The sequence below is a fragment of the Pristiophorus japonicus genome, chromosome 10 (genome assembly GCF_044704955.1).
Source record: "Pristiophorus japonicus isolate sPriJap1 chromosome 10, sPriJap1.hap1, whole genome shotgun sequence".
NCBI lineage: Eukaryota > Metazoa > Chordata > Chondrichthyes > Pristiophoridae > Pristiophorus > Pristiophorus japonicus.
Window position 1 is genome coordinate 85749182 of NC_091986.1, and position 144179 is coordinate 85893360.

Below are 144179 nucleotides of genomic sequence, written 5' to 3' on the forward strand. Positions count from 1 at the left end.
AGTTGTGCGATGCAGGATTTCAACTGCATTCAGCCAATGCAGTGGGCAGACATCCATCGGCTGCACACAGGTCCAGCGAGCTACCCAATGCTGTAGCCTGCGTCTCGGGGACCAGAGTCATGCACCATGAAGTGTGGCCACAAACAGCCAACACACACGAGCTGCAGAGCAAGTGACCTTAGCAGGGCAACGGCACAGGTATCGATACCATATCCCTGGTCAGCTCCATCTCTCAGGCAACCGATGGCACTAACTGCCACGAGCCTCAGGCGCAGTCCCCAGACTCCATCGCCACCAAGGCCATACCTCTAGATGTAGGGTCACCTGCCACTGTTCCCCAAAGGAATCAGGCACCAGCCAGGATTCCAAACCAAATGACGCTCAGGCCAGTGAGTCAGCAGTTCCCTGTGCACTGCTTGACGACAGCTCCTCAGGGAGCAGCAGCCACTCAGAGTGCAAAGAAAGGACAGGAAGGTCACAGGCATTTGTGAACTGTCCCGACGCTTGGGCCCACGGCAACAGCCCCGAGAGCAGGCCACGCAAACTAACCTGGTTACCCCTGTAAGCACCGGTCACTGAGCCACCACCAGACTGCAGGGACACAACCCAGCAGCTCTGGAACTAGCTTGTCCTCATGCACTGTCATTGCATCAATAAGGCATCTAACGCACTTGTTGCACCACAGAATCACACACAAAAGAAAATGCAAAACCCACTTACCTGAACTTGAATGTACATGAATACCAGGAGCTCCCGCCATAAACAATGTGGGGGGGGGGGAGGGGGGGAGAATGGAGTTGTCAGGGACACACACACACTAACAGCAACCACCAGCATGCTACTGCACCAACTACTCACCCAAGTTTGAAGAGACCCGCCAAGGGTCAACAAGACAGAGCCCACATAGAGCTAAGCCCAGATTGTTATATATGTAAACTTGTATTTACCTTGTACAGCCACCAGAGGGCTCATCCCCTGGAGACCCAAGGGATCCCACAATCCCTTGGGAGCACAGGTACTTAAGGAGGCCTCACAGGCTGGAGAGGCACTCTGGAGACCTGCAATAAAAGACTGTCACACTTTACTTTGAGCTCACAGTATCCAGTTAGATTTTTCTTCATACATAACAACTGGCGATGAGATACAGATAACGAACCCAACGATGCAGAGAACAGTGGGCATCCTGGAAAAATTCTCGGAGGGAGATGATTGGGAAACCTTCGTGGAGCGACTCGACCAATACTTCATGGCCAACGAGCTGGAGGGAGAAGCAAACACTGCCAAATGAAGGGCGACTCTCCTCACCGTCTGCGGGGCACCAACGTATGACCTTATGAAAAATCTGCTTGCTCCAGCGAAACCCACAGAGAGATCGTATGAGGATTTGTGCACACTGGTCTGGGAGCATCTGAATCTGAAGGAAAGCGTTCTGATGGTGAGGTACCGGTTCTACAGCTACAAAAGGTCTGAAGGCCAGGAAGTGCCGAGTTATGTCGCCGAGCTAAGACGCCTTGAAGGACATTGTGAATTGAAGGACATTTGGAGAACATGCTCAGAGACTTTTTCATACTTGGCATTGATCATGAAATGATACTTCACAAACCTTTGACTGTCGAGACCCCAACCTTGAGTAAGGCCATAACAATAGCCCAGGCATTCATTGCCACCAGTGACAATACCAAGCAAATCTCTCAGCACACGAGTGCTGCTACAAATACTGTGAACAAAGTGATGTTGTTTTCAAATCGCAATACCTGCAGCTGCACATCCGCAGATGTCTCAGAGTCCACCATCAAGGGTGATGAATGCAAGGCCATTAACACCTTGTTGGCACTGCAGAGGTGATCATCATTTCCATTCATGCCATTTCAAAGGGTATGTTTGCAAGGGCTGTGGAACAATGGGACACCTCCAATGTATGTGCAGGCAAGCTGCCAATCCTGTTAATCCTGCAAACCAAAGAGGAGGACAGATCCATGGCGGATCATGACAAAACAGAGTCTCAGACCGAGGAGGCAGAGATATATGGGGTGCATACATTTTCCATTAAGTGTCCCCCGATAATGCTGAAGGTTTACCTAAAAGGACTCCCGGTGTTAATGGAGTTGGACACGGGTGTGAGCCAGTCCATTATGAGTAATAAGACTTTCGAAAAATTGTGGTGCAGCAGAGCCTCAAGACCGGTCTTGACTCCAATTCGCAGAAAGCTGAGAACTTACATAAAGGAACTGATTCCCATAATCGGCAGTGCTACTGTAAAAGTCTCCTACGATGGAGCGGTGCACAAGCTACCACCCTGGGTGGTACCGGATGATGGGCCCACGCTGATCGGCAGGAGCTGGCTGGAAAAGATACGCTGGAACTGGGACGGCATCCGAGCACTCTCGTCCGCTGACGACACTTTGTGAGCCCAGGTCTTAAAAAAGTTCCCTTCACTGTTTGAACCAGGCATCGGGAAGTTCCAAGGAGCGAAAGTGCAGATCCACCGAATTCCGGGGACGCAACCCATCCATCACAAGGCGAGAGCAGTACTGTACATAATAAGAGAGAGAGGGTAGAGATTGATCTAGACCGGCTGCAATGAGAGAGCATCATTTCGGCGATCGAATTCAACGAATGGGCCAGTCCGATTGTTCCTGTCCTCAACGGACACGGCACCATCAGAATCTGTGGTAATTACAAAGTAACTATTAATCGTTTCTCCCTGCAGGACTAATACCCACTACCAAAGGCTGACGATCTTTTTGCTACGCTGGTGGGAGGAAAGACGTTCATGAAGCTGGACGTGACCTCGGCCTACATGACACAGGAGCTGGAGGAACCATCGAAGACCCTGACCTGCATCAACACGCAGAAAGGTCTCTTCATTTATAACAGATGCCCATTTGGGATTCGATCAGCGGCAGTGATATTCCAAAGAAACATGGAATGTTTATTGAAGTCGGTCCCGCGCACGGGTGGTCTTCTAGGACAACATCTTGGTTACAGGTCGGGACACAAGCGAGCATCTGCAGAATTTGGAGGAGGTTCTTAGTCGACTCAACCACATGGGGCTCAGGTTAAAACGCTCGAAGTGCGTTTTCCTGGTGCTTGAAGTGGAGTTCCTATGGAGAAGAATCACGGCAGATGGCATCAGGCCCATCGATTCGAAGACGGTGGCAATCGAGAATGCACCGAGGCCACAGAACGTGATGGAGCTGCGGTCGTTTCTAGGACTCCTGAACTATTTTGGTAACTTCTTACCGGGTCTCAGCACACTGTTAGAGCCACTGCACACCGTACTGCGTAAAGGAGATGAATGGGTATGGGGCAAAAATCAAGAAAATGCCTTTGTAAAAGCTGGAAAATTGTTATGCTCAAACAAATTGCTTGTGTTGTATGATCCATGTAAGCATTTGGTATTAGCATGTGATGCGTCGTCGTATGGCGTCGGATGTGTATTGCAACAAGCTAATGATTTCGGGAAAATGCTAACAGTTGCTCATGCATCCAGGAGTCTGTCTGAGGCTGAGAGAGCCTACAGCATGATTGAAAAAGAAGCGTTAGCGTGTGTCTATGGGGTAAAGAAAATGCATCAATACCTGTTTGGGCTAAAATTTGAATTGGAAATTAACCATAAGTTACTGATATCCCTGTTTTCCGAGAGTAAGGGGATAAATACGAATGCATCAGCCCGCATTCAGAAATGGGCGCTCACGTTGTCCGCATACAACTACGCCATCCGCCACAGGCCAGGCACAGAAAACTGTGCCGATGCTCTCAGCAGGCTGCCATTGCCCAACACGGGGGTGGATATGGCGCAGCCCACCAATTTAGTCATGGTTATGGAAGCATTTGAGAGTGAGAAATCACCCGTCACTGCCCAATAGATTCGAATCTGGACAAGCCAGGACCCCTTGCTATCCTTAGTTAAAAACGTTGTGCTTCACGGGAGCTGGTCCAGTGTCCCAGTGGAAATGAAGGAAGAGATAAAGCCATTCCAGCGGCACAAAGATGAAATGTTTATGCAGGCAGACTGCCTTCTGTGGGGAAATCGGGTAGTGGTTCCCAAGACGGGCAGAGACACCTTCATCAGTGACCTCCACAGCACCCACCCAGGCACCGTAATGATGAAAGCGATAGCCAGATCCCATGTGTGGTGGCCCGGTATCGATACAGACTTTGAGTCCTGTGTGCACAGGTGTAACACATGCTCACAGTTAAGTAATGCACCCAGGGAGGCGCCACTAAGTTTATGGTCTTGGCCCTCCAAACCGTAGTCTAGGGTCCATGTCGACTATGCAGGCCAGTTCTTGGATAAAATGTTCCTTGTGGTTGTAGATGCATACTCCAAAGGGATTGAATGTGAGATAATGTCAGCAAACACATTCGCTGCCACCACCACTGCGGGCCATGTTTGCCATGCACGGGCTACCCGATGTCCTTGTGAGCGACAACTGGCCACGTTTTACCAATGCCGAGTTCAAAGAATTCATGACCCGCAACGGGATCAAACATGTCACATCTTCCCCATTCAAACCAGCATCCAATGGTCAGGCAGAGAGAGCAGTGCAAACCATTAAGCAGGGCTTGAAGACGGTAACTGAGGGCTCACTGCAGACTCACCTATCCCGAGTCCTGCTTAGCTACCGCACAAGACCCCACTCGCTCACTGAGATTCCACCTGCTGAACTGATCATGAAAAGGGCACTTAAGACAAGGCTCCTGTTAGTTCACCCTGATCTACATGAACAGGTAGAGAGCAGGCGGCTTCAACAAAGTATATCATGATAGTGTAAACGTGTCACGCGAAATTGAAGTCATTGATCCTGTATCAGTATTGAATTATGAACAAGGTTCCAAGTGGCTTCCTGGCATTGTTGTGGCCAAAGGGGAGCAGGATGTTTCAGGTCAAATTTTCAAATGGACTAATTCACCGGAAACACTTGGACCAAATCAAACTCAGATTCACGGACTATCCTGAGCAACCCAATCTGGACACTATCTTCTTTGACCCCTCCAACATACACACCAGTGGCAACCGACACCGCCGTTAGCCACGAAGCAGAACCCACCATCCGCAGCAGCCCAGCAGGACTCACCATACCAGGCAGGCCAGCAAGGCTAGCTGCACAGCAGCCAGCGAGGGTCCAACAGACAGTTCACCGACACCAGCATCTGCACCGAGACGATCAACCAGGGAAAGAAGGGCCCCAAATTGTCTCACCTTGTAATTAGAAACACTGTTGACTTTGGCAGGGGAGGGTGGGGGGAGTGTTTACCTTGTACAGCCACCAGAAGGCTCATCCCCTGGAGTCCCACGGGATCCCATAATCCCTTGGGAGCACAGGACTTAAGGTGGCCTCACAGGCTGGAGAGGCACTCTGGAGACCTGCAATAAAAAACTAAGGTCACACTTTACTTTGAGCTCACAGTATCCAGTCAGATTCTTTCTTCATACATAACCAGAGCACAGTCAGTGCAGAGGCGATTTGCACCGTGGGCTCAGGGGGGGAGTGATTTCATGTATCCTCATAGCTACTGTTGATACTATCACAAGATGTGCCACCAGAGGGCACAGCAGTGGGAGACTTGTAGGTTACCTGACCTAGTATAAAAGGCAGGCCACCAGTGTGATCCTCACTCTGTAGTTAAATAATAAAGGACTAAGGTCACTACAGTTCAAGTACAACATACTGTCTCGTGGAATGATTACTAGAGCATCTAAGGACACTACAGGGATTATCTTTGCATTCCAGAATGATCCTGGAATAGTGAACAGTTTTGGCAGACAGGAATAGACCCAATAATACTTTATGTGGTCTAACCAGATCTGGTGGTGAAAGGTTCAACCAGTTATCTGCCACATCCATTCAAGTCAGCATCCCTTAAACTTGAGGGAGTGAAGATGAGGACCGTACCAGGGCAAACGGCCAGGGTGAGAGAGAGTAATGGTTTTAATAGGGCCAAGGGCATCAAAGGTGGTGGTGAGGGTGTGATTGAGCAGATTGTTACTGTCAGCAGGGGTTGGGTTGGATTGTTACTGTCAGCAGTGGTTGGGTTGGATTGTTACTGTCAGCAGTGGTTGATTTGGATTGTTACTGTCAGCAGTGGTTGGGTTGGATTGTTACAGTCAGCGGTGGTTGAGTTGGATTGTTACTGTCAGCAGTGGTTGGGTTGGAATGTTACTGTCAGCAGGGGTTGGGTTGGATTGTTACTGTCAGCAGTGGTTGGGTTGGATTGTTACTGTCAGCAGGGGTTGGGTTGGATTGTTACTGTCAGCAGGGGTTGGGTTGGATTGTTACTGTCAGCAGGGGTTGGGTTGGATTGTTACTGTCAGCAGTGGTTGGGTTGGATTGTTACTGTCAGCAGTGGTTGGGTTGGATTGTTACTGTCAGCAGTGGTTGGGTTGGATTGTTCCTGTCAGCAGTGGTTGAGTTGGATTGTTACTGTCAGTGGTGGTTGAGTTGGATTGTTACTGTCAGCGGTGGTTGAGTTGGATTGTTACTGTCAGCGGTGGTTGAGTTGGATTGTTACTGTCAGCTGTGGTTGGGTTGGATTGTTACTGTCAGCGGTGGTTGTGTTGGATTGTTACTGTCAGCAGTGGTTGGGTTGGAATGTTACTGTCAGCAGGGGTTGGGGTGGATTGTTACTGTCAGCAGTGGTTGGGTTGGAATGTTACTGTCAGCAGGGGTTGGGTTGGATTGTTACTGTCAGCAGTGATTGGGTTGGATTGTTACTGTCAGCTGTGGTTGAGTTGGATTGTTACTGTCAGCAGTGGTTGGGTTGGAATGTTACTGTCAGCAGGGGTTGGGTTGGATTGTTACTGTCAGCAGTGGTTGGGTTGGAATGATACTGTCAGCAGTGGTTGGGTTGGATTGTTACTATTAGCAGTGGTTGGGTTGGATTGTTACTGTCAGCGGTGATTGAGTTGGATTGTTACTGTCAGTAGTGGTTGGGTTGGAATGTTACTGTCAGCAGGGGTTGGGTTGGATTGTTACTGTGAGCAGCGGTTTGGTTGGAATGTTACTGTAGCAGGGGTTGGGTTGGACTGTTACTGTCAGCAGTGGTTGGGTTGGATTGTTACTGTCAGCAGTGGTTGGATTGGATTGCTACTGTCAGCAGTGGTTGGGTTGGATTGTTACTGTCAGCAGGGGTTGGGTTGGATTGTTACTGTCAGCAGTGGTTGGGTTGGATTGTTACTGTCAGCAGTGGTTGGGTTGGATTGTCACTGTCAGCAGGGGTTGGTTTGGATTGTTACTATTAGCAGTGGATGGGTTGTATTGTTACTGTCAGCAGGGGTTGGGTTGGATTGTTACTATTACCAATGGTTGGGTTGGATTGTTACTGTCAGTAGTGGTTGGGTTGGATTGTTACTGTCAGCAGTGGTTGGGTTGGATTGTTACTGTCAGCAGTGGTTGGGTTGGATTGTTATTATTAGCAGTGGTTGGGTTGGATTGTTACTGTCAGCAGTGGTTGCGTTGGATTGTTACTTTCAGCAGTCATTGGGTTGGATTGTTACTGTCAGCAGCGGTTCTGTTGGATTGTTACTATGAGCAGTGGTTGGGTTGGATTGTTGCTGTCAGCAATGGTTGGGTTCGATTGTTACTATGAGCAGTGGTTGGGTTGGATTGTTACTGTCAACAGTCATTGGGTGGATTGTTACTGTCAGCAGGGGTTCTGTTGGATTGTTACTATGAGCAGTGGTTGGGTTGGATTGTTACTGTCAGCAGTGGTTGGTTTGGATTGTTACTGTCAGCGGTGGTTGTGATGGATTGTTACTGTCAGCAGTGGTTGGGTTAGAATGTTACTGTCAGCAGGGGTTGGGTTGGATTGTTACTGTCAGCAGTGGTTGGGTTAGAATGTTACTGTCAGCAGGGGTTGGGTTGGATTGTTACTGTCAGCAGGGGTTGGGTTGGATTGTTACTGTCAGCAGTGATTGTGTTGGATTGTTACTGTCAGCTGTGGTTGAGTTGGATTGTTACTGTCAGCAGTGGTTGGGTTGGAATGTTACTTTCAGCAGTGGTTGGGTAGGATTGTTACTATTAGCAGTGGTTGGGTTGGATTGTTACTGTCAGCGGTGGTTGAGTTGGATTGTTACTGTCAGCAGTGGTTGGGTTGGAATGTTACTGTCAGCAGGGGTTGGGTTGGATTGTTACTTTGAGCAGTGGTTTGGTTGGAATGTTACTGTCAGCAGGGGTTAGGTTGGATTGTTACTGTCAGCAGTGGTTGGGTTGGATTGTTACTGTCAGCAGTGGTTGGATTGGATTGTTACTGTCAGCAGTGGTTGTGTTGGATTGTTACTGTCAGCAGTGGTTGGGTTGGATTGTTACTGTCAGCAGTGGTTGGATTGGATTGTTACTGTCAGCAGGGGTTGGGTATTGGATTGTTACTGTCAGCAGTGGTTGGGTTGGATTGTTACTATTAGCAGTGGATGGGTTGTATTGTTACTGTCAGCAGGGGTTGGGTTGGATTGTTACTATTAGCATGGATTGGGTTGGATTGTTACTGTCAGTCGTGCTTGGGCTGGAATGTTACTGTCAGCAGTGGTTGGGTTGGATTGTTATTATTAGCAGTGGTTGGGTTGGATTGTTACTGTCAGCGGTGGTTGGGTTGGATTGTTACTTTTAGCAGTGGTTGGGTTGGAATGTTACTGTCAGCCGAGTTGTGTTGGATTGTTACTGTCAGCAGTGGATGGGTTGGATTGTTACTGTCAGCAGTGTTTCGGTTGGATTGTTAATGTCAGCAGTGGTTGGGTTGGATTGTTACTGTCAGCAGTGGTTGGGTTGGATTGTTACTGTCAGCAGTGGTTGGGTTGGATTGTTACTGTCAGCAGTGGTTGGGTTGGATTGTTACTGTCAGCAGTGGTTGGGTTTGTTTGTTATTGTCAGCAGGGGTTGGGTTGTATTGTTACAGTCAGCAGTGGTTGGGTTGGATTGTTACTGTCAGCTGTGGTTGGGTTGGATTGTTACTATGAGCAGTGGTTGGGTTGCATTGTTACTGTCAGCAGTCATTGGGTTGGATTGTTACTGTCAGCAGGGGTTCTGTTGGATCGTTACTATGAGCAGTGGTTGGGTTGGATTGTTGCTGTCAGCAATGGTTGGGTTCAATTGTTACTATGAGCAGTGGTTGGGTTGGATTGTTACTGTCAGCAGTCATTCGGTGGATTGTTACTGTCAGCAAGGGGTTCTGTTGGATTGTTACTATGAGCAGTGGTTGGGTTGGATTGTTACTGTCAGCAGTGGTTGGGTTGGATTGTTACTGTCAGCAGTGGTTGGGTTGGATTGTTACTGTCAGCAGTGGTTGGGTTGGAATGTTACTGTCAGCAGGGGTTGGGTTGGATTGTTACTGTCAGCAGTGGTTGGGTTGGAATGTTACTGTCAGCAGGGCATGGGTTGGATTGTTACTGTCAGCAGTGGTTGGGTTGGATTGTTACTGTCAGCAGGGGTTGGGTTGGATTGTTACTGCCAGCAGGGGTTGGGTTGGATTGTTACTGTCAGCAGTGGTTGGGTTGGAATGTTACTGTCAGCAGTGGTTGGGTTGGATTGTTACTATTAGCAGTGGTTGGGTTAGATTGTTACTGTCAGCGGTGGTTGAGTTGGATTGTTACTGTCAGCAATGGTTGGGTTGGACTGTTACTGTCAGCGGTGGTTTAGTTGGATTGTTACTGTCAGCAGTGGTTGGGTTGGAATGTTACTGTCAGGAGGGGTTGGGTTGGATTGTTACTGTCAGCAGTGGTTTGGTTGGAATGTTACTGTCAGCAGGGGTTGGGTTGGATTGTTACTGTCAGCAGTGGTTGGGTTGGATTGTTACTATGAGCAGTGGTTGGGTTGGATTGTTACTGTCAGCAGTCATTGGGTTGGATTGTTACTGTCAGCAGGGGCTCTGTTGGATTGTTACTATGAGCAGTGGTTGGGTTGGATCGTTGCTGTGAGCAATGGTTGGGTTCGATTGTTACTATGAGCAGTGGTTGGGTTGGATTGTTACTGTCAGCAGTCATTGGGTGGATTGTTACTGTCAGCAGAGGTTCTGATGGATTGTTACTATGAGCAGTGGTTGGGTTGGATTGTTGCTGTCAGCAATGGTTGGGTTCGATTGTTACTATGATCAGTGGTTGGGTTGGATTGTTACTGTCAGCATTCATTGGGTGGATTGTTACTGTCAGCAGGGGTTCTGTTGGATTGTTACTATGAGCAGTGGTTGGGTTGGATTGTTACTGTCAGCAGTGGTTGGGTTGGATTGTTACTGTCAGCAGTGGTTGGGTTGGATTGTTACTGTCAGTAGGGGTTGGGTTGGATTGTTACTGTCAGCAGTGGTTGGGTTGGAATGTTACTGTCAGCATGGGTTGGGTTGGATTGTTACTGTCAGCAGTGGTTGGGTTGGATTGTTACTGTCAGCGGTGGTTGAGTTGGATTGTTACTGTCAGCAGTGGTTGGGTTGGAATGTTACTGTCAGCAGGGGTTGGGTTGGATTGTTCCTGTCAGCAGTGGTTTGTTTGGAATGTTACTGTCAGCAGTGGTTGGGTTGGATTGTTACTATTAGCAGTGGTTGTGTTGGATTGTTACTGTCAGCGGTGGTTGAGTTGGATTGTTACTGTCAGCTGTGGTTGGGTTGGATTGTTACTGTCAGCGGTGGTTGTGTTGGATTGTTACTGTCAGCAGTGGTTGGGTTGGAATGTTACTGTCAGCAGGGGTTGGGTTGGATTGTTACTGTCAGCAGTGGTTGGGTTGGAATGTTACTGTCAGCAGTGGTTGATTTGGATTGTTACTGTCAGCAGTGGTTGGGTTGGATTGTTACAGTCAGCGGTGGTTGAGTTGGATTGTTACTGTCAGCGGTGGTTGGGTTGGAATGTTACTGTCAGCAGGGGTTGGGTTGGATTGTTACTGTCAGCAGTGGTTGGGTTGGATTGTTACTGTCAGCAGGGGTTGGGTTGGATTGTTACTGTCAGCAGGGGTTGGGTTGGATTGTTACTGTCAGCAGGGGTTGGGTTGGATTGTTACTGTCAGCAGTGGTTGGGTTGGATTGTTACTGTCAGCGGTGCTTGGGTTTGATTGTTACTCTCAGCAGGGGTTGGGTTGTATTGTTACAATTAGCAGTGGTTGGGTTGGATTGTTACTGTCAGTGGTGGTTGAGTTGGATTGTTACTGTCAGCGGTGGTTGAGTTGGATTGTTACTGTCAGCGGTGGTTGAGTTGGATTGTTACTGTCAGCTGTGGTTGGGTTGGATTGTTACTGTCAGCGGTGGTTGTGTTGGATTGTTACTGTCAGCAGTGGTTGGGTTGGAATGTTACTGTCAGCAGGGGTTGGGGTGGATTGTTACTGTCAGCAGTGGTTGGGTTGGAATGTTACTGTCAGCAGGGGTTGGGTTGGATTGTTACTGTCAGCAGTGATTGGGTTGGATTGTTACTGTCAGCTGTGGTTGAGTTGGATTGTTACTGTCAGCAGTGGTTGGGTTGGAATGTTACTGTCAGCAGGGGTTGGGTTGGATTGTTACTGTCAGCAGTGGTTGGGTTGGAATGTTACTGTCAGCAGTGGTTGGGTTGGATTGTTACTATTGGCAGTGGTTGGGTTGGATTGTTACTGTCAGCTGTGATTGAGTTGGATTGTTACTGTCAGTAGTGGTTGGGTTGGAATGTTACTGTCAGCAGGGGTTGGGTTGGATTGTTACTGTGAGCAGCGGTTTGGTTGGAATGTTACTGTAGCAGGGGTTGGGTTGGACTGTTACTGTCAGCAGTGGTTGAGTTGGATTGTTACTGTCAGCAGTGGTTGGATTGGATTGCTACTGTCAGCAGTGGTTGGGTTGGATTGTTACTGTCAGCAGGGGTTGGGTTGGAGTGTTACTGTCAGCAGTGGTTGGGTTGGATTGTTACTGTCAGCAGTGGTTGGGTTGGATTGTCACTGTCAGCAGGGGTTGGTTTGGATTGTTACTATTAGCAGTGGATGGGTTGTATTGTTACTGTCAGCAGGGGTTGGGTTGGATTGTTACTATTACCAATGGTTGGGTTGGATTGTTACTGTCAGTAGTGGTTGGGTTGGATTGTTACTGTCAGCAGTGGTTGGGTTGGATTGTTACTGTCAGCAGTGGTTGGGTTGGATTGTTATTATTAGCAGTGGTTGGGTTGGATTGTTACTGTCAGCAGTGGTTGGGTTGGATTGTTACTTTCAGCAGTCATTGGGTTGGATTGTTACTGTCAGCAGCGGTTCTGTTGGATTGTTACTATGAGCAGTGGTTGGGTTGGATTGTTGCTGTCAGCAATGGTTGGGTTCGATTGTTACTATGAGCAGTGGTTGGGTTGGATTGTTACTGTCAACAGTCATTGGGTGGATTGTTACTGTCAGCAGGGGTTCTGTTGGATTGTTACTATGAGCAGTGGTTGGGTTGGATTGTTACTGTCAGCAGTGGTTGGGTTGGATTGTTACTGTCAGCGGTGGTTGTGATGGATTGTTACTGTCAGCAGTGGTTGGGTTAGAATGTTACTGTCAGCAGGGGTTGGGTTGGATTGTTACTGTCAGCAGTGGTTGGGTTAGAATGTTACTGTCAGCAGGGGTTGGGTTGGATTGTTACTGTCAGCAGGGGTTGGGTTGGATTGTTACTGTCAGCAGTGATTGTGTTGGATTGTTACTGTCAGCTGTGGTTGAGTTGGATTGTTACTGTCAGCAGTGGTTGGGTTGGAATGTTACTTTCAGCAGTGGTTGGGTAGGATTGTTACTATTAGCAGTGGTTGGGTTGGATTGTTACTGTCAGCGGTGGTTGAGTTGGATTGTTACTGTCAGCAGTGGTTGGGTTGGAATGTTACTGTCAGCAGGGGTTGGGTTGGATTGTTACTTTGAGCAGTGGTTTGGTTGGAATGTTACTGTCAGCAGGGGTTAGGTTGGATTGTTACTGTCAGCAGTGGTTGGGTTGGATTGTTACTGTCAGCAGTGGTTGGATTGGATTGTTACTGTCAGCAGTGGTTGTGTTGGATTGTTACTGTCAGCAGTGGTTGGGTTGGATTGTTACTGTCAGCAGTGGTTGGATTGGATTGTTACTGTCAGCAGGGGTTGGGTTGGATTGTTACTGTCAGCAGTAGTTGGGTTGGATTGTTACTATTAGCAGTGGATGGGTTGTATTGTTACTGTCAGCAGGGGTTGGGTTGGATTGTTACTATTAGCATGGATTGGGTTGGATTGTTACTGTCAGTCGTGCTTGGGCTGGAATGTTACTGTCAGCAGTGGTTGGGTTGGATTGTTATTATTAGCAGTGGTTGGGTTGGATTGTTACTGTCAGCGGTGGTTGGGTTGGATTGTTACTTTTAGCAGTGGTTGGGTTGGAATGTTACTGTCAGCCGAGTTGAGTTGGATTGTTACTGTCAGCAGTGGATGGGTTGGATTGTTACTGTCAGCAGTGTTTCGGTTGGATTGTTAATGTCAGCAGTGGTTGGGTTGGATTGTTACTGTCAGCAGTGGTTGGGTTGGATTGTTACTGTCAGCAGTGGTTGGGTTGGATTGTTACTGTCAGCAGTGGTTGGGTTGGATTGTTACTGTCAGCAGTGGTTGGGTTTGTTTGTTATTGTCAGCAGGGGTTGGGTTGTATTGTTACAGTCAGCAGTGGTTGGGTTGGATTGTTACTGTCAGCTGTGGTTGGGTTGGATTGTTACTATGAGCAGTGGTTGGGTTGCATTGTTACTGTCAGCAGTCATTGGGTTGGATTGTTACTGTCAGCAGGGGTTCTGTTGGATCGTTACTATGAGCAGTGGTTGGGTTGGATTGTTGCTGTCAGCAATGGTTGGGTTCAATTGTTACTATGAGCAGTGGTTGGGTTGGATTGTTACTGTCAGCAGTCATTCGGTGGATTGTTACTGTCAGCAAGGGGTTCTGTTGGATTGTTACTATGAGCAGTGGTTGGGTTGGATTGTTACTGTCAGCAGTGGTTGGGTTGGATTGTTACTGTCAGCAGTGGTTGGGTTGGATTGTTACTGTCAGCAGTGGTTGGGTTGGAATGTTACTGTCAGCAGGGGTTGGGTTGGATTGTTACTGTCAGCAGTGGTTGGGTTGGAATGTTACTGTCAGCAGGGCATGGGTTGGATTGTTACTGTCAGCAGTGGTTGGGTTGGATTGTTACTGTCAGCAGGGGTTGGGTTGGATTGTTACTGTCAGCAGGGGTTGGGTTGGATTGTTACTGTCAGCAGTGGTTGGGTTGGAATGTTACTGTCAGCAGTGGTTGGGTTGGATTGTTACTATTAGCAGTGGTTGGGTTAGATTGTTACTGTCAGCGGTGGTTGAGTTGGATTGTTACTGTCAGCAGTGGTTGGGTTGGACTGTTACTGTCAGCGGTGGTTTAGTTGGATTGTTACTGTCAGCAGTGGTTGGGTTGGAATGTTACTGTCAGCAGGGGTTGGGTTGGATTGTTACTGTCAGCAGTGGTTTGGTTGGAATGTTACTGTCAGCAGGGGTTGGGTTGGATTGTTACTGTCAGCAGTGGTTGGGTTGGATTGTTACTATGAGCAGTGGTTGGGTTGGATTGTTACTGTCAGCAGTCATTGGGTTGGATTGTTACTGTCAGCAGGGGCTCTGTTGGATTGTTACTATGAGCAGTGGTTGGGTTGGATCGTTGCTGTGAGCAATGGTTGGGTTCGATTGTTACTATGAGCAGTGGTTGGGTTGGATTGTTACTGTCAGCAGTCATTGGGTGGATTGTTACTGTCAGCAGAGGTTCTGATGGATTGTTACTATGAGCAGTGGTTGGGTTGGATTGTTGCTGTCAGCAATGGTTGGGTTCGATTGTTACTATGATCAGTGGTTGGGTTGGATTGTTACTGTCAGCATTCATTGGGTGGATTGTTACTGTCAGCAGGGGTTCTGTTGGATTGTTACTATGAGCAGTGGTTGGGTTGGATTGTTACTGTCAGCAGTGGTTGGGTTGGATTGTTACTGTCAGCAGTGGTTGGGTTGGATTGTTACTGTCAGTAGGGGTTGGGTTGGATTGTTACTGTCAGCAGTGGTTGGGTTGGAATGTTACTGTCAGCATGGGTTGGGTTGGATTGTTACTGTCAGCAGTGGTTGGGTTGGATTGTTACTGTCAGCGGTGGTTGAGTTGGATTGTTACTGTCAGCAGTGGTTGGGTTGGAATGTTACTGTCAGCAGGGGTTGGGTTGGATTGTTCCTGTCAGCAGTGGTTTGTTTGGAATGTTACTGTCAGCAGTGGTTGGGTTGGATTGTTACTATTAGCAGTGGTTGTGTTGGATTGTTACTGTCAGCGGTGGTTGAGTTGGATTGTTACTGTCAGCTGTGGTTGGGTTGGATTGTTACTGTCAGCGGTGGTTGTGTTGGATTGTTACTGTCAGCAGTGGTTGGGTTGGAATGTTACTGTCAGCAGGGGTTGGGTTGGATTGTTACTGTCAGCAGTGGTTGGGTTGGAATGTTACTGTCAGCAGTGGTTGATTTGGATTGTTACTGTCAGCAGTGGTTGGGTTGGATTGTTACAGTCAGCGGTGGTTGAGTTGGATTGTTACTGTCAGCGGTGGTTGGGTTGGAATGTTACTGTCAGCAGGGGTTGGGTTGGATTGTTACTGTCAGCAGTGGTTGGGTTGGATTGTTACTGTCAGCAGGGGTTGGGTTGGATTGTTACTGTCAGCAGGGGTTGGGTTGGATTGTTACTGTCAGCAGGGGTTGGGTTGGATTGTTACTGTCAGCAGTGGTTGGGTTGGATTGTTACTGTCAGCAGTGGTTGGGTTGGATTGTTACTGTCAGCAGTGGTTGGGTTGGATTGTTCCTGTCAGCAGTGGTTGAGTTGGATTGTTACTGTCAGTGGTGGTTGAGTTGGATTGTTACTGTCAGCGGTGGTTGAGTTGGATTGTTACTGTCAGCGGTGGTTGAGTTGGATTGTTACTGTCAGCTGTGGTTGGGTTGGATTGTTACTGTCAGCGGTGGTTGTGTTGGATTGTTACTGTCAGCAGTGGTTGGGTTGGATTGTTACTGTCAGCAGGGGTTCTGTTGGATTGTTACTATTAGCAGTGGTTGGGTTAGATTGTTACTGTCAGCGGTGGTTGAGTTGGATTGTTACTGTCAGCAGTGGTTGGGTTGGACTGTTACTGTCAGCGGTGGTTTAGTTGGATTGTTACTGTCAGCAGTGGTTGAGTTGGAAAGTTACTGTCAGCAGGTGTTGGTTTGGATTGTTACTGTCAGCAGTGGTTTGGTTGGAATGTTACTGTCAGCAGAGGTTGGGTTGGAGTGTTACTGTCAGCAGTGGTTGGGTTGGATTGTTACTATTAGCAGTGGATGGGTTGTATTGTTACTGTCAGCAGGGGTTGGGTTGGAATGTTACTGTCAGCAGGGGTTGGGTTGGATTGTTACTGTCAGCAGTGGTTGGGTTGGATTGTTCCTGTCAGCAGTGGTTGAGTTGGATTGTTACTGTCAGTGGTGGTTGAGTTGGATTGTTACTGTCAGCGGTGGTTGAGTTGGATTGTTACTGTCAGCGGTGGTTGAGTTGGATTGTTACTGTCAGCTGTGGTTGGGTTGGATTGTTACTGTCAGCGGTGGTTGTGTTGGATTGTTACTGTCAGCAGTGGTTTGGTTGGAATGTTACTGTCAGCAGGGGTTGGGGTGGATTGTTACTGTCAGCAGTGGTTGGGTTGGAATGTTACTGTCAGCAGGGGTTGGGTTGGATTGTTACTGTCAGCAGTGATTGGGTTGGATTGTTACTGTCAGCTGTGGTTGAGTTGGATTGTTACTGTCAGCAGTGGTTGGGTTGGAATGTTACTGTCAGCAGGGGTTGGGTTGGATTGTTACTGTCAGCAGTGGTTGGGTTGGAATGTTACTGTCAGCAGTGGTTGGGTTGGATTGTTACTATTAGCAGTGGTTGGGTTGGATTGTTACTGTCAGCTGTGATTGAGTTGGATTGTTACTGTCAGTAGTGGTTGGGTTGGAATGTTACTGTCAGCAGGGGTTGGGTTGGATTGTTACTGTGAGCAGCGGTTTGGTTGGAATGTTACTGTAGCAGGGGTTGGGTTGGACTGTTACTGTCAGCAGTGGTTGAGTTGGATTGTTACTGTCAGCAGTGGTTGGATTGGATTGCTACTGTCAGCAGTGGTTGGGTTGGATTGTTACTGTCAGCAGGGGTTGGGTTGGAGTGTTACTGTCAGCAGTGGTTGGGTTGGATTGTTACTGTCAGCAGTGGTTGGGTTGGATTGTCACTGTCAGCAGGGGTTGGTTTGGATTGTTACTATTAGCAGTGGATGGGTTGTATTGTTACTGTCAGCAGGGGTTGGGTTGGATTGTTACTATTGCCAATGGTTGGGTTGGATTGTTACTGTCAGTAGTGGTTGGGTTGGATTGTTACTGTCAGCAGTGGTTGGGTTGGATTGTTACTGTCAGCAGTGGTTGGGTTGGATTGTTATTATTAGCAGTTGTTGGGTTGGATTGTTACTGTCAGCAGTGGTTGGGTTGGATTGTTACTTTCAGCAGTCATTGGGTTGGATTGTTACTGTCAGCAGCGGTTCTGTTGGATTGTTACTATGAGCAGTGGTTGGGTTGGATTGTTGCTGTCAGCAATGGTTGGGTTCGATTGTTACTATGAGCAGTGGTTGGGTTGGATTGTTACTGTCAACAGTCATTGGGTGGATTGTTACTGTCAGCAGGGGTTCTGTTGGATTGTTACTATGAGCAGTGGTTGGGTTGGATTGTTACTGTCAGCAGTGGTTGGGTTGGATTGTTACTGTCAGCGGTGGTTGTGATGGATTGTTACTGTCAGCAGTGGTTGGGTTAGAATGTTACTGTCAGCAGGGGTTGGGTTGGATTGTTACTGTCAGCAGTGGTTGGGTTAGAATGTTACTGTCAGCAGGGGTTGGGTTGGAATGTTACTGTCAGCAGGGGTTGGGTTGGATTGTTACTGTCAGCAGTGATTGGGTTGGATTGTTACTGTCAGCTGTGGTTGAGTTGGATTGTTACTGTCAGCAGTGGTTGGGTTGGAATGTTACTTTCAGCAGTGGTTGGGTAGGATTGTTACTATTAGCAGTGGTTGGGTTGGATTGTTACTGTCAGCGGTGGTTGAGTTGTATTGTTACTGTCAGCAGTGGTTGGGTTGGAATGTTACTGTCAGCAGGGGTTGGGTTGGATTGTTACTTTGAGCAGTGGTTTGGTTGGAATGTTACTGTCAGCAGGGGTTAGGTTGGATTGTTACTGTCAGCAGTGGTTGGGTTGGATTGTTACTGTCAGCAGTGGTTGGATTGGATTGTTACTGTCAGCAGTGGTTGTGTTGGATTGTTACTGTCAGCAGTGGTTGGGTTGGATTGTTACTGTCAGCAGTGGTTGGATTGGATTGTTACTGTCAGCAGGGGTTGGGTTGGATTGTTACTGTCAGCAGTGGTTGGGTTGGATTGTTACTATTAGCAGTGGATGGGTTGTATTGTTACTGTCAGCAGGGGTTGGGTTGGATTGTTACTATTAGCATGGATTGGGTTGGATTGTTACTGTCAGTCGTGCTTGGGCTGGAATGTTACTGTCAGCAGTGGTTGGGTTGGATTGTTATTATTAGCAGTGGTTGGGTTGGATTGTTACTGTCAGCGGTGGTTGGGTTGGATTGTTACTTTTAGCAGTGGTTGGGTTGGAATGTTACTGTCAGCCGAGTTGAGTTGGATTGTTACTGTCAGCAGTGGTTGGGTTGGATTGTTACTGTCAGCAGTGGTTGGGTTGGATTGTTACTGTCAGCAGAGGTTGGGTTGGATTGTTACTGTCAGCAGTGGTTGGGTTGGATTGTTACTGTCAGCAGGAGTTGGGTTGGATTGTTACTGTCAGCAGTGGTTGGGTTGGACTGTTACTGTCGGCAGGTGTTGGGTTGGATAGTTACTGTCAGCAGGGGTTGGGTTGGATTGTTACTATTAGCAGTGGATGGTTTGTATTGTTACTGTCAGCAGTGGTTGGGTTGGATTGTTACTATGAGCAGTGGTTGGGTTCGATTGTTACTGTCAGCAGTCATTTGGTTGGATTGTTACTGTCAGCAGGGGTTCTGTTGGATTGTTACTATGAGAAGTGGTTGGGTTGTATTGTTACTGTCAGCAGTGGTTGGGTTGGATTGTTACTGTCAGCAGTGGTTGGGTTGGATTGTTACTGTCAGCAGTGGTTGGGTTGGATTTTTACTGTCAGCATTGGTTGGGTTGGATTGTTACTGTCAGCAGTGGTTGGGTTGGATTGTTACTGTCAGCAGGGGTTGGGTTGGATTGTTACTGTCAGCAATAGTTGGGTTGGATTTTTACTGTCAGCAGTGGTTGGGTTGGATTGTTACTGTCAGCAGCGGTTGGGTTGGATTGTTACTGTCAGCAGAGGTTGGGTTGGATTGTTACTGTCAGCAGTGGTTAGGTTGGATTGTTACTGTCAGCAGGGGTTGTGTTGGATTGTTACTGTCAGCAATGGTTGGGTTGGATTGTTACTGTCAGCAGTGGTTGGGTTGTATTGTTATTATTAGCAGTGGTTGGGTTGGATTGTTACTGTCAGCAGTGGTTGGGTTGGATTGTTACTTTCAGCGTTCATTGGGTTGGATTGTTACTGTCAGCAGCGGTTCTGTTGGATTGTTACTATGAGCAGTGGTTGGGTTGGATTGTTGCTGTCAGCAATGGTTGGGTTGGATTGTTACTGTCAGTCGTGCTTGGGCTGGAATGTTACTGTCAGCAGTGGTTGGGTTGGATAGTTATTATTAGCAGTGGTTGGGTTGGATTGTTACTGTCAGCGGTGGTTGGGTTGGATTGTTACTTTTAGCAGTGGTTGGGTTGGAATGTTACTGTCAGCCGAGTTGAGTTGGATTGTTACTGTCAGCAGTGGATGGGTTGGATTGTTACTGTCAGCAGTGTTTCGGTTGGATTGTTAATGTCAGCAGTGGTTGGGTTGGATTGTTACTGTCAGCAGTGGTTGGGTTGGATTGTTACTGTCAGCAGTGGTTGGGTTGGATTGTTACTGTCAGCAGTGGTTGGGTTGGATTGTTACTGTCAGCAGTGGTTGGGTTTGTTTGTTACTGTCAGCAGGGGTTGGGTTGTATTGTTACAGTCAGCAGTGGTTGGGTTGGATTGTTACTGTCAGCTGTGGTTGGGTTGGATTGTTACTATGAGCAGTGGTTGGGTTGGATTGTTACTGTCAGCAGTCATTGGGTTGGATTGTTACTGTCAGCAGGGGTTCTGTTGGATCGTTACTATGAGCAGTGGTTGGGTTGGATTGTTGCTGTCAGCAATGGTTGGGTTCAATTGTTACTATGAGCAGTGGTTGGGTTGGATTGTTACTGTCAGCAGTCATTCGGTGGATTGTTACTGTAAGCAAGGGGTTCTGTTGGATTGTTACTATGAGCAGTGGTTGGGTTGGATTGTTACTGTCAGCAGTGGTTGGGTTGGATTGTTACTGTCAGCAGTGCTTGGGTTGGATTGTTACTGTCAGCAGTGGTTGGGTTGGAATGTTACTGTCAGCAGTGGTTGGGTTGGATTGTTACTGTCAGCAGGGGTTGGGTTGGATTGTTACTGTCAGCAATAGTTGGGTTGGATTTTTACTGTCAGCAGTGGTTGGGTTGGATTGTTACTGTCAGCAGCGGTTGGGTTGGATTGTTACTGTCAGCAGAGGTTGGGTTGGATTGTTACTGTCAGCAGTGGTTAGGTTGGATTGTTACTGTCAGCAGGGGTTGTGTTGGATTGTTACTGTCAGCAATGGTTGGGTTGGATTGTTACTGTCAGCAGTGGTTGGGTTGTATTGTTATTATTAGCAGTGGTTGGGTTGGATTGTTACTGTCAGCAGTGGTTGGGTTGGATTGTTACTTTCAGCGTTCATTGGGTTGGATTGTTACTGTCAGCAGCGGTTCTGTTGGATTGTTACTATGAGCAGTGGTTGGGTTGGATTGTTGCTGTCAGCAATGGTTGGGTTGGATTGTTACTGTCAGTCGTGCTTGGGCTGGAATGTTACTGTCAGCAGTGGTTGGGTTGGATAGTTATTATTAGCAGTGGTTGGGTTGGATTGTTACTGTCAGCGGTGGTTGGGTTGGATTGTTACTTTTAGCAGTGGTTGGGTTGGAATGTTACTGTCAGCCGAGTTGAGTTGGATTGTTACTGTCAGCAGTGGATGGGTTGGATTGTTACTGTCAGCAGTGTTTCGGTTGGATTGTTAATGTCAGCAGTGGTTGGGTTGGATTGTTACTGTCAGCAGTGGTTGGGTTGGATTGTTACTGTCAGCAGTGGTTGGGTTGGATTGTTACTGTCAGCAGTGGTTGGGTTGGATTGTTACTGTCAGCAGTGGTTGGGTTTGTTTGTTACTGTCAGCAGGGGTTGGGTTGTATTGTTACAGTCAGCAGTGGTTGGGTTGGATTGTTACTGTCAGCTGTGGTTGGGTTGGATTGTTACTATGAGCAGTGGTTGGGTTGGATTGTTACTGTCAGCAGTCATTGGGTTGGATTGTTACTGTCAGCAGGGGTTCTGTTGGATCGTTACTATGAGCAGTGGTTGGGTTGGATTGTTGCTGTCAGCAATGGTTGGGTTCAATTGTTACTATGAGCAGTGGTTGGGTTGGATTGTTACTGTCAGCAGTCATTCGGTGGATTGTTACTGTAAGCAAGGGGTTCTGTTGGATTGTTACTATGAGCAGTGGTTGGGTTGGATTGTTACTGTCAGCAGTGGTTGGGTTGGATTGTTACTGTCAGCAGTGCTTGGGTTGGATTGTTACTGTCAGCAGTGGTTGGGTTGGAATGTTACTGTCAGCAGGGGTTGGGTTGGATTGTTACTGTCAGCAGTGGTTGGGTTGGAATGTTACTGTCAGCAGGGCATGGGTTGGATTGTTACTGTCAGCAGTGGTTGAGTTGGATTGTTACTGTCAGCGGTGGTTCAGTTGGATTGTTTCTGTCAGCAGTGGTTGTGTTGGAATGTTACTGTCAGCAGGGGTTGGGTTGGATTGTTACTGTCAGCACTGGTTTGGTTGGAATGTTACTGTCAGCAGTGGTTGGGTTGGATTGTTACTATTAGCAGTGGTTGGGTTAGATTGTTACTTTCAGCGGTGGTTGAGTTGGATTGTTACTGTCAGCAGTGGTTGGGTTGGACTGTTACTGTCAGCGGTGGTTTAGTTGGATTGTTACTGTCAGCAATGGTTGGGTTGGAATGTTACTGTCAGCAGGGGTTGGGTTGGATTGTTACTGTCAGCAGTGGTTTGGTTGGAATGTTACTGTCAGCAGGGGTTGGGTTGGATTGTTACTGTCAGCAGTGGTTGGGTTGGATTGTTACTATGAGCAGTGGTTGGGTTGGATTGTTACTGTCAGCAGTCATTGGGTTGGATTGTTACTGTCAGCAGGGGCTCTGTTGGATTGTTACTATGAGCAGTGGTTGGGTTGGATCGTTGCTGTGAGCAATGGTTAGGTTCGATTGTTACTATGAGCAGTGGTTGGGTTGGATTGTTACTGTCAGCAGTCATTGGGTGGATTGTTACTGTCAGCAGAGGTTCTGTTGGATTGTTACTATGAGCAGTGGTTGGGTTGGATTGTTGCTGTCAGCAATGGTTGGGTTCGATTGTTACTATGATCAGTGGTTGGGTTGGATTGTTACTGTCAGCAGTCATTGGGTGGATTGTTACTGTCAGCAGGGGTTCTGTTGGATTGTTACTATGAGCAGTGGTTGGGTTGGATTGTTACTGTCAGCAGTGGTTGGGTTGGATTGTTACTGTCAGCAGTGGTTGGGTTGGATTGTTACTGTCAGTAGGGGTTGGGTTGGATTGTTACTGTCAGCAGTGGTTGGGTTGGAATGTTACTGTCAGCATGGGTTGGGTTGGATTGTTACTGTCAGCAGTGGTTGGGTTGGATTGTTACTGTCAGCGGTGGTTGAGTTGGATTGTTACTGTCAGCAGTGGTTGGGTTGGAATGTTACTGTCAGCAGGGGTTGGGTTGGATTGTTCCTGTCAGCAGTGGTTTGGTTGGAATGTTACTGTCAGCATGGGTTGGGTTGGATTGTTACTGTCAGCAGTGGTTGGGTTGGATTGTTACTGTCAGCGGTGGTTGAGTTGGATTGTTACTGTCAGCAGTGGTTGGGTTGGAATGTTACTGTCAGCAGGGGTTGGGTTGGATTGTTCCTGTCAGCAGTGGTTTGGTTGGAATGTTACTGTCAGCAGTGGTTGGGTTGGATTGTTACTATTAGCAGTGGTTGTGTTGGATTGTTACTGTCAGCAGGAGTTGAGTTGGATTGTTACTGTCAGCAGTGGTTGGGTTGGACTGTTACTGTCAGCGGTGGTTTAGTTGGATTGTTACTGTCAGCAGTGGTTGGGTTGGAATGTTACTGTCATCAGGGGTTGGGTTGGATTGTTAATGTCAGCAGTGGTTTGGTTGGAATGTTACTGTCAGCAGGGGTTGGGTTGGATTGTTACTGTCAGCAGTGGTTGGGTTGGATTGTTACTGTCAGCAGGAGTTGGGTTGGATTGTTACTGTCAGCAGTGGTTGGGTTGGACTGTTACTGTCGGCAGGTGTTGGGTTGGATTGTTACTGTCAGCAGGGGTTGGGTTGGATTGTTACTATTAGCAGTGGATGGGTTATATTGTTACTGTCAGCAGGGGTTGGGTTGGATTGTTACTATTAGCAGGGTTGAGTTGGATTGTTACTGTCAGCAGTGGATGGGTTGGATTGTTACTGTCAGCGGTGCTTGGGTTTGATTGTTACTCTCAGCAGGGGTTGGGTTGTATTGTTACAATTAGCAGTGGTTGGGTTGGATTGTTACTGTCAGCTGTGGTTGGGTTGGATTGTTACTATGAGCAGTGGTTGGGTTGGATTGTTACTGTCTGCTGTCATTGGGTTGGATTGTTACTGTCAGCAGGGGTTCTGTTGTATTGTTACTATGAGCAGTGTTTGGGTTCGATTGTTACTGTCAGCAGTCATTTGGTTGGATTGTTACTGTCAGCAGGGGTTCTGTTGGATTGTTACTATTAGCAGTGGTTGGGTTAGATTGTTACTGTCAGCGGTGGTTGAGTTGGATTGTTACTGTCAGCAGTGGTTGGGTTGGACTGTTACTGTCAGCGGTGGTTTAGTTGGATTGTTACTGTCAGCAGTGGTTGGGTTGGAAAGTTACTGTCAGCAGGTGTTGGTTTGGATTGTTACTGTCAGCAGTGGTTTGGTTGGAATGTTACTGTCAGCAGAGGTTGGGTTGGATTGTTACTGTCAGCAGTGGTTGGGTTGGATTGTTACTGTCAGCAGGAGTTGGGTTGGATTGTTACTGTCAGCAGTGGTTGGGTTGGACTGTTACTGTCGGCAGGTGTTGGGTTGGATAGTTACTGTCAGCAGGGGTTGGGTTGGATTGTTACTATTAGCAGTGGATGGTTTGTATTGTTACTGTCAGCAGTGGTTGGGTTGGATTGTTACTATGAGCAGTGGTTGGGTTCGATTGTTACTGTCAGCAGTCATTTGGTTGGATTGTTACTGTCAGCAGGGGTTCTGTTGGATTGTTACTATGAGAAGTGGTTGGGTTGTATTGTTACTGTCAGCAGTGGTTGGGTTGGATTGTTACTGTCAGCAGTGGTTGGGTTGGATTGTTACTGTCAGCAGTGGTTGGGTTGGATTTTTACTGTCAGCATTGGTTGGGTTGGATTGTTACTGTCAGCAGTGGTTGGGTTGGATTGTTACTGTCAGCAGGGGTTGGGTTGGATTGTTACTGTCAGCAATAGTTGGGTTGGATTTTTACTGTCAGCAGTGGTTGGGTTGGATTGTTACTGTCAGCAGCGGTTGGGTTGGATTGTTACTGTCAGCAGAGGTTGGGTTGGATTGTTACTGTCAGCAGTGGTTAGGTTGGATTGTTACTGTCAGCAGGGGTTGTGTTGGATTGTTACTGTCAGCAATGGTTGGGTTGGATTGTTACTGTCAGCAGTGGTTGGGTTGTATTGTTATTATTAGCAGTGGTTGGGTTGGATTGTTACTGTCAGCAGTGGTTGGGTTGGATTGTTACTTTCAGCGTTCATTGGGTTGGATTGTTACTGTCAGCAGCGGTTCTGTTGGATTGTTACTATGAGCAGTGGTTGGGTTGGATTGTTGCTGTCAGCAATGGTTGGGTTGGATTGTTACTGTCAGTCGTGCTTGGGCTGGAATGTTACTGTCAGCAGTGGTTGGGTTGGATAGTTATTATTAGCAGTGGTTGGGTTGGATTGTTACTGTCAGCGGTGGTTGGGTTGGATTGTTACTTTTAGCAGTGGTTGGGTTGGAATGTTACTGTCAGCCGAGTTGAGTTGGATTGTTACTGTCAGCAGTGGATGGGTTGGATTGTTACTGTCAGCAGTGTTTCGGTTGGATTGTTAATGTCAGCAGTGGTTGGGTTGGATTGTTACTGTCAGCAGTGGTTGGGTTGGATTGTTACTGTCAGCAGTGGTTGGGTTGGATTGTTACTGTCAGCAGTGGTTGGGTTGGATTGTTACTGTCAGCAGTGGTTGGGTTTGTTTGTTACTGTCAGCAGGGGTTGGGTTGTATTGTTACAGTCAGCAGTGGTTGGGTTGGATTGTTACTGTCAGCTGTGGTTGGGTTGGATTGTTACTATGAGCAGTGGTTGGGTTGGATTGTTACTGTCAGCAGTCATTGGGTTGGATTGTTACTGTCAGCAGGGGTTCTGTTGGATCGTTACTATGAGCAGTGGTTGGGTTGGATTGTTGCTGTCAGCAATGGTTGGGTTCAATTGTTACTATGAGCAGTGGTTGGGTTGGATTGTTACTGTCAGCAGTCATTCGGTGGATTGTTACTGTAAGCAAGGGGTTCTGTTGGATTGTTACTATGAGCAGTGGTTGGGTTGGATTGTTACTGTCAGCAGTGGTTGGGTTGGATTGTTACTGTCAGCAGTGCTTGGGTTGGATTGTTACTGTCAGCAGTGGTTGGGTTGGAATGTTACTGTCAGCAGGGGTTGGGTTGGATTGTTACTGTCAGCAGTGGTTGGGTTGGAATGTTACTGTCAGCAGGGCATGGGTTGGATTGTTACTGTCAGCAGTGGTTGAGTTGGATTGTTACTGTCAGCGGTGGTTCAGTTGGATTGTTTCTGTCAGCAGTGGTTGTGTTGGAATGTTACTGTCAGCAGGGGTTGGGTTGGATTGTTACTGTCAGCACTGGTTTGGTTGGAATGTTACTGTCAGCAGTGGTTGGGTTGGATTGTTACTATTAGCAGTGGTTGGGTTAGATTGTTACTTTCAGCGGTGGTTGAGTTGGATTGTTACTGTCAGCAGTGGTTGGGTTGGACTGTTACTGTCAGCGGTGGTTTAGTTGGATTGTTACTGTCAGCAATGGTTGGGTTGGAATGTTACTGTCAGCAGGGGTTGGGTTGGATTGTTACTGTCAGCAGTGGTTTGGTTGGAATGTTACTGTCAGCAGGGGTTGGGTTGGATTGTTACTGTCAGCAGTGGTTGGGTTGGATTGTTACTATGAGCAGTGGTTGGGTTGGATTGTTACTGTCAGCAGTCATTGGGTTGGATTGTTACTGTCAGCAGGGGCTCTGTTGGATTGTTACTATGAGCAGTGGTTGGGTTGGATCGTTGCTGTGAGCAATGGTTAGGTTCGATTGTTACTATGAGCAGTGGTTGGGTTGGATTGTTACTGTCAGCAGTCATTGGGTGGATTGTTACTGTCAGCAGAGGTTCTGTTGGATTGTTACTATGAGCAGTGGTTGGGTTGGATTGTTGCTGTCAGCAATGGTTGGGTTCGATTGTTACTATGATCAGTGGTTGGGTTGGATTGTTACTGTCAGCAGTCATTGGGTGGATTGTTACTGTCAGCAGGGGTTCTGTTGGATTGTTACTATGAGCAGTGGTTGGGTTGGATTGTTACTGTCAGCAGTGGTTGGGTTGGATTGTTACTGTCAGCAGTGGTTGGGTTGGATTGTTACTGTCAGTAGGGGTTGGGTTGGATTGTTACTGTCAGCAGTGGTTGGGTTGGAATGTTACTGTCAGCATGGGTTGGGTTGGATTGTTACTGTCAGCAGTGGTTGGGTTGGATTGTTACTGTCAGCGGTGGTTGAGTTGGATTGTTACTGTCAGCAGTGGTTGGGTTGGAATGTTACTGTCAGCAGGGGTTGGGTTGGATTGTTCCTGTCAGCAGTGGTTTGGTTGGAATGTTACTGTCAGCAGTGGTTGGGTTGGATTGTTACTATTAGCAGTGGTTGTGTTGGATTGTTACTGTCAGCAGGAGTTGAGTTGGATTGTTACTGTCAGCAGTGGTTGGGTTGGACTGTTACTGTCAGCGGTGGTTTAGTTGGATTGTTACTGTCAGCAGTGGTTGGGTTGGATTGTTACTGTCAGCAGTGGTTGGGTTGGATTGTTACTGTCAGCAGGAGTTGGGTTGGATTGTTACTGTCAGCAGTGGTTGGGTTGGACTGTTACTGTCGGCAGGTGTTGGGTTGGATTTTTACTGTCAGCAGGGGTTGGGTTGGATTGTTACTATTAGCAGTGGATGGGTTATATTGTTACTGTCAGCAGGGGTTGGATTGGATTGTTACTATTAGCAGGGTTGAGTTGGATTGTTACTGTCAGCAGTGGATGGGTTGGATTGTTACTGTCAGCGGTGCTTGGGTTTGATTGTTACTCTCAGCAGGGGTTGGGTTGTATTGTTACAATTAGCAGTGGTTGGGTTGGATTGTTACTGTCAGCTGTGGTTGGGTTGGATTGTTACTATGAGCAGTGGTTGGGTTGGATTGTTACTGTCTGCTGTCATTGGGTTGGATTGTTACTGTCAGCAGGGGTTCTGTTGGATTGTTACTATGAGCAGTGTTTGGGTTCGATTGTTACTGTCAGCAGTCATTTGGTTGGATTGTTACTGTCAGCAGGGTTTCTGTTGGATTGTTACTATTAGCAGTGGTTGGGTTAGATTGTTACTGTCAGCGGTGGTTGAGTTGGATTGTTACTGTCAGCAGTGGTTGGGTTGGACTGTTACTGTCAGCGGTGGTTTAGTTGGATTGTTACTGTCAGCAGTGGTTGGGTTGGAATGTTACTGTCAGCAGGGGTTGGTTTGGATTGTTACTGTCAGCAGTGGTTTGGTTGGAATGTTACTGTCAGCAGGGGTTGGGTTGGATTGTTACTGTCAGCAGTGGTTGGGTTGGATTGTTACTGTCAGCAGGAGTTGGGTTGGATTGTTACTGTCAGCAGTGGTTGGGTTGGACTGTTACTGTCGGCAGGTGTTGGGTTGGATTGTTACTGTCAGCAGGGGTTGGGTTGGATTGTTACTATTAGCAGTGGATGGTTTGTTTTGTTACTGTCAGCAGTGGTTGGGTTGGATTGTTACTTTGAGCAGTGGTTGGGTTCGATTGTTACTGTCAGCAATCATTTGGTTGGATTGTTACTGTCAGCAGGGGTTCTGTTGGATTGTTACTATGAGAAGTGGTTGGGTTGTATTGTTACTGTCAGCAGTGGTTGGGTTGGATTGTTACTGTCAGCAGTGGTTGGGTTGGATTGTTACTGTCAGCAGTGGTTGGGTTGGATTTTTACTGTCAGCATTGGTTGGGTTGGATTGTTACTGTCAGCAGTGGTTGGGTTGGATTGTTACTGTCAGCAGGGGTTGGGTTGGATTGTTACTGTCAGCAATAGTTGGGTTGGATTTTTACTGTCAGCAGTGGTTGGGTTGGATTGTTACTGTCAGCAGCGGTTGGGTTGGATTGTTACTGTCAGCAGAGGTTGGGTTGGATTGTTACTGTCAGCAGTGGTTAGGTTGGATTGTTACTGTCAGCAGGGGTTGTGTTGGATTGTTACTGTCAGCAATGGTTGGGTTGGATTGTTACTATGAGCAGTGGTTGGGTTGGATTGTTACTGTCAGCAGTCGTTTGGTTGGATTGTTACTGTCAGCTGTCGTTGGGTTGGATTGTTACTGTCAGCAGTGGTTGGGTTGGATTGTTACTGTCAGCAGTGGTTGGGTTAGATTGTTACTGTTAATAGTCGTTAGGTTGGACAGTTACTATCAGGATCTCGCACGCAGCGTTCCAGCTTTGTGTAGGGGTCAACACTACAAGACTGGTGCTCTACCCACAGGGACCAGGATGTCTCCAAGAAAGAACAATATGACGCCACATCACCAAGACTGTCACTGCCAGCAGTATTGCCCCCACCATCTAGCTGCAGTGCCCAACGTTGCTTCATGACCTCAGACAAATGGTCAAGGTCAGTGAATGCATCTTCAAGAGCTGTCTCCTACCAAATGCATCACACACTGCTCAATGCATGACTCCCCCTGCATCCCCGCCCCCACAACAATCACTCACCTCCCAACAATCTGTACCAATCATGAGGCACATATCCCATTCCTACATTCCTAACATCACCTCAGTGCCTTGGAGGAGACAGTGCAGGCCATTCTTGGCAGCGGTATGGCTGAGCCCTTGGCCAGTAGCAGGGCTGAAAGGATACAAGATGCTTTTATCGTAATGTGTTATGCTCCTTCTGGGACGAGGAGGAGGAGGAGGAGGAGGAAGAGGAGGAGGGGGGGGAGGTGGAGGAAGAGGAGGAGGAGGAGGTGAAGAAGAAGAAGAAGAAAACTCTCACTGAGGGACTGACTAAGGGTGATGAGTTGATTTCTTAATGTCATATTCGATGGATAGATGTAGAAAGTTGCATTTTAAATGTTTGCTTTGTGGTAGCTTTTATTTCAGCATTAAGGTGACGAGGATGCCGTTATGGTCAGTAACAGAGGGAAGGTAAGGTGTGGGACAAATGTTGAAAGAGTAATTGGGGTTGTGGTCACTAGTAATGCAGGCAGAAGATTCCATCCCGGATATCATGGCCACAAAGGGGCTGCCTGGATTGTATCCTGCCTTCTGCTTTTTTGGCTTCCTCCTCCTCAGCATTTTCTTCTTCTGTGTCTTCCTCTTCGCTTTGTGAGCGAATGCTTTAAATCTGAAATTACAGCATAACCTGCTGGAAATACTCAGCTGGTCAGGCAGCATTCTGACCTGAGATGTGAATTCTGTTTCTCTCCCCAAGCATCCAGCAGCACTCCCGACACACTTAAAAAACTTTTAAGATGTATTGCTGCAAGACACTACAATAAAAGCAAAAAACACAGTCCGAAAGTTTACATGCAAAGTGGAAGATGTGTGTATCCCTTTAAGCACGCTAGGTTTACCTGCGTGCTTCAGACCCAACACTGAACTCAATGCTAGGGTTGAAGTTCCCAGTGGTGATATTAAGTCAGCGTGACATCACCAGTCTGCCATTTTTTTTTCAGAACGTTACTTAAAAACAGCAATGCTGCTTTCTTGATTTAACGCCATGCTAATGAGTGGATCTAAGGTAGGGAATTTCTCTCCCCTTGAGTTTTCTGAGGTGAACCACAAGATTGTGAGTTTTCATAAAAAATGATGTGTCTCATAATTTAGTTGGCATTTCTGAGAAGGATCATAGCTCAACTGGAGATTGATAGGTACTGGCTTCAAATTGCTAGAAGCATAAATAGGCAGATTAATTGCAACTCTGGACCTCTGTAAAAACCACTGTTCGCATGTGCACTGGTAGCTTACAAGAGTCAACTTGGTCTTTGGTGGTAATGCAAAAGTGGCGCTAACAAACTATTCAACACCCTTCGTGATTTTCCTTTCCATTGATTTCAATGAATGCTCCACAACGCAAATTGAGATCAATTGGTGTCCCAAGTTTGGGTCTCAAGACTTGGCTTACATGGACTCTTCTAAACCCAATCTTTACATCCTGCTGTTCACAATACTTTTTGTTGTTTTTAACGTTCTGAAATAATGACCTCATCACATTTCCTGTAACTGATTACTGAAGTACTGCATCGAAGTGGTTGTGCATTAAAAACAATTGTTAACTTGCCATTATTCAAAATTGTTTGGAGGTCTTCGACAAAAGTGCAAAATGGGTGCTGGAGAATTGGAAGCTATTATACCTCTCGCCAGGCCTTCCTTTGCACTGAAGTCAATGGGAATAATTTTAACCATATTTAGGTTTGGATCTCATTTGAATGCAACCTGTGACCTGCGGGCGTATAACAGGTGCTCTGCTGCAGCTCACTTGTTATCAAAAAGCAGGAAATTAAGCGTTTTGCATGCTAAGCTGGCCAACGGGTTGAGCCGTGGGATGCAGGTAGGGGGAGGGGGGAAGCCGATCCTGGATGGGGGGGCTGAGGATGGGTCAGCAGTGGGCCACAGCATTTTTATGGAGCTGGAAAGAGGCACGCCTTGCCCTGCAAAGGTTCTCACTAAAAAAATATTTTTGAACCTTTTCAGGAGTTACCACCAACTTTAATGACCAGTGGTGAGGCTGTTCACTACCTGCTCCAAATGGTCGAAGCATGTATGGTGCATAGGACCTGAAAATTGCTAACAGGGTCCTACAATCAGCATAGGAGCTCGATTTGCATATGTAAACAGCCCACCCGAAGCACGCTGCTTGCCCATTTGCGTGACCATCTGAATATTGCATCAGGAGTCTTGGACATCCATGGGACAGTTGAGGTGCCTCACTCCACCCTTCCCCTTCACCCACCCATGATTTTCAACTGCCGTACGCCCATTTTTGAGGCAAGAAACAGACAGCCAGAAGTTGAGTTTAGTTGTAGAATCCCCTCTGGTGGGTGTTATTCTCCTGGTCTGTTCTCAAATTAATAATTCCAGCAAGTAATCATTTAGTACAATAACTGTTTTTACTTCACCTCAGCTTCAACCCCGTTTGCATCATTCAGGCGTTTCTATTCACCTGTGGTGTTCCAGTGGTTGTGCTATTGAACTAATAATCCAGATGTCTGGAAATGTACACCAGAGAATGTGAGTTCAAATCTTAAATTGAGAATTTGACTTCAGTTTTTAAAAAACTCATGAAATAAAAAGCTAGCAATAGTAAGAAAAGACAATTAACCTGTTGGTTTGTCGTAAAAACCTAATTGGTTCACTAACGTCCTTTAAGGAAGGAACCTTGCCATCCAGTATGGACTGTATGCGGGAAATTGTGTTCAGGAAATTGATGGAATTGAAGGCCGATAAATCCCCGGGGCCTGATAGTCTGCATCCCAGAGTACTTAAGGAAGTGGCCCTAGAAATAGTGGATGCATTGGTGATCATTTTCCAAAAGTTTATCGGCTCTGGATCAGTTCCTATGGACTAGAGGGTGGCTAATGTAACACTGCTTTTTAAAAAAGGAGGGAGAGAGAAAACGGATAATTACAGATCAGTTAGCCTGACATGGGGAAAATGTTGCAATATATCATTAGTGGGGAAAATGTTGGAATATATCATTAAGAATGAAATAGCAGAGCATTTGGAAAGCAGTGACAAGATCAGTCCAAGTCAGCATGGATTTATGAAAGGGAAACCATGCTTGATGAACCTTCTGGAATTTTTTGAGGATGTAACTAGCAGAGTGGACAAGGGAGAACCAGTGGATGTGGTGTATTTGGACTTTCAAAAGGCTTTTGACAAGGTTCCACACAGAGATTGGTGTGCAAAATCAAAGCGCATGGTATTGGGGGTAATGTACTGACGTGGATAGGGAACTGGTTGGCAGACAGGAAGCAGAGAGTCGGGATAAACGGGTCCTTTTCAGAATGGCAGGCAGTGACTAGTGGAGTGCCGCAGGGCTCAGTGCTGGGACCCCAGCTCTTTACAATATACATTAACGATTTAGATGAAGGAATTGAGTGTAATATCTCCAAGTTTGCAGATGACACTAAACTAGGTGGCGGTGTGAGCTGTGAGGAAGACACTAAGAGGCTGCAGGGTGGCTTGGACAGGTTAGGTGAGTGGGTAAATGCATGGCAGATACACTGTAATGTGGATAAATGTGAGGTTATCCATTTTGGGGGCAAAAACACGAAGGCAGAATATTATCTGAATGGTGGCAGATTAGGAAAAGGGGAGGTGCAACCTGGGTGTCATGGTTCATCATTCATTGAAAGTTGGAATGCAGGTACAGCAGGGGGTGAAGAAGGCAAATGGTATGTTGGCCTTCATAGCTCGGGGATTTGAGTATAGGAGCAGGGAGGCCTTAGTAAGGCCTTACCTGGAATATTGTATTCAGTTTTGGTGTCCTTATCTGAGGAAGGATGTTCTTGCTATTGAGGGAGTGCAGCCAAGGTTCACCAGGCTGATTCCAGGGATGGCTGGACTGTCATATAAGGAGAAACTGGATCAACTGGGCCTTTATTCACTGGAGTTTAGAAGGATGAGAGGGGATCTCATAGAAACCTATAAGATTCTGACAGGACTGGACAGGTTAGATGCAGGAAGAATGTTCCCAATGTTGGGGAAGTCCAGAACCAGGGGACATAGTCTTAGAATAATGGGTATGCCATTTAGGACTGAGATGAGGAGAAACTTCTTCACTCAGAGAGTTGTTAACCTGTGGAATTCTCTGCCGCAGAGAGTTGTTGATGGCAGTTCATTGGATCTATTCAAGAGGGAGTTAGATATGGCCCTTACGGTTAAAGAGATCAAGGGGTATGGAGAGAAAGCAGGAAAGAGGTACTGAGGGAATGATCAGCCATGATCTTATTGAATGGCGGTGCAGGCTCGAAGGGCCAAATGGCCTACTCCTGCACCTATTTTCTATGTTTCTATGTTTCTATATAATATCCCATCAACATGGTTGGCTCTTTATCTGCTCTGTGAGGTGGCCCAGCCATCCATTCAGTTGTATCAAACCTTTCCAGGGCAACTAGAGATGGGCAATAAATATTGGCCTTGCTCACGGCTCCCACAATCCAAGAATGAATTTTAAAACCATCTTGCTTTTACAATACCGGAAGAATTTCGTACTGCCACATTTGATCCTACAGCTCTGTTCATTTCTGATTTGCTCTTTGCTCTGCTGACCATCTTCTTTACACTTTCTTGGAGCTTCCTGTGTTGTCAATGCTTTCACTCATCTCTCTCCCTACTGTTTCTGTCGAGTTTATTTTTTCTTACTTAATTCACTTATTAATCCCTTTCAGAGTCAAGGGTAATTAGTCGGCGAGAGACAGGAGTTCCAGCGGCAGCGTTGGTGAGGTTGACAAAAGGCGTGCTTCTGCAGCTGCAGCAGGGTGAGAAGGCAAAAAAGAAGTAGAAAGAAATTGAAAGGTGACGTCACAGCCAAAGGGGTAAGTGATTGGCTGGTGATTGGTAAGTAGCTTTTTTTTAAATTTTCTTTATCAGTAAGTAACATTTAGCATTGTTGTTGTCAAATTAAGTTTATCTAAGGGTTAAGTCATGGCAGGACAGCTCGGACACGTGTTATGCTCCTCCTGTACTATGTGGGAAGTCAGGGACGCCTCTGGTGTCCCTGACGACTAAGTGTGCGGGAAGTGTATCCACTTGCAGTTCCTGACGGACCGCATTGCGGCACTGGATCTGGGGGTGGATTCACTCTGGAGCATGCATGATGCTGAGAATGACGTGAATAACACGTTTAGTGAGTTGGTCTTACCGCAGGAAAAGGGTACACAGCCAGATAGGGAATGGAAGACCAACAGGAAGAGCAGTGCAAGGAAGGTAGTGCAGGGGTCCCCTGTGGTCATCCCCCAGCAAAACAGATACACCGCATTGGGTACTGTTGAGGGGGATGACTCATCAGGGGAGAGCAGCAGCAGCCAAGTTCATGGCACCGTGGTTGGCTCTGCTGCACAGGAGGGCAGGAAAAAGAGTGGGAGTGCGATAATGATAGAGGATTCTATTGTAAGGGGAATAGATAGACATTTCTGTGGCTGCAACCGAGACTCCAGGATGGTATGTTGTCTTTCTGGTGCAAGGGTCAAGGATGTCTCGGAGCGGATGCAGGACATTCTAAAAAGGGAGGGTGAACAGCCAGTTGTCATGGTACACATAGGTACCAATGATATAGGTAAAAAACGGGATGAGGTCCTACGAGACGAATTTAGGGAGCTAGGAGTTAAATTAAAAAGTAGGGCCTCAAAAGTAGTAATCTCAGGATTGCTACCAGTGCCACGTATTTAGTTAGAGTAGGAATCGCAGGATAGCTCAGATGAATACGTGGCTTGAGCAGTGGTGCAGCAGGGAGGGATTCAAATTCCTGGGGCATTGGAACCGGTTCTGGGGGAGGTGGGGCCAGTACAAACCAGACATTCTGCACCTGGGCAGGACCGGAACCAATGTCCTCGGGTGAGTGTTTGCTCGTGCTGTTTGGGAGGGGTTAAACTAATATGGCAGGGGGATGGGAACCAATGCAGGGAGACAGAGGGAAACAAAATGGAGACAGAAGCAAAAGATGAAAAGGAGAAGAGTAAAAGTGGAGGGCAGAGAAACCCAAGACAAAAAAGAAAAAGGGCCACTTTACAGCAAAATTCTAAAGGGTCAAAGTATGTTAAAAAGGCAAGCCTGAAGGCTCTGTGCCTCAATGCGAGGAGTATTCGAAATAAAGTGGACGAATTAATTGTGCAGATAGCAGTTAACGGATACGATGTGATTGGCATCATGGAGACATGGCTTCGGGTGACCAAGGTTGGGAACTCAACATCCAAGGGTATTCAACATTTAGGAAGGATAGACAGAAAGGAAAAGGAGGCGGGGTGGTGTTGCTGTTAAAGAGGAAATTAATGCAATTGTAAGGAAAGACATTAGCTTGGATGATGTGGAATCGGTATGGATGGAGCTACGGAGTAACAAAGGGCAGAAAACGCTAGTGGGAGTTGTGTACAGGCTACCAAATAGTAATGGTGAGGTTGGGGACAGCATCAAGCAAGGAATAAGGGATGTGTGCAATAGAGGTACAGCAGTAATCATGGGTGACTTTAATCTACATATTGATTGGGCTAACAAAACTGGTAGCAATGCGGTGGAGGAGGATTTCCTGGAGTGTATTAGGGATGGTTTTCGAGACCAATATGTTGATGAACCAACCAGAGAGCTGGCCATCCTAGACTGGGTGATGTGTAATGAGAAGGGATTAATTAGCAATCTTGTTGTGCGAGGCCCCTTGGGGAAGAGTGACCATAATATGGTAGAATTCTTTATTAAGATGGAGAGTGACAAAGTTAATTCAGAAACTAGGGTCCTGAACTTAAGGAAAGGTAACTTTGATGGTATGAGGCACGAATTGGCTAAATTAGACTGGCAAATGATACTTAAAGGGTTGACAGTGGATAGGCAATGGCAAATTTTTAAAGATCATATGGACGAACTTCAACAATTGTACATCCCTATCTGGAGTAAAAAATAAAAGGGGAAAGGTGGCTCAACCGTGGCTAACAAAGGAAATTAAGGATAGTGTCAAATCCAAGGAAGAGGCATACAAATTAGCCAGAAAAAGCAGCAAACTGTAGGACTGGGAGAAATTTAGGATTCAGCAGAGGAGGACAAAGGGTTTCATTAAGAGGGGGGAAGTAGAGTACGAAAGGAAGCTTGCCGGAAACATAAAAACTGATTGCAAAAGCTTCTATAGATATGTGAAGAGAAAAAGATTAGTGAAGACAAACGTAGGTCCCTTGCAGTCGGATTCGGGTGAATTTATAATGGGGAACAAAGAAATGGCAGACCAATTGAACAAATACTTTGGTTCTGTCTTCACAAAGGAAGACACAAATAACCTTCCGGATGTATTAGGGGACCGAGGATGTAGTGAGAAGGATTGAAGGCCGATAAATCCCCAGGGCCTGATAGTCTACATCCCAGGGTACTTAAGGAAGTGGCCCTAGAAATAGTGGATGCATTGGTGATAATTTTCCAGCAGTCTATCGACTCTGGATCAGTTCCCATGGATTGGAGGGTAGCTAATGTAACACCTCTTTTTAAAAAAGGAGGGAGAGAGAAAACGGGTTATTATAGACCGGTTAGCCTGACATCCATATTGGGGAAAATGTTGGAATCAATCATTAAGGATGAAATAGCAGCGCATTTGGAAAGCAGTGATAGGATTGGTCCAAGTCAGCATGGATTTATGAAAGGGAAATCATGCTTGACAACAAATCTTCTGGAATTTTTTGAGGATGTAACTAGTCGAGTGGACAAGGGAGAATAAGTGGATGTGGTGTATTTGGACTTTCAAAAGGCTTTTGACATGGTCCCATACAAGAGATTGGTGTGCAAAATCAAAGCACATTGTATTGGGGGTAATATACTGTCATGGATAGAGAACTAGCTGGCAGACAGGAAGCAGAGAGTCGGGATAAACGGGTCCTTTTCAGAATGGGAGGCAGTGACTAGTGGAGTGCCACAGGGCTCAGTGCTGGGACCCCAGCTCTTTACAATATATATTAATGATTTAGATTATGGAATTGAGTTTAATATCTCCAAGTTTGCAGATGACACTAAACTGGGTGGCGGTGTGAGCTGTGAGGAGGACACTAAGAGGCTGCAGAGTGGCTTGGACAGGTTAGGTGAGTGGGCAAATGCATGGCAGATACACTATAACGTGGATAAATGTGAGGTTATCCATTTTGGGGGCAAAAACAAGAAGGCAGAATATTATCTGAATGGCGGCAGATTAGGAAAAGGGGAGGTGCAACGAGACCTGGGTGTCATGGTTCATCAGTCCTTGAAAGTTGGCATGCAGGTACAGCAAGTGGTGAAGAAGGCAAATGGTATGTTGGCCTTCATAGCAAGGGGATTTGAGTATCAGAGCAGGGAGATCTTACTGCAGTTGTACAGGGCCTTGGCGAGGCCCCACCTGGAATATTGTGTTCAGTTTTGGTCTCCTAACCTGAGGAAGGACGTTCTTGCTATTGAGGGAGTTAAGCAAAGGTTCACCAGACTGATTCCAGGGATGGCAGGACTAACATATGAGGAGAGACTGGAACAACTGGGCCTTAATACACTGGAGTTAAGTAGGATGAGAAGGGATCTCATAGAAACATATAAAATTCTGACGGGACTGGTCGGTTAGATGCAGGAAGAATGTTCCCGATGTTGGGGAAGTCCAGAACCAGGGGACACAGTCTTAGCATAAGGGGCAGGCCATTTAGAACTGAGATGAGGAGAAACTTCTTCACTCAGAGAGTTGTTAACCTGTGGAATTCCCTGCCGTAGAGAGTTGTTGATTCCAGTTCATTGGATATATTCAAGAGGGAGTTAGATATGGCCCTTACGGCTAAAGGGATCAAGAGGTATGGAGAGAAAGCAGAAAAGGGGTACTGAAGGAACGATCAGCCATGATCTTATTGAATGGTGGTGCAGGCTCGAAGGGCCGAATGGCCTACTCCTGCACCTATTTTCTATGTTTCTATGCTTCTATCTGTGCTTCTTAGTCCTTGGTATGTACTTACCCTCTATGCTCAGTATGTCCTTAAAGGCTTTCCATTTGTCCTCACTTGAAGTTTTCTGTTTAAATTATTCCTTCTTTGCCATGCAGTTGACCTGTTTAAGGTTATTTACCTAAGTATTGGCTTGCAGTATTGGTTTATTCAAGATCATGTCCAATTTAATCATGTTTAGATACTGCTGCCCAGAGGTTATAATACTTTCATTCCCAGTACACTGTGTGGGTCACTTAATAGACTTGTAGAATAGGTTTGCAGAGAAGGCAATTGAAGCAAAATGATATAAATGGATGTGGTTCTGAAAAGAAAAAAAAGTTTGAAGGATATGAAAAGAAAACAGGTAAACAGAATTGAAATCAATCAAAATGAGACAGTCTCTGTTGGCCGCAATAATCTTTTCTTGCTCTTAATGATTGTTACATTATGTTGCCACAGTATCATCTCTTATGTATTTTTTCTGAGAAACTTTTTGATACCTTCTCATTGTGACATAGGTGTCTACACTGTTTGTCTTGGGATCTGGGCAGCAGAAAATTGTATAGTAATAAAAACAAAGCCAAGGTAAACATATGAGAAACAAAATGAATTACCACAAATGAGAGGAGAGAGACAGGGAGAAAAGCAATGAAGCAGCACAAGGAAAGAAGTGAGAGAAAAAGACACCACAAAAAGAAGGTATAACAACAGAAAGGAGAAGTTATGGCCCCAAGTTTCCACATGATTTGCTCCTGATTTTTAGGAGCAACTGGTGTAGAATGGAGTATCTTAGAAATTGGAATTCTCCACATTTAGTTTTCTGCAGTTCTAGTCAGGTGGAACAGTTCCACTTTGGAACAGAATTTTTTTTTCAAAAGGGGGCGTGTCCGGCCACTGACACCTGATTTGAAAGTTTCCACAGTGAAAACGTACTCCAAACTAACTTAGAATGGAGCAAGTGAAGATTTTTGTACGCTTGAAAAAACCTTGTCTACACTTTAAAAAATCAGGCGCAGGTTACAAATTAGGCGTCCGGAACGAGGTGGGGGGGGAGGGGGGGGAAGGGAAGTCATTAAATTCTACAATCAATCCTTAGTTATACTTATACAAATATTATACAAATAAATCCAAGCTGAATAAAAATTTATAAGCAAAGGAAAGATTAAATAAACCATATTCCTACCTGTGTGAAAGTGCTTCAGGCAGGCCTTTCAGGCAGCGGTGTGGCGTCAGTGTCTCGACAGCAGCGGCAGGCAGCAAACAGCCTTCGAGCTGAGCTGCGGTGCTTGAGGCAGGCCTTCATTCCCCGCAAAGATGCAGCACCCGGATGGACTTGAGGCCATTCGGCCATGGGATTGCCGAGAGCCGAAGAATGAACACAGGACACACGCAGCTCATTAAGGTTCTTGAGGCCATTCAGCCACGCTTTAGGGGCGGCGTCAGTGGCTGGCCGGCAGCCAAAGATACAGCAGCAGCCTTTGAGCTGTGAGGGGGACTGAGGCCAGTTGGACAGGGAGAGGCAGCCACATAGACAGTTTTATATTTAAATTTGCAGAATGGGTGCTGCATTGTCAACACCACATATTATGCAATGGTTTGATCCATTGCAAAGTTGAATTGGCACTCTTATTTCTCCAAACACACAGTCCTTAATTTGCAGGCACCGGTTCTGCAAGTTTAGCAGTGAAAAGCTGAACTCACTGATTTCAGCAGGTGATTTATTCAGCAGTGCTGCTAAAAGCACTCCCTCACACACAGAAATATCAAGAAAACTAAAATGCAAGCCTTTGCAGGGGTCCAAGAAACAAATCTTCACTTTTTCTGCAGCACTTTTAAAAATGGCCGAGTGCCAATGTTTACTTCAGACTGCGCGTGCGCGAACACTCCAATGCGCACGCGCAGGGTTGCCGGCACCAAGAAGCCTCATTTCAATTGTACCCGCCCCCTCCTACTTACAAAATCGGCGCGAGTGGTAGGCTCCAAGGAGCTCGAGAATACCGCACTTTTTTTCCGGCGCCGTTTTCGGCGCGAAAAACAGGCGCCCAGCTCTGATGTGCGCCTTTTTCACCGCGTGTGGAAACTTGGGGCCAAAGAGACTAAGGAGGGAAAGAAAGTGAAAATAAACTTCCATACGTTTTAAAAGCTCCTCGATCCTCAAATAGCTCAGTGTTTCCAATATAGAATAGGAATTCCAGCTTCGATTATTGGTCTATGTTGGGTTTCTTGATCTCAGGTACAATTAAGTCTAAGGCCACCAGTGTTAAAGGAGGGAAAAATCAACATGGCTACCCATGCATGCGTGTGTGTGTGTGTGTGTGGGTGTATGGAATTTGGGTGAGAACAGGATCAAGTTCGGCTGATATCCACCATTGTTGAATAGCCTGCTGATGTATGAAGAATGGGCACTTGAACAAGGTTCTGGAGGGTTGCAGACACCTATGGAACTGTGGCTCAACAACGATTCAATGGGGCCCATTTAAACTTGCTGCACACATAGTGTGAATGGGGCTATAGCAGCCTGAAAATGTCATCTCACTTACTACCCGGTCTAAAGTGATGGTTTGACCGCTGCCATCTTGGATAGGGTCCTCTTTCAGACACTTCTGCTCCTCCTGGGACCACTAGAAAAATTCGACTCGCTACCAGCCTGTCCAAGACTCCCTCAGATTGTAACCCACCCTGGCTGCCAGTTGGCAAAATGCAGGATCAGTTGCCCTCAAAATGGGCTAGGGCATCACCAATATTCACTGACATTTCTTTGGCCTTGCGCAGCCCCACCAGTCAAAACATCACACATGCGTGGTTTTTAAACGTAGCCATGTGACGGTGCAGCTTACAGGGCATTGAGCATCACGGCTGCAGACCCTTTATCTGCCTAGAGTTAAAATCAGGCCTTTTTCAGGAGAGGGACAAATACATTACTTTTTTTAAAACAATGCTTTAAAAATGCTATAAAAAAAAGGATAAAAATGCCAAGGAAAGTATGATGTGGGAAGAAACTATTGAACAGGTTATGGGAGCACTGACACAGTCAACTAACTCAGCCCACTCTCCAGCTCCCTCTCCATAGCCAACCCACTCCATAATGTCATTTATCTTAAGACAATATATAATTAACCTTATCTCCCTTCCCACACATGTATCTCTCTGTCCAAGTATCTGATAATAGACTCCTTCAGCACAATTACTTTCTTTGTATTGGTTGTTCTGGATTTTAATTTGTTGAAAAGCTGGCGTTCTGTTCAGCCGTAGCTCAATGCTATCTGTTGCCTCTGGAACTGTGATAAGTGGGAGTTTGTGGACAGTGAGCCTGTCCTGGATTGCCACATCAACAGGAAATGTCTCTACCGTGAGACACTCCGACTCAGAGTCGTTGAGCTGGAGTGCGAGTTGAGACACTCCGACACATAAAGGAGGGGAAGGAATATCTGGATAGTTTTCTCCAGAGTAGAGCCACATTTCAGAAGAAAGCACAGGTGCAGGAAGGGAAAAGTGTGACTGTCAGTCAGCAGAGTAGGAGATACGAGGGGAGGTGGAGAAAGAGGACCTGCGGACACTGGTCCTGTCCAACATGTACCATGCACTTGACACCTGTGAGGAAAAGAGGAAAGACTGTGGGGAGGACGACCAGAATGGCGAACTAGGCATCATGGAGCATAGGGCTGTCCTAATGCGGGAGGATCAGGATAGAAACATAACAGTTATAGGGAATTCAATAATTAGGGGGATATATGGCATTCATAACAGCAACAACTGAGGTGTTGCCTGCATAGTGTCAGGGTAAGGCATATTTCAATGTGTCTGGAAAGGAATTTAGAATAGGAGGGGATGATCCAGTTGTCATGGTACATGTCGGGACTAATGACGTCGGAAAGAAAAGGGAGGAGGTTCTGCTGAGGGAGTATCAAGAGATATGAGCAAAATTAAAAGGCAGGACCTCAAAAGTAATAATCTCGGGATTATTATGCGATCCATGGGCAAATTGGCAAAGGGACAAACAGATAAGGAAACTTAACACATGGCTGAAGAATTGTCGTAGGAAAAAGAGGTTCCATTTCATGGGACACTGGTACCAGTACAGGGACAGGAAGGAGCTGCATTGCTGGAACAGACTTCACCTGAACTGGGCTGGGACCAAGGTCCTAACTGAAAGGATAAATAGGGCTGTAGAAAGGAATTTAAGTCAATAAAGAGTGAAGGTGAGGGCTCAGACACAATGAAAATAGGCTAATGATTAAAAAAGGGGATGAAGTTGGACCATCAATAATGATTAAAGTAACATAAATATTTCAAGTTCAGAAGCAAATATCAGAACAACAAAATAACTGATCAAAATACAACAGAAGTGATTGAAAACATTGAATGTGGTAAGTTAAAATATATGTTAAAAACATCAAGGCATAAGAGCAGGGACAGGGAGGAGAAAATGGGTCCATTTGTAAAGTGCTATGCAGCCTCCTAATGCTCAAAAATGGAGCGCTGGATGCTTGCACACGCTTCTGATGTGAAGTGCGGCAGATGCCATCTTGCTAAGGGGGTTTGCGTGCGCGCACCTAACGACCTCGGGCAGCACGCAGAGCAGTTTATGACATCAATCAGTGTATAATGCTGATTTGACACCACCGCTGCCATTTTCGAACACCATGCTCCAGTGCTACTTAAAGGGATCAGGAACTAATTACACGTTAGTTGCTGCATTATTTCTTCTGGCTGCCGGTGTAATTGTACATGTTTTTGGAGCTTTTCAGTACTTGCCTAAAGTTTGAATAGTCTACAGGGAGTGGTCTGACTGGTGCTGAAATACTTTTTGCTAATTTAAAAGTTTGTGCTTAAACAAGTTGCTTCTAGACATGGGTAACCTATTAGGGCTTCCTCTGGGGAGTAAGCATGACTGGTAGAATGAAGAAGGGTCATGCAAAGCAGGACAAGCTGCTAGAAGAGGGAGAAGGAGGAGGGGGAGAAAGAATCTCATCAGGAGGCCATACCTGCAGAGGGTCTTTAGGGCATAGTTCTCTTACCTCAACTTCAATGAGGATCGTTGCTTGAGACATCTTCATTTTACAAAAGAGGTTGTGAGTGAAAGCTGCCAACTGCTGCAACCACAACTGCAACCTCCAAGTAGAGCAAGGACTGCATTGCCTGTGGCTGTCAAGGTGACTGTGGCTCTTAACTTTTATGTCAGTCTTCCTCCAGATTTGTGCTGGAGATGTAAGCAACATCTCGCCCTCAGGTGAACTGGCACCTGCGCTATACTTTCCCCCGCCCTGACTCCTGCGCAATTGTATCCAGTGTCTCACCATCGTAGAAACATAGGGCTAGATTTTCCACTTTTTTTGCATGCTTAACGCCCACTTAACATCCATTTTACCGCTGAAATTACATATAATGCCCATATATCGCCCATTTAGCCACAAAATGGAAACTGACGGGCATTTTTCGGAAACTTATCGCCGAGCGTTACTTTCCCCATGTGCGTAAAACCAAGAAAAAATAATACTGCCTGCCCACTTTTTTTGGGCGGAATCATCAGAATGGGCAAAATCAACGGCCATAATATCGCCCAGCATTAGTTTCCGCACGGAATTAACGCCGAGACTCAATAATATCGACCGGCTATTTTCTTTTGTCTTAAAGATCGCGTTTGCCAAAACTAACGGCCAGGAGATCACCCAGTGTCACTTTCACCACCTCGCACACATATCGCTCACAATATCGCTTGCCCAAAAACAGCCTGGAAAAAGTGGAACTAACCGGAACTAATCACAGCGTTATGGACGCCATGTTCTACATCACATTACGCATTATTTAAAAGGCTGCTCTGCTTTAACCTCAGGGGAGGACAGATGTACTCCGGAGGTCTTTGGAGGTGATGTGAACAACAGTACAAACATCTTTACCATACTGTGAATGATTGGAATTATTAGGTGTCTTTGTCGGGACATTCATTCTTTGTGACGAATCGGTGGAAAATAGAGAACTATTGCAATGGGTCCTGTCCTTTCCCACCCTCTCTTGATGACCAATTACAGGCTACAGACTTGAGATCACCGAAGGTACACTCCACAGCATTATGTGCCCAATGTAAGACATGCCAGACTGATGAGGAGGACCAGACATTACACCCCCCGCAAGTACAGGGACAAGTGGACTTACCTCGACTTGCCCGACACCACCTTCGGAGACTGCGCTTCCACAAAGAGGTTATTACTGAGGTATGCCAGCTCATAAGGGGAGATCTGCAGCCTGCCAGCACCATCAGTACTGCACTGTCCGTCGAGGTCCAAGTCACTGAGGCACTGTCATTCTATGCGTCGGGTTCTTTGCAGGCCTCAGCTGGCAACATTTGCGGTCTGTCTCAGCATGCCACACATTGCTGCATTAGACAGGTCACTGAAGCCCTGTATGCATGCAGGAGGGACATGATCAGCTTCCCTATGACCAGGGAGGCACAGACTGAGAGGGCTCTAGGATTCTCCAGAATTGCAAACTTCCCCAAGGTGCACGGAGCAATAGACTGTACGCACATCGCGATGCAGGCATCTTTTCAGGATGCAGAGATTTTCAGGAACTGCAAGGGATTCCACTCTCTGAATGTCCAACTCATTGTCGCCCACCAGCAAATTATTATAGCAGTGAATGCTAAATTTCCCAGCAGCATCACAGCCTGTGTGAGAATACTGTATCTGATGTTTAACAATCAACCACAAAGTCAATGCTGGATGCCTGGTGACAAAGGATATGGCCTCGCCACCTGGCTGATGAACCACCTGTGTGATACCCACACCGAAGTCGAGAGGCGATACAATGAGAGCCAAAGAGCCATTCGCAATATCGTGGAGAAAACCATTGGAGTGCTAAAGCAGCACTTTAGGTGCATGGACCACTCAGGAGGTAACCTCCAATACCACCCTGAACAAGTAGTTCAATTCATGGTGGTGTGCTCCATGCTGCACAACTTGGCTATCAGGAGGGGACAAGAATTGCCTGAAGAGTCTGACAGTCCACCTCATCAGAGAGAAGAAGAGGAGGATGAGGAGGCGGATGCTGACATCAGCCCAGACAATCAGGCTGATGCTGAAGCCATGCCCCTGCCCCCACTGTAGACCATATGAAAGGTCCCATGGTGGCTGCAAAAGCCTTGCGTCAGAAGCTCATCAATGAACGTTTTGCCTGAAAGAGCGTTGGTGTTATTTACAAGGCTGACACACTTCTGGGTGTGCGGGTCATACATCAATGGTGGGCATCACCTTGGTGACAGTTAAAGTTTAAGTTGATTGAAGTTAGCTGTAATTATACCCTTTCATGATAAGGAATCACCAGTGTGTAACGGTGCAACTATCTGAGCCAATGCGAAACAAAGTTTTGTTAAATAAAAAACATTTAAACCAAACATTTGTCTGAAATCATCAGTATTTCTGTAAAAAACAAGCCTTCCACCACCCTCCCCAACCCCCCGCCCCCCACTTCTCCTCCCCACCTCTACCCCTTTCCCTTCCCCTCCTGACTCCAAGTCACCTGGCCGAGGAGCACCTCGGGCAATGCTTCATTGGTGGGGGTGGGGGGGAATGGCGGTTGGACGGATACGGGAGAGGATGGTCGTGAGATGGGAATGTGCTCTGAGCCAGAAGCAAGATGTTGCTCCTGATTCTCATATGTCGTTGCCAATGGGGGTGCGGCACTTTGGGGTGCAGTGCCGTGCTCCGGGATCACTGGGAGCCCTCTGCCACCAGTGTTCCTGGCTACCAGCTCCAGGGCTTCCACCATCCCTTCCATGTTATATCTTATTTGTTGGACAGAAACTCAGTGCCAACTATGTTCTTGGTGCTTAGTAGGCTTTTTGCTGCTGGTGAATCTCCCTCGTGCCTCCCACAACAGCCAAATAAGCAAACACCACAGCCAGTAATGCATTCAGTCCCTCTCAGCTCCCTCTCTCTCTGTCTCCTCTTCTGCACATGTAATGACGACCCTTGACCTCCTGAATCGCGGGAATCAAGCATTGCCATGTCGTTGCTAAGGACAGCGACACTTTACGGCAGAAGGTCAGAGAGATTTAATGTGACCCCTCATTTCATATCACTCGCGGTAACACCCAATTTCAAAAATGGAGACTTGGTGCTTTGAGAATGGGCGAGAAGCCGACGATCTGAAAACCCATTTTTACCGCCCACACTGGAACTATCGCCCATTTTTGGACGATCTGCACAAAAGTTTAAAATCTAGCCCATAGATTCATAGAAAATAGGAGCAGAAGAAGGCCATTCGGCCCTTCGATCCTGCAACACCATTCAATATAATCATGGCTGATCCTCTATCTCAACACCATATTCCCACTTTCTCCCCACACCCCTTGATGCCTTTTGTGTCTAGAAATCTATCTATCTCCTTCTTAAATATATTCAGTGACTTGGCCTCCACAGTCTTCTGTGGTAGAGAATTCCACAGGTCCACCACCCTCTGAGTGAAGAAATTTCTCCTCATCTCAGTCCTAAATTCCCTACCCCATATCCTGAGACTGTGACCCCTTGTTCTAGACTTCCCAGCCAAGGGAAACATCCTCCCCGCATCCAGTCTGTCCAGTCCATCAGAATGTTATACGTTTCAAAGAGATCCCCTCTCATTCTTCTTAACACTAATGAATACAGATCTGGTCGACCCAATCGCTCCTCATACGACAGTCCTGCCATCCCAGGAATCTGTCTGGTGAACCTCTGTTGCACTCCCTCTATGGCAATTATATCCTTTCTTAGGTAAGGAGACCAAAACTTCACACAATACTCCAGGTACGGTCTCACCAAGGTCCATTATAACTGTAGTAAGACAAACTTGTTCCTGTACTCAAATCCTCTTGCAATAAAGGCCAACATACCATTTGCCTTCCTAACTGCTTGCTGCACCTGCATGTTTGCTTTCAATGACTAGTGTACAAGGACACCCAGGTCCCTCCGTACATCGACACTTCCCAAGCCATCACCATTTCAATAATACTTTGTCTTTATGTTTTTCCTACCAAAGTAGATAACTTCACATTTATCCACGTTATACTGCATCTGCCATGTGTTTGCCCACTCACTCAACCTATTTAAATCACCTTGTAGTGTCTTTGCATCCCTCTTCACAACTCAAAATCCCATCTAGTTTTGTGTCATCAGCAAACTTGAAAATATTACATTTGGTTCCCTCATCCAAATCATTTATGTATATTGTGAATAGCTGGGGCCCAAAATACTGATCCCTGTGGTACCCCACTAGTCACTGTCCGCCACCCCGAAAAAGACCCCTTTATTTCTACTCTGTTTCCTGTCAGTTAACCAATTTTCAATCCATGCCAATACATTACCCCCAATCCTATGTGCTTTAATTTTGCACACTAATCTCTTATGTGGGGCTTTATCAAAGGCCTTCTGAAAATCCAAATACACTACATCCACTGGTTCTCCCTTATCTATTCTATCAGTTACATCCTCAAAAAACTCCAGTCGGTTTGTCAAACACGATTTTCCTTTCATAAATCCATGTTGACTTTGGCTAATCCCATTGATATTTTCTAAGTGTCCCATTATCACATCCTTTATAATATACTTGAACATTTTCCCTACTACTGATGTTAGGCTAACCAGTCTGTAGTTTTTGGTTTTCATGAGTGGGACTGCTGGAAAAAAATTAGGTGGATGTTGTTTTACTTTATTGCTGATGGTCATGTTTAATTTGGATGTGATAAAAGTGACTGAAATATGTCTCTAGGCTGCTGGAAACTTTTTTCTTTGACCTTGCTGAAAGACCTTCATTGAGAAGCCCAAGGCGAAAGCCAAATAATTATGAATAAGTGAAAAGTCACAGTTTGTCCATCCAAGCTGATTAATTGATTCTGTGACACAGTCCTTCAAGAAGTTCTCAGGGAAGCACTATATATTGCATAGAGGATGAGAGGGTTAGGGTTAGAATGATCTATTGTAAGCCTGAGTCAGCTGCAGACTCTGACAACATTAGTATGGGAGGAAAATGATAGAAAGTTACAGCTATTTGACTTTAGGGGCAGTGCGATTACAGACCAAACTGAGGAAGGACTATGGTCAATAGAACACAGCAAGAGAAAAGTGCTGCGGTGACTCAGTGGCCCACTATTTAGGTCTCAACAACTAGACTGTCACTCTCGCGTGTTAATGTGTCTTTCTTTGTACTGCAAGGAAATTACTGCATAAAATCTGTTCTGATTCATCGCAAAAGACCTGTATCCACTGTACTTTGTTGAAGTGACGGACATAAGTCTATTCTGATAAATGTAATTAATCTGACACATCGAATAACCCTCACAGCACAAAAAGCATGTTGCAATGGCCTGATGACCCTACCCATTATACAGTGCAGTCATATGTGGATGGGAAGATATTCCTGAGGGACAGGTGTGTGTTTCTCACAAGGCACCACACATGACTTTAAAATCAGACACTCACCAAGAGAGGGTCAACAATGTGAGTGTATTTACAAGTGCACAATAACAACGGTTACATAACATTATTATATTTACAAATATTTACACCACCAACACCGACCCCTCTACCTTGCACCACCACTCTCTTCCCCCACCTTGAAGCATTGCCCAAGCTCCTCTTCCTCGCCCTGCCTACACCATGGCGTCCCGCTGCCCTGCCCCTCTCTGCCTCTGGTTGACGAGGTTGTGCAGGAGGGCACCGGGATGTCTGCAGATGTGTGCATCTTGGTGAGAAGGCAGGGGGCACAGCCAAAGGCACCGGGATCTCCTGCTCCTCCGAACCTGTCTGCCTTGAGGGTGTGGGCTCGGGGGCTTGTACTTCACGTCCAGAAGCCATCTCTTGCCTCATCGCCTCAACGGTCTCGATTGTGAGCTCCAACACAGTGATGAGCCGGTCCATTTTGTCATCATGCTGCTGGGTGAATGTGGCCATACTGGCAGCTATCCCAGTCATGGTCTGGAGCATATCACGACCTATCTGCATGCTTGTCCGTGATAGCTGGACCATCTCCAGAATTGCAGAGAGCCGTGGTGGATCCTCAGGTGCATGCTCGCTGCTGGTGCATTCTGGCACCTTGCTTGCCTTCGCGCCATGGCCTCTGCGCTTGGTTGAGCTTGCCAGTGTGTAGTCCATTCTAAACCCCAGGAACTTGGAAACCGACGCTGAAGTTCTGCTGACACCTGGCTCACATGGCAGGAGGATGCTGTCATCCTGTTCCTGCTCCTGGAGCTCAAGGGGTTAAAAGATGGGCCCTTCTCCCTCCTCTCTCTCCTCTTTTTCGTGGCTCAGGGTGGCGGAGGTTGGAGCGGTGGAAATGGGTGATCTGGGTGGGGGGCAGTGGGTGGACGAGGGATCTGCTATCTTGGGCTGGGAGTGACGTCGATGTGGGAAACGTTGAGGTTTGATGGCTTCTCTGACAGCCAGAAGTCGATGGTGTGCCTTGATCCGTGCTGTCCAAGTCATCATCTGCAAGTAAAGGACGACATTTCAGTCTGTGGGGGTGGTGGTGCTGGTCAAGCTGAGATTTCAGCCGTGCCATCTCACATTCTTCCACCAAGGAGTTCCATCTCTACACAGGCACAACAATAATGGCCAACAAAGTGCGGTAAACCGCAAGTGCATTAACATTGCATGTTCTTTCAAGTCATGAGCGTCGCTCACACCGGAGATTAGTATAACCTTACCATGCTGTGGTATCGGATCTGCATCAACATTTGTCGTTGCATGGCGGCGGCACCCACCAATGCCAACGCACGCTCCTCCAGCCTACTCAATTCGACCACCTCTACTGCTCCCCCTCCCAACGCTCTCAGGCTTGCTGCCTTGGATTCTTTTTTCTTCTGCACAAAGAAACGTTGCAGTCTTTAGCCGCTTTGCTGATTCCCCCCACACACACTCCCACACACACACACATCTGGGGCATAACCTTTTTGGCATTGGACAGGAGGGGGCGAATAAATTTGTCCTTACTCTTGCTGTCGCTAGCAAATCATTCCAACATTTCCGGCATTGGTCCTCATCCCACTCAGCTTTGCCCATTGCGCTCATGATCTCACCGATCTCCCTCCAAATGCGTCAGTATTGGGGTGGTGGAGGCTTGCCACGACCATCCCAGGTGAGGTGTTTGTACCTGCAATCCACCTCCGCCATGAGCTCCTCCAATTCCTCCTCATTAAACCAGGGAGCTCTGGGCCTGGTTTTGCCAGTCTTCATTGCTGGTTTCTGGTCACTCGTCGTCAATGATGAAACGAATGGCTGCTCAACAGTTTGTGTGTCTCAATTTCTCCGACTGCCCCCTCTCCAACCTCCAACTCTCGCCTCTCAAATGCCAACTCTCCCCTCTCCCCTCTCGCACTCACAGGTGAAATAAAGTGGTGTGCCTTTATGTACATGCGCAGTATAGCAATCAGCCTCAAACGGCCCCGAAATGACGGTACAAACTACAAAAAAAATCGCATTGGAGACCCTCTGAAAATCCACGAGCGGAGATGCCTCCAACTGCCGCACACTAATGATGCGGGCCGCTCACTCCTACTCTCGCCCACTCCTGCCCGGCGACTGCCGCTTTAGTTCCATTATTTTACAGAGTACTACTTCTTTAGTGAAAGTGATCGTATTAAGTTCCTCCCTCCCTACTATTGGGATGTTTTTAATGTCTTCTACCGTGAAGACCGATTCAAAATATTTGTTCAAAGTCATGTCTAATAAACCTAGTTGAACTTTTTGAGGAGGTAACTAACGTGGTAGATAAGGGATTGTCTATGGATGTTATTTATATGGACGTACAGAAGGCATTCGACAAGGTTCCACCTAAGAGATTGATAGATTTTTGTTAGGCAAGGATATTAAGGGTTACAGAACCAAGGTGGGTAGATAGAGTTCAGATACGGATCAGCTATGATCTAATTGAATTATGGAACAGGCTTTAAGGGCTGAATGGCCTAATCTTGTTCCTATATTCCTGAGTCAGAAGGTTGTGGGTTCAAGTCCCACTTCATAGATATGAGCAGATAATCTAAGCTGACATTTCAATGCAGGACTGAGGGAGTGCTGCACTGTCAGTGGTGCCATCTTTCAGATGAGATGTTAAACCAAGACCCTGTCTGCCCTCTCAGGTGGACGTAAAAGATCCCATGGCCTGATTCAAAGAAGAGCAGGGGAATTCTCCCCAGTCCTGGCCAATATTTATCCCTCAAACAAAATCAATAAAACAGATTATCTGGTCATTATCTAATTGATGCTTGTGAGACCTTGCTGCAAGCAATATGGCTGCTGTGCTTCCTACATTACAATAGTGACTGCACTGCAAAAGTACTTCATTGGTTGTAAAGCACTTTGAGATGTCCTGAGATTATGAAAGGCACTTAATAAATGCAAGTTCTTTCTTTCGTATAGCTCTTTCCTCAATTTCAGTTGATGGCATATGATCCTTCTCCATTGACATTTTCCACTTTCATAACTTATTCTACGTTTTGCCACTTCCTTCCCGTTATTTTTCCATACTTTTCCAGCTTATGTCACAACATTGCAAGTCCCTAACCTTTGCTCAGTTTATGAAATTCTATTCATCAGTAACAGACAATATTCAGCTACCAATGTATCAATTACCTTTCACCCTTTAATTTATTGAACGTTACCCAACTCACATTAGTATCACCCATATGTTCAACACATTTATTCCCTCATATTTGAAAGCATACTTTGTTGTACTCATATCATCCTTACTCATAGATGCTGCTTCCTCAATCCTCAAATGGTATCTTTAACAACAATGCTCAGCATTCGAATAGAATGGGATCAATTTTCTCGGGTCATTTACGGCAGTTTTTTTTGGTGCGGGACGTTTTTTCTGACGTAATTATTTAATTCAAAGTTTCCCCCTGGAATCTGCGCCGGTATAACTGCTTTAGTTACGATTTTTCTATGTTAGTTTTTTTGATGTCATAGTCTGCGCCAGTTTTCAGCATTTTTCACAGTTTGCCAAAAGTTTTTTTATCCTAGGTCCGCATATCTGCCCACTCCCTAAAAGCCTTCTGGTGAGTTAACAGAAAGCAGTGCACATTGAAAGACGCCATTGTTTTTCATCGAAGATTTTGGAGGGAGTCTCTAATATCGATAATAACGTTCCATTTTTTTTACCTTTCAATGGAGTACATAGAAGTTTTATTGGATTTCTGAAGTTTTCATTTTTTTTACTCACACACCACCATCGAATGTCTTCAGGAAGGGCTGGAGGGGGGGTCGTAGCGTGGGCCTTCAGTATCGGCCCCGCGCCCGGACACAGGGGCTCCGGGCTCAGCTGGAAAACAAGCCCAGGGGTGGGGGGGGAGGGCGGAAGGGATGTGGCGATCGGAAGGCTGCTGCATTGAGCCGAGGGAGGGAGGTGGCGATCGTAATGCTGCCTCACTAGGCACAAGACTGTAATGAGTTTGGGGGAGGGGGGGAGAAGGCACAAGACTGCAATTAGTTGGGGGGAGGGGGGGAGAAGGGGAGAAGTCACAAGACCTGGGTGTGGTCCATCCATTCAGACCTTGGGGAAAGAGAACAAAGAACCTGTCCTGCCTGCCTTCCTGCCGTTTTGCGCTTCTTGCAAAGGTAAAATTTAACTATGGGGCAATACTGACAATGCCATATCTTGTGTGAGCCTTCTGCATCATGGTGCTACATAGGAGACAATTCATTCGATGTCATCGCATGAGGAACATCAGAACCCATAGGGTGTTGGGCAGGAAGCCTTACCCACGTTGGGTATATCGAAACAGGCGTTCATACCTGCATCTGAGTGATGCAGACTGTGTCAGAAGGCTGTGTTTCCGCAAATAAGTTGTAACTGAGATCTGTGAGTTGGTGAAAGCAGACCTGCAACCTAGAAGTTTCAGGAGGACTGCTTTGTCAGCTGAAGTGAAGTTCACAGCTGCACTTTCATGCTATGCCTCCGGATCGTATCAAGCTACAACTGGGGATGTGCGTGCCATCTCTCAACATGCAACACATATCTGCATTCAGCAGGTGACAGCTGCAGTATATGCACGGAGGAATGACGACATAAAGTTGCCCATGACTGCCCAAGCAATGCGTGACAGGGCTGTGGGCTTCTCCAGGATTGCTGCTTTCCCAAAGGTACAGGGCTGTATTGATTGTACCCACATCGTCTTGCGAGCACCTTTGGAGGATTCCGAGATGTACAGGAACAGAAAACGCTTCCACTCCATTAATGTGCAGCTCGTGTGTGACGACATGCATTGCATCATTTTAATCGATGCAAGATACCCTGGGAGCACCCATGATGCATTCATCCTATGCAAGAGCATTATATCTGCGATGTTTCAGCAGCAGCCAGAAGGGTAGAGCTGGCTACTGGGAGACAAAGGGTATGGCCTCGCCACCTGGCTCGTGACGCCTCTACGCGTAACCCGGACGGAAGCTGACCGAAAATACAACATGTCACACATTGCGACACGTAGCATCATAGAGAGGATCATTGGCATCTTGAAACAGCGTTTCCGATGCCTGGACCATTCCGGAGGCTACTTGCTGTACTCCCCTGAGATTGTCGGTCAGTTCACTGTTGTGTGCTGCATGCTGCATAACTTAACCATCATGAGGCAGCAGTAACTGATAGTAGAAGACCCACCTGAGGGGAGAGTGGCTGATGATAGTGATGAGGAAGATACACATGACTAGCAGGAGGACGAGGACGAGGAAGCCATGCAAGTACCTGAACTCGAAGCACGAAAGTGGAGGAGGACAGCCCATCATGCCCCTTTAACGATTCTTCTAGCCTTGCACCAGCAGCTCATCCCTGAACGCTTTGCTGCCTGAAGGCTCAGCGACAACTATTCCACATGGACCATGTTTACTGTTTGGACCTGTTCCGTAATGTTGTGTTGTGTTAATGGAACAAATGATGGAAATGATTCTTGTTTACTTCATAACATGTGTTAATAATTGAGCAACTAATGGAAATGATTCTTCTTGAGTTCCAAAAGTTGTGTTAATAATGAAACAAATAATGTAAATGATTCAGATTTAATGTAAAATATATTTTATTCAAATGTTTAACAAATAGTGCTTTGTACTTAATTTAATTTTAATAAAATTATTCTTGTATCAAACTTTAAAGTTTTCAGCTACGATCACTTACAAACTTTAAGATCACTTAAAAACTCTAAGATCACTTACTAACTTTTAAACTTGTAAATTTACATAACTTACAAAAATCTTTTAATTTGAGAACAACAGTTACAACAGGAACAATAATAATAATAACAGCAGCAGCAAAGAAAGGCTAAACCCATACCTCCTCCACCTTATTCTAAGACAGCCTGCCGCGCTTCCAATTGGTGACTCCACCAGCCCTGCCCTCAGGCGGTGGTGCAGTGTTTCTGGGGTTGGTACCAAGCTTATTCTTTCTAACATCTCGGGTAGTGCGCACCTGTTGAGGCGGCGGGGGTGACAGGCGACAATGTGGAGGGCCCAGCTTGGGCCTCTTCAGAGGCTGGTGTGGGGATTGGAGTGGGAGTGACAGTTGATTCTGTCAATGGGCGCGGTGTCTGGGCATGTTCCCTTATTGCAGCAGCTAACGCCAACATCCCTCATGCGCCCTGACAGTGTCTCAACGACCTGCAACATACTCTCTCTCATGTTGAGCAAAACTGTCTCAACTACCTGTGACATTCCTTCCCTCATGTTCAGTGATAGTGTTTGCATCATCTCTGACATTCCCTCCCTGATGTTCACTGACAGCGCATCACCTATGTTATGTATTTAACCCCTTGTAACCTGTATTACACGACCACCAGAGGGCCTACCTGTTGGAGTCCCAAGGGATCCCAGCATCCCTTGGGAGCACAATATATAAGCAGGCCACCCATGAGGTACCTGCACTCTGGAGTCTCATGAAAGGAGCTCAGGTCACACTTGCTCATTGTACACAGTACTCAGTTTCATCCTTTGTTATGAGTGTACCAACCTACCTGTGACATTCCCTCCCTCATGGTCACTGACATGCTTTCAGCTGACTGAGATATTCTCTCACTCATGGTCCCAGACATTGTTCCCATTTTTCATGAGATTGCTGTTACTTCTCCCGCTACCTCGCCACCCACCCCACTGATGGTGTACAGGAGTGATCGCGTAAGGTCAATGCTCTCCACACTCATTGCCATCATCTGAACCACATCTGATAGATCCTGCACCTCAGGAGAGCGCAGTCGAGCTCTCCTTCCGCTCCTCCCCACGGGTGTGGCTCGCACTCCACCACTAGGACCCACAGTCTTGGAAGATGGGGCCCTGGGTGTGCCTCGCTGCACCACAGCACTGGGATCCGCAGCCTCGGACGTTAGAAATCCATGGAATGTTCCACCAACACTCAAACCACTAGTCATGGAAGGGGCTGACACCTCAATGGGCAGCACCTTCACCTCCACCAAAGTCTGTAAAACAGTGGGGATTTCATCCATCTCCATCCCCTCCCCCTCACCCTCACCCCCATTGCTCTTGGTTTGGGGTGGGATTGGAAGATGTTCTCCTCTTTTCTGCATTGTCAGGGTTGGTCTCAAGTTCTGCAAAATATAACAGAACACAGACAAATGGTTCGCAGCAGAGGAGGGGGCAGTGAGGGTAGCATGAGTAGGCTCACACAGCACAGGCAGCAGGGTGATTTGAAGGACCACGATGAATGATAGCACATTGCATCAACTGAAGCATTGCTGATGGAGACATCCCTAGGAACCAAAGCTTGGCTAGCCTGCGCAGTACTTAACATTTAGGAAATCCAGACTGTGGAATTTGCAGGACTTACCCTCTCCCTCGAGTGTGGGCCCAGCTTGTGCAGTGGTGGTTGCTTTTCTCCAGGCAGGACCCATCAAAGCTGCGACCCTCTCTTCCAAGGGTGTCAGTGGGTGCAGATTACCCAGGCCTTCTCCTGTCAGGTTCTTTCCCTTTTATTATGTGCCACTTTCCTCTGCAAAGATGAAAACATACTTTTTAGAGAGGGTGCCTTTCTACTGTGTAGAACATATACAGCTGGTCACATTTACAATTGCAATTCCATTGAATAAATGAAAATATTACTTACATTAATTACTTGACCAAGGTCCTGTCACTTCTTTTTACACTGGCCTCCAGATCTCATGGTGGTCACCATTGCACAGTAATCTTCTGCAACTTGGTTCCAGCGTTTCTTCATTTCTTTGGGTGGAACTTTTATGTGACCTCTGCTAGTGTCCAGCTCCTGCCATCTGGTCTCAATCACAGTAACTGGTGCCTCCACTTCTTCCTGTAAGAAATTCTTGGTCCTTGCAATGCGTTGCATCTTGTACTGCTGCAGATCCGATTTTTCCAATGCTTTCACATAGCACTCAATATTGTCACACACACAACTGGCTCTTTAAAAACGGCCAATTGCCAACCCGGAGCGCATGTGCGTCCATTGATATAATGCCAAAAAGGTCATTTTTGTGTTGCGCATGTGCTGAAGGTGCAGCATTGTTTTTTGGCGCAGACAGCAGGCTCCACCCCCCGAGGCGACTGGACACGCTGCGTGGTGCCAAATTTGAATTATACGTCGGGGAAACTTCTGCAAAATATTTCTGCCGCATTTCTGGCCTAGAAAAACGGGCGTAACTCTGGCAATATGCCAGAAAAGCGGCTTGGGTAAAATTGAGCCCTATAATTCCAATACTATAATCTTTTGGTGCAAGTTAACAACAATAATATGTCTATTCATTTTTGCAAAAAATCTTCTTTGATCCCAAAAGGCAGTTACCGTATATACTCGCGTATCCTACGATCTCACGTATCATGCGACCCCTAAATTTTCGTCCCCAAAACATGATTTTATCATATATCTCATGTATCATGCGAGTCACTTTTTTGAGATACCAGATGCCATTAGGCTAGGCTTTCAAACAAGTTTAACAAGTACCCAACACGTAACAAGTACCCTAACACATAACAACGATCGAATACAGACCTTAACAACCGAATCATGAAACATCGAGTGGATTCTGTTGTGAAAGCTGTTCGCGAATCGAACACCGATATAGCAATCATTCCAGCTGGCTTGACTTGCGTCGTTCAGCCACTTGACGTATCCATTAATAAGCCATTTAAAGACAATATAAGAAAGAAATGGAATGACTGGATGATGGAAGGAGAGAAATCATTTACGAAGGGAGGGAATATGAAGGCTCCGGATTTGCCTCTACTGTGTTTGCGGGTAAAAGAAGCATGGGCTGAGATAGATGGAGATTTGATTGTTAAAGCCTCTAATAATGCAGCAAACTTCAGAGGGAGTTGTGGGTGGCGATCTCTAGACCACAGCAAAGATACAGTACAAGTGACAATAGAGGCTGCAATCCAGCCCAGGAGATACCTGCCGAGATTCAGCGTGGATACGGTCTGCTTAACAGCCTAACAGCCTAATCTTGGCCAGCACTTCACACCCGCAAATTTTGTATCTCGCGTATCATGCGACCCCCCAAATTTAGGTAACAATTTAGGTCTTCAAAAGTCGCATGATACACGAGTATATACGGTATGTAAAATTCCAGGAAATTGCTATTTACTAACAAAAATTTAACAACATAACAATCTAATGATCACAATTTAAAATATAAATAATGCTGATCTGTTACCTTACAAGAATATAGAGCACATCAATACATGGAAAAAGCATGTGAGTGTAGACCTTCATTCTCACATGCTGCAAGTGAATGTTAAAATGTGTCAGCTGTGGCCCAGTGGTAGCACTCTTGCCTATAAATCAGAAGATCTTGGGGTCAAGTCCCACTCCAGAGATTTAAGCACATAATTTAGGCTGACACCTCCGACGGTGCAGTACTAAGGGAATGGACATAAATGATATTATGACATTATTTGAAGAGCAGGGAGTTCTCCCCAGTCTAATGGCCAATATTTATCACTCAACCAACATCGCTAAAACAGATTGGGTTAAAAATTGGAGTAGGCCTGAAAACGGGCTCGGGAATCGCAATGCATGCAGCCCAGTGATGAGAATGCTGCTGAGAGGCTGAACGCTCAGCAGGGGGCCCAAGTTCGTGCAACGGTACCTCTATTTAAAGCTAGCCTCCAATTTTAAATGCATTCTGCACTTCTTAAAGGGGAGATGCATTCTGCATTCAGCAGGACATTGTACTTGTTGTTAAGGCACCTGTCAGGCACTTATGGCTCGAAAGGGCACCTAGGTTCCTAGACGCAGCACTGGAGGCCTTAGTACAGGTAATTGCACAGAGGAGACAGGTCCTCTACGCACAGAGGGTCAGGAGGCCCACCAGACTCACAGTCAGAAGGCAGTGGGAGCAGATAGGTGCCAGCAGTCTTGCCCCGAGGAACTGACTGAAGTTCCGAAAGAAGTTCAATGACCTCACACGAGTGGTCAAAGTCAGTGAATGCATCTTCAAATATACCACCAACTGCACCACTATTCTCACACACTGCTCAACTCATCACTCACCCACCAATAACTTCTATCAATCACGACTCATACATCACATTCATAGTTTCACCTCACCCTCACACACTTATCACTGCTGCAAGTCTCACACCTACATCTCACACATTGCACACATTGCCAACTATTAAACCATGACAGTCAGCCAAGCACTTTACACCTCACTCACTGGCACACTTCCCTTTCCCTTGCTGGCCAAGGTGGTGCATAACAAGAGACAGCAGCAGCTGACCAGCAGAGGACAGGCATTGCTACATATCCTGACCCAGCTGGAGGAAACCGTGCTTGACATTATCTGAGAAGCTGTCACTGAAGCCATGGTAATGGGCGAGGCTGAAACCGTTGAAGATGATGGTATGCACATACCTAGTCCTTCTTCTCACATCCCACTTACCCCTCATTCTGCAATCTCTTCACACTTGCAAGCTGCTGATGGTGTATGCATGCCCTCTGGCTTTCCCTCCTTCCCCTCACCACAACCCTACCCTTGTGCCTTTCTTCTTTCACATACCCAAGAAGTACAAGCTTACCAGCCAGTGCAGGAAGACCAAGGGGAGAGTGATGGAGAAGAAGAGACACTGTCACACAATCTCACTTTCCCAGGCACCAGCTCAGAAACTGGCACTGTGCATACTTTAGAGGGTAGTATAGAGGCGGGATCGGCACATGGTGAGTCACCGAGCATGAGTGGCCTGCAGCCAGGGTAGGGGGAAAGGGAAGGACAGGTGCCAGCTCCTCGGAGAGCACGGTTACACATGAGTTCTGCTGCAAAGGACTCAGATTAGGACTCCGATGGGGTGGCCTTCAGAAGGATGGAGGGCATGCACACAGAACTGCTTGGTACAATGGAAGGCCTCCCAGAGAGCCTGTTCTCATGGTCAAGGAGCATGGAGGAGTCCAACTCTAACCTTGCACAGGGCTTTGCGCAGAGCTTGGAGCCCACGATTTCCAGGATGGAAGTGATAGATGTTGTGTACGCGTAAATAACTGACAAACTGAGCCAAGAGAAAAGTAAGTTAAACCGTGTACTTTATACAACAACCCAAAATGGTGTCCCCAAACCGGCATGAACCAGCATGAGTACAGCAATTGTGAACAGTTCCCGCAGGGTCCTAAGGTCTGTCCTGTGAGCTGTAACAAACAAATAGAGAATGAACACAACATATTTTCCCCCTTTTAAAACCACAGTCTATGTACAAAGTCATTGAGATAGCCAGGTCATGCTCTAATACACTGAGACCGGCATGGAGCTTGCGTTGTTTGATTGAGGTTTTCGGTTGGGAAACAGAACGGTGCCTCTGTTCCATCCTGATGGTCTGTTGGCCTGTGATTTGGGATCAGTCTAAGAGCGTTCCATCAAGTTCCATCATCGAGCTCATAGGTGTGAGGGCTGAACGTTTGCCCGATCTGTTTTGGAGACGAAAGTGAAGATGCAAGCTTATGACTACGGTTTGGGCACTTAACTCTGACCCAATCTCCGTTCTTCAGTTGGGGCTTTTCATTTTGTGTTAGTGTACGACTTCACTTTTCATTGGCGTTCCGAAATCTGGGATGCGAATGTGGTTATCTTAGTGCTAGGTTTGGCTGGGGCTTTGAGAATGTCCAGTAGCCAGCGAAGATTCCACCCAATCATGGGCTCAGCGGGTGTCTCCCCGTCAGCGAGTGCTTTGTCGAACGGTATGTGTGGAGAATGGTTTGAACCGCTTCGTCAAAGGTTTGGCCAGCTGAAAGATTGGCTTTCAAACTTTCTTTGATGACGTGGTTAAAACACTCAACACCTCCGTTGCTCTGAGGATTGTACCGAGCAGTAAAGTGATGCTCGATAGCATGACAAGTGAGGAAATCCGCGAACTGGTCGGACACAAACTGTGGTCCATTGTCGGTGATTATAGCCTCTGGGAGGCCCCACTTCATGAACATATGCTGCAGAATAGTGACTGTTATGTATGCCTGCTTGTATTGTTATATGATGTCTGTAACACAGAATGTACCTTACACTCTATACACCTTACCTGTACACCAGAGGGAGCTGCTGCGGGAGACCTAAGGGTTTCCTGCAGTATAAAAGGGAGCTCACAGCTTGGTGTCCTCACTGAAGGAGCTTCAAATAAAGGACTACAGTCTACACAGTTTAAGTACCATACCCTGCTTCATAGAGTCATTACCAACGGTGCCTACATACACTATAACTGGTGACGAGGTCACGAACTACACTTTCAGCAATTTACCGATGGGAAAGATTGGGATGCTTTTGTAGAAAGATTGAAAGATTTCTTCACAGCCAACGACCTGGATGGGGACACACCGGCTACACGACTGACAAAGCGCAGGGCCATCCTGCTTAGCAGTTGTGGGCCCGCCATCCATTGGCTTGTCAGGGACTTGCTAGCCCCGGAGAAGACAACCCCCAAGAGCTATGAGGAACTGGTAACACTAATACAGGAGCAACTAAAACCAAAAGAAAACATCCTCACAGCCAGGCACCGGTTCTACACTTACTTGCAACCAGAAGGCAAAGAAATTACTAAGTATGCTGCACATTTAAGAAGACTAGCTGCACCGTGTGATTTTGGAGACCACCTTAATGAAGCACTAAGGGACATATGTCATCGGAATCGGCCACGAGGGCCTCCTACACAAATTGCTCTCTGTGGACATCACAGTCACCCTGCAGAAAGCAATTCAAGTGAGCCAGGCCTACATGGTTTTGGCCGGCGACTCCAGGCGAATACTGACCCAGGACTCTAAACCGGCGAGCGCAGTGCACCGCATGGCTACTTCTAAGGGCAGAAATGCTGCCCCGAGTCCCACAACCCTGAGTCCACCACATGGGGCAATCCAGATGGCCCCGTGCTGGCGCTGTGGAGGAAACCATAGGGCTCACCAGTGCCGCTACAAAGACTGTGCATGCAAAGACTGCAAGAAAAAGAGCACCTTCAGAGAATGTGCAGAAAAAGCTTTACTCACCGCATCACCGAAGAGTTGGGTGATCACTGGGGCTCCGACACAGACAAAGATGAAGCTGCTCAACCCCTGGAAGAAGAGTATAGAAGTTATACCTGCTCTACTGAAAGTTCTCCGTGGACAATGGAAGTAGACATCGATGGAGTCCCAGTTTCTATGGAGATCGACACAGGGGCGAGCCAGTCTGTGATGAGCCAAACGACCTTTGAAAAAATTTGGATGAATCCCGCCACTTGACCAAAACTGTCTCCTGTCCAAGCGAAGCTGCTCATCTACACCAAAGGTAAAATCTAAATCGTTGGCAGCGTGGACGTCCAGGTCTCCCAGGGCGGCGTGTTGAACAGACTCCCCCTGTAGATCATTGCTGGCGATGGTCCCATGCTGCTGGGAAGGAATTGGATGAACCCAGTCCAAATCAGTCGAAGTGGCGATGGCCTCCAGGCTCCAGCAATCGACATCGAACATGGATCCATCGCTGCATCTAGAGTGGTCCAGCTCGACTGCACGGCGAAATCTTCAGGACCACACCGCGGCGAAATCTCCAGGACCGAAAACCCAAATCTCTCCTTCCGGGCTGGGGCAGAACTCCAAGAGGCAAAACTCATCGCAAAAGGAGGACACCCGATGTCCAGGGCCGAACCTGAGGAGGAAAAGATCACCACAGCCGACCTGGAGGAGAGCCAGAAGATGGCGGCTGCACACAAGGAGAAGAACCTGCAATCAAAATGGCCACGACCAGACCATGAGGGGTAGCATTGGAGGAGCGACACATGACACCGAGCGGCCAATCGGATTGGAAGGCTCCCTTAAAGGAGACCGGTAACCAAAAAAATTTAAAGGGACAGTTTTAACTTAAAGATGACAGGGACTTTAAAGCTAAAAATGCAGTAAAAGGGTGCAAGTATGATAATGTAACCATGAATTGTGATGCTGGTGTAACTAACGTGAAAAATGAAATGAATGCTTATGTACGTAAGGTTAAGAACAAGTTTGTTATGTGTGATGATTATGACTGAGAGTTTGAAATGCCTAATGTAATCATATCTGGTGAGACCATGATACCAAAAAGTGATGCAAATGCTGTTATTAACAATGTAAAGGCAGTCAATAATGTAGACTGGACTATGTATGACCAGAGCCATGGTGTCATGTATACAGGTTCTACAGGGACCATGAAAATGCTGGAGGAATCCCCCTTGGGAGACCCCCAGGTCCAGCTGGCTACCAGACCATGTAGCCTGGACCTTTGGAACTAGTGTGATGCCCCAGGAAGGACATATACGCACCCAATGGGAGCAGACCCACTACAAGGACAGTGGTCAATAGGCAGCGCAGCTATCACCACTGGCAACCTGCCCCAGACCAGCCCTACACCTCCTGGCCACGAAGGCCAACACCAGGAGCGAGAGGCCAATACCCTCCAGCTTTCCTGGCAAACCCTGGAATGACCAAACTCTTATCCCAATTGGAGGACAAGGAGCCCACACAGTTCTGTGGCCCTGCCCACCACCACACAACTACCCACATCATTGAGTATGCACCCTACCCACTACTGCAATGGCTACCCCACTGAGGGATCCCACAACAGTGGCACCCACATGGTCTATGTGTGAAGGGGGAGAAATGTATGAGGCCAGCCTCAAGTTTAGGGATCACACCTGGCACCAACACAACCCTCACCACAACCTCCCATAGCCCACTACTGATCACCTCCCCAGGTCTTTGCAATAAGGACTTGAAAAATGCTTAGGGGGGAGTGTTGTTATGTATGCATGCTTGTATTGTTATATGATGACTGTAACACTGAATGTACCTTACACTGTACACACCTTACCTGTACACCAGAGGGTGCTGCTGCTGGAGACTTAAGGGTTACCTGCACACTGCAGGTAACCCAGGATAAAATGGAGCTCACAGCTTGGTGTCCTCACTGGAGAAGCTGCAAATAAAGGACTACAGTCTACACAGTTTAAGTACCATACACTGCCTCGTGGAGTCATTACCAAAGATGATTACATACACTATAGTGACGATCGTTGATGAGGTCACTGAACTTGTTGTAGCGATTTTGGGCCACTTGGAATGCAGGTCATGTACTACAACAAGGAACTGCTGCTGCTGTGGAGCTGCTTCAACTGGACCAAAGATATCCAACTGAAGTTGTTGCCATGGTCTTTGTGGCCATGGAATGGTTGCATAGGCGCTGGTCGAGTGTTTGTGGTCTTTTCACTCAGACTGCATGCTTCGCAGTGCGAGATGAACAACTCGATGCGAGTGTCAATCCCAGGCCACCATACTGAATCGCGACATCTCTGCTTCATGAGGACAATGCCAGGGTGTCCATCATGTGCCAATGCGAGAACGCGCTGTTGAAGCGACTTGGGAATTACTGCTCTATCACCACGAGCTAGGCAGCCATTGTTCCAAATGGCAAATTCATCGTAAAGTCTGTGGAAGGTTTTCAGCTCTTACGGAATTTGCTTAGGCCACTTCATCTGAAGGGAGTGGCTCACGTGCTGGATTCGGTTTTGAGTTTGTCGCAGGAGACAAGGTTTCTGATGGATTGAGTGATGATCGATGTGACATATGTGTCGTCATCTGTGAACAAGTCAGCACCAGAGTCCGAAACAGGTGTTGAGCAGCTGGGCTTTCGGAAGGTCGGGGGTGGAGATGGGGGAGACATCCAGAGTTCCCCAGTTCGCAGTACCCAACCACTCTGCCTTACTGCTCCGTCTCTTACTTCTCCATCATCATCAGCCCACAGCATTGGTGGAAGGCTTACATTGATCAAACTCATTACTGTTCCTTGGGCCTTGGCCTATTTTTTACTTTTCTCTCCGAGGTTGTACAGCTTACATTGGTTTATATGGAACCATTTTATATGTTTCGGCAGCTGGATCGCGTAGACCATTGGGCTTGCCTTGCAATGCTATATGGTCCTTTGTACAATGGTTCAAATGCCCCTATTCTGGCATAATTCCTGACCATTACCTGATCCCCTACCTTCCATTCCTGTGTATCCCGGGGTTCCAGCAGCAGTTTATTCTGCTGGTGCTGTCTGCCCATATTGTTTGCTGCTTCCCAATGCAGCCCCTTCAGAGTATCATACAGATCTCTGACAAATCTGTTCCATGTGACCTCTTTAACCTGTGTTTCGGTCAGGACTGGTGCTAGGATGTGTGTCAGGGTCCTCATTAGTCTCCCTTTCATCAGCGCATGCGGGGAGTGTCCCGTACTTTTAGAGAGACTGGCTTGGTGATGCATCGGTATTAGGGGTAAGATCTCATCCCATTTCTTTGGGGGATTTTCTATCTCTTTTCTCAGCCTCTCTTTTAGGGTCCGGTTTGTCCTTTCTACTGGACCTGACAATTGGGGGTTATACGCCGCATGCCATTTCCCCTGTATTCCTAACAGCTTTAGGGTGACCTGCATTACCACTCCAGTGAAATGACTCCCTTGGTCTGATTCACTATCAGAGGCAGTCCCCATCGAGAAAATACTTCTTGTACCAGAATCTTTGCTGTGACTACTGCAGTGGCCACCCGACAAGGAAAAGCTTCTACCCATTTCGTAAAGAGATCTAGTAACACCAAGCAATATTTATTGCCTCTGCCTGAGGTGGGCAGTGGCCGAATGAAATCTATCTGTATAGACTGCCATGGCCCCTCTACCCTCCTCGTGTGTCCCAACAGAACCTTTCTTCGGTGGGGGTCTGGATTGTTTGCAGCACATACCAGACAATTCTGTCAATAATCCCTTACATCACTTCTAAGCCCGGGCCACCATCCCACGGCTTCTACTTTATTTCTGGCCCTGGATGTCCAGCTCCTGGATCCCCATGCGCTAGCTGCAAGAATTCTTCCCTGCACTGCCCTGGCACGATCCAACTGTCTCCCTTAAATGGCATTCCCTGCTTTACTGATATGTCTGCAGCTTCCAAAGGTCCTGCTACAGACTTCCCATCTATCTTATCCCTAATCGCAGCTTTAAGATCTGCATCCCGTAGCTGAGCCTGTTTTAAGTCAGGTGGCAATGGTACTTCTTTGGGCCCCTCTCTGCCTGTTACAGCATGATCTATGGGTCCCAAGGTGTCCCTTCTCCTGCCCCTGTTTTGGCCAGTGCGTCTGCTTTTTCATTCCCTTTCCACTTGGGCTCCGTTTTAGAGTGTGCTTTGACCTTTTGGATGTAGTAATCCTTCTGGTCCCTACCCGTGACGTCCAAAATTACTTTTAACAAAGGAGCCGTCACCAATGGCTTTCCATCTGAAGACTTAAACCCTCACTCACCCATATTGCTAAATACTCTGTACAGGAGTTACAAGTGAACATGGAGTCCGAACATATCATGTAGGGAGTTAGGAATTTGTTAGGGTGTGTGACTACGTATGCTACAGCTGGCAGCTCGGCCTTTTTGGGCAGTAAAGCATTTTCGGTCGCTCACAGGGTTAGCTAGTGTTGGGGAGTTTTATGGCTTTCTCTATCCCTGCCTCAGGATCGTAAATCCCGCAGCCTGTTTTTCTCTCTCCTTTTATCACTGATATACATAGATGTCCCTGCCTGTCGGGTGTTCCCTTGCTCGGAATCCAACCTCCACATCCCACACTCCTTCCACTGAACACATGTGAGCTGTCCCCAGATAAACGAGGTTTGGGGCTAGCTTTGGTTCCCCTAGTCTCTCGACCTTCAGGTCTAACTGAGTAAGCAACAATGTTCAGCGAGCAATCCTGTTACTGCTCACTGTCCCATCTTTCATTCTACCGTCCAGTAACGTTTGAATCAGGGTGTGACAGGTCAGTAGAGTCACTGTAGCTAACCCTGTGAGCGACCGAAAATGCTTTACTGCCCAAAAAGTTGCGAACAGATGTCGCTCACAATTTGAAAAACTCTTTTCTACTTCGGTGAGAACCCGGGAGGTGTAGGCCACCGGTCTCAGCTTGCCGTGTCGTTCCTGGAGTAACACTGCACTCAAACTGTCCCCAGTCACTGCTACCTCCAGACTAAAGTCCTGGTCCCCATTTATTGCTCCCAACGCTGATGCTGTCAGTAACCCCTCTTTTAACCGGATGAAAGTTTCCTGACAACTCTCACACCATTCCCACTCTACTCCTTTCCTAAGAAGCCTCAACAAAGGAAAGGAGCTGCATATCCTTCTATAAATTCCCTGCAGTAACCTGTTATTCCCAGGAAAGACCTTTCTCCAGACATGTTCTTCGGAACAGGTAGCTCTTGGACAGCCTTTCTCTTAGCTCTATCTATGGCTCTCTCTCCTGCTCTAATGGTCAAACCTAGAAACTGCACCTCCTCTTGTCCTACCTGAGCTTTCTTGGGATTTACCTTGAAACCTGCTTCTTTCAACAACTGCAGTAACTCACTCAATAATAAATGCAGTACCTCACTCAATAATGGCCCGTGGTCCTCCGCATTTTCAGAGAATGACAACAGAGCGTTCACATATTGGACCAACTGATCTAGCTGACTAAAACCTTTTAGTGCACCGGCCGTACTCTGGTGAAAGATTGAGGGACTATTGTGAGAACCTTAAAGGTAAAGGCAAATTTATACTGGTCCTCCCGTCTCTGGGGAGTGGACCAAAACTTGTTTGAAATATCCAGCATGGTAAAGGTTGCTGCAGCTGCAGGTATACTCCCTATCAAATCTGCTACCACTGCTGCCGTGGGTGCATAGGCTGGAATATTTTTATTCAGGACTCGGTAATCTACCGTGGCCCTCCATGAGTTATTGCGCTTCTTTACTGGCCATAGGGGTGAGTTTACAAATGTGGCTATGGTCCTCAACACACCTTGCCCCACCAGGGAATTTATAGTAGTTTCTAAACTCCTTTCTGCTTCCCGGGGAAAATTATACTGTTTCTGGGGCCATGTCATCGGATCCCCGTCTATCTTCACCTCTACCCCAGTTACTCTCCGCAATCATGCTTGTGCATTGCAAATGCATCCATATTCTCCCGTACATGCCCTTTATGCCTGGCCGGAATGTTATCGACTAATCTTTCTAAGTCATAACTCCCTTTCGGTTTCATTCTGCAGGTGCTGCCTTTATCTGTACTGTCCCTTGGAATCACTACAATCTCACCCATCCTATCTGTATCAACTGCCCCCCATAGACAATTGTTCTTCATATCCACAATGGCGTGGTGTGCCACCATGTAGTCGGCCCCGAGAACTCCCAAACCGGGCTGTTCCCACTTCATTAAAATGCATTCCCACTTTGTTGTGTTAGGTCCTAATTCTATGGTTAAGGGTTTCGACACTGCCCCAGCCTGCTCATTACCCATAAAACCCCTCAGTGTTAATGGGACTCCGCTCAACCACGGGGAAGTGTATGGATTCGGTGAGTGGACAACCGTGCTAGAGGCTCCTGTATCTACTAAACACCTTCCCCTAACTGCTTCCACCTTCACATCCACACATGGACTCTTCATATATGAGCGGACACAGGTATTCTGACTGGGTGCAACATCAAAGCGGGGGTGCCGATGCATTGGGTCCCTTTCCTCCCACTGTTGCGTCCAGCTTTCCTCCCTCTGTGCCCATAACCTGCTGCAATGCAACCACTAAAATCTATCATCATCATCATAGGCAGTCCCTCGGAATCAAGGAGGACTTGCTTCCACTCCTGAAGTGAGTTCTTTGGTGGCTAAACAGTCCGATTTGAGAGCCACAGACTCTGTCACAGGTGCGACAGATAGTCGTTGAGGGAAGAGGTGGGTGGGACTGGTTTGCTGCACGCTCTTTCTGCTGCCTGCGCTTGATTTCTGCATGTTCTTGGTGTTGAGACTCGAGGTGCTCAGCGCCCTCCCGGATGCACTTTCTCCACTTAGGGCGGTCTTTGGCCAGGGACTCCCAGGTGTTAGTGGAGATGTCACACTTTATCAGGGAGGCTTTGAGGGTATCCTTGTAACGTATCTGCTGTGCACCTTTGGCTCGTTTGCTGTGAGGATCTCCGCGTAGAGCACTTGCTTTGGGAGTCTCGTGTCGGGCATGCGAATTATGTGGCCTGCCCAACGGAGCTGATCGAGTGTGGTCAGTGCTTCAACGCTGGGGATGTTAGCCTGGACAAGTGCGCTGATGTTGGTGCGCCTGTCCTCCCAAGGGAATTGTAGGATCTTGCGGAGACATCATTGGTGATATTTCTCCAGCGACTTGAGGTGTCTATTTTCCATGGTCCATGTCTCTGAGCCATACAGGAGGGCAGGTATTACTCCAGCCTTGTAGACCTTGAGCTTGTTGGCATTTTTGAGGGCCTGGTCTTCAAACACTCTTTTCCTCAGGCGGCTGAAGACTGCGCTGGCACACTGGAGGCGGTGTTGGATCTTGTCGTCGATGCCTGCTCTTGTTGATAGGAGGCTCCCGTGTTATGGGAAGTGGTCCACGTTGTCCAGGGCCACGCCATGGATCTTAACAACTGGGGGGCAGTGCTGTGCGGCGAGGACAGGCTGGTGGAGGACCATTGTCTTCGGGATGTTTAGCGTAAGACCCATACTTTCATACACCTCAGTAAATACATCGATTATGTCCTGGAGTTCAGCCTCTATATGTGCGGAGATGCAGGCGTCGTCCGCCTACTGTAGCTCAACGACAGAGGTTGGGGTGGTCTTGGACCTGGCCTGGAGACAGCGAAGGTTGAACAGGTTCCCACTGGTTCTGCAGTTTAGTTCCACTCCAGTGGGGAGCTTGCTGACTGTGAGGTGGAGCATGGCAGCGAGGAAGATTGAGAAGAGGGTTGGGGCGATGACCCCGGTCCGGACGTGGATTGGGTCTGTGATGGATCCGATGGTAAGGATCACGGCCTGCATTTCGTCGTGGAGCAGGTGGAGGCTGGTAACGAACTTTTGGGGGCATCCGAAACGGAGGAGGACACTCCATAGACCTCGCAGTTGACAGTGTCAAAGGCCTTTGTAAGGTTGAAGAAGGCCATGTACAAGGGCTGGCGCTGTTCCCTGCATTTTTCCTGTAGCTGTCGCGTAGCAAAAATCATGTCCATTGTGCCCCATATGGGATGAAATCCGCACTGTGACTCCGGGAGGAGTTCCTCGGCCACGGGAAGAAGACGGTTGAGAAGGACACTAACGACGACTTTTCCAGTGGCTGATAGCAGAGAGATTCCTCTGTAGTCGCCGCAGTCGGACTTGTCTCCTTTTTTAAAGATGATCACGATTGCTGCATCTCTGACATCCCCGGCATGCTCTCCTCCCTCCCTAAAATCTGTACTGGGTGATCGGCTACCTTCTTCTGGCCTTTTCCTGCCTCAGCACCCTCATACACTGGCTTCCCTCCTTTAGAGAGCCTACAATCCTTGCTCCCGTGTCACAACTTCCCACAGTTAAAACACTCTCCTTTAGCTTGACTCGCATTACTTCCCTCTTGTCTCCATTCTTTCTTTGGTCTATCCTCTCCTTTTAATTCGTGCACCTTCCCTTTTAGATTCTCCTCCTCCACTTGCCTGGACTTAAAAGCAAGAGTTAATCTTCTCAGCACCCCAGCCTCTGTATTCTGGAGATCATCTGGGTCAAACCATGCCTCAACCATTGCTCTGAGGCATGGCAAATTGTTAGCTGTTATGGTTCTCAGCCAATGGTTTCTGGGTTCCCCTAGTAAGCCTGCCCGTACCAGATTTCCTCCAGTGGCCCTTAAATAAGTCGGCCACAGTCTGTCTGCAAACGCATCGGGTGATTCGTTTACTTGCTGCCAGTCTGTTCTACTTGCCAGAACTGACTACCCTGACTGTATCCTAGCACTGCCATGATTTCCTCCTTTAAGCCCTGTCGGGTTCCTCCACCTAACTCGGTGGCTGTCGACAAGCTCTGATAAAACTTCCCCTCCAGCGAGAGCAGTGTTCGCTTCACTTTCTCCTCCTCGCTGTAGTTATTTATACCCCCTACCTGCTCTATATTAGCAAAATGAACGGAGGCATCTCCTCCTTGCTTTATCTTTACTACACCCGTCAGCATCTCCTGCAGTTGAAGCGGTGTGTATGGGATCACATGGTCACTTTGTAATTGAGCTGGACCACCATTTGGTGGGGATGGGCCGAATTTCTGCTGTCTCAAAGGACACATCGGTTTCGGGGGTCCCGGTACATCGGGAGCTGGCCGATGCTCGCTATACTGGGGCCCATCGTCTGACTCTTTCCCCTCTGGGTCCCAAACTTCCTCACCTCCTCCTGGTGCCATAAGACAAACCATCCCTTTGGCCCCGTCTAATTCTGCCGTTAGCTGGCAGATCTTTTCCTTACAAGGTCCGCGATCTGCCCTCTCGTAACCCTTTTTCTGCACCACTTGATAAGCTATCTTGATTTTCCTGAGCTGCTCTACTGGCTCTGGCTCTTTCTAAGTGCCTTTCACTTTGTTCGTTGTAGGTCTGCTGCTGCTTTTTGCACTTGGTCACTTGGCATTGTATGTACTCTAAGTGATTCTGCGCCATTTCTTCTATCATACCTTGGTCCTGCCTTTCTTTCTCAAAGATGTTTATCTTGCCCTTTAACTTCTTATTCTCCTTCTCCAGCTTTCCTACCCTTTCCCTGAACAATTATGCCTGCTTTTTAGCCAAATCGCCTTCTCTTTTGACCCTTTGTGGTTACTATTGACTGTCCACTCTGCCGCTTTTTCCTGCGGCTCCCCAGAGTGCAGCATTTCTTATGCCCATGGCTCTGAAATGTCCAGTTTCTTGCATATATATGCAGCTACCTTGACCATAATGGACTTTCTATGACTTTTCTTAGCCGCGGGCTTTACCGTGTTTTGCTGCGGTAAGTCCATTTCCAGTGCCTCTGGCTGAGAAATTATCCCTGACTACCTTGGTCTCCCCTGAGACCACCTCGCGGTTACTGTTACTCAGGCTTTTCTCTGTGTCTACCCTAGTCGACCTGAGACTACTCCAGCCTGTCCGAGACTGTTTCTTTCCTGGTCCCCTAGTTGCCCTTGAGATCACCCTTGGCCTCCCTGAGATCCCTTCGCAGACTACCCGCGACTACTTCTCTCGGTGGCTGCACTAGTCAGCCGGAGTTCTTCAGCTACCCTAATTGCCCTTGAGAGTACTTTGATCTCCCTGAGACCCCTTCGCAGACTACCTGTGGCTTTCTCGGTGGCTACCCGAGTCAGCCCGAGACTATTCCTGTCTGTCAGAGACTGTTTCTCTCCTGGCTGCGCTAGTCGCCCTTGAGAAATACTTTGACTACCTTAGCCAACCTGAGACTTAACCAAGCCTCCCTTGGAGTTCGAGCCCTGGTTTTGTGTCCATGATCCTATGCCAAATGCCGAGGACCTGCCGTGGTCGCCAATTTCTGTAGGGTGTATATTTTTACACTCGACCTTGATTCGTTTGACCTTGGAAATTATAGGAAAAAGGACAACACATGGCACAAAATTTAGGCTTAATCCAGTGTCAGTTTTATTCAACAAAAACTAACTAAAACTACAGAATTAGATTCCTGAGAGAATTGACTGAAGACATACAATCACCCGTCCAGTTTATCGTTGTAATCGTGGATCATAGATTCTTGGTCGTTGGTTCCTTGACCGGATGTTTCCTCTCCTAGCCATTCTTTTCAGTTCTGTCTCTTCCATGTCCATTCCGTACCTTGATTCGGTACAGCACAACTCTTCACTTCTCTTCTTCGCCACTGAGCCGCATCTAGCTCGTATATTTATATCCATGTTAAGAATAATCCCCTGCTGCTGCGGTTTTCGATAATGTGTTTGAATCGATATGTTGTTTGTGATGATCTTGTTTGATTGACTGCAATGATGGACCCGAATGTTCCCAGGTTGCACACGGAGTCTACCAGGCAAAAGATGACTCCTCATCTTTAATACCTCATTCTCCTGGTGGTATCCCTTTGTTGTTCTGGTCTTCTTGCAGACTTGGTGTCTCCAGCGAGATTTGTTTTTCTACCCTTTGGCCAATCAGTTCAGGGTCTCTTCAGTTAGTATATGAAAATGTCACAACCCCATTGTTGTTATACATAAACCCAGTTTGGTACTTGACTACAAAGATTGTCCTTAATTGGTGGTGAGTCACCACCTGCCCCCAGGCTGGCACCCCTTGTCCAGTTAATTCCAAAAGCTTGCATCAACTCAATTTAATCAACCTTTTTTTTTAGTTTGTAGCCTCGTTCTCTGCTTTCTGGAAAAATTGTAAGCTTACACGAACCACGAATGGGAGACGGCGAAGTCGCTGTATAACCGGTTTGATGGAAGGGTCAAAGCGGGGACGATGGCAGAATGTTGTTGTCACTCCAAACCCTGTGAAGATTGAGGGATGCTGCTTGTTAAAGTCAATCGTGTACACAGGTGTGCCAGTTGGGTCGTAAACTTTGAACCCAAGCTTGTCAAAAAGGTCAACACCCATGAGGCTTCGTCCCTTCGCGAAATGAAAGGAAAAGATCTCCAATGTTATGTCCTTATAGTTTATCAGGACAGATATGACCCCAAGCACCTCAATTTTTGAGTCGGAGTACACATGTAGAGTGGAAGTTACGGGCTGCAATTGACACTGCATGAAATGGGTTTTGTACACAGCCTCGCTCAATATGGAGACTTTGGCTCCAAGTTCAATGAGGAGGCAGCAGGGCATGCCATCAATATTTACCTCACAGTCCTTGAATTTGCCCGAACTGATGTACGAAATGTCACTAACAGTGTAAACCATACAGGTTTCATCACTATCGGGGTTATCCACATGTTGAATATGCTGCAATGAGTGACAGACACTAGCAAAATGGTTAATTTTACTACATGCAGAGCATTTCTTCCAATGTGCAGGGCAGTTAGAACTCTTTGCTGAATGTGATTTGTCCCCACAGTTAAAGCAATGGAAGTTAAGCCTGCGATCGGTAGTGGGTGGCTTATTACTAGCCCTGGGTCTCTGCTGTGATTTTCACATTGGATGATTGCCTGTACATGGGCTGTAGCTGCGGTCTGCTGCACAGAGGGAGCAGGGGATCTGATTGCTTTTGAATTGGAAAGTGCTGATTCGATTTGGATGGCCAAATTAGTTGCTTTGTCTAATGTTAATTTATCATCCTTCATTAGCGTTCCCGAATGCGAGGGATTATTGTTTTCTCAATAATTTGAGCCCTGATCATTTCCTCTGAGTGCTCCAAAGTTACATGTAGCAGCCAGTTCAGTTAATGAAATGATATACTGTTTGATTGGTTCACCTTTCCTTGCCCTCTTTTATGAAATTAGTGTCTCTCCATCACGATACTTTTCTTTGGCCCAAAATAGTGCTCTAGGATGCTTACTATTTTGTCATAGGACTCCGTGTCTTCAATTTGGCCAAAGATACATTGGCCTTCGGTGCTGAGGCAGTGGATAAGTATTGCACGGTGGCGAGCTGGTGTTACGTTGTCACCGTCTAACCCACTCACCGTGATGTACGTAGAAAAAGTTTTTATCCAACTCTCCCTGCCACTACTTCTCTTAAGAACCTTGGGTGCTTGGTCCGTAGGAGGTCTTTACTGCACTGAAGAATTCGCGCACGTTGTGGTTGCCGTCTAGTTGCTGGATCTCCTGCACTTTCTCAACCCACGATCTGTTCTTTATTTTGTGAGTTTTTTGTTGGACCTCAGCCTTCAGACGTCTGTCAAGCTGTTTTCTTGTGCTCGAGTTGTCTTGCTGTTTCTAATTCAAGAATGCCCTGTGCTTGCAGCTTATTAACTCCTGGATCCCTTGATCATTCTCACCGAACCATTCTTGGTGTTTCCTGGTCGAGTGACTGATCGTTTCCTCACAGGTCTTAATTATGGAGGCTTTGAGGGCAGACCAGATGCCCTGAGCACCCTGTGTCTCTGGATCACTTTGACTCACCAGGTTGGAAGTGAGGAGTTGGCTGAATAACGCTTTCTTAGCACAGTCTCTGAGTGCTCCAGCGTTGATTTTCCTGTGGTATAGTTTCTGTTGCCGCCGCTGTTTTTGGGCAACATTGATGGACATCACCAAATGGATTAGGCGGTGGTCTGTCCAGCAGACGTCAGCTCCTGTCATGGCATGGGTGATGTGCCCGTGCTTGCAGTCCCTCGCTCGGATGATGACGTAGTCGAGCAGATGCCAGTGCTTCGATCGAGGGTGTTGCTATGAATTCTTGTACTTATTTTCCTGATGGAACAAGGTGTTGGTTATGACAAGGCCATGTTCTAAGCATTTCGTCAGCAGGAGGGTATCATTGGAGTTGGTTTTCCCTACCTCTTCTCCACCAATCACATCTCTCCAGGGGTCTGTGTCCTTTCCAACTCTGCCATTAAAGTCGCCAAGGAGAATCAGCTTGTCGCCCGTTGGGACTCAGGACAGGGATTGTTCAAGGCTGGAGTAGAATTCCTCTTTGATTCATCTGTAGCTTCCAATATTGGGGTGTATGCACTAATGACCGCAGCCCATTGCTTCTGGGCTAGATTGAGCCGTAGGGTCATGAGGTGTTCATTTATCCCACAAGGGGAGTTTCTGAGATGGCCAACTAGCTGATTTTTTATGGCGAAGCCCACCCTATGGAGGCGGCGTTCTAATTCTAGTTTGCCTCTCCAGAAGAATGTGTAACCACCACCTTGTTCCCTAAGCTGGCCTTCCCCTGCCCGCTGGGTATCGCTTAGGGCGGCAATGTCTCCATCAAAGCGTCTGAGTTCCCGGGCAATTATGGCAGTACGACGTTCCTGTCTGTTGCTATTGGGATTGTCCATGAGTGTCCTGTCATTCCAGGTCCAGAACTTCATTTTAAGTGGTGGAAGATGCCCGTGCATGAATTATTTTAATGTGGGTTGGCTGTTGGACACCAGCTTCCACATGGGCTTGACAGAGCAAGGTCTTGGTCCAGTGGCAAGGGGATCCAAGACAACTGGAAACCATGCTCTGCTGCATATATACAAATACAAACATACTCCTACTGCCCACCATCCTCCTTCCCACAGGATCTCTCTCCCTGGAATTCATAGGACGTCCCTTGTTGGTCCTTTTCTCCGCACCTCGCCATTTCCGGCCTCCGCCTTCGTTGCTCCCGGTTTCCGTTCCTCGCCGATCCCGACCTTCGCGCCTCGTCACTTCTGACCTCCACTCCTCTCCCATTCCGATCTCTGCTCCTCGCCACTTCCAACCTCTGATCCTCACCGCTTCCGATCTCCGCTCCTTGCCCATCACGACCTCTGCTCCTCGCCACTTCCGACCTCCACTTCTCTCGCTCCTGCTTCTGAGTCCTGACTTCTCCACTGGGCTCCACGACTCTCCAAGATATGCAACCAATCAGCTACTTGGATTCTGATGACGTCTAATTTTGTGGCCCATTTTGAATTTGTTGCCCCTCGAGACCATTGTTGATTCTGATACTATGGTGGCTAGCTTTTTTTCAAGCAGCTGACAGATCCTAATCTCACGCACCGACTGCACATTAAATGAGTGCTAACCTTTGCGGTTATGGAACATCTCACCATTGAGATGCAGCACCTGCAAAGCCTTGAGTGTGCAGTCAATGGCAACCTAGACCAAGGGAAGCCTGGTATCCTGGCAAAGCCACATTAACACTCCTCCTGCTTCTCTCTGTTTAGAGAGAAAAGAATGAAGTTTCCCTCTCCTAGTGTACAGCGCCTCTATGACCTCTCAGATGCAGCGATGGACAACAAACTGCGAGATTTCTGCTATGTCACCTGTTCCAGCCTGGTAGAATTCATTGCCGAAAAAATTCAGGGCAACAGTCACAGGCCTCTGGCAGAACCGTTGTCGCTCTGCTCTAAGGCTGCAGGTCTGGTTCCAAGAGGTGGCAGAGTTCTTCACCTCCTTGGTGAAGCAGAGCCACCAATCACACTGCTCCTGGCCTTAGCTGCAGCTGGAAGAAATGTTCCCTGAAGTCCATAGGTGGGTAAGGCCTCCAGCTGAGAGCCCTCCTCCTCCTCCCTCTGCAAGCAACCTGTCTTCCTTGCTGCCTCTGCTCCATCTCCCTGTCATGCTGCAGCGCAAGGGGGACTGAAACTAGAGCCCCATGACTGGAAGCAAGAGCTGTAGTCAGAAGCCTTCCAGAAGCAGCGAATGTCTTCCCAATGTCCTGTACACTATAATAACTTTTTAAATGTCTTCCAGCAAACTCCTGTACTCCTACAAACTCTGCAAGAGCCAGTACAAAAGCAGTAATCAATTTACCTCCAAGTTGGATGCATCCCTTTCAATAGCATGTTCAGCTGTGCCTGTTTAGGAGGGGACATTGAATGGAGTGGCAACGTTGAAAATGGCAGGTCATGCATCCAATCAGCGTTATACTGCTGCTGCACAAACGTACCGCTGGCGCTACCGTCCACACCAACGTGGCGAACCGGCAGGCTGCACCGGAAGTGGGTGGAAGTGAGGCAGACGCCATTTTTTTAAAAATACAGTCATCACTACCAGCGCTAAGGTGTCTAATTTCGCGACCATTACCTTTTCATTATCCCATTGTTGTTTGTGGGATGTTGCTTTGCGCAAATAGGCTGCCACGCTTCCTACATTACATCACTTCAAAAGTACTTCATCGGCTGTAAATCACTTTGGGATGTCTAGAGGTCGTGAAATGTATATTGGACCGAAAATTCCGGCCTCACCGGTTCCGTACGAAGTGCGCACAGACCTGCGAGGCCTTGCAAAAGTCAGTTTTTGGGGCGAGATGCGCATGCGCCGAAAACTGGCTTTTCTAATCTGTCAAGATTTCTCTTGACAGATCCTCAGCATCCCCGGGAGAAGGACATTCACATGGAAGAGATTGGGCTATGTGCCCATCTCTTGCCCAGCGAATGTCCTTCAAACATTTGCTCCCAGTAAAAACAGGCGCATAGCTTACTTTTACCAGCATAAGAGTTTTAAAAGATATAAAACTTAAACTGAATCCATTTTTATGTTAAAAACCCTGTCCATTAAGGTATTTTTAACCCCTATTAAAACACAAAAAATCCAAAAGATATATATTTTTCTAAAACATTTAATTATATTTAATTTCAATTAATTTTAAATATGTGAGATGTTTTATTTATTTATTATGTTGTGTTTCGGTGTTTTTAGGAGGGTTTGCTCATTGATAGTAATGGGAACTCGTAAAAACTGAGTTCCCATTTTTATCAATGAGAGTACTTCCTAGTGATTGGTGGTCCAGGCCCACGTGACTCCAGCATTTCCGTACATATGGAGAAGTCATCTCCCCGTACGCTACACAGCGAATGAAGGCCTCTGACTGCAATCGTAGGTTCCTCTGTGACCACCAGGTATTTTTGCAAAAAGATTTTGGGTCAGAGGCGTTTGTCTGAAGGAAGCCTCCGACCGCAATTTTCCCCCCCATTATAAATGCAAGTCTTTCTTTAAAATGTGCTGCGTGTTAATGGTTATAAATAGTAGAACTTAAATCTAAGAACATTTTCCATTTGAAAACATTAACTATATGGGACATACGATTTAAATAATTGCAAGAGTTATTACTTTTATTGTGATTCATTATTTCTTCAGTAGACACTTCCACCAAATCATTTTCACAGTGCAAGTTAATATTATTCTAGGTGAGCAGTTTGTGCAGATGACAGCCATTTTTTTTTAAATCTGAGATTATTTCTTCAGATTAGTTCCCTTGGTGGTTTTGCTAATTAATCAAATTGCCTTTGAATTGTCAGCTTTGATGGCAATATTAAAACTATGATAAGTTTTGCTTCATGTAAATAATTTTAAACGGTTGCAAACATAATAGGCTTTACCTAATTTCAGTCTTGCTAGAGCTAAACTACATTAGTCATATTCTATTCTATGAATTGTATGGCAGGTTCGAAATTTGTATTCTAAATCTAATAAATTATGTTTACAGCACAGCATTCTGCTTTGATAGCTTTCACATCACCAGTCAGAAGTTGGATTGTGGCTAGATTTTTTAAAATTCATTCTTGGGGTGTGGGTGTCTCTGGCAAGGCCAGAATTTATTGCCTATCCCTAGTTGCTTTTGAGAAGGTGGTGGTGGGCCTTCTTGAACTGCTGCAGTCTGTGTGGTGAAAGTGCTCAAAAAAATGCTGTTAGGAAGGAAATTCCAGGATTTTGACCCAGCGACGATGAAGGAACAGTGATATATGTCCAAGTCAGGATGGGGAACTTGGAAATAATGGTGTTCCCATGCACCCGATGCCTCTTATCTTTCTAGGTGGTAGAGGTTACGGGTTTGAGAGGTGCTGTCAAAGAAGCCTTGGCAAGTTGCTGCAGTGCATCCTGTAGAATGAATCATAGAATTGTTACAGCACAGAAGGAGGCCATTCGGCCCGTCGAGCCTGTGCTGGTTCTCTGCAAGAGCTAGTCCCACTCCTCCAACCTTTCTCCATAGCCCTGCAATTTTTTATCCTTCAGGTGCTTACCCAATTCCCTTTTGAAAGCCATGATTAAATCTGCCTCTACCACCCTTTCAGGCAGTGCATTCCAGATCCTAACCACGCACTGCATATTGCGAATAGTGGATGCTTAAGCTGCTGGATGGGATAGTTTCATAGCAACCACAGAAACAGCAGTAAGCCATTTAGCCCCTCGCCCCTGTTCCACCATTCAATTAGATCATGACTGATCTATCACTTAATGACAATAGCTTTTAGAAAACTATTACGATCTTAGTACTGTTGTACTCTTCTACATGGTGTGAAGCTATTCTTTCCTTTGCACAAAGACATAAGGGATAATTGTATGAAATCATGCTGCCAACTGGGAGCATTACCCACTGCAAGCACTTACCAGAAATTTGGGTATATGGAACTCAAGATGGAAAACTTTGGTCAGCACATGCCTAAATTCCCCATATGCCTTTTCTGGCAGGTTGGGCTGTCTATCTGGAGTGAAAATCTGAAAATTACCCCTTCTGGTTCAAACAAACTGACATGACGATCACTCAAGAGCTATTTCTAACTTTCTCTTCTCCTGTGCTGTAAGTGGGGATTGTATCTGAATTGTGGATCCACAGGCACAGATAGTCCACGGGTATCATGCTCATGTGGGTACACAGGGAGGGTTGCGAGATATTTGACCATGGAGGTCACTATGGCTGAGGCTGATTTTGTTCATATTTAATCGCCACATATTTCAACTTCCACACACCTGGATGTCCCAGCATGGGTTACTGCACAGTAATCAGGAGAAAAAAACCCTGGCCGATTTTTTTTTAGAAAAATACATTTAAATTGAATCAATGATAGTAATTTAGAAATGCAAAATTACACAACATAAAGCAAATAGATGTTCTGTTATTTTCTAAACTTGCTGTGGAATTATATCTGCATTAGTGGCAAATAGTATTTTAACCTCAAATAAAAACAGAAAATGCTGGAAATCTCAGCAAGTCAGACAGCATCTGTGGAGAGAAATGCAGAGTTAATGTTTCGGGTCCACGACCCTTCATCAGAATTGGAGAGTGTTCAAAAAGAACACATTCTTAAGAAACACTGAAAGGGAGAGGGCATAAAAGAACAAAAGGGAAGGTCTGTGATAGGGTGGAAGACAGGAGTGATTAGAGAGACAAAAGGAATGATGGGCCGAATTGAAATGGTCATTCCATTGTTAGAAAAACATATGTCAAGATAGGGGTGTGAATGGCAGAATAATGACCAGCTGCCATTAGAGACAAGGAGAAAGAAAACATAGACTTGGGGGGGTGGGGAAAGGGAGCCAAAGATTGGTAGCAGTTATGCTGTGAAATTGTTGAACTCGATGTTGAGTCCAGAAGGCTGCAAAGTGCCTAAATGAAAGATGAGCTGCTGTTCCTCGAGCTTGTGTTGAGTTTCATTGGAACAGTGCAGGAGACCGAGAACGGAGGGGTCAAAGTGGGAGTGGAGTGCAGAATTAAAGTGACAGGCGACTGGAAGCTCAGGGACACACTTGCGGACTGAACGGAGGTGTTCCGCAAAGCTATGCATGTTCTCCCCAATATAGAGGAGACCACATCGTGAGCAGCGAATACAGTATACTAAATTGAAAGAAGTGCAAGTAAATCGCTGTTTCACCTGGAAGGAGTATTTGGGCCCTGGATAGTGGGACGGGAGGCGATAAAAGGGCAGGTGGTGCATCTCCTGTGCTTGCACGGGAAGGTGCCGTGGGAAGGGGAGGGGGTACTGGGGGTGACTGCGGAATGAACCAGGGTGTCGCGGAGGGAGTGATCCCTTCAGAATGCTGAGAGGGGAGGGGAGGGGAAGATGTGATTGGTGGTGGGACCACGCTGGAGGTGGCGGAAATGGCAGAGGGTGATCCGTTGAACATTGAGGCTGGTGGGGTGAAAGGTGAGGACAAGGGGAACCCTGTTGTGGTTCTGAGAGGGAGGAGAAGGGGTGAGGGCAGAGGTGCGGGAAATAGAACGGACACAGTCGAGGGTCATGTTAACCATGGTGGAGGGGAATCCTTGGTTGAGGAAAAAGGAAGACATGTCAGAGGCACTAGTGTGGAAGGCGGCGTCATCAGAGCAGATGCGATGGAGATGGAGAAGCTGGGAGAATGGATTGGAGTCCTTACAGGATGCGGGGTGGGAGGAAGTGTAGTCCAGGTAGCTGTGGGAGTCAGTGGGCTTATAGTGGATACTGGTCGAAAGCCTATCTCCAGAGATGGAGACAGAGAAGTCGAGGAAGGGAAGGGAAGAGTTGGAGATGTACCATGTGAAGGTGAGGAAAGGGTGGAAATTGGATGCAAAGTGAATTTTAGCCTCATTTTGTTTTACGAGTGTGTAGATCCAACAACCAGCACATGCAAGATAGCAGGTGTTTTAACCAGTCTGAGTGTGAAAAATTAATTGGACCATGTATCGTAACAATAAGTTCAATGCTTTTGGCTGTGAATCTAATTAACAGTGGAATTTTGCAGAAATAATAAAAAAATATATATATACAGTCCACAGAAAGACTGCTGGGTTTTTTTACCTTGACCTCTGGTCATTATGAATGTTTGCAATACATCTTGTTCTGAAATACAGGGCTTCTAGTTGATTAAAACACTCTGCAGCGCCTTGTGCTTTAATCAGCTTTTTGTCCCCAGTTACAATATCAAACACACTGGAATGTTCATTTCTGCCATAATAATGCATCCATTTTGCTTTTATAAGTCACCAGCCAACAGGTCAATCAATTTACTGCCGTGCTGCACAGCTGACCTTCAGCTGAAACTATGAATAATCACTAAAAATTGAAACTAATCATACAAGGTGAAAGCAATGTTGTACAGTGTTTGGTTCATACTCTATTTATTTGTTACAGCTCACTGGACAGGCATTAGGACCCTGCAGGAGATATTCACAGTTGCTGTACTCATGCTGGTTCATGCCGGTTTGGGACTCCATTTTGGGTAGTATAAAAGCACAGTTAAGCTACATTTCTTCTGGCTCAGTTTGTCAGTTATACACGCGTACACAACATAATTTGGCAACAAGGATGAATCAAATTAATCTCCCTAACCATCATACCCCCCCCGCCCCACCACCTCCCCCTCACCACCCACCCTTGCCTTTCCTCTCCACACCCGGGTGCCCTCTAATACCATGGGCGAGTTGGATTAAAAAGCTTTTCTACATACATCACGGCGAGTGGGTTAGACGGCAACATAGTAACACCAGCTCGCCGCCGTGCAATATTTATCCACTGCCTTGGCACCGAAGGCCAACGCATCTTTGGCCAAATTGAAGACACGGAGTTCTACGACAAAACGGTAAGCGCCCTTGCGAACTATTTGAGACCAAAGAAAAGTATCGTGATGGAGAGATACCCATTACATCAAAAGGGGCAAGGGAACGGTGAACCAATCAAACAGTACATAATTTCATTAACTGAACTGGCCGGTATATGTAACTTTGGAGCACTGACAGAGGAAATGATCAGGGATCAAATTATTGAGAAAACAACTATCCCCCGCATTCGGGAACGCTTGCTAATGGAGGATGACAAATTGTCATTGGATAAAGCAACTAATTTGGCCATCCAAATCGAATCAGCACTTTCCGATTCAAAAGCAATCAGATCCCCTGCTCCCCCTATGCAGCAGACTGCAGCTACAGCACATGTGCAAGGCATTCGTCCAAAGTGGAAATTAGACCCAGGACTAGTAATAAGCCACCCACTACGGATCGCGGGCTTAACTTCCACTGCTTTAACTGTGGGGATAAATCACACTCAGCAAAGAGTCCTAACTGCCCTGAATGTGGGAAGAAATGCACTGCATGTGGTAAAATGAACCATTTTGCTCGTGTCTGTCACTCATTGCAGCATATTCGACATGTGGACCCAGTATGGTTGACACCGTTAGTGACATTTAGCAATACGGTTCGGGCAAATTCAAGGACTGTAAGGTAAACATTGATGGCACGTCCTGCTGCCTCCTCACTGAACTTGGAGCCAAAGTCTCTATTTTGAGCGAGGCTGAGTACAAAATCCACTTCACGCACTGTCAACTGCAACTCGCAACTTCCACTCTACATGTGTACTCCGACTCCAAAATTGAGGTACTTGGGTCATTTCTGTGCCGATCTTCTACAAGGACATAGCATTGGAGAACTTTTCCTTTTATATCATGAAGGGATGAAGCCTCATGGCTGTTGACCTTTTTGACAAGCTTGGGTTCAAAGTTTACGACCCAACCGGCACACCTGTGTACATGGTGGACTTTGTCAAGCAGTGTCCCACAATCTTCACATGGTTTGGTGTGACAACAAAATTCTGCCATCGTTCCCGCGTTGACCCTTCTGTCAAACCAGTTACGCAGTGACTTCGCCGTCTCCCATTTGCGGTTCCCAACCAAGTATCCGCAGAATTAACGCGACTCGAATCTCAGGGAATCATTGAGAGCATCAACTCCTCACCCTGGATCTTGATGTAAAATTTTTACTTGGTGTAAAAATGGGGAGATCTGTCTATGCATCGACCTGAAAGAGGTCAACGAGGCCACCATCCTCAACAAGTAACCTCTTCCTACCATCGACGAACTGTCTTCAGAATTCCACGGCTCAATAGTCTTTATGAAACTCGACATGCACCGCAGTTACCTACAAATACCCCTAGCGGAGGACAGCAAACCACTCACGGCATTCACCACACAGAATGATCTGTATCAATATCAACGCATGCCCTACGGACTATCTTCTGCACCAAGTGCTTTTCAGAAGATTGTCACGACTATGCTAGCAGGCATAGAGATAGCCCTCAATCTGCTTGACGATATTGTTGTCCATGGAAGAGCATGACCAGCGACTTCATGCAGTTATGACTAGACTTGCTACACATAACATTACACTTAATGCCAATAAGTGTACATTAGTTGCTGGAGAAATAAACTTTCTGAGCTACAGAGTCACAGCACAAGGTGTATACATTGACGCGAACCAGCGAATGTAGGAAGCTACCAACGTCAAAGAACTTTCATCATTCCTCGGCACTTGCAACTTCTATCTGAAGTTCGTCCCACACTACTCACACATTGCTGAACCACTTTGCAAGTTGCTGCACAAGGACATCCCTTGGGAATGGATAGATTCCCAGGCTCAGGCATTCACCACGCTTAAGGAGAAAATTACAACCCCTCCTATCCTCGCGCACTTTGATCCGAATGTTAATACATACATCACCACGGATGTGTCAGGCACCGCCATGGGTGCTGTCCTCTCACAATGGATTGACAGCCTGGAATGCCCAGTCGCTTTCTTCTCCCACACACTCTCATCTGCAGAACGTAAATACTCTACAAGGGAACGCGAAGCACTCGCTTGCAACTACACATGTGAAGGCTGGCACATCTACCTCTATGACAGGAAATTTACCCTCCGTACAGTTCACCAAGCGCTAACTACGCTACTTACTACAACTGAATCTGGGCACAGACCACAAAGAATCAGCCGATGGTCACATCGCCTTCATCAGTATAATTTTGATGTACAGTACATCACTGGTAGTCGCAACCACGTAGTTGACATGTTCAGCCGCTCGACACCTGCTTCGGACTTTGGTGCTGACTTGTTCACAGATGACGACACATATGTCACGTCAATCATCACTCAGTCCATCAGAAACCTTGTCTCCTGCACTGAACTCAAAACTGAATCACAGAGTGATGCTATGCTCCAGCATGTGTGCCACTTTCTCCAGACTGAATGGCCTAAGCAAATTCTGGAAAAGCTGAAAACTTTCCACAGTCTTCCAAAATTTTCCATTTGGAACGATGGCTGCCGAGCTCATGGTGATAGAGCAGTAATTCCAAAGTTGCTTCAACAGCGCATTCTCTCACTGGCACACGATGGACACCCTGGCATTGTCCTCATGAAGCACAGATGTCGCGATTCAGTATGGTGGCCTGGGATTGACACTCGCATCGAGGAGTTTGTCTTACACTGCAAAGCATGCAGTCTGAGCGAAAAGGCCACAAACATCTGACCAGCGCCAATGAAGCCCATTTCATGGCCACAAAGACCATGGCAACAACTTCAGTTGGATATCATCGGTCCAGTTGAAGTAGCTCTACAACAGCAACGTTTCCTTGTTGTAGTACATGACTTGCATTCCAAATGGCCCAAAATCGCTACAAGTTCAGTGAGTTCATCAACAATTGTCACTATTCTGCAGCATATGTTCACAAGGTCGGGCCTCCCAGAGGTCATAATGATTGACAATGGACCACAGATTGTGTCCGACCAGTTCGTGGATTTCCTCATTCATCATGCAATCGAGCACTGTCTTACTGCTCGGTTCAATCCTCAAAGCAATGGAGGTGTTGAGTGTTTTACCCGCATCATCAAAGAGGGTTTGAAAGCCAACCTCACAGCAGGCCAAACATTCGACGAAGCAATTCAAACCATTCTCTGCACATACCGTTTGACAAAGCACTCACCAACGGGGAAGACACCCGCTGAGCTCATGATTGGGCGGAATCTTCACTGGTTACTGGACATTCTCAAACCCCCAGCCAAACCTTGCATGGAGAGACCAGCGGGATGGAACAGAGGAACCGTTCTGTTTCCCAACCAAAACCTAGAGCAAATAGCACAAGCTCCATACTGGTCTCAGCGTATCAGAACACGACCTGGCTATCTCAAGGACGTCATCTGAACATCGACTGTGGTTTTAAAAGCAGGGAAATATGTTGTGTTCATACTCTATTTGTTTGTTACAGCTCACTGGACGGTCATTAGGACCCTGCGGGTGCTATTCATAGTTGCTGTACTCATGCTGGTTCATGCCGGTTTGGGACTCCATTTGGGGTTGTATAAAAGCACAGTTAAGTGAAGTTACATTTCTCCTGACTCAGTTTGTCAGTTATATATGCATACACAACATACAGGCAGCTCTGTCCAGGACTTTTAGTGCAATTTGGTTTCACACGGCCTTATTAGTAGAATTCAAGTAGAATTCCTAATCAGTGGTACATGAAACATTACCAGTTTCTCCAGCCTGTCAAATCAAGTCTTGTATGTGAAAGTGACACTCGAGGTTTCATCAGCGGAATTATGTTTGCTTTCACTTTTCAATCAGCAGTTCCATTTTCACAAACTTGACAAACAATATCACATTCCATGGCTTCAGCTAAATGAGTTCCAATATCAACCACATTTCTATAAACCGAATTATTTGTAGACAAATTCAAAAAATAATGCAGACCCAAAGTTAGTTGATATTATTGTTTAACAAATAAGCCCTTATCTGCAAAGGCAACTTGTCGAGATATAACATTTCCGGTACTACGCTCACGGATGCACCAGTGTCGATTTCCATGGGTATCCTGGTTCCTGCAATGTCTACTTAGATGACGATACTTTGCGAATCACCTTAGTGCTCCTGATAACGTGTATCTCCAGAATTTCCTCGACATGCTGCTTCTCTTCAAGCTCTGTAGTGTCTGTCAATTTCTACTTATGGCATTGCTCTTCTATCACCCATCTTTGCAAGAAGCCCAGTTTTCTTGCAGTAGAAACACTCTGCCTTCACATATGGACAGCTTTGAGCATGGTGTTGTCCCAAGCACCGATAGCATGACTTCAGTGAGCTGTAACCTTGGCCAGTTGCTGAGGCCTTGGGGCCCAACTGCCTCTTACTTTTAGCCTGCAAACGATTCACCTTGGTTGTCTGAGTGCAATATATATATAGCTCTACCAATGGACTACTGTGGCAATGCAGCTATTGCTGTTTACAACAATAAAGAGGAAACAGGTCACCTGACAGGTTCCTGAAGTTATCAGCCATTTTAAAGCTTATGTGTTTGTGAGGTCATACCGATGATATCACAGTTTGATGACTGGAAATGGCACGAAACTCTAGGAAGTATTGGTCGGCCATATCCATTGACATAGCAGTCTGACAAGTTAAATCAAAAGTCAAGTTATGGGTTGTCAAAAATTTACTTCTGATTTGTTCATTTTTCAACCCACAAACAAAATGGTCACACAAAGGTCTGTCCTGAAAATTTCCAAAATGATAACTTTTTAAAACTACAATGTATTCACTGATACTATCATCATTTAATTGATCACGTGTTCCAAAATGTTAACTTTCTGCAATTTCCAGGGCTCAGGACTGTACTGCTGTTCTAACTTGCTTAGAATCTCCTTCAGTGGCATGTCCTTCAGCTTGATGGGAACAAACATCTTTTCCAGGGTTCCATACACCTCAGGGCCTGTTTCAGTCAAGAAAATAGCACATTTCCTTTCTAAACCTGCCCAGTTACGGTTTTCTTCATTGGGGACTTCGACGATACTATTCGTGGTGAAAAACATTTGTAGCCACTCCACATATGCTCCAAAGGTCGTTAGTTGTGATGGAACTCACCCAAGTGCCCTATTGTTTCCATAGGCATGGCCATCTGGACTCTGGCAACATCAACAGCTCAACCACGTGTGCTTGAAATTATTCCCCCTCTGTGTGAAGAAACCCTAAGGAAGGATCATTTGGGACTCGCTTAAAATGAACTTTGGGATTTTAAAAGATGCATGGGTCTGCAAGGGAAAAGGGCTGCAAAAACTAGGGGAATACTAACCTCTAAAAAAGCCAGTTTTTGGGGTATTGGAGCTGTCTGGGATATTGGAGCTAAACAAATTATCTGGGGGAATTATGTAAACTCCAAATCTCTGCTCCCGAGGAGACATTAACATAGCAACAATTGACCCAGAGATAGCCAACCATAGCTCTAAGCATGAAACCCATCCAGCACATGCATAATGTTAATCACCTATTCGGCCTGCATGGAAAACCCAGGCCTAGGCAGACAACATAAACACCAAAAACAATTTTTACAATCACAACTCGAATTCAACAGATCAACGCATCCTAAACCAGTTATCTTTAACGAGCCCGCCAAAATTCAACAAAGAATTACCAAGCCCGCCAAAACTAAGACAAAGAATCGGGTTTGATTTGGCGCGCAGATTAGAAAGGCTCTCAAGGTATAATTGAGGTCCTGTTTTGCAGCCAAAAACTCACTTTTGCTTCTACACCAGCTTCGTATGCTTCAGACCTGGCAGACTTCGAGATTAGCACACCAGCTTTTATTAACCTCGTTCTTCAGAACATCAACCAAGACAACATCGCAAACGACCAGGACACCAAGCATGCAGTGGCACCAAGAGGCTTATGTAATAACCACCAAGATATTACTAGCAACCAAATTGGTAATATTGAGCCACCGCAACCAACAATTTCCAAACCGAAGTCAACTCGATGAAAACCCGAAGATTCGCAAGCTGTTTCCACTCTACAAGCTATCCCTGAACTACCAACGGGTAAAACTGCTGGAGGAAGAAAGTGGGTACTTACCCCTTAAATCCAATACGCACCCTACTGCATCAGCGGACACCACCAACTGAAGGCTACACAGTAAGAAGTCTTCCACAATGTTCAGGGTATGGCAAGCCGAACCCAGAGAGTCCAGCAAGCCCTGAAACTGCGAATCACCACTAACTGTCAATAAGAGGATTGGTGAACTTTATCCCTGTTGCGCTCGAGTTTAACCAAGTCAAATTTAGGCATTGGGAGATGGGAAGTGTTTTATTTTCTGTAATCCGTTTTGTGTGTGTAATAAAGTGTTCCTTATTTTAGAGATTGTAAGTTTTGACATTGTACTTTCTTTCCTGAATAAAATCAAAATTTCTTGCACCAACACTAGTTGTCTACTGCACTTTGTCACATCCCCAAATAAATCCAAAGTCTAGAACCCAGGGAGTGGGAGCGATTCGAACCACTCAGAAGGTTAGAAGTGAACCTGACCCCCACACCACCCCTTGCAAAATGGTGATCACGGCAGGACTTTGGTACAAAGGATATGATGCAGAGAATACTCTTTTGGAGGAAAAAACTAAGATGGAAGAGAGGATTTCCTCTTATGCGTATAAGAAAGTAAATGTCACTAAGGACTGTGTGCTTCATCTGTTATGTGCTGAGCATCCGGGAGACGCTGCAGCCCAATAGAGAAAGCAATCTGGCTGATCTGTTTGCAGCGACAAATCCAGCTCCTAGATAGAAGTATTGAGTCACTACAGGCAGCACAGCGGGAATGTGCGGAAAAAATCACATGAAAGAGCTATGGCAGGAGAAAGGTTATGGGGAGAACTACACCAGCTGAAACAAGGAAAGGCACAGCTAATGGAGAGGTTCAGGAACAGCCAGGATTACTTTCAGTGTCAGGTCACAGAGGCTAAGAATAATGAACTGGTACTGCGGGAAGAGAATGCTCGCCTTACCCTTCAAGTAAAAGAGCAGGAGGAGAGGTTAAGAGACGTACAGGCAGCTTACAAAGTAGCCAGCACTAATGGGTTTGAGTCAGGAGACCACGGTCCCTGCCAGCAACAAATCAAAAGTTTAACCCTTACTCTGTCCAAGGCCAAAGGCAGGGTATGCCTAATAAGCCCAGGTGTGGCCTGGGTGGACCGGGAAGAGAAGGGGGAAACTGTTCAACCACCACCTGTGGTGCCGGGGTTGGTACCGGTTCGGCAGCAGGAGGGACGAACGAGTTACGGGGCGGACAGGGATTGTGGACCACCACCATCTGTGGCGCCGAGTTTCAGCTCGGTTTGGCAGCAGGGAGAGGTGGGCGAGCCAGAGCAAGAAGGGCCAGAGCCGGGGCCAATGTGCCTGGTCCGGCAACAAAAGTTTGGCCCGCCCGGCGGTGGTGGGGTCAGGGGCCCCTAGAAAGTCAGTTCGTGGTTCTCCACACTACCCAACAGCTTAGGGCTATGATAGGCCACCTGGGTAAGCTCACTCCGAAGGGAGACCCCTCGGTACACTTTACGGAAGTGTAACAGGCAGGGGATATTAACGGGTGCGATGATGCCAAGATAGCAAAGATGCTCCTCCTCTCACTGTATCGGTCCCTCTCTGCCGAAAGCAAAAGGGGGCAGAGTACATATGCTGCCATCCGGGAGGACATTTTGGAAGCCATGGGCTGTAATAACGGGAGTCCCTGCTCCCGAGTGGAGAAGATAGTGCAGCTCACAGGGGAAACCCCACAGGCTTTTGCAGACAGACTGTGGTCTGTGTACCAGAGCGCATGTGGTGGGGCTCTCAACCGGGATCACCTGACCCGGGACGAGAGAGCCCGCTGGCTCCGTAGCCTGGTGGCAAACAGTTCACCACGGATCAAAGCAAAGGCTGAGGGCTGGTTTGACCCGAGAGATCCTCGTGCCACCGAGGAGGGAGTGGTCAGTCAAATTACCATAGCTTACCGGAACGGCAGAGGAACGGAAGAGCACCCAACCAAAGGAAGGGTCCACGAAATCAGACCTAGTCAGGAGAAGAAGGAATGGCAACAGGAAGGGGGCAACCCCTTCAATACGAAGCGTAACTGCTTCGGGTGCGGGAAGAGTGGGCACTGGAGAAAGGATTGAAGGAATCCATGGAAGAGCAGCGCAGGGAAGAATTTCCAGCCCTTACCTTAAAGACTGAGACCAGGAAACCAGTCTGTCCCCACACGTTCGACACATTTATGACTGCGCTCCGAACAGTACTAGATGGCCCTGGGAGGGTAGCAGCCACCACCGGTACTGTAATCCCATCTGCCCCATCCCATCCAGGACGGTGACTAGAACAGGCGCAGCCTGTTCACAAGTGTTCCCTCGAGTACGCTGCATGGAGGAGACCGACCGTTCATTTGGAGGTGGAGAAGGTGAAGAGGATTTATCTGCTGGATACCGGTGCATCAAGCACCCTTGTCTAGGCAGATAACCCTGCCGCCTCACCTCTGTCTAACGGGGTCTCATGCAGCTTAGTGGGTTTCACAGGCAACGAGCAGGCTGGCTCATTCTCCGTTCCGCTCTCTATTCATTTAGGAACACTCCACACCAAGTGGACTTGTGTCCTAATGAAGTGGGAGCAGCAAGGGAAGGGGATCCTGGGGGCTGATTTTATTATGGGCCAAGGGATTCTAGTGGATTTAAGGAACCACTGTTTTTGGGGGGCAGTATATACGGGACAGGAAAGTGAGGTGGTGGTTATCCCAGAAAAACGGGGCAAAGGGACGATGTGTACCATGAAGCCAAAGGAGGGTTACGACCTCGAATCGCTGGTCAGTAACACTCTGATGTAATACCAAGAGTGTGTGAGGGCATACCTTGTAGCTATTGCCACCCACAAACACGACTGTGGAAGGGTAAATGGGGTTGAGGTTAGCGTAGATGAGGACCCCATGACGCGACCGCAAAAGCAGTACAATTTCCCCAGGGAGGCGGAGGCAGATATGGAAACAGCCTTGGGTTCTTTGGTTAAGCAGGGGGTATTGAGACCAATAGCCACCCATGTGAACTCTCCATTGTGGCCGGTTAGGAAACCAGACAACTCCTGGAGAGCCACGGTGGATTATCGAGTGCTCAACACTAACATCCCCTGTGCACCCACAGTTCCTGCCATCGCTGACCTCATTGGAAGTATCCCAGCCTTCGCGACCACATTCATGGTGCTGGATATTTCCAACGGGTTTTGGTCCATCCCTTTACGAAGAGAAGACCAGTACAAGTTTGCCTTTGCCTTTAAAGGTCAGCAATACACTTGGAACTGTCTCCCTCAAGGCTTCCACAACAGCTCTAGCATTTTTCATTAATGTATGGCTAATTGTTTAAAGAGCTTCAGCAGACCCCAGCAGTTGGTACAGTATGTGGACGACCTGCTCCTATTCACCGATGAGGGGGAGGAGCATGGCCCACTGCTGGCTGAGCTGTTGGAGCTGCTGAAGGAGGAAGGGTTTAAAGTTAATCCCAAGAAGGCACAGATTGGCCAGAAGAAAGTAAAATTCCTGGGACTGACTGTGCGCGCTGGGGAAAGAGCCATTGACAAAGTTAGAAGGGAAGCAGTGCAGGAGTTACCAGCCCCCAACACAGTAACAGGGGTAAGATCTTTTCTAGGGCTAACTAGGTACTGCAGAGATTTCATTGAGGATTATACAGCCACAGCAGCCCCTCTGCTCCGACTCCTCCACAAGGGAGTGGAGTGGGATTGGGACGAGGGTTGCGAGGCAGCATTTATCCAACTCAAGAAAGACCTGCAGACCGCTCCGGCTTTAGAGGCTATTGATGGGGGGAAGGAGTTTTTCCTGGAGGTAGCAGCCAGCGGGGACAATTTGAGTGCAGTACTGCTCCAGGAGTGGCACGGCCGGCTGAGACCAGTGGTTTACTCATCCAGGATACTCACTGACGTGGAGAAGGGGTACTCCAACTGTGAGAGGCACCTCCTAGTCACTCACTGGGCTGTGAAAAGATCATTGATCTTCACAGGGGGGTCCCATATCACATTCCTTACCCATCACACGCCCACCCAGATGCTCCTGGATGGGAGAATCAAGGACAGGACAGCGAGCAGTGCCCGCATTGCTTGCTGGACCCTACTCCTCTCCCAGATGGACTTAAGTGTAAAAGATCTCTGCGAGCCAAGGCTCGCGGCCAACATGATCTATCCAGGGACAGCCCATAGAAGGGGTATGGGGAGTTAACATAGGTTTTCGGGCCGGGTTATACACCACAGGCCGCGAGATCTATGTGGACGGTTCAAGCACTGTATCTGCGGGCGAACGACTCACAGGCATGCTGGGTTTATGACCCAGAGGCAGGCATTGTCCTGTTGATTAAACTCCCCAGTACCATGAGTGCCCAGCACGCTGAACTGTCGGCGGTGGTGTACGTGGTCACACACCCCGAGGAATTCCCTACCCCATACACGATTTGCTCGAATAGCATGTTCACATGCAATTCGTGTACGGAATACCTGGCTATCTGGTCCCGTCGCGGATACACATCTGCAGACGGGAGACCCCTGGCAATTAAGCCTTTACTGGAAAAGATCATGGCCGCCGTAGGGGAGGAAGGGAAGGTCTATATACACAAAGTGAAGGCACATTCAACCACTGAACCCCGTAGCGAGGGAAACCAGCAGGCTGACATGTTGTCCAAGCAAGGTGCTCACACGGGCAAGCTCTGGGACCCGTATAACCCAAGCTCCATTGCAGCGGTTAAGGGCGGGATTGGGACGACAGGAAGGGCAGGGGTAGCATTGCCCCCGGACCTGAAAACGGTTCAGACCCAAGACCCCGTCCTCAAACTTTCCTGAACACACTAGCTAAAGGGGGAAAGGTAGATGGCCCGTACAGTGCCGCAGCTATTGCCATTAAAGAAGGCATGTTGTTCAGGGGGAAGCAATGGGTGGTACCGCGACAACATCGGAGAGAGTTCCTCCAGCTGGCCCATGAGGGACCAGGAGCAGGACACCCCGGACCTGAGACCACTTGGCAACGGATGGAACAGGCAGGGTGGTGGCCGGGACTCAGAGAAGATGTCCGCGAGTTCTCCGCCGGCTGTCTGGTGTGCGCTGCCAACAACCCTGACCCCCAGAAAAGGAAGGTGTCTGTGGGACATATCAGGAGCGCAGAAGGACCCTGGCAGTCGATCCAGCCGATTACATCGGGCCCCTACCCATCGCCCAGTATTGGTGGATGTGTTCACTATGTGGGTGGAAGCCTTCCCATGCCATATAGCTACAGCATTGGGAACAGCTAGGATCCTGGTCAGGGAAGTGTTCTCCCGATGGGGGCTACCCTAGTATGTGGAATCTGACCAAGGGAGTCACTTCACCAGGCAGGTGATGCAGGAGATCCTTAAGGTGCTCGGCATTGAGGGGAAATGGCTTGTCGCCCACAACCCGCAGTCATCCAGATATGTGGAGCGTTTAAACCACACTATCAAAGAAAGGCTACGAAAGGAGACGGGGGACTCACCCAAGAAATGGGTGGAGGTCTTGCCGCTGGTCCTCATGGGGATCCATGCCAGCCAGTCAAAGAGCACGGGTACTCTCCGTACGAGCTCATGACCGGCAGAGTCATGCGTACCCCCAACCATGTACTCGCCCCGGGTTCATGGAAGGTCAGCTCAGGGAAGCGAGCCGGGACAGCTTTGTCAGGAATCTGTTTGAACACCTTAAACAGATTCACTGGCAGGCCGCTAACAACATGGGAAAACAGCATCGAAGCAACCGACTGCTGCTAGAGCCCCGCAAACACCATGAATGGGAGATAGGGGACCAGGTTATGGTAAGGAACTACGCTCGACTAGGGGCTTTTGATGCACTGTACATGGGGCCGTACCACATTGTCAACAAGGCAAGCCCCATGGTCTATGCCATAAAGATGCCCCGCCGTACAAAGTGGTTCCACATATACCAGTGTAAACTGTTTAATCCCGGGATAACTGCTAAACGCAAGGGGCAGCCAGGAACAGTGAACCGTTCCAGGGACAGGGATCCTCAGCCAGCAGCCTCTGACTGTGGAAAGCCCACAGGGGACGTTGCAGACTCACAGACTGTACCAATAGGGGCGATGAACTGTATTACTGGAGGAGCTATTCCCCCGAAACATTTGGGACTTGGACGCATCCCCAGTAACCAGAGCCTTAAGAAGGACTCCCCGCACACCATGGCCGAAGACACCGTGGTCACCAGCACCCCAGTTTCAGTGGGTCAGCCCCGGGAGGTTTGCCATCCATAAAAGAATACCCAAAATCAGGGATCAGTCTACGGACAGGGACCCCAGCCAGCAGCCTTCGGCGTTGAGGGACTCATGGGAGAGATAATGGTGGACCAGCCACCAACTGAGAGTCCCCAACCTGCAGCCTCTAGCTGTACAGAACCCACAGTTAACGAAATGAACTCAGCAGCCACACCTAAAGGGGCAGTGTGCTGTAGCACCGGAGGGGCCATTCCCCCGATAATGTGGGGCTCAGACACACCTCCGGTCAGGACACTCTGGGTCCTGCGGTACAGGCCACCTTACCACCAGCCATTCAGGCAGCCGGAGACGGGTGGCACATGTATATAATAGTACGATATGCATTTAAGAATGTTTAAGAGTTTTAGTTAAGTTAAGATTTTAGGAATTCCAGGTCACCATGACCTCAAGAAGATGCCATGCGTATAGAAGTAGTGAGATGAATTTTTTTAAAATCGGTTAATGAAGGTATTTTGGCCGGCAGCTGATGTCCAACTAGTGACCTAGACCTGGTAGTATTTGGGAGTACCACATATCCCATTCGGGAGTAATGAAAGAACCCATCTTTGCAGATATTAGAGGAGGTACTACGATGACAAAAAGGTTAAAATTCTGGACAAAGCTACAGTGCCGATTATGAAGCTAACTGACCAAGAGACAGAAGTTAAAGCTCCAATGCAGAAACTGGGATGTAGACAGCTCAGTTATTTAAAGACTTTATTCAGTTCCCGTGAAGAAATAAGCTTAAGTTGGAACTCAATCACCTTTTGTCAAGCCAGAGACTTTTTCTCAGGGCTGGGCTATCTGTTTTAAATGTCACTATAGGAAGGAGATTGACATGAAAAGGGTTCTTCTCCTGCTCGCCCTGATGGGGGTGAGCATCGGCGACCGAGGTGACATGGAAGAATTCTTATTTATGGGTGCTCGGGAGCGAGAGCACCGATCGTAACTGCAGGGGGTGGCACCCCGGGTGTGGAAGAGCTCGCCGTTTGTTTCCACAAGGGAAGGTGGCCAGGGTGGCTGGGGTCTAACTCCACTCGATACTCCAGCCAGGCGGGGTTTACTTACGGGGAAGCTTCCATCCCATGCCCCAGGATGTGGGTCGTTGCTGTGCGGGTCAGTGTTATGGAAGGAAAAGGACAGATTTCCCTGGATAGATGGTGGTGGCTCAGGAAGCTGAGCAAGGACGCGGGGGACCAGGGAACTGACTGGGAACGACTCGGTAACGATAGTTACCGGACCATCACGGGAACACAGGGAGGAGTGAGTGTGTGTTGGGACAAGTGGTGGGAGTCGGAACAGGGGATATGTATGTGGGGATCAGAGAGGGTCTGTCCCGCAGGCATATCGATCGCCTTCGCCAGGCAATGGCGAGATGTCGGGAAGGGGATGGGGTGGAATTCAAGCCGATACGCATGTCCGGCCCCACATTCCCTGCTCCCAATCAATGCCACCGAACTTGTAGCACGCATTAAGAAACCCCTGCCCATGACCACGACAGTACAGACAGTAATAGAGAGGTGCCCTACCACCACCAATGGACTCGGAACGGATTAGTATTGGTACCGACCGAAAAGGTGTTATACCAGGGGGTACACTATGCGGTAGCTTCAGTTATTTTAAAGCATACCGAGGTGCACTTATCTGACTGGTGCCCGAAGGAAACAGAGCTGATATACCAGGCCCTACTCAGAGAAATGTTGAAGAAATTTTACGAGTTAGATTTTGGCAACATAGATAAAGCAGATTTATGTGCCCTACACGCTGGGAACACTATGGGCACGAGGAGACAAAGAAGGGGAACCTGGAACGACATTTTTACTGTATATAATACAGGATCCTCTGTGATAAATAGTATGGACGATATAGAACTGCAAACACAAATAAATATTTTAAAGAACCAACTACGAAAGGTCCTAAAAGAAGAAAACACAGTGGTGGGCTCAGAGTTACATGAGGACCAGGCTATGACGGTCCATTTAAAAGAGATCATTGTTGAGCTGGAAAGGCATGCACAAACGGTGAATGCACTCATATGGGAGGATAGGAATGCTTCAGACCAGAATGAGGTGTGGGTGCTGTACGGGGCATGGTTGTTGGGCGAGGACCGCAACAACCTGGAGGATGTAAAACAAGGTTTAGTCCCTTCCTGGATCCGCAACAAGCACCTCACAGCCCTCCACCCATATAGTAATTCACTAAGCCTGTGCCAGCTCCGCCTAGCTTCTGAAGGCTACTCTGTCCCAGTGGATTGCGGGCGTTCTAATCACACCATCATGGGGATAGTACTAAGGATGCCGGTCATGAATGGGACGGCCCGACCTGCACCGGTATACAGGGTGGAGTACATTGGAGTCATTCAAGGAGGTGCACACATTCATTTCACAGCAGTCCCACCTTATGTCATAAAGTGGGAGCACGCTATGACAGGACCTCTCCGGGTGCTGGAGCCGGGGTGCACACATAATTCTGTGTCCCCAGCACTTGAACGCCTATTCTAAACCAGTGTGGGTTTAAAGCTGCTGGCGCACAGTCTATCAACTGTACCATGGAGGTAATAGCACAAGATCATGTTCCCCCACAGGTAGCATACTAGGGGGTGGGACATATTGTGTCACCACCAGTGCGCCCCACTACCAACATGGACAACACTTTTGGTGTCCGGGCAGTGACAGCAGTTTTTGTAGGCAGAAATTCAAGTGGCCCAGGAACAGATTGTCCCCATCCCTGGACCCTCCACTGTTCACCTCAGTGTAAGTGAAAACATCACAAACCTGCAAGATTATGTTGCACATTTTGACTACGAAATCCCCCCTCTGCCCGAACATCTTACTGCTCCACTGAAAGCTGTAGTAATCTCACAGAAACATTTCTACACTCTAGAACAAAAAACAATTGAGATAGGGAGGAAAATTCTGGAGATCACAATTCCACCTTGATGGGACATTTTCAGAAACATAGAGAAGTCCCAGCCGAGGTCTGAATAGCTTCCCATGTGTTAGTTGTCTGTCAACTCGCAATTATTCTCTACTTGTGGTGTATTACTTGCCGAGTGAGCAGCAGAGGCCATTGAGTCCGGCACCAAAGGGTGCTGTACGCTCCCTGGCCAAACTTGGGGATCGCATCGGGAAGGGCAACACCATATTGTAATGTCTGATTTGTTTTTGTGATTTTACCTGCTGTAAAAACACAGAGGTCAACTGTTGTAAGAGTATTACTTGTGTGTTTTGACTGTGTACTTTTATGTCTGTAAAACCGGAGTAATGGAGGGGCGTCAGACCCACTCTATGCTGTAATGTAATCGGAATGACAATATTTGCCTGTAAACTGCATTACATTTCAAAAGGGGAATGTATGTTTAAGTTTCAGCTAGATAACTACAGGGGAAAGTTGGCTCTCGGGAATCAAGAATTTTGCTCACTTAGTATGATACTCTAGCATGTAGAGTATCACAGGGGAGGCTGTACAACTCAAAGTTTTCTCAAAATTCAAAGAGTCCCCCTCTGTGTGAAGAAACCCTAAGGAAGAATCATTTGGGACTCGCTTAAAATGAACGTTGGGATTTTAAAAGATGCATGGGTCTGCAAGGGGAAAGGGCTGCGAAACCAGGGGAATACTAACCTCTAAAGAAGCCAGTTTTTTGGGTATTGGAGCTGTCTGGGATATTGGAGCTAAACAAATTGTCTGGGGAACTGTGTAAACTCCAAAACTCTGCTCCCTAGGAGACATTAACATAGCAACAATTGACCCAGACATAGCCAGCCATAGCTCTAAGCATAAAACCCATCCAGCACATGCATAATGTTAATCATCTATCCGGCCTGCATGGAAAACCCAGGCCTAGGCAGACAATGTAAACACCAAAAACAATTTTTACAATCGCAACTCGAATTCAACAGATCAACACATCCTAAACAAGTTATCGTTAACGAGCCCACCAAAATTTAACAAAGAAATAACAAGCCCGCCAAAACTAAGACAAAGAATCGGATTTGATTTGGCGCGCAGATTAGAAAGGCTCTCAAAGTATAATTGAGGCCCTGTTTTGCAGCCAAAAACTCACTTTTGCTTCTACACCAGCTTCGTATGCTTCAGACCTGGCAGACTTCGAGATCAGCACACCAGCTTTCGTTAACCTGGTTCTTCAGAACATCAACCAAGACAACATCGCAGGACACCAAGCATGCAGTGGCAGCAAGAAGCTCATGTAACAACCACCAAGATATTCCCAGCAACCAAATTGGTAATATTGAGCCACCGCGACCAATGATTTCCAAACCGAAGTCAACTCGACGAAAACCCGAAGATTCGCAAGCTGTTTCCACTCTACAAGCTATCCCTGAGCTATCAACGGGTAAAACATTACCGAAAAGAATTTTAAAACTTACTGCTGAAGGAAGAAAGTGGGTACTTACCCCTTAAATGCAATACGCACCCTACCGCATCAGCGGACACCACCCAACTGAAAACTACACAGTGAGAAGTCTTCCACAATGTTTGGGGGACGGCAAGCCGAAACTACAGAGTCCAGCAAACCCTGAAACCGCGAACCACCAATAACTGTCAATAAGAGGATTGGTGAGCATTAATCCTGTTGCCTAAGAGTTTAACCTAGTCAGATTTAGCCATTGGGAGGTGGGAGGTGTTGAGTTCCTAACACAGATGAGACTGCACACAGGGAGGTTAATGTAATAGTGACTTCAGTCTTTATTAAGACACTCCAGAGTGAGTAACAGGCCTCAGGGGCCGGCTTATGTACAGTGCTCCCAAGGGATGCTGGGATCCCTTGGGACTTCAGGGAATGCACTCCCTGGTGGCGGAACATGGAAGTGCATGCTTTATAGATACACAACATCACTCCCCCGCCAAAGTCAAAGTGAAAACTATTTACAAGGTGAGGCGGTCGGAAGCCTTTCTTTCCCTGGTGGACCACCTCGGTACAAATGTCTGTTCTGGTGTGTTGGCTGTGCCCTCGCTGGGCTGGCGTGTTGTTGGCCCTGCAGGGCTGCTGGGTGGGCCTGGCCTTGCTGGGCTGTTGGGCATGATGGGTTCGATTTCCTGGCCATGGCACTGTCCAGGACAGTGATAAGCTCTTGGTGTACATTCTCAGATTTGTGTGGATGGGTCTCAGGGCTGGTCTGAATGCCTTGTTGCACCACAGTCTCTCAAACATCTTTTTACTCATGTTGGATTGGCTAGCGCCTGTGTCCAGTTCCATGGCTACGGGTAAGTCATTCCATTTTACGTTTAGCATTATAGGTGGACATTTCGTCGAAAATGTGTGCACCCTGTGTACTTCAGCATCTGCTTACTCTCTCTGAGGCTCGAAATTGTTTTGGTCCATCATGGACCGATCTTGCTTTGCCACGTGGTGGTTAGCAGGATTTGCAGAGCTTGCAGCTCATCTGCAAGCTCGTTGGAGGTGCCCCATTGTTCCACAGCTCTTGCAAACATACCCTTTGAAGTGGCATGAATGGGCTAAATGGAAACCTCCACAACGCCAAAATGGTGTGAATTGCCTTGCATTCATCCTTTGTTGCGGACTCTGAGTCATCTGGGTCACCTGAGGCCTGCTGGCAGTTGTTCTGCCCTGTACATTTCTGTTCGTAAACACCGTTCCAGTTAATTTATGAACATTGCTAGCACTTGTGTGCTGAGAGATTTGTTTGGTGTTATCACTGGTGGACATAAATACCTGTGCTATCACAATGGCCTTACTGAGGGTCGGTGTCTCCACAGTCAAAAGTTTTCATACGGTGGTCTCGTGGCCAATGCCCAGTACAAAAGAATCTCTGAGCATTTGCTCCAGGTAGCCATCAAACTCACATTGTCCTGCAAGTCGCCTTAGCTCGGCCATCTGGACTCTGGCAACGTCAACAGTTCAACTACGTGTGCTTGAAATTTACCTTGAATTTTTTAACTTTTCTGCAAAACGAAGAACCTCCAACAGTCTCTCCGACAGTTGGTAGGATTAGCCACCAATAAAAATTTCAGGTAGGAACTCCAAAAACAGCATCCTCATCTCCAGTCTGTGGTATCTTAAGACACAGCTAATACACACAGTTGCACAAACATGGCTGCTGAATAACAACTGTGCAGAGCACATGGTTTTTATTTTTATTACATCAGTAGTCCACTTGGTAGAGTACTCCACTAAAGAGCTCTATTACTGTCCACATCCCTAGGGTCTACTGGCTTTCTTCAGTCACATTCCCAAACCACGTGAGCCTTCTCCTCTTTGCCAGATTTTCTATGCTTCCCCTCTCTCCCTGCTGTTCACCTGTAACCACTTACATCTTCTCTCGACCCGTCTTTTGTTTCGTTACCTGTCCCATCATCGCTCCCTTTTGCCTTGCATCATCATCCTTTTTGTTATTTAATCACTTCTGCCTTCCACCCACCCAGAGACTTTCCCTTTTGTTTGAATTAATATACAGAGGGGCTGAAATTTGGTAACACCGAGGCGAGCCGTGAAATTGAGGTTATCGCCCCCGAAAAGAAGTGGAGCGCAATGTTGGGCTGCTCCACTTCCTCTCAGGGGCTGGACCAGGACGCTAAGCGTGGGAATTTTCCAGTGCTATGCGGAGCGCAGGGTAGCGCTGGCGGGAGCACGGGGCCCTCCTCTTCCGTTAAAGGGGAGGGCACGCTACAAATTCTGCAATGGGGCAAAGGGCCATCATTTTTACACCGGGAAGTGGGGTGCCTTGGCAGCATCCTGGCACAGAAGCGGATTGCCGGGCTGCAATATGGCGGAACAGACCCTGTGAAATCGTCAACGCAAGGCAAGTCAGACATTGAACAAAAGTGGCGCCACGTAGCTCCTCTTTAATTTTCACCCCACGAGCGGGGTGCGGCCCGGTTCACAACCCGTGCAGCTGGCTTGAGCATCACCCGGGGTGGCCTCACGCAAAAACGAGTCACTGCGCACGACAATTGCATCGTCATCTCTAGCGCATCAGCCCGGGTGCTACCGGTGAGAGGGGGGTATGGCTGGCTTGCACCTCTGGTAAGTCCCACAGAATTTCGCGGGAGCGGTAGCAGCCCCGCACCCCGGGCGATAAATCGTTTTCGCCCCGTTAGCGCCCCCAGATTTCTCCCCCAGGGAGCCTTTATTGCATGACTGACAGTTACGTCCACAATGATTTCAGCTTCATAATTTCATGCCAACTCTCTCTGCTATTCTATTATTTGCACAATCTCTGACTTGACTCCATTTGGTTAGCTAACTAGTCTACAGTAAGCATTTTCTGCAATTTAGGCATATCTACAAAATAAGTAGCACACAAGAAATGCCATATGGAAGTTGTGCATTTTAAAAACACCTGGCTTTAACAATTATCTTCCTTGTGTTTCAAATCCCATTATGGCCTCTCTCCTTGCTCTTACCTAACTTTGTAATCTCCTTCAGCCCTACAGCCCTCTGAGAATTTTGTTTATCTAATTCTGGCTTCTTGTGCATGCCTCTATCTTTGCCCCACCATATCAAAATTTGCAGAGGATACCAAATTGGAGGGTATAGCTAACACTGTGGAAGAAAGCAACCAAATACAAGAAGACATTAGAAAACTTGCAGACTGGGCAGTTAAGTGGTAAAATGAACTTTAACTTGGATAAATGTGCATTGATAGAGTTTGGTAGAAAAAGCAGAAACATCACCTACACCTACAGTCTGCTTACTGCAGATTGTTAAGAAAGTCTAGTGGAGCAAAGCCAGAGACTGCGCAAATAATAGAATAGCAGGGAGTGTTGGCATGAACTTATGAAGCAGAAATCATTAGAAACTGAAAGGGGTAAAATAGCAAAGGGATCTTCGAATACAGGTAAACAAATCATTAAAAGCAGCAGGTCAGCAAAGTAATTAAAAATGCTAACAAAGCATTGGGATTTATATATAGGAGTATAGAATTGAAAAGTAGTTATGTTATGTTAAACTTGTATAGGGCCCTGGTCCGGCCACACTTAGAAAACTGTGCATGGTTCTGGTGCTTCTACTATAAAAGGGACATAGAAGCACTGGGGAAAGTGCAAAAAAGATTTACAAGAATGGTACCAGAACTGAGAGATTACATCTATCAGGAAAGATTGAACAGCTTGAGGTTTTTTTCAGAAAAGAGAAGTCTTAGAGGAGTCCAGAGAGAGGTCTATAAAATTATAAATGGGTGGGACAGGGTAGATGTGGGGAGAATGTTTCCACTTGTATGAGAATCCAAAACTAGGGGCCATGAATACAAGATAGTCACTGATAAATCCAATAGGCAAATAAGGAGAAATTTCTTTATTCAGGTAATGGTTAGATGTGGAACTCGCTACCATGGGAAGTGGTTAAGGCAAACAGCTTGATGTTTTCAAAAGGAAACTAGATGAGTACATGAGAGTAAAAGGGAATAGAAATATATGCTGAAAGGATGAGATGAGTTACACAGAATGGGAGGAGACTTGTGTGGAGTATAAACATCAACACAGCCTAGTTGGGCCGAATGGCTGTTTTGTGCTATATATTCAATATAATTCTATGTAATTGGTGGCTGTGCCTTCAGTTGTCTAGGCCCTAAACTGTAAAATTCCCTCTCCAAACCTTTCCGCCTTTCTATTCTCCTTTAAGACACTCCTTAAAACCTAACTCTGTGGCCAACATTTCCTAATATCGCCTAGCCTCAATTTTTGTCTGATTACATTTCTGTGATGTGCCTTGGGATGTTTTACTGCATTAATGCATTGTATAAATGCGAGTTGTTGTTGTTTTGATTATTGTGTGCTATACCTAGGAATGTGTTAAATACATCTTTTATTCATTCACTTGATTAACAAATGTTCGAACTGGAATATTTTGTAATGGGAAGATATAATTAATAAAACCTTTACAACAGAATTGTGGTTGATATTTACCTCCCATCCCAGGTATTAATAAATCTATTATTGTATATTTTCAGTGTGTCCCTGTGCCCAGCTACTATTTGTTCATACAATGTCATTCAAATATAATGTGTTATATCAGCATTGAAAGTGAATGATCTATTTTTTCCCTTAATGTAATCATACATTACAATAAAACACTATAAAAGGCTGAATATGAAAGGCAATGTCAACCATAATACCCATTAGTATTAATATATTTTCTGGTTATTTCCCTTAACATTTGGTGTGTTCATAATTTCAAATCTAAGTAGAGTTAATACTATTACCTCTGCAGCACCATACATTGCAGGAATAACCAATCGCTTCCGTTCTAAACACTTGAATGTAATGTTGACCCATTTTCATTTCCATCACTTCTAATGAACCAAAAAATGGGAAAAGTATAGAACGGGGGAATGTCAATTCAATATCACCATTTTACACTACCGACAAAAGTTGAAATTACTGTGGGTGACCATTTGGTGCATGCCTGAATTTTTTCTGACGGTGATAGGGTTCAATAAATGGGATTAAGTGTCCCACGCAGGAAGCAGGCCAAACAAAATGGCCAAGACTAGTGGGAGGCCAGAGGATTGTGAAACTTTGAAAAGCCAGCAAAGAACTAAAAAAATAATATAGAGGGAAGATAGTTTATGAAAGCAAACTAGCACGAAATATAAAACAGATGGTAAAAGTTTCTACAGGTACATAAAAAGGAAAAGAATGGCTAAAATAACTTATGACTTATAGCATGAGACTGGGGAATTAATAATGGGGAACAGGGAAAAGGCAGAGACTTTGAACAAATATTTTGTATCAGTCTTCACGGTATAAGACATTAAAACCATCCCAATACTGGATAATCAAGGGGCTATAGGGAGGAAGGAACTTAATACAATCACTATCACTAGTAAAGTAGTGATCAGTAAAATAATGGGACTAAAGGCGGACAAGTCTGCTGGACCTGATGGCTTGCATGTGAGGGTCTTAAAAGAAGTGACTGTAGAGGTAGTGGATGCATTGGTTGTAATCTACCAAAATTTTCTGGATTCTGGGGAGGTCCCAGCGGATTGGAAAACCGCAAATGTAACGTCCCTATTTAAAAAAGGAGGCCGACAGGAAGCAGGGAGCTATAGACCAGGTAGTCTAACATCTGTCATTGGGAAAATGCTGGAGTCCATTGTTAAGAAAACAGTAGCAGGACATTTGGAAAAGCATGATTCAATCAAGCAGAGTCAACATGGTTTTATGAAAGGGAAGTCATGTTTGACAAATTTGCTGGAGTTCTTTGAGGATGTAATGAGCAGGTTGGATAAGGGGGAACCTGTGGATGTGGTGTATTTGGATTTCCAGAAGGCATTCGATAAGGTGCCATATAAAAGGTTACTGCACAAGATAAAAGTTCACGGGGTTGGGGGTAATATATTAGCATGGAGAGAGGATTGGCGAACGAACAGAAAACAGAGAGTCGGGATAAATGGGTAATTTTCTTGTTGGCAAACAGTAACTAGTGGGGTGCCACAGGGATGCATGCTGGAGCCTCAACTATTTACAATCTATATTAATGACTTGGATGAAGGGACTGAGTGTAATGTAACCAAGTTTGCTGATGATACAAAGATGGGTGGGAAAGCAAATTGTGAGAAGGACACAAAAAATCTGCAAAGAAATATAGACAAGTTAAGTTGGCAGATGGAGTATAATGTGGAAAAATGTGAGGTTATCCACTTTGGCAGAAAAAATAGAAAAGCAAATTAATATTTAAATGGAGAAAAATTGCAAAGTGCTGTAGTACAGAGGTCCTTGTGCATGAAACACAAAAAGTTAGTATGCAGGTACAGCAAGTAATCGGGAAGGCAAATTAAATGTTGGCTTTTATTGCAAGGGGGATAGGGTATAAAAGCAGAGAAGTCCTGCTACAACCATACAGGGTATTGGTGAGGCCACACCGAGGAAGGATATACTTGCATTGGAGGCTGTTCAGAGAAGGTGCACTAGGCTTATTCTGGAGCTGAGGGGGTTAACTTATAAAGATAGGTTGAGTAGGTTGGGCCTATACTCATTGGAGTTCAGAAGAATGAGAGGTGATCTTATTGAAACATATTAAGATAATGAGGGGGCTCGACAAGGTGGATGCAGAGAGGATATTTCCACATAGGGGAAACTAAAACGAGGGGATATCGACTTAGAATAAGGGGCTGCCCATTTAAAACTGAGATGAGGAGGAACTTATTCTCTCAGTGGGTTGTAAATCTGTGGAATTCTCTGCCCCAGAGAGCAGTGGAGGCTGGGTCATTGAATATATTTAAGGCGGAGATAGAGAGATTTTTGAGCGATAAGGGAATAAAAGGTTTCAGGAAGCGGGCAGGGGAGTGGAACTGAGTCTATGATCAGATCAACCATGATCTTTTAAATAGCGGAACAGGCTTGAGTGGCCAAATGGCCTACTCCTGCTCCTATTTCTTATGTTCTTATGATGCAGCTTCCTCTGTTTCAACAAGGAGTTGAATCCTATTTGTTTCCTCCTTTTTTGATAGCTTCATGTTTCTAAGAATCATCTCTGGATATTGTCACAATTTGACAGTGTGGAAATTCTCTCTCTCTAAAGACACAATACTCCAGCTGATAGTTGAATAAAACTCTTATGTATCATCATTTGAATTTTAATTTGGCAACTATTCTGAGGGGTCCAGTTATCTGCCCTGTTTTCTTTGCTGTAGATTGAATGCTTTCAGATCAGTTTATCTTTCTGTTGGAAATCATACTGGAGACGTCACCAAGATTTCATGTTTTAAATATAAAGGCTACTGAAAGCTCAAAAGATGGGTCCAGCTAACAGTCTATTGATGTTTCTGCCAAAATATGAAGATCTGTCGAACATTTTTATTGCCTGGATTTTGTGGTTAGCAACGAATAGAATAGAATACGAACTTATGGGGACCCTCCTTTGCGAACTTGCTGTTTGACACTGCGTACTAGAGGGCAGTGTAATGGCCCACGGATTCCATGGGGGCAATGTATGCAGAAGTGTACCTGGGATCACATGGGTCTGGTGCCCCAATCAGTGGCAGCACCGAGTTTCCTCTTACAGTATTGATAGATATGTGGGAATCATTGCATCAGGCTTATAGGAGAAAGGAGAGTGCACACGGGCACCTGACACGCCAAGGGTTGCATTAAAAGCTTTAATATCAGGAAATGACATAAATATATAGTTAGGTTTAACATTTCATTCTTATTTTGGATTTAGTATCGGTTGAATTTAGTCTGTCACAACCACATGAGATACAAAGAACTGAACCGTGACATGCACATTGCCCCTGACAAAAAATCTGACAAAATAACAGCACCAAACTTCAACATCAGGACTTCAATAATACAGAGATTAAGGGCTCAATTTTCCCCAATTATCTGCGCCGTTTTTTGGCATGCACCATTTTTTTTGGAGTAAATTTAAATCTCCAAGTTTCCACAAAGTTTCTGTGCTAGCATAATACACATGTAGGATTTTTTTAGGCTATGATTGTTTTTACCTCATTGGGGGCGTAACCTGTCACCTGTGCCAACTCTGGCCTTTTAAGCAAGTTTGGCCGACTCCAATTTACTCCAATTTATCTTAGGACGGCCACTGTGGAGAAACCTTCAGGGCAGTCAACAAAATTGGCGCAGGTAAGAGAATTAGCGCAGCAGATGCAGTTCCATGACCGGGACAGCAGCAACAGAGAGGTAGAGAAGGGGAGAGGAGAGAGGGGGGGCGGAGAAGAGAGAGGAGGGGAGAGGAGAGAGAAGAGAGGGGAGAGGGGGGAGGGAGGCCTTTCAGCCAGGGTTAGGAGCGGCACGCAGCACCGGGAGGGGGGTATACACTTTAATAATTTAATGCTGGTAAGCTGTTGCAATGTGCAAGGTGCTTGTGCAGGTTGCTGACAGCTGGCCAGAATGTGTTGTATATTTCACTTTCCAGCCCTAGTCTGCCCTGCGTCTCTCGTTACCCTGGCAACCTGATTTTTTTGGCACAGATCTTAGGCTCCACCCCCAAAGCTAAAGGACAGGTTATGCAGGTCAAAATCAACAATTCAAACAGGGAAAGTTGGATGATTTTTTTTTGGCGTAGTTGGGCCCCAAAAAAACGGGCATAATCCTTCAACTACGCCAAAAAATAGCATTGTGGAAAATTGAGCCCCAAATGTGTAGACATTAAAACAAACTAACAACAAAAGCTCTTCACAATTCTACAAAGCTCACGCTAAATTATGCAAATGGAGATTAGGTGCTTCCATCTGTTGTAACGTTCCAATTTCACTTTTATGTGAGCTAAAACATGCCGAACAATGCTTTCGATCTTTTGAGGTATCCCCTGATGCAAACAGTCCCTGTGCCTGTTTGTATCAGCCGTAATATTTTCGTACATAATTGCTGGGTAGTGATGGGCAATAAGCCCAACTCTGCACCAGCAATGAGAATTTCCCCATCGGTGCGGATCATCTGTCAAGTCGTAACTTGACAGATCACAAGTTTGTGATTTAGCGCATGCGGAAATCCTGAGCTTGCGGTCCATTTCAAAGAAACTATGACGGCGCACTCACAGCAAATTCTGGCCCTATTTATTATTGGTGCCATAGAGATTTCAGAATTCAAACAGTTAATGGCTGCTTGCTGCAGAATGTCATCGTCGAATGAAGAGATCTATTTTTGAAATTATCACTCTCACTAGCTCATCATTGAAAATAAGAAAGACAGAGCAGAAGAATGTGCCCTGGGGGATTCCATCATTATTCAGCATTAATAACAGAAATAATTCAAAGAGCTTTGAGTTGCAAAAGAAAAGTTTTATTAATTTTCTGAACTCCATGGATGAGTTTATACACCCAGTCACTGTGGAGTAGCGGGTATTGATGGTTTTATTCATCAATGCAATTTTCATATCACAAATTAATTTGGTCATATTATCAATAGCATCTATAATGTAGTTTTATCATTTTGCAGAGATTGTGAGGGCAATTTTAACCCTCCCTGCTTTGCAGAAACCCTTCACATGCTGGAGTGCTTCTCGACAACCCACAAGAAAAGCTTAGGCTTTTCCAGCTGTGGACTCATGCCCAGCAGCCCCCTCCGCCCCCTCACCCCCCCTCCGCAAACACCTGATCACGAGATACCCACTGAAAGGCTCTGGCAGCTGATCCTGCCATCTACTTGGCCAACTTCCACCAACATCCCACCCAGCAGGATTTAAATGAAGCCCAGAGGTCAAAATATGCCAGGCTTCTTTTCTGGAGCAGTGGTTAGAGATACCTCTATCAAATCTCCTCTCAACCTCCTCTGCTCTAAGGAGAACAACCCCAGCTTCTCGAGTCTATCAACGTAACTGAAGTCCCTCATCCATGGAATCATTTTCATAAATCTTTTCTGCACCCTCTCTAAGGCCTTCACTTCCTTCCTAAAGTGCGGTGCCCAGAATTGGACACAATGGGCTGGATTTTCAGCTTTGCCGTTTACGCGGCGAAACGGAGGCAGGGCAGGAAATTTACCACCCAATTAACGTTTGCGCTTTGTGAAGCAACTTTCATCATTTGGGCCTTGCACTGTGGGTGCAGTGCAAAGGGAGGCTTTGTACTAGTTTTGCGGCACAAGATCGGGACACTCGCCATCTTTAGTGTGGGCCGGGAGTGCGCCGAGAGAGGCCTTGGGAGGGGGAAAAAGAAATTCACAAAAACTTTCAAAAAACATTTCAACACCCTTAAAACACAAATCGCTGCAAAAATATAAAACAATAAAAACTTTAACTTACCTTTTTTGCAGTTTATCCAACTCATCACCACCAGCAGGGCTGCAACGTTGTGTTTTCCCTGGCGGTCATCGCGAGGCGCCTTTTGCGCCGTACAGGTCGGGTGATTGATGAAACTTCTGCCGGTGTCACAATGTGAGCCGTTGCACACCCGCCACAGCTCTCCCGGCAGTGCTTCTAAGTGCCGTCATAAAAAACAACTCGAGGACTGTGCCCGGACGAAAAACAGCTCGCTGCCCCATTTTTCACCATGGAGTGTCAAAACATGGCAAAAACCCGGTCGCGAACTACCCGAAAATCCAGCCAAACCAATGTTTTATAAAGGGTCATCATAACTTGCTTGCATTTGTACTCTATGGCCCCAAGTTTCCACACGCGGCAAAACAGGTGCCCCTCCGAGCTGGGCGCCCGTTTTCCGCGCCGAAAACAGCGCCTGAAAAAAAACGCGCTATTCTCGACCGCTTTGCAGCTCGATGTCTGCTTGGCGCGGTGCCCAGGGGGTGGAGCCTACCACTCGTGCCGATTTTGTAAGTAGGAGGGGGCGGGTACAATTTGAATGAGTTTTTTTCGTGCCGGCAACCCTGCGCATGCGCGTTGGAGCGTTCGCGCACGCGCAGTGTGAAGAAAACATTGGCACTCGGCCATTTTAAAAAGTGCTGCAGAAAAAGTGAAAATTTGTTTATTGAACCCTTGCAAAGGCTTGTATTTTAATTTTCTTGCTATTTCTGTGTGTGAGGGTGAGGAGGTGCATTCTGTAATTAAAGATAGACTGTGATAAACGGGACACATGCACTTGTTTGAGACTATTCAAATTCTTTGTAGCTGTTCAATTTTTAACATTTTTTAATAAAACCACATTGCCCTTCCATGATCAGCACTGAGGCTTCTTGCAGCTTTCTCCCCCTGCCGTCCGTCAGGCCCGACGGCAAACGGCTGCCTGAAGCAATGAGTCTTCCTGCAGCCCTCTCCCTGCCTCCCCCCCTGCCGTCGGGAACGGCTGCCTCAAGTTCTGAGGCTTCCTGCAGCCTTCTCCCTGCCTGCCATCGGGAAACCGCTGCCTGAAAGGCCTGCCTGAAGCACTTTCACACATCTTTTCTTTGCTTATAAATTTTTATTCAGGTTGGATTTATTTATATAATATTTGTATAAGTATAACTAAGGATTTATTGTAGAATGTAATGACTTCCCTTCCCCTCCCCCCCTCCCCCACCTCGTTCCCTACGCCTAATTTGTAACCTGCGCCTGATTTTTTAATGTGTAGACAAGGTTTTTTCAAGTGTACAAAAATCTTCACTTGCTCCATTCTAAGTTAGTTTGGAGTACGGTTTCACTGTGGAAACTTTCAAATCAGGCGTCAGTGGTCGGACACGCCCCCTTTTGAAAAAAAAATTCTGTTCAAAAGTGAAACTGTTCCACCTGACTTGAACTGCAGAAAACTTAAATGTGGAGAATTCCGATTTCTAAGATACTCCACCAGTTGCTCCTAAAAATCAGAAGCAAATCATGTGGAAACTTGGGGCCTATATTTCTATTTATGAAGTCCATGCACTTGCATGCTTTCTTAACCACTTTCTCAACCTTCAATGAATTGTGCACGTATACCCCCAGGTCTCTCTGTTCAGGCACCCCTTTTAGGATTGGACCCTTCAGTTTAGATTGTCTCTCCTCATTCTTCCTACCAAAATGTATCATTTTGCACTTTTTTGCGTTAAATTTTATCTGCCATGTGTTAGCCCAGTTCACCAGCCTCTCTATGTCCTCTTGAAGTTTATCTTCTTCTTAGGCAATCCCTCGGAGTCGAGGATGACTTGCTTCCACAATAAAAATGAATCCTCAGGTGAGTGAAGAGTCCTATGCGGGACCTACAGTCTCTGTCACAGGTGAGCCAGAAGGTGGTTGGAGGAACAAGAGGTTGGCATGCTTGGGTTGCCGCACGCTCCTTCCGCTGTCGACGCTTGGCTTCAGCATGCTCTCGGCAAAGAGACTCGAGGTGTTCAGTGCCTTCCCGGATGTTTTTCCTACACTTTGGTTGGTCTTGGGTTAGGGTTTCCCAGGGGATGGGGATGGGGATGTTGCACTTTTTCAAGGAGGCTTTGAGGGTGTCCTTGAAGCCCATCTGGGGCTCACTTGCTATGTCAGAGCTCTGAGTAGAGCGTTTGTTTTGGGAGTCTCAGGTCAGGTAAGCGTACGATGTGGCCTGTCCAGCGGAGCTGATCGAGCGTGGTCAATGTTTCGATGCTGGAGATATTGGCCTGAGCGAGGATACTGATGTCGGTGCACCTATCCTGCCAATGGATTTGCAGGATTTTTCAGAGGCAACGTTGGTGGTACTTCTCCGGTGTTTTGAGGTGCCTGCTGTACATAGTCCATGTCTCTGAGCCATGGACTCAGGACTATAGGAGGGTGGGTATCACTATTGTTCGGTAGAACATGAGCTTGGTGCCGGGTTTGAGGTCCTGGTCGTCAAATACTCTCTTCCTCAGGCAACCGAAGGCTGTACTGGCACACTGAAGGCGGTGTTGGACATCGTCGTCGATGTCTGCCCTTGTCGACAGTAGGCTCCCGAGGTATGGAAAATGGTCCACATTGTCCAAGATCTCATTGTGGATGTTGATAACTGGGGGGCAGTGCTGTGTGGTGGAGGCAGATTGGTAGAGGAACTTTGTCTTACCGATGTTTAGTGTAAGGCCCATGCTCTCGTATGCCTCAGTGAAGGTGTTGACGATGGCTTGGAGTTCGGCCTCTGAGTGTGCGCAACTGCAAGCGTCGTCTGCGTACTTTAATTCGATGACGAAGGATGGGATGACCTTAGATCCAGCCTGGAGGTGGTGGAGGTTGAACAGATTCCCGTTGTCCTGTAATTTAGCTCCATTCCACTTGCTGAGAATGAGATGGAGCATTGCAGCAAAGAAGATTGACAAGTGCATTGGTGTGATGACACAGCCTTGTTGACCCTGGTCCGAACATGCAATGGGTCTGTGGTGGATCCGTTGGTCAGAATCACGGCTTGCATGTCATCGTGGAGCAAACGGAGGCTGATGACAAATTTTGAGGGCTGCCGAATCTGAGGAGGACGCTCGATAATCCCTCTCGGTTAATAGTGTCGAAGGCTTTTGTGAAGAAAACAAAAGGCCATATACAAAGGTTAGTGCTGTTTCCTGCATTTCTCTTGCATCTGCCGCGCGGTGAAGATTATGTACATTATGCCCCTTAGTGGGCGGAATCTGCATTGCAAATCTGGGAGGAGCTCTTCAGCTACAGGGGGAAGGCGATTGAGGAGGATTCTTGCGATGATTTTCCCTGTGGTCGACAGCAGGGAGATTTCTCTGTGTTTACCGTAGTCGGACTTGTCACCTTTCTTGAAGATGGTCATGATTATAGCGTCTCTGAGATCTCCTGGCATGGTCTCCTCCTTCCAGATAAGAGAGATGAGGTCATGAATCCGTGCCAGTTGTGCTTCTCCGCCATGTTTTAGTGCTTCGGCGGGGATTCCATCTGCTCCTGATGCATTGTTGTTCTTCAGATGTCGGATGGCCTTTTCACCTTCGTGCCATGCTGGGGTTGTGCTGAGATGGTGGCAGGTGGCATGCTGTGGGATGGAGTCGAGGACACTCACGTCGAAGACAGACTATCGGTTAAGGAGATCCTCGAAGTGCTCCTCCCAGTGGGCACTGACTGCCTCTGTGTCCTTGATGAGCACATCGCTGTTCTTGGCCAGCAGTGGCATAGAGCCTTGGGTGTTTGGCTGCGCTAAAGAATCTTTGCACGCCGTGGTTGCCAGCTAGCTGCTGGATTTCTTGTGCTTTCTCCACCCATCATCTGTTTTTTAGGTCGCGTGTTTTCTGTTGGAACACGGCCTTCAGGCATCTGTAGAGCTGCTTTCTTGCCCTCGAGTTGTGTTATTGTTTCCAGTCCAAGAATGCCTTGCGCTTGCAGCATATTAGCTCCTGGATCTCCTGGTTGTTCTCTTCAAACCAGTCTTGGTGTTTCCTGGTCGAGTGACCGAGTGCCTCTCTGCAGGTGCTAATTATGGAAGCCTTGAGGGCAGACCAGGCACAGTGGACACTCTGCATCTCTCGGTCACTGGGAGTTGTCAGGTTGGTACAAAGGCGCTGGCTGAATAGGGCTTCCTTAGCAGGATCTTTGAGTGCTCCGGCGTTGATTTTCCTGCGGCATTGTTTCTGTTGCCGTCGCTGTTTTGGGGCAATGTTGATGGTGATGACAGAACGAGTTAGGCAGTGGTCCGTCCAGCAGTCGTCAGCAGGAGGAGAGCCCCAGGACCCAGCGCAGCGTTGGTAGACCTGACCTGGATGGAAACAGTAGTGGAGCAGGAGCAGAGCAGGAGCTAGCCACTGCAGGGAGCAGCGCGAGCCAGCCTGAGAGTGTGACGGAACCATAGAAGGTGATAAAACTGGTGTCACAGGATCCCAGGTAGTGATTGGAGGTTGAGCCCAGCGTCGCTATCCTCCTCACTGTTCACTATACTTCCAAGTTTTGGGTCATCTGTAAATTTTGAAATTGTGCTCTGTACACCCAGTTCCAAGTCATTAACATATATCAAGAAAAGCAGTGGTCCTGATACTTTCCTCCAGTCCGAAAAACAACCTTTTACCGCTACTCTCTGTTTCCTGTCACTTAGCCAATTTTGAATCCATGCTGCCATTGTCAGTTTTATTCCATGGGCATCAACTTTGTCCATGGGCTTCCAACAAAAAGATGGCACCTCCAACAGAGCAGCATTCCCTCAGTACTGCTCTACAGTGTGAACCTAGATTTCTTTTGCTTAAATCTCTGGAGGGGGATCTGAACCCACAACCTTCTGATTCAGAGGCAAGAATGCTAACCACAGAGCCTCAACTGACACATATAAACTTACCAACTGAGGTATATCTGAACCAGATGGAAACAGCTCAACTGTGCTTTTCAGTCATCTGAGCTTTGAACCAGCTTGCTGCTCAATTTCCATAAAGTTTCACGCATCAGTAATTTCTTTCAAGTCAACCGCTGATATATCTCTAAACTGTAGCAGAATTGTCACATCATTTGACACGAAGCTCACCTCATCCCCGTTTACTTTTATATGAAGCAGGTATTTTCTATTTCTGAATGACTGTCAGCGATTGCCTGTGATGCTTCTGATTAGTTTTTACCTTTTTGTTCACTGCTTTACTTCTGTGGTTTCGTCCTAACTCTTTTTCTTTGCACATGGCAGCACTGTGAAAAATTATTAATTGTGGGTGGCCGGGGGTGGGGGGAAATGGGGAGAAATGGAGACTGGGGAATGAGGTGGGTTTGGATTCAACATTTCCCACAGAGCCAGCAGCAAGGTGGTGAGCAAAAATACTCAACTACAGGAGTCCCAACCATTAGAAGGTAAATGTAATAACATTTGTTAAAATCAGGTGATCAGATATCACATGATTAGATGGCTAATGATTGGGCATCACATGGTCAAATAACAAGCGGTCAGAATATCACGTGATAAAACCTCCAGAAATGCCACCAACCAGAGTTGGCAACAACACCCCCAGCATTTCAAACATTAGTAGTTGCAGCGCACAGAGGGAGGGGGTCTCAGATAGGGGTCTGCAGGTCATTAATCCACTCCCTCAATTTGGCTGAGAACTGCCAGCCATTCTGACCCTACACAGCCACCTCGGCCTATGAAGGCACCCAATGATGCAGATCCCACGATCAGGACATCCCTCCCTCAATAGAAATGGAGCCCAGGTTGGCAATGAACTGGGAAACCCAATGAACGGAAAATTAACTGAAATCACATCCCGCTTGCTTGGCTCCCGAAATAGGCACGATCCCAGGTGATGGAAAAAAAGGAAAGAATGCTGCAGGAAATACAACAAATCTGGGGATATTTGGCTCATCAGGGTTTACTGTACATATGATGATCATTTTGAAAATAAGGACACATGCAAATAAAAGTCACCTGATACAAGTTCCTTAGGTATTCCGAATTTACAGCTTTCACTGTAATAATGAGAAAAAGATGCTGTAATGTCTGTAAGCTTGTAATGTTTGTAGCTCCACACTGTGGATGTGGATGTATTGTGTCCTGCAACTGCAGAGTTAATAATAAACAGAACCAGGCATGTTCTGGAGGCTTCCGACAGAGCTGCCTGCCATGTTAGGAGCTGTGTGTGCTGTGTTCTGTGAGTATATCACCTTTGGCGGCAAGATGGGATTTTTTGGATGATTTAAAGCTGAAACTTTGTTCATGAAGGATTCAGCCAGCCAACAGAGAGACTTTGGAAGCTTTGCAAAAAGCTACAAAATCCGAGGTAAAATACAGCACATTGTGTGAACAGCTAGAAATTAAAATGGCAGCACCCGCAGGTGTAATGGGACATTTGGGTGAATATAGACATGACCGGGAACGTTTTAAAGTGTATGTGGATCGGCTAGAAATGCATTTCACTGCAAATAACATAATCGAAGTTCCAGACAATGCAGTCCAGAGTCAGGTGATATTGGAACGAAAGAGGGTGATTTTCTTATCGGAAGCTGGACCGGAATTGTTTGAAACTCTGGTAAATCTGCTTGTGCCTGATGAGCCAAAGGACACAATGCTTAAAGAGATTTTAATGAAACTGGAGCAGCACTATAACCCCAAACTGTTAGAAATTGCTGAAAGCTATCATTTCGGTTTACGAAATCAAAAGATTGATGAAATTATCAGTGATTATATTGCAGCATTAAAGAAGCTATCTATTCACTGTAATTTCGGAAACTTTCAAAACCGAGCATTGTGGGATTGTTTTGTTTGTGGGGTGAAAAATTATACGATCAGAAGAAAGTTATTGACGACGGATGACTTGACTTTTGAGCTTGCTTGTCAGACAGCGAGATTAATGGGCATGGCCGAACAATATTCCTGAGAATTAAATAATAATTACGATCGTCAGTCAATCGAGGTAAATCGCCTGCAGATTCAAAGTAAAAGGCGATGGGGGCACAATCAAAGTCTCAGAAACTGGAAATTCTAACAGAGCATCGAAGTCGTGTTATAGGTGCCTGGGACAACACATTGCTTAAAGTTGTCCATTGGCGAAGGCAGAGTGTTTCTTCTGCAGAAAGACTGGGCATCTTGCGAAGGCATGCCGACTGAAGGATAAACCAGTTTTCAAAGCTATGAGTCCAGCATGAAAAGCTATGAGTAGAAATCCCAAGAGACTACATAACATGGAAGAACAACAACAGGAAGTGGAGATGTTAGAGTTACACGTCATCAGGAGCACGAGGTTAACGGACAGCAATTCAGAAAGTATCAAAATCCACATAGATGTTGCGGGATTCAAGATACCAATGGAAATTGACACGGGTGCATCGTGCGTGTAGTACCGGAGTCGCTATACCTCGACAAATTGCGTGAGTTCCCATTGGAGAAAGCCAAGATGGAGCTGTGAGGCGACTCGGGAGAGAAAATTCCTGTGGTAGGTCGTATCACCGTACCGGTGAAATGCAAGTATCAATTTCAGAACTTACCTCTAATAGTAGTGAAAGGAGACAAGCCTGCCTTACTAGGAAGAAATTGGTTGAGCTCACTGAAGCTGGATTGGAGTGAGATTTTCTGTGTGGAAGCAAGATTTTCATCAACGGATGAGGTTATCAAGAAGTATCCGAAGGTGTTCTGCAAAACGAGCAGTCCGATCCAAGGCTTCAAGGCGAGTGTCAGGGTACAGAAGGACACTAGATCAGTTTACTACAAGCCATGTTCCATGCCATATGCAGTCAAGGAGAAAGTTGAGCAAGAACTTAAGAGACTAGAGATTGAGAACATTATTTGTAAGATAGATCGATGTAATTGGGCTACACCCATTATTGTTGTACCTAAGTCCGATGGTAAGGTAAGATTGTGTGGTGATTATAAAGTAACCATAAACCAGGTTCTGGAGGGTAATGTCCCCAATACATTGCCGAATATAGAAGATGTCTTCACATCTCTGACAGGTGGTCAGATCTTCTCAAAACTGGATCTTACAAAGGCCGACTTACAGCTTGAACTAGATGAGGAGTCCAAGTCATGTTTGACTATAAATACTCATCTAGGCCTATATCAATTTAATAGGCTACTGTTTGGAGTGTCCCGGCCATATTCCAAGGGGTGCTGAACCAGATTTTGCAAGGTATTGAAGGGGTAATTTCAGCACCAAATAGGCAAATTCAGAATAACATATTGAATGAAGTTCTCAAACAGCTAGAGAAGCACAGAGTATGAGTGACTGCTCGTAAGTGTGAGTTATTTAAAAACTCAGTGGAGTACTTAGGGTACAGAGTAGACAAAGTTGGTTTACATCCAACCATGGAAAAATTGGATGCAATTAGAAATGCACCCACTCCCAGGAATGTGACTGAACTTCGTTTATTTTTGGGTCTTTTGAACCATTATGGGAAGTTCCTACCAAATTTGGCTGAATGACCTATTGAATAAACAGGTCCATTGGAAGAGGTCAAAATAATGCGATACATCATTCAAGGAGTGTAAGAGCAAATTGGTAGAGAGCACCATGTTAGTACACGATGACATATCTAAGGAGATTAAGCTAGCATGTGATGCCTCTCCATATGGAGTTGGGGCAGTAATCTTTCATGTATCATGTAGTGGGGAGGAGAGACCAATTGCTTTTGCTTCACGCACTCTCAGTGCCAGTAAGAGTAATTATGCGCAAATTGAAAGGGAAGCTTTGGCATTAATTTTTGGGGTCAAGAAGTTCCACAAATACTTGTATGGTCATAAGTTTACCACTGTTATGGACCATAAGCCCCTAATCCTCCATCCAAAGTCCCCAGTTCCAACATTAGCTGCAGCCCGAATGCAGAGATGGGCTTTGATTTTGTCAGCATATACATATGATATTGAATACAGACGATCAGCTGATCACAGTAATGCTGATACTGTGTCTAGATTGCCTTCCCCATCACAAGTTACACTGGATAGGGAAGAAGTATTTTATTTTTCATACATTGATGAACTTCCAGTCACAGCTGAAGAGATTGGTAGAGCAACCAAACGTGACCCAGTGATGTTAAAGGTGTATGATTATATTGTAACTGGATGTCCAAACCAAGTAACAGACAAAGATATTCATCCATTCTTCATTTATAGGAATGAATTATCAGTCGATAAAGATTGTATAATATGGGGTGCAAGAATGGTTATACCAAATAAATTCAGGTCCAAATTATTAGGAGACCTCCATGACCAGCACCTGGGAATGTGCTTGACCAAGAGTTTTGCACGCAGTTATTTATGGTAGCCAGGTCTTGATAAAGATATAGAGTACATCGTGAGTCAGTGTATGGCATGTCAATCGGTAAGCAAGCAACCACCACCAGTACCATTACAGCCATGAAAATGGCCTCCCAGGGTGTGGCAAAGGCTACGTATTGATTTTGCTGAGTTGGAAGGACAACAATTGTTCATTGTGATTGATGGCCATTCGAAGTAGGTTGAGGTGTTTCCAATGTGGAAAATAACAACAAGTAAAACATTGGACATTTTGCGATGTTTATTTTCTTCATTTGTTCTCCCAGATGAAATTATTTCAGATAATGGACCACAATTTCGTTCAGAAAAATTTGCACAGTTCACGAGCAAAAATGGTGTGAAACGTGCCAAGGTTCCACCATACCATCCTGCTTCGAATGGTGCAGCAGAGCACACTGTACAAATTGTAAAACGTGCCCTGATAAAACAAATGTTAGATCCAAATCCAAGGAAACGACAGTTGTCATTGGATCACAAATTGGCTAATTTTTTGATTACATATCACAATACACCTCACACTACTGGTAGAACACCAGCAGAGTTGTTTCTCAAATGACAGCCACGAACCAGATTCTCATTGTTAAAAACCAAATTTGGCACAGTCCATAGAAGAGACACAATTAAGTCAGAAAGAGAATCATGATAGAGGTAGAGTAAAAGAGAGAAGTGTGAAATTAAACCAGAAGGTGAGAGTGAAGAACCATCACCATAAATGGTTAAAGTGGTTACTAGGAAGAGTGGTGAAGATATGTGGTCCTCGCACATATTTGGTAAAGATGTTTGATAATGAACAGGTTAGGTTTGTTCACATTGATCATATTTTACCTACAGACATGGAAGGAGTTGAAGGGGGAATGATTCAATTATTTCTGACTCATCAGATAGTTTTGATATACCGGTAGCATATCCTACATCTAATGTACTGGAAATAAATCCAAAAGAAAATCAGAATGTAAGTCTGAGTCCGAATCAGGAAAACAAAGAGCCTGAAGTTAGAGTGAGATCAAATGAAAATCAAGGAAATTCCGTGGAGGAAAACGTTCCTCAGGATGAGCCTCGAATGAGTGTGAAATCGACACCATGTTTGGAAGGTTCTGTTCGAGAGCGAAGGTATCCTCTTCGAAACAGAAAACAAGTAGTTAAGTTAAATTTGTAAATATGGAAAAAATAAGCCTATATCCTGTGTTATGCATAAACATGCAAGTTATGTATGAACTTTGTTGTAATAACTTCTTCATTAAGGAGAGAGAAGTATAATGTCTGTAAGCTTATAATGTTTGTAGTTCCACACTGGATGTGGACGTATTGTTTCCTGCAACTACAGAGTTAATAATAAACAGAACCAGGCATGTTCGGAGGCTTCCGCCAGAGCTGCCTGCCATGTTAGAAGCTGTGCATGCTGTGCTCTGTGAATATATCACAGATGCCAACGCAGCACAAAAGAGAATCAGTAGCTTTTACATTCAGGCTAAGTAATATTGAATCGAGTCAATGCTCCTCACAGTGGGGTGGGGGGAGGAGCTCACAGGGGGAGAGGAGCTCACAGAGGGGAGAGAGGAGCTCACAGGGGGAGAGAGGAGCTCACAGGGGGGAGAGGAGCTCACAGGGGGAGAGGAGCTCACAGAGGGGAGAGAGGAGCTCACAGGGGGAGAGAGGAGCTCACAGGGGGGAGAGGAGCTCACAGGGGGGAGAGGAGCTCACAGGGGGAGAGAGGCGCTCACAGGGGGGAGAGGAGCTCACAGGGGGAGAGAGGCGCTCACAGGGGGGAGAGGAGCTCACAGGGGGAGAGAGGATCTCACGGGGGGAGAGAGGAGCTCTCGGGGGGTGGGGATAGGAGCTCACAGGGGGAGAAAGGAGCTCACAGGGGGAGAGAGGCGCTAACAGTGGGGAGAGGAGCTCACAGGGGGAGAGAGGAGCTCACAGGGGGAGAGAGGCGCTAACAATGGGGAGAGGAGCTCACAGGGGGAGAGAGGAGCTCACAGCGGGGAGAGGAGCTCACAGGGGGAGAGGAGCTCACAGGGAGGGAGGGGCTCATGGGGGGAGAGGAGCTCTCGGGGGGGGAGAGAAGCTCACAGGGGGAGAGGAGCTCACGGGGGGGAGAGGAGCTCACGGGAGGGAGAGGAGCTCATAGAGGGAGAGGAGCTCACAGGGGGAGAGAGGCGCTCTCGGGGGGTGGGGGAGAGGAGCTCACAGGGGGAGAAAGGAGCTCACAGCGGGGGGAGAGGAGCTCAAAGGGGGAGAGAGGAGCTCACAGGGGAGAGAGGAGCTCACAGGGGGAGAGAAAAGCTCACAGGGGGGAGAGAAGCTCACAGGGGGAGAGAGGAGCTCACAGCGGGGAGAGGAGCTCACAGGGGGAGAGAGGAGCTCACAGGGGGAGAGAGGAGCTCACAGGGGGGAGAGGAGCTCACAGAGGGAGAGAGGAGCTCACAGGGGGGAGAGAGGAGCTCACAGGGGGGAGAGAAGCTCACAGGGGGAGAGAGGAGCTCACAGGGGGGAGAGGAGCTCACAGGGGGAGAAAGGAGCTCACAGGGGGAGAAAGGAGCTCACAGGGGGGAGAGGAGCTCACAGAGGGGAGAGGAGCTCACAGGGGGAGAGGAGCTCACAGGGGGAGAAAGGATCTCACAGGGGGAGAAAGGATCTCACAGGGGGAGAGGAGCTCACAGGGGGAGAGGAGCTCACAGGGGGGAAAGGAGCTCACAGGGGGTGGAGAGGAGTTCACAGGGGGGAGAGGAGCTCACAGGGGGAGAGGAGCTCACAGGGGGAGAGGAGCTCACAGGGGGAGGAGCTCACAGGGGGAGAGGAGCTCACAGGGGGAGAAAGGATCTCACAGGGGGAGAGAGGAGCTCACAGGGGGGAGAGGAGCTCACAGGGGGAGAGGAGCTCACAGGGGGAGGAGCTCACAGGGGGAGAAAGGATCTCACAGGGGGAGAGAGGAGCTCACAGGGGGGAGAGGAGCTCACAGGGGGAGAGGAGCTCACAGGGGGAGGAGCTCACAGGGGGAGAAAGGATCTCACAGGGGGAGAGAGGAGCTCACAGGGGGAGAGGAGCTCACAGGGGGAGAAAGGATCTCACAGGGGGAGAGAGGAGCTCACAGGGGGGAGAGGAGCTCACAGAGGGAGAGAGGAGCTCACAGGGGGGAGAGAGGAGCTCACAGGGGGGAGAGAAGCTCACAGGGGGAGAGAGGAGCTCACAGGGGGGAGAGGAGCTCACAGGGGGAGAAAGGAGCTCACAGGGGGAGAAAGGAGCTCACAGGGGGAGAGGAGCTCACAGGGGGAGAGGAGCTCACAGAGGGGAGAGGAGCTCACAGGGGAGAGGAGCTCACAGGGGGGAGAGGAGCTCACAGGGGGAGAGGAGATCACAGGGGGAGGAGCTCACAGGGGGAGAGGAGCTCACAGGGGGAGAAAGGATCTCACAGGGGGAGAGAGGAGCTCTCGGGGGGTTGGGGAGAGGAGCTCACAGGGGGAGAAAGGAGCTCACAGCGGGGAGAGAGGAGCTCACAGTGGGAGAGAGGAGCTCACAGCGGGAAGAGAGGAGCTCACAGAGGGAGAGGAGCTCACAGCGGGAGAGAGGAGCTTACAGTGGGAGAAAAGAGCTCGCAGGGGGAGAGAGGAGCTCACAGTGGGAGAGAGGAGCTCACAGGGGGAGAGAGAAGCTCACAGGGGGGAGAGAAGCTCACAGGGGGAGAGAGGAGCTCACAGCGGGGAGAGGAGCTCACAGGGGGAGAGAGGAGCTCACAGGGGGAGAGAGGAGCTCACAGGGGGAGAGAGGAGCTCACAGGGGGGAGAGAGGAGCTCACAGGGGGGAGAGGAGCTCACAGAGGGAGAGAGGAGCTCACAGGGGGGAGAGAGGAGCTCACAGGGGGGAGAGAAGCTCACAGGGGGAGAGAGGAGCTCACAGGGGGAGAGAGGAGCTCACAGGGGGGAGAGGAGCTCACAGGGGGAGAAAGGAGCTCACAGGGGGAGAAAGGAGCTCACAGGGGGGAGAGGAGCTCACAGAGGGGAGAGGAGCTCACAGGGGGAGAAAGGAGCTCACAGGGGGAGAAAGGATCTCACAGGGGAGAGGAGCTCACAGGGGGAGAGGAGCTCACAGGGGGGAAAGGAGCTCACAGGGGGTGGAGAGGAGTTCACAGGGGGGAGAGGAGCTCACAGGGGGAGAGGAGCTCACAGGGGGAGAGGAGCTCACAGAGGGGAGAGGAGCTCACAGAGGGGAGAGGAGCTCACAGGGGAGAGGAGCTCACAGGGGGGAGAGGAGCTCACAGGGGGAGAGGAGCTCACAGAGGGGAGAGGAGCTCACAGGGGAGAGGAGCTCACAGGGGGGAGAGGAGCTCACAGGGGGAGAGGAGCTCACAGGGGGAGAGAGGAGCTCACAGGGGGAGAGGAGCTCACAGGGGGAGAAAGGATCTCACAGGGGGAGAGAGGAGCTCTCGGGGGGTTGGGGAGAGGAGCTCACAGGGGGAGAAAGGAGCTCACAGCGGGGAGAGAGGAGCTCACAGTGGGAGAGAGGAGCTCACAGCGGGAAGAGAGGAGCTCACAGAGGGAGAGGAGCTCACAGGGGGAGAGAGGAGCTCACAGTGGGAGAAAGGAGCTCGCAGGGGGAGAGAGGAGCTCACAGCGGGGAGAGGAGCTCACAGGGGGAGAGAGGAGCTCACAGTGGGGGAGAGGAGCTCACAGGGGGAGAAAGGATCTCACAGGGGGAAGGGGAGCTCACGTCGGGGGTGGCGGGAGAGGAGCTCACGGGGAATGTAGCGCTCACACGGGAGAATGGAGCTCACACAGGGTGGGTGCTCACAGCGGGGGAGAGGAGAAGGTCAGGAACTCGGGGAGCTGGAGGGCAAAAACTTGTTTGGGTGGGGAGCACGTGGATACCTGTGGAGAGAGGGGAAGAGTGTGATCCAGGTCTAAAGGCTGGTGGGCGGGGAGGGGTTGGGGGAATGAGAGCAAGAACATGATCCAGATGGGAAGATGTTATGTCTGGATCGGGTTATTCCACATCCTCTCCCTTTACTCCTGCACCACATTCTCCCTCTCCTCCCCCACCCCCAAAAGCTGCAGCAGTTCAAGAAGGCCACTCACTACCACCCAAAGACCCGTGTTCAAAAACCCACGCAGCCTTGGTTTTTCCTGTTTAAATGCTGGTGGAGCTGGCTGCATGGGAGTTGCACAGCGCCGTGTGGCAGGGAACATTGCTACCACCCTCTCAAGGACAAATAGAGATGAGCAATAAATAAATGAATTTTTAAAAATGAGAGCATATTCTGTGTTGGCCCTACAATGTGCAAAACATTACATCCCTGAAATCCTCTGCTTCCCGTGGGCGCTTGACATAAAATGGTAAAAAGGATGAGCACCTACCTTATCCTGCTGCACCTATCAGAGATCCCGGTCCTGAGGCCTCCTCTCTCTGCATATCGGAATGTGTGCATGTCGGGACGTCCGTATGCCGGAGCTGGAGTCACATGGCACTGGCAGACAATCCAGGTACAGTATTTTCTCATTCATAATAACGGGAACTCCGTAAGTAGAAATTTTCATTATTATGATTGAGAAACACCCAAACACAAATAAAAAAATTGGAAAAATACATCACATATTTAAGATTAATTTAAATTAAAGTTAATGTCTTAGAAAAATAATATATATTTTTCCGATTTTTAAAAAAGTTTTTTAATTATGGTTTAAAATAAACTTATCTTAGTGGGCAGGGTTTTTAACATTAAAATGTGTTTTTTTAATTTTATTTTACTATATTTTTGTATATTTTAAAACTCTTACGCTGGTAAAAGTAAGCTATGCGCCTGCTTTTACTGGGCACGAGTTTTCAGGACAGTCGCTGGGCAAGATATCGGCAAATACCACAATCTTGCCCATGCGAATGACTTGGCTGTGGGGATACGGAAAAGCCGGATTTTGGCGAATGCGCATTGTGCGCCAAAAACCGGCTTTTGCAATGCCTTCCCGGGTCTGTACACATTCCGTATGGACCCCGGGAGGCCAGGATTTATGCCCCATTATTTATGTGTTATTTACTGGACTTGTCTGTTCCAATGTTCTCCTGGTCAGCCTCCCATCTTCCACTTTCAATAAACTCGAGCTCATCCAAAACTCTGCTGCACATAACCCAACACGCAGAAAGTCCCATTCACCATTACTTCTGTGCTCGTTGACATATATTTGCTCATAATCCACCAAAACCTTCATTTTAAAATTCCCATCCTCATGTCGAAATTTCTTCGCGGCCTCACCCCTCCCTATCTGATCTTAGTCATGTGAGCACTGTGAGTGCTCCTAACCTGGGTGAGCCCTGTCTGTTCTCTGAAAGCAGTAGTGTTACCATTGTGAGCTCTAGAGCCTGCCTGTGACAGTGGGCCCAAGTTTCCACGTGATTTGCGCCTGATTTTTAGGAGCAACTGGTGGAGAACGGACTATCTTAGAAATCGCAATTCTCCACAGTTTTTTTTCTGCAGTTCTAGTCAGTTAGAACAGTTTCACTTTGGAACAGAATTTTTTCTTCAAAAGGGGGCGTGTCCGGCCACTGACGCCTGATTTCAAAGTTTCCACAGTGAAAACATACTCCAAACTAACTTAGAATGGAGCAAGTGAAGATTTTTGTAGAACTGAAAAAACCTTGTCTACACATTAAAAAATCAGGCGCAGGTTACAAATTAGGCGTCCAGAACGAGGTGGGGGGGGGAAGGGAAGTCATTAAATTCTATAATAAATCCTTATTTATACTTAGACAAATATTGTACAAATAAATCCAATCTGAATAAACATTTATAAGCAAAGAAAAGATTAAATAAACCATCTTCCTACCTGTGTGAAAGTGCTTCAGCCAGGGAGAATGCTGCAGGAAGCCTCACAAGTTGAGGCAGCCGTTCGTTCCCGAGGGGGGGGGGGGGAAGGAGGCAGCCGTTCGTACCTGCGGGGGGGGGGGCGGCGGGGAGTAGCCAGCCGTTCGTTCCCGCGGGGGGCAGAGGAGGAAGCCGTTCCCGACGGCGGGCGGGGAGGGAAGGAGGCAGTGAGAAGGCTGCAGGAAGCCTCACAAGTTGAGCAGCCATTCCCGATGGCAGGGGGGGGAGGCCATCGGGAAACGACTGCCTCAACTTTCTGAGGCTTCCTGCAGCCTTCTCACTGCTGCAAGAAGCCTCAGTGCTGATGGCAATGTGCTTTTATTAAAAAATGTTCAAAAATTAAACAGCTACAAAGAACTACAAAAATGGCCGAGTGCCAATGTTTCCTTCACACTGCGCGTGCGCGAACGCTCCAACGCGCACGCGCAGGGTTGCCGGCAGGAAAAAAACGAATTTAAATGGTACCCGCCCCCTCCCACTTACAAAATCGGCGCGAGTGGTAGGCTCCGCCCCCCTGGGCGCCGCGCCAAGCAGACATGGAGCTGCAGGGCGCTCCAGAATCGCGCGTTTTTTTTCCGGCGTCGTTTTCAGCGCGAAAAACGGGCGCCCAGCTTGGAGGGGCGCCCGTTTTTTATCGTGTGGAAACTTGGGGCCAATGACTGGATCAAATTACAAATTGCAGATACCTTGATTACTCTCCAACAGGAAGGATCACATTACACATTCCAGACAAACTGTTGGATATGTCTGTCGTCCAAGGGGACCAATCAGAAATCTGATCTTGTCCCCCAAGGGTACCGATCAGAAATCTGCTGTTGCAAATACATGCTGCCAGGTATCTATGCCATTAATCTACACCTTTATTGGTAGCTGTTCATTTTCCACATTCCTGCTTACCAACTAAATAACAGCATTACCTTCAGGACACAGCTCACTCTACTCGATACATGTAATTAAACAATACAGCCTCTAGAAAACTGGAGGGTAGAGGGGGCAGAAGAAAGGTAAAGGAGACACCTAATTGCCCTTGAGAAGGTAGTGGTGAGCTTCCTACTTGAAACGATGCAGTCTGTGTGGTGAAGGTACACCCACAATGCTTTAGGGAGGGAGTTACAGGATTTTGAAGGAACAGCGATATATTTCCAAGTGTGTGACTTGGAGGAGAACTTGGAGGTGATGGTGTTCCCATGCGCCTGCTGCCCTTGGCCTTCTAGGTGGTAGAGCTCGAGAGTTTGGGAGTTGGTGCAGGAAAAGCTTTGGCGAGTTGCTGCAGTGCATCTTGCAGATAGTACACACTGCAGCCACGGTGTACCAGTGGTTGAGGGAGTGAATGTTTAAGGTGGTGAATGGGATTGCCCTTTCAAAGAACTGGTACAAGCACGACAGGCCTTATTTTGTGCTGTAGAATTCTATGATTACAACAGTGACTACATTTAAAAAATGCTTAATTGGCTAAGTGATTTGGGACATCGTAAGATTATGAAAGGTGCTATATAAATTCAAGTTCTTTCTTTCATTATGCAACACTTCAAGCAGTGCAGTGCATTGATATTTTGCACTATGTCTGAGATAAGAATTGTTGATTTTGTCCAGGTTCTGAATTCGCTCATGCTTCAGTTTATTTTACATTATTATACAGGGTAATTACAGACCATATTATTAATTTTGTTTTTTTACAATGACAATTTTAAAAACTTTTTTCAAAAAATAATTCAAGGGTTAAACATGCCTGCTTTCCGTTTCCCTTCCCCAATTTTTACTATCTGCATGTGAAAGAAGCACGAACATAACGCCTTTGTTCCCGGCTTCCCTGTTTGAGAACTGGATGCTCACCATGTGATAAGCAGTGGCTGCAGATGAAAATGCCACGGCGCAGGCTAAATCTGTAACATTGGCACAGATTAAAGGGGTACAGATGTATACTGCCAGTAGCACAATGTGAATGGTGACACTTATTTCCCTTCAAAGTATAATCACCAGGTGAATATTCCCTTGGTTCCAAATGGCATTAAGAAGAATTTGATTCTATTAATCCAACTTCCTTGTTCTTTAAAAAAAATTGAACAATAGCTGCACCTGCACATACCTGCATATAATGTTTATGAGAATAATATACAGGAGAGGAGCACAACTCAAGTGCAAGCTCCCTCAAAAGCATAGTGGAGCAGCAAAAAGAAATACAAAACACTCACAAAAACAAATCAGAGCAGAAATGTCCAGGTTGTTAGGGAGCACCGATGGCCCCTGCATACTCAGAGCTTGTAAAGGGCACGGAGCCCTTTAGGTAATTGTAGCTTTCCTAGCTGTCAGATAGTTGAATAAATTAGCGTAGTTAACTAAACAGATGGTGGCTATTTGACCCAATCATAAAAGTATGACGGATCACTTTTTGTACTATCTGCACCTATCTGTCACCCTCGGAGTGTGACCTACATATTTGGTACAGCATGCAATGCATGTAACACTTTGAATTATACAGATAGATTTCAGCATCAGTGTGTGATGTGAAACAAAAACAATTGACTCAATTGGAGTTTCACTGCGCATGTCAGCAGTTTAAGGGTTAAACAGCTATTTGCCGTATGCATTGGTATAACTCAATGATCAAGTCTTGTGAAAGCCTTAGTGATTCAAATTCCCCTCTCATCTCCATTACTTCTTTGATTTTGTTCCAATGTTGCAGTCAGCTTCCTAAGTTCTTTATATTGTTTTGTACTGTGATTTCTCTCCAATCTTCTTAGAAGATCCTGAAAATATGTTTTTTTCACTTAACCTTTCTTTCAATTGCTCAGTTCAATTTTTCTCTTCCTTAAACCTTTTAACCTTTCCTGTAAAGGCCTTTCCTGGTGACCATTAGCCTCCCTCATGAGTTCCATATCATTCCTTCCTTTAAACTTTGTCCTACACAATATGTTAAGCTTTAAACTTTACTGTCCCTTATTTTCTCACTGAAGGAATTTTAAAATTCCTTCCCCCTTCTGTTTCCCTGTTCCTCCCACGTGTTGTTACACATACACCTAGGCTTGTATCTTCTTAGGCCCATTGTACCTGTATAGGTTCTTTGAAAGAGCTATCCAATTAGTCCCATGCCCCTGCTCTTACCCCATAGCTCTGCAACTTTTTCATTTTCACATATATATCCAATTTCCTTTTGAAAATTGCTATTGAATCTGCTTTCACAAAACTTTCAGGCAGTGCATTCCAGATCATAGCAACTCGCTGCATAAAACAAATTCTCCTCGTCTCTCCCCGGTTCTTTTGCCAGTTATCTTAAAAGTGTGTCTTCTGGTTACCAACCTTCCTGCCAGTGGAAATAGTTTCTCCTTATTTACTTAATCAAAACCCCTCATAATTTTGAGCACCTATTTTAAATTTCCCCATAACCTCCTCTGCTCGAAGGAAAACAATCCCAGCTTCACTAATTTCTCCGCATTACCAAAATCCCCTAGTATCCTTCTGGTAAATCTCCATGGCACCCTCTCCAAGACATCCTTCCTAAAGTGTGGTGCCCAGGATTGGCCACAATACTCCAGCTGAGATTTAAACAGTGATTTACAAAGGTTCTACATAACTTTCTTGCTTTTGTAATTTGCCTCGATTTATAAAAACTGTGGATTCCATACAGCCTTATCAACTTGTCATGCCAACTTCAAAGACATGTTTCCTCTCCTAAAGATGATAACATATGCTTGCTTCACAAGGTGAATATCCTGGAACAAATTTCCATTTTTTTTTGCAAATTGCAAATAAAAGATGCAAATTTGTCTCCGGCTGTTGGCTATTAATGTTTCTTCTCTAAAACTTGTTTGTATTCCTGGGGCTTCAGACTGGGGTACTGTTCCCTACACTGCCATTTGTAGATATTCTCTTTGGTACTTTCCCAAATTGATCATTTTTTGTGTGTGATACAGGATGTTCAATCATTATAGAGCATCATAACTGAGCTGTTCCATTACAACCACAACACTGGAATCTACCCAACAATGTCGAAAATTGCCCAGGTATGTCCTATCCGCAAGAAGTAGGACAATTTGAACCTTGCCAATTATCGCCCTATTAGCCTACTCTCAATCATCAGCAAAGTGTTAGAAAGATTCATCAACAGTGTTGTCAAGCAGCACTTACATAACAGTAACTGTTCACCGTTGCTCAGTTTGGGTTCCACCAGGACCACTCGGCTCCAGACCTCATTACAGCCTTGGTCCAAACATGGACACAAGAGCTGAATTCTCGAGGGAAGGTGAGGGTGACTGCCCTTAACATCAGGGCATATTTAACTAAGTATAGCACCGAGAAGCTCTAGTAAAAGTGAAGTCTATGGGGATCGGGGTAAAACTCCACTGACTGAAGTCATAACTGGAACAAACAAAGATAGTTATGCTTATTAGAGGCCAATCCTGTCAGCCCTAGGATATCACTGCAGGAGTTCCTCAGGGCAGCATCCTCGGCCCAACTATCTTCAGCTGCTTTAATGACCTTCCCTCCATCATATGGTCAGAAGTGGAACTGTTTGCTAATGACCTCAGCAAGTCACCAATGCTTCTTCGGCAGCACCTCCCAAACCTGCAACCTCCACCATCTAAACGGGCAAGGACATCGGAACACCACCACCTCCAAGTTCGCCTTCAAGTCACATGCAATCCCAATTGTACATACCTGTATATCACCATTCTTTATTTGTCACTGGATCAGAATCCCGGAACTCCCTAACAATAATATGGTGGAAGTAACTTCACCACACGGATTTCAGTGGTTCAAGAAAGTGGCCCACAACCACCACTACTTTCTTAAGGGCAACGAGGGATGGGCAACCAATGCCAAACTTTTCGATGATGGCCACATAACCATGAATAAAAACAGTATGATCTCATGCTCACCTCAGATCTGCACACACACGCATCTAAAAATGCACATGCACACACACATAAGCTCAACTATCTCAGTACAGACCAGGAAACAAACCTGAGATCTTCTGGTCTATACATGTTAGTCCTACACTGGATTAAACCTTTACACAGTAGGCCAGTGGGAGAGCCTTTTTGTGTGAATGCATGATTTTTTTAATTATGTGCTCTTTTAAATGTTGATACTTGCTATAAGCTATTATTATATTCCATTTGTGTTTTTCTCATACTCCATGTGCCCTCCTTCCTCTGGAGTTTGGTGAGCAGCATTTCTCTGCACATTAACCATTACCAACACCACAGATATTTGAACACTGGCATTTTGCTGGCTGTCTCTAGCTTGTGTTTGCAATGCTGTTTTGTTAGCAAAATAATTCATATTTGAATTTGAGGTACCGTTTGCAAATACAAACTGTTCAGCTTCACTAAAATGCAGTCGTCTTCCTGTATTCCTTTACAATTTTGTGCCCTTTATCAGCAAATTAGTCAAGTGCGTTATTTCTGCTAATTAGAATGGCAAATTTAAATAATTGCAACAAAATATCCAATTGGATGTCTTCACCACCCCCTCCCTCACCAGTGATAGGGTAAGATGGATTGGATCAGAATATTTAATGTTCATGGCTCATTGGAAAGCTATCTAAAGTGCGTTTACACTTGACACTCAACATTCTGAACATCTGCCCCAATATTATGAAGGGTACCACTCTTACATTTAATTCGCAAGCTTTCCGGCCTCCATCATTAAACTGAGACTCAAAAGTGGTACGATTCAAAAACTCTGCATTTGCCTTGACTGTAATATAGATAGTAATCATTCTTAGGCAAGATCACGAGTGATTTAGGAGTCCCAACAGATGTCCTCAGTAGCTGCCAGTAATGTTTTGATGTACAGCTGTTACTGCAAACATTATCAGTAAATGACTTTAGGTAGTCCTCCTTTGTTTGCACATCTAACTAGTTTGTTGAGTCACATTTCAGATGACCTCTGTACCAAGCTGCTTTTTATCATCTCACGCTTACACAAAGCCCTTATTAAACCAGCCATTGTTTTGTACAGTTAAGGGACAGCTAAATGAATGTTCTTACTGACGATTGTTTTTCTTTTTGTCTTGTTTTCATCCCGTTCTTTCAATCATCTTCAGTATTCTACCAGTTCCACAGATTTTATAACAATTTGTTGTTATCCAAGGTCATGGCCAGTGTCAAACACAGTAGTCCATCGAGTGCATTGGATGCTGAGAGTGGCACTCATTATCTAGAGAAGGAATCAGCCTGCTGCAGGGAGGGGAGGAACTGCCAACTGTTGTCGCAGATACAGAATCATCCACAATACTTAATCCAAAGTATTTTTGATGGCAAACCAAGTTAATCACTTGTATATCTGACCTGCACAGTACGAAGTTCCTACTCCACTCAGTACATTATGAAAGAAAGGCGTATCTTTCATCAACTTTCAAAGGAGAATGGTCATACATTATTCTTTCTGTATAGTACTGGAATCCTTATCATGTCTACTGACCGTGTGTAAATGTAGACAGCATCCTTTGGATATCCGAGTGCTTATGTACTCGGAGTTTATTTTCATAATTTCCTGCTTAGCTCATAAGAAAAAGGAAAGTGTGGTGTATGTAGCACTCAAATCACTGACTCCACACAGTCTGGTGTTGTAGTAACTGCTGTGACCTTAGTCCTTTATTGTGTAACTCCAGACTGCCTCTCAGGTGTGGTGGGCAGCCTTTTATACTCTGTCTTGCAGGTACTTTCAGGTCTCCCACCACAGCGCCCTCTGTGGCGCACCATTGTAACCATACATTTAATGTATCTGGACAATACATAACATCTCACTCCCCACCCCAGTTCCAAAAGTCATTGCCGGTAACCTTGGCCTTGTTCATCCTGGTTGGTTTGTGAGTGTGAGTCCATGACCATCCACTTCCCTCTTCTCCCCCATGTAGAGATTATGCTTGTGATCCGGTGCAAGCATGTGGTATTTGCAGTCCTTACATGGGTGATGAAGTACATGAGTATAACCTCCAACAGAAAGCAGGTACACATAGACAGTACATTTGTATGGTACATATAGATGCATTGAAGAATTATAACAAAAGGTTGAAGGTACACTGAACAGTTATTTAATCCCAGCTCCACTGGGTGAGGTACGGTGGCGGCATACAGCCCCTTTTTGCCCAAGGTAATGGGCTGCGCTGAGACAGGGTATCGAAACTAGTGTGTTGCCTCTGTTCTCAGAAAGTAGTCGCCTTTGTGGCTCATCTGCAGCCGCTGAACCATTGCATGAATCACACAAAATCGGAAATCGCATTAATCCATTGGTCATGTTAGTCACAGATCCATTAACCCTTTTACTTGTACCTCATGGTATTAACTCTTTCCGTAAATCATATCCATCATTTTAAACACAGTAATTATTTCAGCATCAAAATATTAACTCTTGTCATAAATCACCTCATACAAGTCACATTACTTATTTAGACTTGCTCTTGCCTTACAAAAGTCTCTTTGTGGGGACCGCCAATGGTGTAAGACCCTTTTAAGACTCCTGAGTACATTTCCCTTTTAAGACGCCATCTTGTTTTTCCCACAAGGCTTCCACTGGGCGCTGTCATTTTAGGTGCTCTGCTTGCCTTTCTCTGCAGAACTCTGCTGCCACGAGGCTCGCCATCATCTTGAGCTCGCTGTGCCCCTTTACATTGAAACAACTCCACCAACAGTTGTAGCCGATTACAGAAAAGGAGGTTCCAAGCCAAAAGAGACAGAGCGTACCTGAAGAAATGGTACAGAAAAGGCGTAGGTTAAACGCTCATTATGTTGAGGAGGAGCTTCCTGCAATTACTGAACCAATTGAGAATGTGAGTGGCTTGACTGCACTGCTGAGCGAGTTTGAGAAGAGAAATGTGAATCCTGTTTCTGCTCTACATCTATTTTGCAATCGCAGAGGATGCCGTCTGCATTTCCAAGAGGCTTCTGGCATGACATGTTACTCTCTTCATGCAGTTGTGGATGGGGTTAAAGAAGGAATAGGTGTCAGCAAAAAAAACCGGCCCAGAATAATTGTGCTGAAGCCAAAACCGCAGGACGCTTGGGGGTCCTTGATCACTCGCACCTCGGAGATCTGCCCGTACTTGGAGAACACTTCTTCCAGGGCCTGCTTGTCTGTGTCGAGATTTTAGACTGCCGATGAACAGCTTTCCTTCTCCGGACCTTTTGTGAGGTTGGTTTGCTGGGTGTTTTCCCTGCTGAACTCTAGCCTGCTGCTGCCTACCAGTTCGCTCTCGACACTCTCTCGGGATCCACCACACTTCGACCGCACCCGGGAGCCACAACACACCGGCCCCCACACTGCCGCATCCTCCGGAGCCGGCCTCTGCCCGCGGGCCAACAGTGCCTGCTGGAGCAGTCCGTCGAAGCCCTTCTTTCTCCTCCAGCTCAGTCGGCGCTGCTCTTTGGGAACCCGGGGGACAGCGGTCTGTGGAGGAATGAAGTCTTCCCAGCTCCCACGGACCTTCCCCATCCATCTCCTGCTGAGTAGCGTTGGCCCATCACCTGCAATGATCCACAAAGGTAAACCGTGCATCTCACTCCCGTGAGATACCTGCACATCTGCTCTGCCAAGAACAGGTATCAGTTCCTTGGTGTAGGTGCGCAGCTTCGCCGTGACCGGGACCAGCTTGGGTCGTGCAGCTGGGTTGATCCACAGTTTATCAAAAGTTTCCTGACTCATCAGCAACTGACCCGACCCCGTGTCCACTTCCATACTCACTGGGACTCCGTTAATCTTGACTTCCAAAACCATTGGGGGCGAATCACCGGTATGCGTATACAGTCCAAACGCATCATCTTCTTCTACCTCCTGCTCCTCACTGGATAGCAGATCATCCACCATCTCCTCAGCCACATGGTGAGTCCGATTTCTTTTGCACATACGCTGAAGGTGGCCTTTCGTGTGGCAGGTATTGCACGTATACTCCGCAAACCTGCACCGGTGAGCGCCATGGCTTCCTCCGCAGCGCCAGCATGGTGCTACTCAATTAGCCCCGCTCGGCGGACTCTGAGTTCCAGGTCCCCGAGGTCCATGCTCTCTGCCCTGGGCAGAGCCACGTTCTGCAGTTTTGTCCGTGATGGGCGCTATCCTGTGAATAGTACCTGCCAGGTTCGAGACCGTGTGGATCATCTGCCTGGTGCTGCAAGTCGAGGTCATAAATGCCCGGCTGATGTTGATGGCTTGCTGCAGGCTGACTGTAGGTTCAGTGGATAGCAGCTTGTGAAGGAGATCCTCATGGCCAATCCCCATAACAAAAACGTCTCGCAACGCCTCGTCAAGGTGTGTGCCAAAATCACACGGCGCCGCAAGTCTCCTGATGTCCGCAGCATATTTGGTGACATCCTGGCCCTCAGGTCTGCAGTGGTGGAAGAATTTGTGCCTGGCTGTGAGGATGCTCTCCTTCGGTTTCAGTTGGTCACAAATGAGTTCAATCAGCTCCTCATATGACTTGTCCTTGGCGCTCGCGGGTGCCAGCAAATCCCTGACGAGACAGTAAACCTCATTGCCACAACTGGGCAGCAATATCGCATTACACTTCTCTCTCAGTGTGTTCGTGCCCCCTGTCAGGTCGTTTGCTATAAAGTAGTACTCGAGCCTTTCCGTAAAGGCCTCCCAATCATTACCCACTGTAAAATCCTTTAGCGAGCCCAGAGTAGCCATGGTTGCGTGAAGCTCGTCCGTGTCCTCGTCGCCAATGTGATGTATGTAGCACTCAAATCACTGACCCCACACAGTCTGGTGTTGTAGTAACTGCTGTGACCTTAGTCCTTTATTGTGTAACTCCAGAGTGACTCTCAGGTGTGGTAGGCAGTGTTTTATACTCTGTCTTGCAGGTACTTTCAGGTCTCCCACCACAGCGCCCTCTGTGGTGCACCATTGTTACCATACATTTAATGTACCTGGACAATACATAACAGAAAGAACTTGCTTTACAGCCAATGAAGTACTTTGAAGTGTAGTCACTATTGTAATATAAGAAATTCGGCAGCCAATTTGCACCCAACAATGCCCCACAAACAGCAATGTGATAAAAACCAGATAATCTATTTTAATGATGTTGGTTGAGGGATAAATATTAGCCAGGACACCAGAGAGAACTCCTCTACTCTTCTTCAAAATAGTGCCATAGGATCTTTTACATCCACTTGAGAGGGCAGACGGGGCCTCATTTTAATGTCTCATTCAAAAAATGGCACCTCCTTCAGTGCAGTGTTCCCTCAGTGCTGCACTGGAGTGTCAGCCGAGGTTTTGTGTTTAAGCCTCTGGAATGCAAATTGAACCCACTACCTTCTGACATAGAGGTGAGAGTGCTACCAACTGAGCGATAGATAATACGATTAATGAAATACAAACTGCACTAGGAATGTCTGTGAACTCAATCAGTGAACTCCCATATAATACTTCAGATATTTGGGAGTAGCTGAACACAGAAAGGACAATTATAGGTTACTTCAGTTCTTCTTAGGGGAGTAGACTCAACTAGGATATCTTACGCTTGAATGATATCAATTGACTTCTGCTAGAAAGTGCACATTTGGATGTTAGATGAGGAGGAGTTGGGCTCAGATGTGATGCCCACATGATAAAAAGACTGATAGGATTCACATTGAATCTTGGCCAACAAATCTGGGTTAACACATGAAGAATGGGCACTCTGTGACGTACAGGAGATTGATCATCATGAACCAGTGTCTTCAGAAGAAAAAGGGACAGCATTGGCGACAGAAAGAGGTGCATATTCAAAAGCTCTGTGAGCTTCATCCAATGGGAATGCTCATCCTTCTTTTACTTTCCCAAACAAAGTTGAAGACTCCTAAAGAACATTCAAAGGACTCGTGTAATGAAATTATAGCAGGCGTCCAATTTAAACAAAACTCGCAAGCTGTCATTTTCTATTCATATTAGTAAAAAGACTTCAACAGGTGTCCTATCATTAAATAAATGCCTTCTTGCCTTGCCAAACCATTTTGATCACATCTTGTTGTTCAATATTTATCTCAGTTCATTTATTTTGTGAGTAAATTCCCTTGTGTAAGGCTGCATTGCAAAGGATAGAAGAATGAATGCATTCAGATTATAATCAATGAACATCTGCATACATTTCAACAGGCATCAAGTAAGATCCAGGTAGAGTATTCGTGTTTCTAATAGGCCATATGGAAATGTGTTCAATAGGACTTTAGAGAGATGTGCAGCTTTGCATTTTAATCACTGCCAGGTTAGATTTAAAATATAACTTTTTTAACATGCTTTTATGAAATTTTGGCCTAGAAGATCGATCACCCCAAAACAGGGGCACAAGGGGCGATGGACATATTGCACATGACTATTCACGTTTTCCCTGAGACCTCATTAAAATGATTCGGGGGTGCAGTCAGCGCTACCCGTACTAGTCATTGGCTGCATGCTTGTTTACCCGTACTATTCATTGGCTGCATGCTTGTTTTGGTGGGGGCGGCGTTCAGGTTGCCTCCATTAAGGGCAGCCAGCACCTCTAAAACAGGAGGTGCACTCTGGCTGCAGACAACAGCAAAACTTCACAAGTGAAGAACTTACTGAAAGACCTGTAGATTGGGTTTCCAGGTTCTTCAATATTATATTGGAGGCCCTAGTCCAGGTGGTGGACAGGAGGAGGGAGATCCTGCTCCCCCAGAAGCAAAAAGCTCTGCAGGCAACACCTTCACCACCAATGGGAAGATGTCGCAGAGGAGGTCAATGCCGGAAGCTCAGCTCCAAGCACATGACTTCAATGCCAAAAAAGTTCAATGACCTCACCAGTGTTGTCAAGGTAAGAATATTGCTCTCTTACTCTCTGCTCACACCTCCACCACCTACACCCCCACTACTCACAATAATCCCCTCTCCCACTTCCTTTCACTCTCCTATGATCACTGCACTACACTTCACTACATCCCCTTCTCCTCACACTTACACACTCACCACTATTGCATTCCTCACTTTGCCACACCTCACATCTGATACGGTGCAGACAAGCTGTCCGTCCATGACAAGCACATTCTTTAAACACCTCACAAAATGGCATTTCCTTCTTTGCTGCAGCAGAAGGTTGCCTACAATTTGAGACAACCGAAGGTGGCTGAACCCACCAGCCACCCTCTCCCCCATTGAACAAAGCATGATGACCATAACTGACAGATGGAGAGTCATGACTGTGGTGAATGATAACATTGGAGGAGATGTTATGCAGGGTTTCTTCACACCATATCCTCTTTATTCCCTTCTTAATTCTAGCTCATCCAACAAATTCTGCATGACAAACTACTTTCATCAGCTCTCCCTTCATACCAAAAGCTAACCTTTGTCCTTTCTTTCATCTCAGGTACTGAAGATGTGCCGTCATGAAGAGGAGCCAGCCTTTCTGAAGATGTAATGTCACTTGATCTCATCCTTGCAAGTGCCAGCTCAGAGACTGGCACCATGTGTACTTTAGTGTCTAGGCAAGAAGATGGGTCTTCACATGGTGGATCACTGGGCACAAGTGTTCAGGAGCTAGGACAGGAGCATATAATGCTACAGGTGCCAGCTTGCGAAAAGGTGTGATCGCATACTAGCTCTGCTGCAGTGGATTCAGATGCTGATTTTGATGGCACAGGCTACGAAGAAGGCACAATGTCGCAGGGTATGGAGGAGTCCATCTCTAACATGCAGAACATGGGGACTTGTTCAGCGTGGAGTGAATGGCCAGATCCATGAGCATGACAGTCATACCCACCATGATGAAGCCTCTGCTGACAGCTGCCATAGAAGCTCAGGTGGCTGCAATTTTGGTTTTGGGGGCCAGTCTTGACAGAGACTTCCAGAGCATCATGGTACTCCAGCATTCTGTTCTCACTCAGAGCCGGAGGAGAGATGAGGCGCAGTCTCAGGGAAGTCTCCTTGGCTCTATGGGAGAGACACAGCATGCCTGCTACCCCACCACCTGCTCCACAACACAGCCAGCTGGGAAAGATTACCCTGGTTCACGTCAAAATGCTGTAGTCTGCAGTCGGGCCCTGATGGCCCAGAGCTTGGCCAACACAGCCATATGAAGTGTCATCAATAAAAGCTCAACAGACTTCCATCAAGCTTTAGCCACTGGGAAACCACTTCATAGGAGCACGAGGATAGGTAAACAAGCACAGAAGACAGGCACCAAGAAGTTGCATAAGAGTGATTCATAATTCTTTCTGGTAATTGTTAGATATATTGGGAATTGAGTTGTTTAATAAATTTGTTTTTCATTCTGAATTTGGTGTTGGCATTTATATTTGTAGTGACGTAAGGGCAAGACCCATAAGGCTAGAAGTCAATCGCGTGGCGATAGTAAGGATGGTGGTGATTAGGATTGTGGGAGTGTTAATGTATTGGGGATGGGAGGGATCGTTCACATGAAGCGCTCTTGGATGAACTGCTCTCTAAGAACTCCGGCAATTAGGGACACTCATGGACAATGGTGCTTATGCTTTCCCTCCTCTTCATGCTGCTCTTGCTTCTCCTGCTCCTGCTGCATTTCCAGCTGCCCAACTGGTGGTAAGGACTCATGATAGCAAAGTTAAGGAGCATGCAGCAGACAACAAATCTGGATGCATGAATGGTCCAGGCAGGGAAGTGTTGCTTGAGCATGCCAATTGTCTGTTTGATGATGTTTCTGGTGGTGGCAGAGCACTCAGAGCTCTGCAGCTGAGCCCGAGTTCCTGACAGGAGTCATGAGCTCAGTCTGAAGGGGATAGCTGTTGTCACTCAGTAACCAGCCTATAATCTAAGGCCTGGTTGGAACAAAGGCAGCACAGAGGACTGGCGAAGGACAAATGAGTCATGAGTGCTGCCAAGAAACTGGGTCCAGAGCTGCATGATACGCTGCTTGTGATCGCAAACAGTGGCGCTCTCCACTCTCCTGTCCTGAGATTGTTTGAACGGATCTTCTCCAGACTCCTGCAGATCAAAATGAGATGTAATTATTCCAAAGAACGTTGATCCAACTTCTATCCTGCGATTGTTTGAACTGATGCTCCACTCTCTGTCCTGTGATTGTTTGAACTGGTGCTCCACTCTCTGTCCTATGATTGTTGGAACATAAGAACATAAGAAATAGGAGCAGGAGTAGGCCATACGGCCCCTCGAGCCTGCTCCGCGATTCAATGCAATCATGGCTGATCCGATCATGGACTCAGGTCCACCTCCCTGCCCGCTCGCCATAAACCCTTATTGCCTTATCATTTAAGAAACTATCAATTTCTGTCTTAAATTTATTCAATGACCCAGTTTCCACAGCTCTCTGAGGCAGTGAGTTCCACAGATTCACAACCCTCTGGGAAAAGAAATTTCTCCTCAGTTTTCAATGGGCTGCCCCTTATTCTAAGATTTTGCCCTCTAGTTCTAGTCTCCCCTATCAGTGAAAACATCCTCTCTGCATCCACCTTGTCAAGCCCCTCATAATCTTGTACGTTTTGATAAGATTACCTCTCATTCTTCTGAATTCCAATGAGTATAGGCCCAATCTACTCAACCTTTCCTCATAAGTCAACCCTCTCATCTCCGGAATCAACCTGTGAACCTTCTCTGAACTGCCTCCAAAGCAAGTATATCCTTTCGTAAATATGGAAACCAAAACTGCACGCAGTATTCCAGGTGTGGCCTCACCAATACCCTGTACAACTGTAACAAGACTTCCCTGCTTTTATACTCCATCCACTTTGCAATAAAGGCCAAGATCCATTGGCCTTCCTGATCTCTTGCTGCACCTGCATACTAACCTTTTGTGTTTCTTGCACAAGTACCCCAGGTCCCGCTGTTCTGCAGCACTTTGCAATCTCTCTCCATTTAAATAATAACCTGCTCTTTGATTTTTTTTCTGCTAAAGTGCATGACCTCACACTTTCCAACATTATACTCCATCTGCCAAATTTTTGCCCACCCAGTTAGTCTGTCGATGTCCTTTTGCAGATTTTTTGTGTCCTCCTCACACATTGCTTTTTCTCCCATCTTTGTATCGTCAGCAAACTTGGCTACGTTACACTCGGTCCCTTCTTCCAAGTCGTTAATATAGATTGTAAATAGTTGGGGTCCCAACTCCTCGTCACTTCCGACCTCCGCTCCACGCCGTTTCCGACCTCTGCTCTCGTACAGAGACTGGCGCTCTCCACTCTCTGTCCTGTGATTGCAAATCAAAAAAGCCCGACTTCATGGGACAGTTAGAGGAGCAGTTTGGAATTTGGAGGTGTGGGCAAATCCAAAAAAAGCTACCCAGCACAGCAGCAGAATCAACAAAGCGAGGTCGATAACAGCGTCGAGTGGAGGTCAGAAACGGCATGGAGCGGAGGTCAGAAGCGACGAGGAGCGGAGGTCAGAAGCGACGAGGAGCGGAGGTCAGAAGCGACGAGGAGCGGAGGTCAGAAGCGACGAGGAGCGGAGGTCAGAAGCGACGAGGAGCGGAGGTCAGAAGTGACGAGGAGCGGAGGTCAGAAGCGACGAGGAGCGGAGGTCAGAAGCGACAAGGAGCGGAGGTCAGAAGCGACGAGGAGCGGAGGTCAGAAGCGACGAGGAGCGGAGGTCAGAAGCGACAAAGAGCGGAGGTCAGAAGCGAAGAGGAGCGGAGGTCAGAAGTGACAAGGAGCGGAGGTCAGAAGCGACAAGGAGCGGAGGTCAGAAGCGAAGAGGAGCGGAGGTCAGAAGCGACAAGGAGCGGAGGTCAGAAGTGACGCGGAGCGGAGGTCAGAAGTGACGAGGAGCGGAGGTCAGAAGCGACGAGGAGCGGAGGTCGGCACGACGAGGAGCAGAGGTCAGAAGCGACGAGGAGCGGAGGTCAGAAGCGACGAGGAGCGGAGGTCAGAAGTGACGAGGAGCGGAGGTCAGAAGCGACGAGGAGCGGAGGTCAGAAGCGACGAGGAGCGGAGGTCAGAAGCGACGAGGAGCGGAGGTCGGCACGACGAGGAGCGGAGGTCAGAAGCGACGAGGAGCGGAGGTCGGCACGACGAGGAGCGGAGGTCAGAAGCGACGAGGAGCGGAGGTCGGCACGACGAGGAGCGGAGGTCAGAAGCGACGAGGAGCGGAGGTCAGAAGCGACGAGGAGCGGAGGTCAGAAGCGACGAGGAGCGGAGGTCGGAAGTGACGAGGAGCGGAGGTCAGAAGTGACGAAGTGACGAGGAGCGGAGGTCAGAAGCGACGAGGAGCGGAGGTCAGAAGCGACGAGGAGCGGAGGTCAGAAGCGACGAGGAGCGGAGGTCGGCACGACGAGGAGCGGAGGTCAGAAGCGACGAGGAGCGGAGGTCGGCACGACGAGGAGCGGAGGTCAGAAGTGACGAGGAGCGGAGGTTAGAAGCGACGAGGAGCGGAGGTCGGCACGATGAGGAGCGGAGGTCAGAAGCAACGAGGAGTGGAGGTCAGAAGCGACGAGGAGCGGAGGTCAGAAGCGACGAGGAGCGGAGGTTAGAAGCGACGAGGAGCGGAGGTCAGAAGCGACGAGGAGCGGAGGTTAGAAGCGACGAGGAGCGGAGGTCGGCACGATGAGGAGCGGAGGTCAGAAGCGATGAGGAGCGGAGGTCGGCACGACGAGGAGCGGAGGTCAGAAGCGACGAGGAGCTGAGGTCAGAAGCGACGAGGAGCGGAGGTCAGAAGCGACGAGGAGCGGAGGTTAGAAGCGACGAGGAGCGGAGGTCGGCACGATGAGGAGCGGAGGTCAGAAGCGATGAGGAGCGGAGGTCGGCACGACGAGGAGCGGAGGTCAGAAGCGACGAGGAGCGGAGGTCAGAAGCGACGAGGAGCGGAGGTCAGAAGCGACGAGGAGCGGAGGTCAGAATCGACGAGGAGCGGAGGTCGGCAGCGACAAGGAGCGGAGGTCAGAAGCGACAAGGAGCGGAGGTCAGAAGTGACGAGGAGCGGAGGTCGGCAGCGACGAGGAGCGGAGGGAGGGACCGAGGAGGAGTGGAGGTCAAAAGTGGCGAGGAGTGGAGGTCGGAATCGGCGAGGAGGGGAGGAATGGCACGACGAGGAGCGGAGGTCGGAAGTGACGAGGAGCGGAGGTCGGAAGTGACGAGGAGCGGAGGTCGGAAGTGACGAGGAGCGGAGGTCAGAAGTGACGAGGAGCGGAGGTCAGAAGCGACGAGGAGCGGAGGTCGGCACGACGAGGAGCGGAGGTCGGCACGACGAGGAGCGGAGGTCAGAAGCGACGAGGAGCGGAGGTCAGAAGCGACGAGGAGCGGAGGTCGGCACGACGAGGAGCGGAGGTCAGAAGCGACGAGGAGCGGAGGTCAGAAGTGACGAGGAGCGGAGGTCAGAAGCGACGAGGAGCGGAGGTCGGCACGACGAGGAGCGGAGGTCGGCACGACGAGGAGCGGAGGTCAGAAGCGAAGAGGAGCGGAGGTCGGAAGTGACGAGGAGCGGAGGTCGGCACGACGAGGAGCGGAGGTCAGAAGCGACGAGGAGCGGAGGTCAGAAGCGACGAGGAGCGGAGGTCGGAAGTGACGAGGAGCGGAGGTCGGCACGACGAGGAGCGGAGGTCGGAAGTGACGAGGAGTGGAGGTCAGAAGCGACGAGGAGCGGAGGGAGGGACCGACAAGGAGTGGAGGTCAGAAGCAGCATGGAGTGGAGGTCAGAAGTGGCGAGGAGGGGAGGTTGAAATCGGCGAGGAGGGGAGGAATTGCACAACGAGGAGCGGAAGTTGGAAGCGGTGAGGAGCGGAGGTCAGAATCGGGGAGGTGTGGAGGGAGTGACCGATGAGGAGTGGAAGTTGGGACCGGCGAGGTCCAGAGATCGGAAGCAGAGACGAGAGGACAGATGAGGCACGGAGGAGTGGAGAGGTCGGAGCCCAAATGTGGTGCAGCATGGACAAGACCAAGGGAAGGCACAGCATGGACCAATAGCAAGGCTGTGAGGTCATGAGGCTCATATTGAGTACTATCAATTCCACGTAGAGAGATGTCCTATGAGGTGGAGGAAGGAAGGACAGTAGGAGTATATTTGAGTTTGTGTGTATGTATTGGCACATGCAGTGGAGCCTGGTCTCCAGTCATCTTGGAACCCCTTGCCACTGGACCAAGACCTTGCTCCATCAAGCCCATGTGGTGGCTGATGTGCAATAGCCACCCCACCCCCATGTTAAAATAATTTACTCACAGGCATCTGCCACCATTTAAAATGAGTTCATCAGTCACCTGACTACTCATTTTTAGTGTGGATGCAAGTCATGTTCAACCCGAGCGACTGTTTATAATGATGTGATGATGATCGCCAACAAGCTGAATTTTGAAGGAGTGGAAGCCTTTTCAATTGATAATGATGCCAGGTTGATGATGGGGACCACACAAAGCAATATGAGCCCAGTCGATGGCACCTTGGACTCTGGGGAAGCATGCCATGTGAGCTAAGCCTAATGCTCTCTCATCCTGCTTTGCTCTATCCATGGAAAAGTAATGTAGCTGTTTCTCCAGGTGATCTCCCTGATGCAGAGCTGAACTGCAAATTGGGATATATCACTAATGTCATCTGCTTCAGCCTGGAAGGAGCCTATGGCATAAAAGTTAAGGGCCATGGTAATCTTGATGGCCATAGACAGTGCTGACCATGCCGTGGTGTGAAGTTCGAGTTGTGGCTGCAGCAGGTGACATAGCTAGATGTCACCTTTGTGAAATGAGGACACCTCAAACATTATTCTTCAGAGAAGTTGAAATAGGAGCAGTGCTCCCTGAAGGTCTGCTGTGGGTATGGCTTCCTGTGCAGTGCCCTCTTCCACCCTCTTATTCAGCTGCTCTCGACTATCTTCCTTGCTGCTCCCCCGTATCCTCCAACATCAAAGGCTACCTACCAGACCATCCATGACTGCAGTACAACTGCTGTGAAAGCAGCCAACAACAGTGGAGTGCAGGAAAAATCTTCTCCTCAACAGTCAAAATTAAGTCAGGCCAAAAAATACCCAGAAGTTAACCAGTAGCCTAAAAGGAAAAACCAACAACTGAACTTCAAGT